This window comes from Pristiophorus japonicus, chromosome 4 (genome assembly GCF_044704955.1).
Source record: "Pristiophorus japonicus isolate sPriJap1 chromosome 4, sPriJap1.hap1, whole genome shotgun sequence".
In the NCBI taxonomy this organism is placed as follows: domain Eukaryota; kingdom Metazoa; phylum Chordata; class Chondrichthyes; family Pristiophoridae; genus Pristiophorus; species Pristiophorus japonicus.
In genome coordinates this window covers 130,523,790-130,666,640 of record NC_091980.1, presented here as the reverse complement: position 1 = coordinate 130,666,640, position 142,851 = coordinate 130,523,790, and the positions used below count along the sequence as shown (strand labels likewise).

The window sequence follows — 142,851 nt, the reverse complement described above, 5'->3', positions numbered from 1 at the left end:
TGCTCTGTCTGGACCAGTTAATGGCCACCTTGAAAGATTCATTGAATCTTCTGTTGTTTGCGAGTCAGTGTTTTTTTAATAGTTCTGGATTGTTCAGTGGGTTGATCATTTGCAGGTATCTGCGGGTTTGAAGCAACATCCAAACAACTCATTGGATATTTGTCTGATAGACTGAGACGATAGACAGAGAAGTCGAGAAAGGGAAGTGAAGTGACAGAAATGGACCATGTGAAGGTGAGTGAAGGGTGGAAATTGGGAACATAGTGAATTAAATGTTCCAGTTTATTGTGAGAGCAGGAAACAGCACCGATATTATCAATGTGCTGGGAAAAGAGGTGAGGGAAGGGCCATGGTGGGATTTTAATACAAGGATAAGAATCTTGAATTTGAGGCGCTGTCAGACCGGGAGCCAATGATGGTCCACAAGCACAGGGGTCATGGGTGAGTGGGACTAGGTGTGTGTTAGGATACGGGCAGCAGAGTTTTGGATAAGCTTAAGTTTATGGAGCATGTAAGGCAAGCAGGAGAGCATTGAAATAGTCAATTCTAGAGATAAAAAGGCACAGATGAGTGTTAACCATTGGCGCAGTTCTGAGCTGAGAGCGAGGAATACCTGCAGCTGAACCCATCATCATAGACAATCACTCGACATCGAGGAAGACTTGCTTTCACTCCTAAAGTGAGTTCGTTGGTGGCTGAACAGTCCAACATGAAAGCCACAGACCCTGTCACAGATGGGACAGATATTCGTCGGGGGAAGGGGATGGGTGTCACTGATATACCACACGTTCCTTCCGCTGCCTGACCTCTTCACGCTCGCAGCGTTGAGATTCGAAGAGCTCAACGCCCTCCCGGATACACTTTTTCCAACTAGGATGGTCTTCGGCCAGGGTCTCCCAGGCATCAGTGGTGCTGTCGCACTTCATCAGAGAGGTTTTGAGGGTGTCCTTGTAACGTTTCCGCTGCTTAACTTTGGCTCGTTTGCCATAAAGGAGTTCCGCATAGAGCAGTTGCTTCGGGAGTCTCATGTCTGGCATGTGGACTAAGTGGCCTGCCCAGAAAAGCTGATCACATGTGGTTAGTGCTTCAATGCTGGGGATGTTAGCCTGCGCGAGGACACTGATGTTGGTGCATCTGTCCTCCCAGGGAATTTACAGCATCTTACGGAGGCATCTTTGGTGATATATCTCCAGCGACTAGATGTGCCTTCTGTAAGTCGTCCATGCCTCTGATCCATACAGTAGGGTGGGTATTACTACAGTCCTGTAGAGCGTGAGCTTGGTGGTAGGTTTGAGGGCCTGGTCTTCGAACACTCCTTTCCTCAGGCAGCCGAAGGCTGCACTGGCGCACTGGAGGCGATATTGAATCTCCGCATCGATGTCTGCCTTTGTTGACAGGAGGCTCCCGCGGTATGGGAAGTGGTCCACATTGTCGAGAGCCACGCCGTGAATCTTGATGTCCGGGGGGCCATGCTGTGCGGCGAAGACAGGCTGATGGAGGCACTTTCCCTTATGGATGTTAAATGCAAGGCCCATGATTTCATATGCCTCAGTGACGACATCGACTAAATCTTGGAGTTCAGCCTCAGAATGTGCGCAGACGCAGGCGTCGTCCGCATACTGCAGTTCAACGACAGAGGTTTGGGTGGTCTTGGACCTGGTCTGGAGAGGGCATAGGTTAAACTGCTTCCCACTGATTCTGTAGTTTAGTTCCACTCCAGCAGGAAGTTTGTTGACAGTGAGGTGGAGTTGGCAGCGAGGAAGATTGAGCAAAGCGTTGGAGCGATGACGCAGCCCTGTTTGACCCCGCTTCAGACGTGGAATGGGTCTGTAACAAATCCGCTGATAAGGATCACGGCATGCATGTCGACGTGGAGCAGGCGAAGGATGTTGACAAACTTTTGGGGCTATCCAAAATGGAGGTAGGACGCTCCAGAAGCCCTCACAGTTGACGGTCTCAAAGGCCTTTATAAGATCGAAAAATGCCATGTATAAAGGCTGGCGCTGCTCCCTGCATTTTCCTGCAATTGGCGTGCTGCAAAGATCATGTCCGTTGTTACCCGTAGGGGACGAAATCCGCACTGTGACTCCGGACGGAGCTCCTCGGCCACAGGGAGAACACAGTTGAGGTGAACTGAACCACATCCCTGTGCAGCATGTTAAGTTTATATAGAACCTTGGCTAGACAACACTTGGAGTATTGCGCAAATTCTGATCTCCATAGAATTATATAGAAAGTTAGAATTAATAATCTAAGAGAGACTTCAAAGAAACTTCTTTACTCAGAGAGTGTTCAGAATGTTTAACTCGCTATCAAAAGGAATAGTTGAGACAAAAAGCAGATACGCGATTAAGGGGAAGCTGGATGGACACATGAGGGAGGAAGGATTGGAAGGATAAGCTGATCGGGTTAAATGAAGTTGGGAGGAGGCTCAGTGTGCGAAGTCAAGTCCTCTCAGTACTTCGCTCTCCATGCTCATGATTCAAAGACTATTAAATCGATCTTGTCCCATTCGGTTCCTCATCTCATCCTTGATACATTTTACGTTCAAGAAGGACCGCTCACCACTGCAATTTGCCAGGCTGAATGGCCTTTTTCTGTGCTGTAAATTCTATGTAATTCTTAAAACAAGGGCATCTGTAAAGTTTTTCACATCGAGTGAGCTGAAGAATTTGTTTTATCTGAAACATGAAGCCGTGAAACTCATCAGCACGCAAAACCCAACATTACTTGCAGAATTGTGACTCATCAACGTATGAATTGTGGTGACATCGATACTCCAAAAGTGCCATTGAGAGATGCAAAGAGTACGGTAAAACAGTGCTTATGTTACTGGACGAGTAATTCAGAGGCCTGGACTAATGATCCAAAGCCCCACCACGGTAGCTGGGGAATTGAAATTCAGTTAATTAAATTAAAATCTGGAATAAAAAGCTAGTATCAGTCATGATGCCCAGGGAGCTATCGGATTGTCATAAAAACCAATCTGCTTCCTTCATGTCCAGAGGGAAGGAAACCTGGCCAATATGACTCCAAATCCAAAGCAATGTGGTTAAGTCTGAACTTCCCTCTGAAATGGCCAAGCAAGCTGATCATTTGTAACAAACCGCTACAAGAAACAATAATTAGAATAAAACAGGATGGACAACCTGGCATTGACCTCGGCACCGGCTTCTGACATGACAATGGTACACCCAGCCCAGTCGACCCTGCAAAGTCCTCCTCACTAACATCTGGTATCTTGTGCCTAAATGAGGAGAGCTGTCCCACAGGTTAGTCAAGCAACATCCTGACACAGTCATAATCAAAGAATCATACCTTTCAGCCAATGTCCCAGATTCCTCCTTCACCATCCCTGCGTATGTCCTGTCCCACCAGAAGGGCAGACACACCAGAGGTGGCGGCTCAGTGGTATATAGTCGGGAGGTAGTAGCGGTAGTAGTCCTGAACATTTAATCTGGACCCTATCAAGTCTCATGGGTTCCGGTCAAGCTTGGGCATGGAAACCTCCTGCTGATTACCACCTACCGCCCTCCCTCAGCTGATGAATCAGTACTCCTCCATGTTGAAGGCCACTTGGAAGAAGCACTGATATTAGCAATAGGCTTCAATGTCCATCAGCAAGAGGGGCTCGGAATCACTGAGCAAGCGGGCTGAGTCCTGAAGGACATAGCATTCAGATTGGGCTTCCGACAGATGGTGAGAGAATCAACACAAGAGAAAAACCTACTGATCTTGTCCACAGCAATCTACCAGTCACAGATTCATCTCTCCATGACAGCATTGGCAGCAGTGACCACCATACAATCCTTGTGGAGACAAAGTCTTGTCTTCACACTGAGGACACCCTCCTTCGTGGTGAGTGGCTTGACCACAGTGTTAAATGGAAGAGATTCAAAACAGATCTCGCAGCTCAAAACTGGGCATCTATGAGGCACTGTGGGTCATCAGCAACTGCAGAATTGTATTGCACCACAATCTGTAAATTCATGGCCACACCTCTAGCCAAGCTGTTCCAGTACAGAGACACTGGCATCTACCCAACAATGTGAAAAACTGCTCTGGTACGTCCTGTCCAGAAAAAGCAGGACAAATCCATTCAGGCCAATTACCACCCCATCAGTCTACACTCAATCATCAGCAAAGTGAGGGAAGATTTTGTCGACAATAATCTGCTCACCGATGCCCAGTTTGGGTTGTGCCAGGACCACTCAGCTCCTGATCTCGTTGCAGCCTTGGTCCAAACATGTACAAAGGAGCTGAATTACAGTTGAGGTGAGAGTGACTACCTTTCACAGCAAGGCAGCATCTGATGGAGTGCGGCATCAAGTAACCCTTGCAAAATTGAAGTCGATGCGAATATCGAAAACTCTCGATGAGCTGGACTCATATCTAGCACTAAGGAAGTGGTTGTTGGAGGTCAATCATCTCAGCCCCAGGACATCTCTGCAGGAATACCTCAGGGCAGTGTCCTTGGCCCAACTATCTTAAGCTGCTTCATCAATGAACTTCCCTCCATCATAAAGGCCAGAAGTGGGAATGTTTGCTGATGATTACACAGAGTTCTGTTCCATTTGCAAGACATCAGAAAATGAAGCAGTCCATGCCCACATGCAGCAAGACCTGGATGACATTCAGTGTGGGGCTGATAATGGGCAAGTAACAATGGCACCACACAAGTGCCAGGCAATGACTATCTGCAAAAAGCGAGAGTCTAACCACCTGCCCTTAACATTCACTGCCGCTGAATTCCCCAGCATTAACCCCTGGGGGTCATCGCTGATCAGAAACTGAACTCGCCCAGCCGCATAAAAAGTCTGGTAATAAGAACAGGCCAGAGGCTGGGTATTTTGCGGTGAGTGTCTCACCTCCTGACACCTAACGTCTTTCCAGCATCGACAAGGCACAAGTCAGGTGTGTGGTGGAGTACTCTCCACTTGACTGGCTGAGTGCAGCTTCAGCAATCATCAAGAAGCTCGACACCATCCAGGACAAAGCAGGCAGCTTGATTGGCACCCCATCCACCACCTTCCACATTCACTGCTTCCACCATCGGTGCACCATGGCTGCAGTGTGTACCATCGACAAGATGCACTGCAGCAACTCGCCAAGGCTTTTTTCAGCAGCACAAGCCATCCCACGAGCTCTAGCAATTAGCAGGACAAGGGCAGCAGAAGTTTGGGAATACTAATGCCTGCAAGTTCACCTCCACGTTACACACCAACCTGACTTGGAAATATATCACCATTCCTTTTTCGTCACTGCGGCAAAATCCAGGAACTTCCCCCCGAAAAGCACTGTTGGTGTACCTTCACCACAAGACTGCAGCGGTTCCAGAAGATGGCTGACCAGCACCTTCTCAAAGGCAATTAGTGACAGACAATAAATGCTGTCCTTGAGCTCAAACATTGCGGGTCTTTATAGCTGTTACTCACTTCTTTACCCACACAGCTTAACAGAAAATCCACAGCAGCAGCGGTGCGTTTACTGAGCTACCCGCAGTAATAACTCTGAATGCAAAGAGCATAGATGCATTTAAGGGAAAGCTAGTTAAACACAAGGAGAAAGGAATAGAAGGATATGCTAATAGGTCTAGATAAAGTAGGGTGGGACAAGTTTCACATGGAGCATAAACCACAGCATGGCCCAGTTGGCCCAAATGGTCTTTTTCCTGTGCTGTAAATTGTAAGTAATTCTTAAAACACGAGCACCTGTAAAGTTTCACATCGAGTGAGCTGGAGATTTGTTGATACATGAAGCCATCAAACCCATCAGCACGCAAACCCAGGCCGACTCGTGGAACTGTGGCTCATCAATATATGAGATTATGTAACATCGATAGCCAAAAGGCGCTTGAGTGTTGCCAAGACATTAACCTGGAATGTCTGTACATGGCTATTTAATTGCACTCAACACAGTTCTCAGTTAAATTACTAAAAATAACTAGTAAATACTGGATTATTGGAGCTGCAACAATACCATTTGTATCCATTCATAGCCACGGAGGAGAGAAATGGAGATCGAATCCAGGGTGAAAGTAATGAAATTCACAGTGGTACTAACAAAAAAAAAAATTGATGGGCTTATAAATTGAGTGCTTTGTGGAATTAAATACATTTACACCTTTCCCAAGTATTAAATTTTGTTGGAGTACCGTTAGTCTTGCAATACCTTATTCATGTTTGAATGGAGGTTGTGTTGGCAAGTTATTCAACCATTAGGGGAGCAGATGGAAGAGAAGCTGTCCCAGAACCACTAGGGTATCCACACGAAGCACTGAAGCTATGACAGCAAGCTGATGACAGCTGTTGCTTTCCCTCCTCACCCAATTGTAGTGCCTAGAGTTCAGTGTGCTGAGATATTGCTATTCTGCCTACAAAGCTTAACAGCAAGCCGATAGCAGCAGAGATGAGTCCCATTACTGAACGACCTACATAACTGAAGAGGATCTATTGCAGCTATTGAATACAAACTGCTGTTCGTTCACGAGGCACATAGACTAAATAGGAAGCTAATCCAGGACTTTTTCTTCATTAGCCTGAAATGGTGCAACAATGAATTACTGGGAAATTGGCTCTAAGTGTAGCAGATGTTACATCTTGTTGGATTGAATTGTCATTTGTACAAAGACAGATCATTGGAACAGGTAATTGGATACAGCTTATCAGGCCCAAGCTCTAGACATGCCTTCCTAAACATCTCTGTACCTTCTCAATACATACCTCTGACCAGACTTTTGGGTACTGGGCCAATATGCCATGGGACTGTCAGTTGTCCAAACACACCATTGAACATTTTAGATCTTATAACAGGTGCCTGAATGGCCCAGTCAATACATAGACATTACACAAGGGGAAAACACATTTCATAGGACTGAATCCCATATAAATGTTCCACAGGTCAGTGTAATTCTTGTTTGATGGAAATAAAGTTATGTTAAATGAAAAATAAGTAACCACTCAAATTTACAAGGTGACAAAACACAGCCCAATGTTGAACAGTTTATTTACTGTTGTGGGTTTCAGCTCTTTTTGCACAAAGTCACAAGCCTTCATTCCCTACAATATATGGGCCTGATTATATAAATGCAAGTACTAAACACAATAAGCTTGATCCCAGACAGTTTAGTCACTCTCCCCCAGAGTGTGCTTGTCAAAAAGGTACACTCCCATGCCATTCTCAGGGGCTCCCAGTCTCTTCAGGTTGGTGATGTGATCTCCAAGCTTCTTGATCATCTTGACTTGTTCATCCAAGTAGTGGGTCTCCAGGAAGTCACACAACTGAAAGAGAAGAGGGAAATGAGTTATGGCCAGTAGCAGATATCAAGGATCAGAGCATCCCCCCACCAAAGTTCAGATTTTAATTCTCTCAGAGTGGAGAAGGATCAGGTAGGGCAATTGAAATTGATGTACATTTGCTCTAATGATCCAGTAGCTACTGTACAATGTGAGCTTAGATCCTGGAAACATTGGGACCCATTTATGTCTCAATGTCCACAGTAGGCCAACTTCATGGTCCTCTCCCCCACCCCCTGAAGAACCCAAGAGAGACCACCCCCCCCTTAAAAACAAAGCTATTGGGCATGGAGCACTTTTGAAACAGCTCAAGGATAGCAACGTTCCACCACCTCCAAGTTGCCCAGAAACCCACATGAGGAACTTACATGAGGGTCAGTGCTCCCAGTGGAGATTTTGTGCAGATCCAGCAGACTCTGGTTCACATTCTTCTCCATCTGCAGAGCTCTCTGCATTGCATCCAGACCATTGCTCCACTCATCCTGCTCTGGTTTCTGAAGAGGAAAATCACAGGCAGTTCACTTACAATGGAACAAACAAAATACAAAAGACAATACAAAGGAAAATAGGATTAAAAAAGCAATCAGAAGTCCATTTACCACAGACAATGTCACAGGAATATAGAATTACTGAATTCCACTACCACAACCATGAAATCAATTGCTTTAGGAGGTATTTGAATCAATCAGGTCGAAGGGTCTCCAGACAGAAGGCCACTAGATAATTGAACCAAACCTTGATGTCAGACAAGATGATCCATCCTCCACGGCGATTCTGGAATTGCATCAGTTTCTCAGCATGCTCACGTTCCTCATGTGACTGCTCCTTGAAGAACTCAGCAAAGTGACACAGGGCAACATCATCCCGGTCAAAGTAGAAGGACTGCAGAGAGAAATTAAGACAGCCTATTTAGACCTTGATCTTCATATACAATGCAAGAGTTATTTCCCCCCCAGAGTGAATGAATTCTGAAAAGATAGACACCATTTGTAAACTAGCAAAATGCCATTAACTTCATCAATTGGAGTTGAGCCTCACCTCCCCATTAGTATGAAGAAAGTTTTTCCTTTGCTGGTTGAACATATGAAACTAAAGTTCAGGATTATATTTAATGTCCAGTCAAACTAAATTCTACTCCTGGATAAGCAATACCTCCTCTACTTTGTCATTCACACAAGAGTGTGTCAGTCATCAGGTGGATGTGAAAGATCAAGGAGGAGAGACTGAGCAGACTGAGCCTCTATTCTCAAGGTTTGAAGGATGAGAGGTGATGTCATTAGGAATGTACAAAATTCTTACAGGACTTGAAGGATTGGATGCAGGGAGGATGGTTCCCTTGGCTGGAGAGTCGAGAACCAGGGGTCATTGAGGATTGAGATGAGGAGGAATTTCTAAACTCAATGTGATGACTCTTTGAGCCTCCACAACTCCTGGGGTCAAGAATTCCAGTCAGAGTATATTCAAGAGCAATAGACTTTTGGATAGCAAAGGATATGGGGACAGTGCAGGAGGTGGAGTTGAGGTACAAGATTAGCAATGATCTGAGTGAATGACTGGAGTCAGCCATTGGTTCCTCAAGCCTTCTCCATGTTCTAAATACTACTGCAGGGAGCTCTCTGCAGTGTCCTGGCTAATATTTATTCCTCAACCAACACCACAAAAACAGATGATCTGATCATTATCTCATTTCAGTTTGTGGGAGCATCCTGTGCACTAATTGGCTGCTGCATTTCCCACATAACAGGTAACTACACTTAACTCCTTCATTGGCTACAAAGCACTTTGGATATTCCAAGGTAGTGAAAGGCATTATAGAATTGATTCTTCTTCCATTCTAATCAAAGTTTGGACATGGAGTGAGAAAAATCCTCCACTCCAGTAGTTTACACAACAATAGTGCAAGAGATCTCAGCAGTGAGCAGGGCTCCAACAGCAGGATTCTCAGTACATCACCTCCAATTAATGAGAGCACAAGTGAGAACCTACCCACATTTCACTCACTGCAGTCCCCCACTGAAACTGAACATTGTTTCAGGTCAACAGGCCTCTGACCAGGTTTGTGCTCTTCTGTCACACACTCAGGCAGCAGCTGAGCTGGTTTCCAATATTAAACCTCAATAGAGGGCAGCTGCTGTCAGGAGCAGTCCATGAACTCAACAAGATCCCCTGTATTACACACCTGAAGTTCTCACTGCCCAAAGATTCTGCTCCCCCAGGGAAGGAGGTCCAGAGAAATACAACATAAAGCCAATTCATTGAACTGGAGAATTAACAACTTTTCAGAATGCAGCAACAAGGAATACACAACTCACCATGGAGAGATAAACATAGGAGGAACAGAGCTCCATGTTGATCTGCTTGTTGACAGCAGCCTCACAGTCCTTGTGGTAGTTCTGACACACTTGGGAGGCCATCTTCACTTTCTATATTTCACTATCTTCTGCACAGTTCTGAAACTCACACTGTCTTCTACAAGCTCCTGTATTTATAACATTGGAACAGCTGCATTCAAACAGGGTATGACATCACCAATGATGATTGACAATCCCTCAGAGCCAATCAGGAATCTTCTCTGAATTGAGGCACCAATTAACAAAGGAGAGGGGATTTGTAGGAGGAGTCTGGGGAAGATCAGTCTTGGTGATGTCACTACCTTTGGGTTCCTTGAACGTCTTCAAATCTAAAAGCGTGCCGTTGTTTAACGCTCTCACTTGAATGAAATTATAATTTTCTACTTTCGCCAAAGGGGTTTTTCATAATCTGGCGAAGTTTGTTACTTGCAAGTTTCTGTGGCACTGAGACAATATTCAAAGCAATCAAGTCGTCTTGGTGCATTTACAAACCAAGCATTGGCCAGTGGAATGGGAATTCCATCCTGTGGGTGGTGTGAACTGCCCCCAGTTCGAATACAGAGAATGGGCATGTGTCTGAGGATTGGCTACATGGGGGCATCAACAATCTTTCATTTTTATTCTCATGGAATGATGTCTGGTAAAATTCAATATATTGAGTGAGAATGAGAGGGAGTGAACATTACTGAACACATTGTCATCCAAATCTCCATTTGATAGAGGGATTCAAAATCATGAGGTGTTTGGACAGAGTCGATAGACAGGAACTGTTCCCATTGGCAGAAGGGTCGAGAACCAGAGGACACAGATTTAAAGTGACTGGCAAAAGAACCAAAGTCAACATGTTTACGCAGCGAGTGGTTGGGATCTGGAATGCAATGCCCGAGAGGGTGGTGGAGGTAGACTCAATCGTGGCTTTCAAAATGGAATTGGATAAGTACCTGAAGGAAAAATTAATAGCAGGGTTGCAGGGGAAGGGCGGGGGAGTGGGACTAGCTGAAGTGCTCTCGAAGAGAGCCGGCACGGGCTCGACAGGCCGAATGGCCTCTCTCTGTGCTGTACCCATTCTATGATTCTATGATTTGCTCCGGCATGTTTTGGGGCAGGCTTGATGGACCAGCTGGTCTTTTCCTGCCCCTCAATTTGATGTGTTAGACGAGTCCTTTTACAGTCGGTTTTCAGTGACTCGAAAGAATATTTAAATCTGATTGAAATGATGAATATTTAAATCTGATTGAAATGATGAGGCTCAGTTATGCTCTAACTGTCTGGCTCATCATAGATTCTATCAGCACAGAAAGAGGCCATTCGGCCCATCGTGCCTGTGCAGGCACTTTGGAAGAGCGATCCAATTCATCCCACTCCTCAGCTACTTCCCCATAGCCCTGCAACGTTTGTCAAGTGTATATGCAATTCCCTCTTCAAAGTTACTGTTGAATCTGATTCCACCACCCTTTCAGGCAGTGCGTCCCGGATCACAACAACACGCTGCGTTAAAATAATCGTCCTCATCTCTCCCCTCTGGTCATTGACCTTTCATGCTGGTGTATCCCAGAGATCCAAAGCCGTGACGTCTGATTTCAGTGCAGAAGTGGTTCAGTCCTCGATGAGCTGATGAGAGGTGTTCCCTTGGATTAAAACTCTGCTTTAGATGGGGCAGAGAGTGCGGCAGTGATTCAGATCCAGAGCCACCAATCACACCACAGGCACTACCCTTTCGGGGGAGATGCCACCAATGAGCACAGTTGACCAACCTGAATCAAACATGAGTCTGTACAACAATCCCTCAGTACTGCCCTTCAGACAGTGTGGCAATCCCTTAGTGCTGCTCCTCCGACAGTGAAGAATCCTGTGAGTATTGTCCCTCTGACAGTGCGGCGCTCACTCAGTCCTACCCATCTGACAGTGCGGCGCTCCCTCAGTACTGCCCCTCTGACAGTGCGGCACTCCCTCAGTACTGCCCCTCTGACAGTGCGGCATTCACTCAGTACTGTGTGTGTCTGTGCGCATGTGTGGAGGCAGGGTCATTGAATACATTTAAGGTGGAGATAGATAGATTTTTGAACAATAGCGGAGTCAAGGGTTATGGGGAACAGGCAGGAAAGTATTGAGACCAAGATCAGACCAGTCATGATTTTACTGAATGGCGGAACAGGCTCGAGGTGCCAAATGGCATAGCATGTTATTATGTAAACCTCTCTGCCTCCTTTAAGACACTAAAATGTACCTGTGGTCTCACTGCCTTATGTGGCTGAACAAACGTGAACATTTTCACTTGTTGTATTACAGCGTTGCAACGCTAGATTGAAATGCATGAATAGAATTTGCAAAATATACTCTTATGTCTTAATGCTTGGGAGTCACAAGATACCAGAGGGCGCCGCGGTTGGAGATCATCGGGCTGGACACACGTGGCATGTGTGCTTGATCACCTGTATATAAGCTGGGTGTCTTTGTCACACTGGCACTCTTGTGCTAGAATAAAGATGGATGATGTTGCACCTGAGTGAGTTTTCAGGAACCAGATTTTTGAGTCGTTACATATACGTACATTTGAAATTAGATCTTCAACATGTCTGAATACCTATCGTAGATTGGGTATTGTACAATGAGAAGGGGTTAATTAATAGTCTTTTTGTGCGGGGTCCTTTCGGGAAGAATGATCATAACATAATTGAATTCTTTATAAAGATTGAAAGTGAAGTTGTCCAATGCACAACTAGGTCCTAAATCTAAACAGAGGAAACTATGAAGGTATGAGGAATGGCTATGATAGATTGGGAAGAGTCATTAAAAGGCATGATGGTGGATAGTCAATGGCGAACATTTAAGTAACGAATACATGAATTGCAACAATTATACATTCCTTTCTGCTGCAAAAACACAAAAGGAAAAGTGGCCCAACCATGGTTTACACAAGAATATAAGGATAGTATTAGATCCAAAGAAGAGTCATACAAAGTTGCCAGAACAAGTAGCAATCCTGTGGATTGGGAGCAATTTAGAATTCAGCAAAAAAGGACCAAGAGATTGTTTAAGAGGAGGAAAATAGTGTGAGACTAAACTTGCAAGGATCATAAAAACCGACTGTAAAAGTTTCTCCCAGTCTGTAAAAAGAAAAAGATTAGTGAAGACAAATGTAGGTCCTTTTCAGTCACAAATGGGATAATTTATAATGGGGAACAAGGAAATGGCAGAACAATTAAATACTTTGGTTCTGTCTTTACAGAAGAGGACACAAATAACATCACAGAAATGCTAGGGAACTAAGGATCTCGTGAGCAAGAGAAATTAAAGGTAATGATTATTAGTCAGAAAATAGTGCTGGAGAAACTAATGGGACTGAAAGCTGATAAATCCCCAGGGCCTGATAATCTGCATCCCAGAGGAATAAAAGTGGTAGCCATGGAAATAGTGGTTGCATTGGTTATCATCGTCCAAATTTCTACAGATTATGGAACAGTTGCCGCAGAATGGAGGGTGGCAAATGTAACCCCACTATTTTAAAAAGGAAGGAGAAAGAAAACAGGTAACTGCAGCCCGGTTAGTCTAACATTAGTAGAATGTGATAAAGGGACACTTAGAAACTATCAACGGGATGAGACAAAGTCAATATGGATTTATGAAAAGAAAATTGTGTTTGACAAACCTACTGGAGTTTTTTTTCGAGGATGTAACTGAGATTAGATAAGGGAGAACCAGTGGATGTCATGTATTTGGATTTTCAGAAGGCCTTTGATAAAGTCCCACAAGAGGTTAGTGCGCAAAATTAAAGCACATGGGATTGGGGGTAATATACTGTGGATTGAAAATTGGTTAATTGATAGAAAACACAGTCGGAATAAACAGGTCTTTTCCTGGGTGGTGAGTCGTGACTAGTGGGATACCACAGGGATCGGTGCTTGGGCCCCAACTAATCACATTTCTAAATAGATTTGGAGGAGGAAACCAAATTTAATATTTACAATTTTTCCACAGTACAGGAGCAAGAATGTCTTACTACAATTATACATGGCCTTGGTGAAACTACACCTGGTGTATTGTGCACAGTTTTGGGTCTCCTTAAGAGCGCAGCGAAGTTCCACCAGACTGATTCCTTGGATGGAAAGATTGTCGTATGACGAGAGAATAGCTTGACCAGGCCTGTATTCACCAGAAGAGTGAAAGGGGATCGTATTAAATCATAAAATTCAGACTGGTTTGGAGAGATTGGATGTGGGGAGGAAGTAGCCCTTTGCTGGGAAGTTGAGAATAAAAAGTCACAGGCTCAGAATATGCTGTAGGAAATTTAGCACAAAGATAATAAATGTTTTCACTCAGGATGGGGAAACTGGGGAAGTATTGACTGCAGAAGGCAGTGGAGCCCAATTGCTGAATATATTTAAGGATGTGAGATATCTTGATACAAAAGGCATCAAGGGCTATGGGGTAAAAGCATGAACATGGTGGTGGTAAAGGATTAGTTATGATCATATTTAATGGTGGTGCAGTCTTTACAGAACCAAAATGGACAACGACTGCTCTTATGTTTTTATGAATATAACTGTCAATATATTGAAATTATCCCAGCAACGAGCAAAATTATAGGACTATTAACACTCGTAGAAGGGACGAGAACCAGCAGACACAAATTTAAGACAATTGGCAGAAGAACCACAGCTGACATGAGGATAAACTTTTATGCAATGAGTGGTTAATATCTGGATTGCACTGTCCGAGAGGGTGGCGAAGACATTTTCAATCATAGGATTGAACAAGTACATGAAGGAAAAACATTGCAGGGCAACAGGGAAAATGCAAGGGAGTAGGACGAGCTGAAGTGCTCTTGGAGAGCCAGCTGAGTGGTTACAGCACAGGAGGCCAATGTATGATTGTTGCATAGCCTAGTGCAATACTTGTGCTGCAAACAAGTTACAGTAAATGGAAAATAAGCAACCACTAATTGCAAGGAGACAAAACCCAGTCCAATATTGAACAGTTTATTTACAGTTGATTACATTTCACATCAAGAGCCCAGGTCTCAGCCTGTACAAATCCATCATTTTGTGTAGGACAGAGTCTCACACATATTGTATAAACAAGAGTACTGATCAGAAGCATCAGTCACTCTCCCCCAAGGTGTGCTTGTCAAACAGGTACTCTCCCAGGCCATTCTCAGGGGCTCCCAGTCTCTTCAGGTTGGTGATGTGATCTCCAAGCTTCTTGATCATCTTCACTTGTTCATCCAAGTAGTGGGTCTCCAGGAAGTCACACAACTGAAGGAGAAACAGAAAGGAGTTATGGCCAGTAGCAGATATCAAGGAACATTGGAGCTTACTGCTTGAGAGTTGGGATTTTAGTCCTCTTGGACTCGAGGATAGTTAAGTGGTGCAATTGAAATTGATGGAATTACTGCATCATTTAGATGAAAACTTGCTTTTACAAAAATGTTCTGGGATCAGACACTTACAAAATCTTCCCTGAAATAGACCCAACACAAAGCTATTGGGCACAGAGATCTTTTTAAATTAAGTTCAAGGACAGCAACTTAACCAAAAGCCCACATTGAAGCATTGGGAAACTTACATGAGGGTCAGTGCTCCCAGTGGAGTGTTTGTGCAGATCCAGCAGACTCTGGTTCACATTCTTCTCCATCTGCAGAGCTCTCTGCATGGCCTCCAGACCATTGCTCCACTCATCCTGCTCTGGTTTCTGAAGAGGAAAGTCAGATTAAACTAAGTTTTTTTTTGTCTTTAGATGCTCTGATAATGACTCCACGAGGCAATGTATTGTACTTTAACTGTAGTGACCTTAGTTCATTTAATGTGTCATATATCTTACATTATTATATATAACTGTATCCTAACATACTATACATGACTGATAAGATATGACCTGTAACCACCAGCATACCTTACCACCAGGTGTGCACTTGCAAGACACAGGTATACAAGGACAGGTCTCAGGCAAGTGCAGCATTCCAGAGCTGTGAAATAAAGGTACAGGTCCAGAGTGACCTTGACTTCACTACATGCTTTGTGAGAATCTGTACTGAGGGGACAGGACTTTACAGTGGCGACAAGTTACGGGATTACAGAATGGCAAACAACGGATTAGATGAAAAGTACAATGCTGGAGACAATTGGGAGGGATTGATAGAAAGGCTCCAGCAAAGCTTTGTAACAAAAGACTGGTTAGGAGACGACAAAGCAGACAAGAGAAGAGCTCATCTCTTGACCAGCTGTGGCTTGAAAACATACGCTTTAATAAAGGATCTGCTGGCACCCAAGTCATTTGAAGAATTGAGCACACTGGTAAGAGTCGACCTGAAGCTGGCGAGTAGCCGACACATGGCCAGACACAGGTTCTACAACTACAGACGCTGTGTGGGCCAGAGCAGACCCAACTTTGTGGCAGAACTTGAGGTTGGCTAGTCTGGGAGTTCTCCGATGAACTGAGGAGAGAAATGCTGAGAGACTTTTCATTGAAGGAATAGGCCAAGCAGGCATATTCCAAAAGCTCAGAGACCAAGAACTTGACCTTAGAGGCAGCAGCACTGGTTGCAGACATTCTTGGTGGGAGAAGAACAAACAAGGTTGATTTACAATACAGGTACGACAACTAACAAAATATCAGAACAAGTAGTTCACAGCATTAAACAAGCTGCTCCCCCACAGACCAAACTGGGAGAACAGGCTCTCGACAGCAGGCAGTGGTACAAGAAGCCATCAAGGGCCACAGAAAAGGACATTCACACATCAACCCACAATGCGAGCAATCAACTACAAACTGAGAGAAGCTCGAGAGATCAGCCAGACACAGCTCATTCTTTGGGAACAATGGAAGCGGTCTGTGCTGGAGGTGTGGGGGTGGGCACTCATCAAGGGGGTGTCAATTTCTGCAGGCTGTTTGCAGGAACTGTGAATATACAGGGCATTTCGCCCACCTATGCAAAAAACAGCTCGGCTGGTATACAAATCGGATGAGTCGGAAAGCGGACCAGAAGACGGTGGGGACAGTATCCGGGACACCGATGTACAGCGGGTCAACATGATCAATGGCCGCTGCTCCTACAACAGGACGCCACCTATAAATGATGAGGGTCTGACTCAATGGTATACCCATCAACATGGAGCTGGATACAGGAGCGAGTCAATCTCTCATGGGACCTCAACAATTTGAACAACTGTGGCCGCATAAAAGACAGATCAAAACTCAAGGGTCGACACCAAACTAAAGACCTATACCAAAGAAATCGTACTAGTCCTCAGCAGCGCCATGCTCTCTGTCACACAAAAAGGGACAGTGAACAGACTTCCCCTGTGGATTGTCCCCAGAGACCCCCCAGCACTGCTGGGGAGAAGCTGGCTGGCAAAACTAAGCTGAAAATGGGATGATGTCCATGCTATGTCATTAGAGGGATGGACCTCCTGCTCAACAGTTATAAAGCAATTTGAACATCTCTCAGCCAGGTGTGGGCACTTTCAAAGGGGCCAAAGTCAAAATCTACATCACAGGATGCTCAACCGGTCCATCACAAGGCCAGAGCTGTAACCTGTGTGATGAGGGAAAAGATTGAACACGAACTAGACAGGCTTCTGCAGGAAGGCATTATATCACCTGTGGAATTTAGCGTCTGGGCAAGTCCCATCGTCCCAGTCATGAAGCCTGATGGATCCGTACGAATCTGTGGGGACTACAAATCTACCATAAACAGAGTCTCCCTACAGGACCAGTACCCACTGCCCAGAGTGGAGGACTTATTTGCCACATTGGCTGCAGGTAAACTTCTCAAAACTAGAGCTCACATCTGTATATATGACGCAAGAATTGACCAAAGAATCCAAGCTACTCACCATCAACTAACAGAGGCCTTTTCATGTACAATCGACGCCCATTCAGTATCAGGTCGGCAGCTGCCATATTCCAGTGCAACATGGAGTCTACTCAAATCCATCCCGGGGACGGTTGTATTGCAAGACGACATACTCATCACGGGCATGGACACCGACTCCCATCTCCATAATTTGGAGGAAGTACGAAAGCGGTTGGATCAGGTCTGCCGATGAGTCAAGAAATCAAAGTGCCTGTTTCTCGCACCAGTGGTAGAATTTTTGGGCAGAAGGTTTGCCACTGATGGAATCTGCCCAACAGTGCCCAAAACAGAAGCAATTCGCCTAGCACCCAGGCCCCAGAACTGCACGCCTTTCTCAGGCTACTCAATTATTTTGGGAACTTTATGCAGAACTTGAGCACGCTGCTGGAGCTTCTCCATGTGCTACTCAGGAAGGGGTGTGATTGGTTTTGGGGGTGGCAGGGATGCGCTTTCAATAAAGGCACACAACCTTCTGTGTTCCAACAGTGTTTTGAGTCTTTGATCCATTTAAAAAGCTAGTTCTCACATGCGATGAGTCAGCGTATGGGGTCGGGTGCATTTTGCAACATGTCAATAGTGCGGGCAAATTACAACCCATAGCTTATGCCTCCAGGTCACTTTCGCGTGCGGAGCGCGGGTACAGAATGGTGGAGAAGGAGGCGCTCGCGTGCGTGTACAGTGTCAAACAGATGCACCTATACCTTTTCGGAGCCAAGTTCGTGTTAGAAACCGACCACAAGCCCCTCACATCCAAGAGCAAGGCAATAAACGCTAACGCCCCAGTGAGAATTCAACAGTGGGCACTCATGCTGGCGTCCTACGACTATACCATAAGGCACACAGACAACTGTGCCGACGCGATCAGCAGGCTACCCCTGGCGACCACGGAAGGGTCTGATGACTAGGACGAAGATAGTCATGGCAATCAATGCCTTGGAGTCCACAGGTTCGCCAATGATGGCTCGCCAAATCAGAGCCTGGACGGCCAGCGACCCCACGCTATCCTTCGTAAAAAGATGTGTCCTAACTGGTGACTGGCTCGCGATGACTGCCCCGAGGAATTAAACCCTTTCACAGGCGCATGCATGAGCTATCACTACAAGCAGACTGCCTGATGTGGGGCAGCCGAGTCGACATGCCTCTGCGAGGCAGAGAGGCATTTGTCTGGGAGCTCCACTGCGAGCACCCGGGGATCATTATGAAGGCCATAGCCAGATCCCACATCTGGTGGCCTGGTGTTGACGCGGACTTGGAGCTCTGCGTACGAAGGTGCACCATTTGTGCCCAGCTCAGCAATGCCCCCAGGGAGGGTCTCCTGAGCCCCTGGGCCCTGGCCTACCAAACTGTGGTCGCGGGTGCACATCGACTATGCAGGCCCATTCATGGCCAAAATGTTCCTCGTAGTTGGAGATGCATTTTCAAAGTGGATCGAGTGCACTATTTTTAACACGTGCACAACCTCCACCACTGGAGAACCTTGCAACTACGTTTGCAATGCACGGAATCCCTGACATATTGGTCAGTGACAATGGTCCGTGCTTCACCAGCACAGAATTCCAAGATTTTTTAATTGACCATGGCATAAATCACATCAAGCCGGCCTCCAACAGCCAGGTGGAGAGCAGTGCAAATCATTTAACAAGGCATGCTTAAAATACAAGGTCGCATGCTACAGGATCACCTGTCACGACTGCTGCTGGCATACAGATCTCGTCCGCACTCATTGACTGGGATCCCCCTGTGCAACTGTTGATGTTAAAGACTTTAAAAACAAGGCACTCATTAATCCTCCCAGACATGCATGAAATCGTTGAGGCAAAGCGCCATAAGCTGATTGAGTAGTATGACAGAAATGCGAGGGGGAGATGGAATGAGATAGGGGACAAAGTGTTTGTACTAAACTATGGCAGGGGTCCCAAATGGCTTGCAGGGACAGTAACGGGCAAGGAAGGAAACAGGCTACTGGTAGTACAAATGGACAATGGCAAAACCTGCCAGAGGCATGTAGGCCAAGTCAAAATTAGATTTACCAACAACACTGTGGAACCAGAGGGGCAGACTACAATGTGGAACTCGCATCACAACTGATGGACAGATGGAGAGAACAACCTGAGGAAAGGGCAATCGCAACAGACAGCCCAGGCAAGATACCAGCAACCACACCCAAAGAAAAACAAACAGACACCAAGGCAAACAACTGAACCACAACTCAGACGCTCCATGCTAGAGCGTAGACCACCTGAGACTGAACCTATAAAGACAACAAGACCTTGGGGGGAGGGTGAATATATATAACATACTATACATGACGAATAAGATTGAACTGTAACCACCAGCATACCTTACCACCAGTGATGCACTTGCAAGAGACAGGTATACAAGGACAGGTCTCAGGCAAGTGCAGCATTCCAGAGCTTGAAATAAAGGTGTAGGTCCAGAGTGACCTTGACTTCACCACATGCCTCATGTGAATCTGTACTGAGGGGACAGGACTTTACATAATGGAACTCTCGGTGGTGAGGATCATACCTGGTGACCTGCCTTCTGTACTGCGCCTGGCACACCTGTACAGGTAACCTGCAAGTCTGACTGCAGTGCCCTCTGATGGCACATATGTAATAGTACAAACAGTAAAAACACATTTGTAAATAGGACAGTATTGAAGGAAATTAGGGATGAAAAAATGAAATCAGAAGTTTAGGTTACCATGAACCAATATGTTAGAATATTGAATTACTGCATTAAGTCAACTAACGGTGTCAAATTTATGAGGTGAACAGCATAGATGTATTTGAGGGGAAGCTAAATAAGTACATGAGGGAAAAAGGAACAGAATGATATGTTGCTGGATAAAGCAAGGTGGGAGGACGACATCTGGAGCCTGATCACCAGCATGGACCAGTTTGTCCAAATTGCTGGTTCCTGTGGAATTGGAACCAACTCCTTTACAATGTATTGTGAACAATCAGTCTAAGGGGAACCAAACAGAAGGCCCCTCGTTTATGGAGCCAAACCTTGATGTCTGCCAAGATGATTCGGCCTCCACGCCGATTCTGGAATTCCATCAGTTTCTCAGCATGCTCACGTTCCTCGTGTGACTGCTCCTTGAAGAACTCAGCAAAGTGACGCAGGGCAACATCATCCCGGTCAAAGTAGAAGGACTGCGGAGGGATCAGAAGAGTAGTTGATTATTGCATGGCAGACCCATCAGCATGGGCACTGTACATGAAGCCAAACTCATTTTTCTTGCTTCAAGAGCTCAGTCTCACTGAACTTGTATGTATATTTATGGAAACTAGAACCTACTCAATTAACCTGGTAAATACATTGGATAATCTCAGCTCCAGCCATAGGGAAACCTAACATGAGAAATATGAACAGGAGTAGACCACACAGCTCAGAGCCTGTTCCACCATTTAAGATTATGGCTGATCTGATCATGGACTCATCCCCACATAACCCCTTAGCATTTAAGAAACTGTATTACAGTCTTAAATTTATTCAATGTCTCAGCTTTCCACAGCTCAGGCAGTGAATTCCACAGATTGACACCGCTCAAGATATTTCAGTTCTAAATGGGCAGCCCCTTATTTTAAGATCATGCCCTCTAGTTGTAGTTTCCCCATCAGTGGAAACATCCTCTGTATCCACCCAGTCAAGCCCCCTCAATCTTATACACTTCAATAAGTTCACCTCATTCTTCTGAATTCCAAATGAGTAGAGGCACCCACCACACCCCACCCACCTCCGCTCCGATCCTGCTGTACTGCGGCACTTTGCAATCTTGCTCCATTTCAATAAACATTTGCTCTTTGATTCTTGTTCTGCTAAAGTGCATGACCTCACTTTCCTACAGTCAAATTTTTGCCCACTCACTTAGCCTGCCTATGTCCTTCTGCAGAAGTGTGTTCTCCTCACACATTACTGATACAAAGTTGGGAGGAACAAACTAGGCGACGTAACCGACTTGGAAGGAGGGACAGAATGTAATATAGATTGTAAATAGTTGGGGTCCCAGCACTGATCCTTGCAGCATTCTACTAGATCCTGGTTGCCAACCAGAGAATGAACCATTTATCCTGACTCGGTTCTTTAGCCAATCCTCTATCAATGCTAATATATTATCCCCAAAGCCTGTGAACTTTCATCTTGTGCCATAATCTTTTGTGGCACCTTCTCAAATACCTTCTGGAGGTCCAAATACAAAACAGCCACTGGTTCACTTTCATCCACCCTGTTCATTACATCCTCAAAGAATTCCAGCAAATTTGTCAAACACGACTTCCCCTCACAAATCCATGCCGACTCTGCCTGATCAAATTTTGCTTATCCAAATGTCCCTGCGATGTTAATAATGGACTCCAACATTTTCCCTATCAGATATTAGGCTAACTGGTCAAAAGTTTCTTTTATTTAAAAAAAAAGGATGGGGCATTACATTTGCAGCTTTCCAATCTGCTGGGACCTCCCCAGAATCCAGGTAATTTTGGTAAATTATAACCAATACATCCACAATCCCTGCTTCTCAAGGCCCGAGGATGCAAGCCATCAGGACATAATTGAGCCCAATTATCTTACTGAGTACTACTTCCTCAGGTGATTGTTATTGCATTAAGTACCTCCCCCCGATAGCCCCTTGACTATCCACCATTGGAATGTTGTTACTGTCCTCTACTGTAAAGAGAGATACAAGATATTTGTTCAGATTTTCTGCCATCTCTATGTTGCCCATTACTAATTCCCCAGTCTCATCCTCTTACGTGATTTAGAAAAATTTGTAGGCTATGGAAACAGTTGTATCGCTCCACCCAACATTCAGCAAGGCACAATGGACTGAATAGCCTCCTGTGCTGCATCACTCGATCACCAATTCAGCTTTGATTGAACATGCTTAAAACTGGAACCTGAATCTTGGCACCCAATATTCATTGTAGCTCTGGAAATTAGGTGAAGGAATTGCCACAAGATTTATACCCTGGTCACCAGTAGCATGCTCCAATAATAATTGTTTATTAACCCAAATACATTTTGTACAGGCTAGTTGACGGGCAGTAAAAGCAACTGCCTAAACTAGATCTAGTCCCAATGCAGAATTCATATATAAAAAAAAGAAAAACTAACCGAGTTTTACTGGCTGCATTCATGCCAAGGAACTAAAACTACCACAAGCAGCATTAATTTGACAGTCTACACAAATCAAAGCATTGTAGAGGAGAACCAGAGACCACAGAATAAAAGTTATGAGAACCCCTCAGAATTTAAGGGTGCTTGGTGAAGGTCACAGGGGTTAAGGGAGAGTCCACTGAGCACAGACAATTGATGATTAACTATCTGCTTTATGATTGCAAAAAGTTAGAGGAAAGACAGAAGGATACAAACTGGTACTTAAAATTAGTGGAGAGAAATACTAGGAACAGGAGGGAAGCAGAAACATTTATAACACTTTCTTCCCATCCTCCCCGTGGAGGTGAGGGATGGCTGAGAAAGAAAGTGTTTCAGATTTCCACCACACTGGTGGGAAAGAATACTTCCTGACATCCCTCCGAAATGGCCTAGATTTATTTTTATGACATCACCCATTGAACCAGCAAGGTAAGGAAAATCCATGCAGTGATTTAGAATGAGGATACAAATTCTGAATTCCTTGCATTGTGTACAGAATGTATTCCAAATAAACTTCATCAAGCTCAAGATCCCAGGAAAAAAAAATCAAAATAATCAGATGATACAGCTGCTGCAAGAAACAAAGAGAATTTGTTAATAAATACAAATTAAGATAAATTGGATCATATTATAGCTTTATTCACTGATTTACCACACCTTCCTTCCACTGCCCGACCTCTTCACGCTCGCAGCGTTGAGATTCGAAGAGCTCAACGCCCTCCCGGATACACTTTTTCCAACTAGGATGGACTTCGGCCAGAGTCTCCCAGGCATCAGTGGTGCTGTCGCACTTCATCAGAGAGGTTTTGAGGGTGTCCTTGTAACGTTTCCGCTGCTTAACTTTGGCTCGTTTGCCATAAAAGAGTTCCGCACAGAGCAGTTGCTTAGAGAGTCTCATGTCTGGCATGTGGACTAAGTGGCCTGCCCAGAAAAGCTGATCTCATGTGGTTAGTGCTTCAATGCTGGGGATGTTAGCCTGCGCGAGGACACTGATGTCGGTGCATCTGTCCTCCCAGGGAATTTACAGCATCTTACGGAGGCATCTTTGGTGATATATCTCCAGCGACGAGATGTGCCTTCTGTAAGTCGTCCATGCCTCTGATCCATACAGTAGGGTGGGTATTACTACAGTCCTGTAGAGCGTGAGCTTGGTGGTAGGTTTGAGGGCCTGGTCTTCGAACATTCCTTTCCTCAGGCAGCTGAAGGCTGCACTGGCGCACTGGAGGCGATATTGAATCTCCGCATCGATGTCTGCCTTTGTTGACAGGAGGCTCCCGCGGTATGGGAAGTGGTCCACATTGTCGAGGGCCACGCCGTGAATTTTGATGTCCGGGGGGCCGTGCTGTGCGGCGAAGACAGGCTGATGGAGGCACTTTCCCTTATGGATGTTAAGTGCAAGGCCCATGATTTCATATGCCTCAGTGACGACATCGACTAAATCCTGGAGTTCAGCCTCAGAATGTGCGCAGACGCAGGCGTCGTCCGCATACTGCAGTTCAACGACAGAGGTTTGGGTGGTCTTGCACTGGTCTGGAGAGGGCATAGGTTAAACTGCTTCCCACTGATTCTGTAGTTTAGTTCCACTCCAGCAGGAAGCTTGTTGACAGTAAGGTGGAGTTGGCAGCGAGGAAGATTGAGAAAATCTTTGGAGCGATGAAGCAGCCCTGTTTGACCCAGCTTCGGACGTGGAATCGTCTGTAACAAATCCGCTGATAAGGATCACGGCATGCATGTCGACGTGGAGCAGGCGAAGAATGTTGATAAACTTTTGGGGGTATCCAAAATGGAGGGAGGACGCTCCATAAGCCCTCACGGTCGACAGTCTCAAAGGCCTTTATAAGATCAAAAAATGCCATGTATAAGGGCTGGCGTTGCTCCCTGCATTTTTCCTGCAATTGGCGTGCTACAAAGATCATGTCCGTTGTTACCCGTAGGGGACGAAATACACACTGTGACTCCGGACGGAGCTCCTCGGCCACAGGGAGAACACAGTTGAGGTGAACAGAACCACATCCCTGTGCAGCATGTTAAGTTTATACAGAACCTTGGCTAGACAACACTTGGAGTATTGCGCACAGTTCTGATCTCCATAGAATTATATAGAAAGTTAGAATTAATAATCTAAGAGAGACTTCAAAGAAACTTCTTTACTCAGAGAGTGTTCAGAATTTTTAACTCGCTGTCAAAAGGAATAGTTGAGACAAAAAGCATAGACAGTGTTTAAGGTGAAGCTGGATAAACACATGAGGGAGGAAGGATTGGCAGGATATGCTGATAGGGTTAAATGAAGTTGGGAGGAGGCTCAGTGTGTGAATCAAGTCCTCTCAGTACTTCGCTCTCCATGCTCATGATTGAAAGACAATTAAATCGATCTTGTCCCATTGGTTTCCTCACCTCATCCTAGATGCGTTTTAGGTTCAAGAAGGACCACTCACCACTGCAATTTGCCAGGATGAATGGCCTTTTTCTGTGCTGTAAATTCTATGTAATTCTTAAAACAAGGGCATCTGTAAAGTTTTTCACATCAAGTGAGCTGAAGAATTTGTTTTATCTGAAACATGAAGCCGTGAAACTCATCAGCACGCAAAACCCAACATGACTTGTAGAATTGTGACTCATCAATGTATGAATTGTGGTGACATCGATAGTCCAAAAGTGCCATTGAGAGATGCAAAGAGTGCGGTAACATCGTGGTTAAGTTACTGGACAAGTAATTCAGAGGCCTGGACTAATAATCCAAAGTCCCACCATGGCAGCTGGGGAATTGAAATTCAGTTAATTAAATTAAAATCTGGAATAAAAGGCTAGTATCAGTAATGTTGCCCAGGGAGCTGTCGGATTGTCATAAAAACCAATCTGCTTCACTAATGTCCTTCAGGAAGGAAATCTGGCCGATATGACTCCAAACCTAAAAAAATGTGGTTGAGTCTTAACTGCCCTCTGAAATGGCCAAGCAAGCCGATCAGTTATAACAAACCGTTACGAGAAACAATAATTCGAATAAAACAGGATGGACAACCCGGCATTGACCTCGGCACCGGCTTCTGACATGACAATGGTACACCCAGCCCAGTCGACTCTGCAAAGTCCTCCTCACTAATATCTGGTATCTTGTGCCTAAATGGGGAGAGCTGTCTCACAGGTTAGTCAAGCAACATCCTGACATAGTCATAATCACAGAATCATACCTTTCGGCCAATGTCCCAGATTCCTCCTTCACCATCCCTGCGTATGTCCTGTCCCACCAGAAGTGGCGGCTCAGTGGTATACAGTCGGGAGGGAGTAGCGGTAGGAGTCCTGAACATTTAATCTGGAACCTATCAAGTCTCATGGGTTTAGGTCAAGCTTGGACATGGAAACCTCCTGCTGATTACCACCTACCGCCCTCCCTCAGCTGATGAATCAGTACACCTCCATGTTGAAGGCCACTTGGAAGAAGCACTGATATAGCAATAGGCTTCAATGTCCATCACCAAGAGGGGCTCAGTAGCACTGAGCAAGCGGGCTGAGTCCTGAAAGACATAGCATCGAGATTGGGCTTCCGACAGATGGTGAGAGAATCAACACAAGGGAAAAACCTACTGATCTTATCCACAGCAATCTACCTGTCACAGATTCATCTGTCCATGACAGCATTGGTAGCAGTGACCACCACACAGTCCTTGTGGAGACAAAGTCTTGTCTTCACACTGAGGACACCCTCCTTTGTGGTGAGTGGTTTGACCAGTGTTAAATGGAATAGATTCAAAACAGATCTCGCAGCTCAAAACTGGGCATCCATGAGGCACTGTGTCATCAGCAACTGCAGAATTGTATTGCACCACAATCTGTAAATTCATGGCCACACCTCTAGCCAAGCTGTTCCAGTACAGAGACACTGGCATCTACCCAACAATGTGAAAAACTGCTCTGGTACGTCCTGTCCAGAAAAAGCCAGACAAATCCATTCAGGCCAATTACCGCCCCATCAGTCTACACTCAATCATCAGCAAAGTGAGGGAAGATTTTGTCGACAATAATCTGCTCACCGATGCCCAGTTTGGGTTGTGCCAGGACCACTCAGCTCCTGATCTCATTGCAGCCTTGGTCCAAACATGTACAAAGGAGCTGAATTACAGGTGAGGTGAGAGTGACTACCTTTCACAGCAAGGCAGCACCTGATGGAGTGCAGCATCAAGTAGCCCTTGCAAAATTGAAGTCGATGCGAATATCGAAAACTCTCGATGAGCTGGACTCATATCTAGCACAAAGGAAGTGGTTGTTGGTGGTCAATCATCTCAGTCCCAGGATATCTCTGCAGGAATACCTCAGGGCAGTGTCCTTGGCCCAACTATCTTAAGCTGCTTCATCAATGAACTTCCCTCCATCATAAAGGCCAGAAGTGGGAATGTTTGCTGATGATTACACAGTGTTCTGTTCCATTTGCAAGACATCAGAAAATGAAGCAGTCCATGCCCACATGCAGCAAGACCTGGATGACATTCAGTGTGGGGCTGATAATGGGCAAGTAACAATGGCACCACACAAGTGCCAGGCAATGACTATCTGCAAAAAGCGAGAGTCTAACCACCTGCCCTTAACATTCACTGCCGCTGAATTCCCCAGCATTAACCCCTGGGGATCATCGCTGATCAGGACCTGAACTCGCCCAGCCACATAAATACTCTGGTAATAAGAGCAGGCCAGAGGCTGGGTATTTTGCGGTGAGTGTCTCACCTCCTGACACCTAACGTCTTTCCAGCATCGACAAGGCACAAGTCAGGAGTGTGGTGGAATACTCTCCACTTGACTGGCTGAGTGCAGTTTCAGCAATCATCAAGAAGTTCGACACCATCCAGGACAAAGCAGGCCGCTTGATTGGCATCCCATCCACCACCTTCCACATTCACTGCTTCCACCACCGGTGCACCATGGCTGCAGTGTGTTCCATCGACAAGATGCACTGCAGCAACTCGCCAAGGCTTTTTCAGCAGCACAAGCCATCCCACAAGCTCTAGCAATTAGAAGGACAAGGGCAGCAGAAGTTTGGGAATACTATCGCCTGCAAGTTCACCTCCACGTTATATTTCCAAGTCAGGTTGGTTTATATCACCATTCCTTTTTCGTCACTGCGGCAAAATCCAGGAACTCCCTCCCGAAAAGCACTGTTGGAGTACCTTCACCACAAGACTGCAGCGGTTCCAGAAGATGGCTGACCAGCACCTTCTCAAAGGCAATTAGTGACAGACAATAAATGCTGTCCTTCAGCTCAAACATTGCGGATCTTTATAGCTGTTATTCACTTCTTTACCCACACAGCTTAACAGAAAATCCACAGCAGCAGCGGTGCGTTTACTGAGCTACACGCAGTAATAACTCTGAATGCAAAGAGCATAGATGCATTTAAGGGAAAGCTAGATAAACACAAGGAGAAAGGAATAGAAGGATATGCTAATAGGTCTAGATGAAGTAGGGTGGGACAAGTTTCACATGGAGCATAAACCACAGCATGGCCCAGTTGGCCCAAATGGTCTTTTACCTGTGCTGTAAATTGTAAGTAATTCTTAAAACACGAGCACCTGTAAAGTTTCACATCGAGTGAGCTAGAGATTTGTTGATACATGAAGCCATCAAACCCATCAGCACGCAAACCCAGGCCGACTCGTGGAACTGTGGCTCATCAATATATGACAGTTTGTAACATCGATAGCCGAAAGGCGCTTGAGTGTTGCCAAGACATTAACCTGGAATGTCTGTGCCTGGCTATTTAATTGCACTCAACACAGTTCTCAGTTAAATTCCTAAAAATAACTCGTAAACACTGGATTATTGGAGCAGTAGTACCATTTGTATCCATTCATAGCCATGAAGGAGAGAAATAGAAATCTAATCCAGGGTGATAGTAATGAAATTCACAGTGGTACTAACAAAAAAAAATTGATAGGCTTATAAATTGAGTGCTTAGGCATTGTGGCCAGAAATGGGTTTAACATCTTGTGCCTTTTGCTTTGTGGAATTAAATACATTTACACCTTCCCCAAGTATTAAATGTTGTTGGAGTATCGTTAGTCTTGCAATACCTTATTCATGTTTGAATGGAGGTTGTGTTGGCAAGTTATTCAACCATTAGGGGAGCAGACGGAAGAGAAGCTGTCCCAGAACCACTAGGGTATCCACACGAAGCACTGAAGCTATGACAACAAGCTGATGACAGCTGTTGCTTTCCCTCCTCACCCAATTGTAGTGCCCAGAGTTCAGTGTGCTGAGATATTTCTTTTCTGCCTACAAAGCTTAACAGCAATCCTAAAGCAGCAGTGATGAGTCCCATTACTGAACGACCTGCATAACTGAAGAGGATCTGTTGCAGCGATTGAATACAAACTGCTGTTCGTTCACGAGGCAGATAGACAAAATGGGAAGCTAATCCAGGACTTTTTCCTTCATTGGACTGAAATGGTGCAACAATGAATTACTGGGAAATTGGTCCTGCGTTTAGCAGATGTTACATCTTGTTGGATTGAATTCTCCTTTGTAAAAAACAGATCGTTGGAACAGGTAATTGTATACAGCTTATCAGTCCCAAGCTCTAGATATGCCTTCCTAAACATCTCTGTACCGCCTCAATACATACCTCTGACCAGACTTTTGGTCACTGGGCCAATATCCCATGGGGCTGTCAGTTGTCCTAACACATTCTTGAACATTTTCGATCTTATAACAGGTGCCTGAATGGCCCAGTCAATACATAGACATTACACAAGGGGGAAAAACATATTTCATAAGACTGAATCCCATATAAATGTTGCACAGGTCAGTGTAATTCTTGTTTGATAGAAGCCAAGTTATGTTAAATGAAAAATAAGTAACCACTCAAATTTACAAGGTGACAAAACACAGCCCAATGTTGAACAGTTTATTTACTGTTATGGGTTTCAGCTCTTTTTGTACAAAGTCACAAGCATTCATTCCCTACAGTATAGGGGCCTGATTATATAAATACAAGTACTAAACACAATAAGCTTGATCCCAGTCAGTTTAGTCACTCTCCCCCAGAGTGTGCTTGTCAAAAAGGTACACTCCCATGCCATTCTCAGGGGCTCCCAGTCTCTTCAGGTTGGTGATGTGATCACCAAGCTTCTTGATCACCTTGACTTGTTCATCCAAGTAGTGGGTCTCCAGGAAGTCACACAACTGAAAGAGAAGAGGGAAATGAGTTATGGCCAGTAACAGATATCAAGGATCAGTGCATCCCCCCCAAGTTAGGATTTTAATTCTCTAGGAGTGGAGAAGGATCAGGCAGGGCCATTGAAATTGATTTACATTTGCTCTAATGATCCAGTTGCTACTGTGCAATGTGTAAGGGGTTTTCACAGGGTTGTTGTTGTGCCTTGGGTGTCTCTCTCTGGGCTTCTGCCCTCACAGCTTATGCCTGACCTGTGAGGTACCCTGAGTGCTGCAAGAGCACCCCTGGAGAGACTGTATCCACAGCTTATGAAGGGGGTTTTGAGACTCGTGCGTCCCCACAGCTTTTGCCTAGCCTGTGAGGCACCTGTGAGTGTCAAACACTCCGAACACCTTTTTCCCCCTCGCCTGTGACACAGAGTTGAGCGTTCAAGGCGCTCCTAGCTTCCCTTACACAGTTCTGACATAAGACTCACGATCAGGAGATGTAATACAATAGAACTGAGACAAGGTGATTCCAAGAGGAACTTTAGGCTTCCAATTTATTTGACAAGGTGTAATTCAACAAACAGCAATACACCAACAAAACAATCCCCCTAAATCCCACTAAAACGGACCCAACGAAAATCTTGACACCAGTTTAGCAGTACAATGCCCAACCTCCCACCTTTCCTGGCCTAACTGAGTTGGGAGTTCTGGGGACCGGAGGTTATACTCACTACTGTGCCTTCCGCAGTCTGGTGGTTTGTTTCTTCTATCTTCGGACACTGGTTTTCCTTCAGTGTCGAGAGGCTTGTGGTTGTGGTTGTGGTTGTTGAATCATGAGGGCAGGGAAAATCATCATTTCTTTTTTCACTACGTCAGAAACCCCTTGTTTATAGCCAGATTATCCAGTCTGCCTCTCCTGCTGAAGTCGATTCTTCTCATTGGTGGACTTTTGATTTTGAAAAATGCAGCAGTTTGAGGTTTTTAGGTTTTTTTTCCCCACTGATCTTAACCTACTCAAGGTTTGAGTGGGTGTTGATTGCATTGGCCTCCTGTAGCCATTGTGCTAGTCTGGCCTGAGCCAGATATTTCTATGCCTGATGAAAAAGGTGTTGGAATATGTATGTGGCATTGTTTAAATGCTAATGTTTTCAAGGGGCAAGTTTCGAGGGTATACAGTTCCCAGACAATTTGATTAGTTCCAATGTCCAAACTGGCCCTTTTGATATTGACTCCACCCCTTTTCTTGCAGACCTTTTAAAAAATCCCAAATTCGATTAAAGTTCATAGTTTCTTCCATGTGCACTTGAGGATTTCAAACTTTTTGGTAGATAGTTCCAAATTAAATTCCCTTTCCTTTGAGTCCAAACACTGGGGGGGTCTCCATTTGTGTCCCAAAGTTTTCCTTCCATCGGTTTCAATTCACAGCACAGACTGATCCCACAGCCCTTTTCCTTCTGGGTAAAATGAGGGGGTTTTCATCCTCCCCTACAAATGAGAGCTCAGATCCTGGAAACATTGGGACCCATTTATGTCTCAATGTCCACAGTTGGACAATTTCATGGTCCTCTCCCCCACCCCCTGAAGAACCCAAGAGAGACCACCCCCCCTAAAAACAAAGCTATTGGACATGGAGCACTTTTGAAACAGCTCAAGGATAGCAATGTTCCACCACCTCCAAGTTGCCCAGAAACCCACATGAGGAACTTACATGAGGGTCAGTGCTCCCAGTGGAGATTGTGTGCAGATCCAGCAGACTCTGGTTCACATTCTTCTCCATCTGCATAGCTCTCTGCATTGCATCCAGACCATTGCTCCACTCATCCTGCTCTGGTTTCTGAAGAGGAAAATCACAGGTAGTTCACTTACAATGGAACAAACAAAATACAAAAGACAGTACAAAGAAAAATAGGATAAAAAAGCAACCAGAAGTCCATTTTACCATAAATAATGTCACAGGAATATAGAATTACTGAATTCCACTACCACGGAATCAATTGCTTTAGGAGGTATTTGAAACAATCAGGTCTAAGGGTATCCAGACAGAAGGCCACTAAATAATTGAACCAAACCTTGATGTCAGACAAGATGATCCGTCCTCCACGGCGATTCTGGAATTGCATCAGTTTCTCAGCATGCTCACGTTCCTCATGTGACTGCTCCTTGAAGAACTCAGCAAAGTGACACAGGGCAACATCATCCCGGTCAAAGTAGAAGGACTGCAGAGAGAAATTAAGACAGCCTATTTAGACCTTGATCTTCATATACAATGCAAGAGTTATTTTTCCCCAGAATGAATGAATTCTTAAAAAGATAGACACCATTTGTAAACTAGCAAAATGCCATTGACTTCATCAATTGGAGTTGAGCCTCACCTCCCCATAGCATGATGAAAGTTTTTCCTTTGCTGGTTGAACATATAAAACTAAAGTTCAGGATTATATTTCATGTCCAGTCAAACTAAATTCTACTCCTGGATAAGCAATAACTCCTCTACTTTCTGCCATTCACACAAGAGTGTGTCAGTCATGAGGTGGATGTGAAAGATCAAGGAGGAGAGATTGAGCAGACTGAGCCTCTATTCAAGGTTCAAAGGATGAGAGGTGATGTCATTAGGAATATACAAAATTCTTACAGGACTTGAAGGATTGGATGCAGGGAGGATGGTTCCCCTTGCTGGAGAGAGACTAGAACCAGGGGTCATTGAGGACTGAGATGAGGAGAAATTTCTTCACTCCATGATGACTCTTTGAGCCTCCACAGCTCCTGGGTTAGAGAATTCCAGTCATTGAGTATATTCAAGAGCAATAGATTTTTGGATAGCAAAGGATATGGGGACAGTGCAGGAGGTGGAGTTGAGGTACAAGATTAGCAATGATCTTAGTGAATGACAGGAGTCAGCCATTGGTCCCTCAAGCCTTCTCCATGTTCTAGATACTACTGCAAGGAGCTCTCTGCAGTGTCCTGGCTAATATTTATCCCTCAACCAACACCACTAAAACAGATGATCTGATCATTATCTCATTTCAGTTTGTGGGAGCATCCTGTGCACTAATTGGCTGCTGCATTTCCCACATAACAGGTAACTACACTTAACTCCTTCATTGGCTACAAAGCACTTGGGATATTCCAAGGTAGTGAAAGGCATTATAGAAATGATTCTTCTTCCATTCTAAATCAAAGTGTGGACATGGAGTGAGAAAAATCCTCCACTCCAGTAGTTTACACAACAATAGTGCAAGAGATCTCAGCAGTGAGCAGGGCTCCAACAGCAGGATTCTCAGTACATCACCTCCAATTAATGAGAGCACTAATGAGAACCTACCCACATTTCACTCACTGCAGTCCCCCACTGAAACTGAACATTGTCTCAGGTCAACAGGCCCCTGACCAGGTTTGTGCTCTTCTGTCACACACTCAGGCAGCAGCTGAGCTGGTTTCCAATATTAAACCTCAATAGAGGGCAGCTGCTGTCAGGAGCAGTCCATGAACTCAACAAGATCCCCTGTATTACACAGCTGAAGTTCTCACTGCCCAAAGACTCTGCTCCCCCAGGGAAGGAAGTCAAGAGAAATACAACTTAAAGCCAATTCATTGAACTGGAGAATTAACAACTTTTCAGAATGCAGCAACAAAGAATACACAACTCACCATGGAGAGGTAAACATAGGAGGAACAGAGCTCCATGTTGATCTGCTTGTTGACAGCAGCCTCACAGTCCTTGTGGAAGTTCTGACGCACTTGGGAGGCCATCTTCTCTATCTATATTTCACTATCACCTGCACAGTTCTAGAACTCACTCTATCTTGCACAAGCTACTGTATTTATACTATTGGAACAGCTGCATTCAAACAGGGTATGACATCACCAATGATGATTGACAATCCCTCAGAGCCAATCAGGAATCTTCCCTGAATTAAGGCACCAATTAACAAAGGAGAGGGGGTTCGGCGGAGGGGGCTGGGGAAGATCAGTCTTGGTGATGTCACTGCCTTTGGGTTCCTTGAACGTCTTCAAATCTGAAAGTGTGCCGTTGTTTCAAGCTCTCACTTGAATGAAATGATAATTTTCTACTTTCGCCAAAGGAGTTTTTCACAATCTGGCGAAGTTTGTTACTTGCAAGTTTCTGTGGCACTGAAACAATATTCAAAGCAATCAAGTCGTCTTGGTGCATTTACAAACCAAGCATTGGCCAGTGGAATGGGAATTCCATCTTGTGGGTGGTGTGAACTGCCCCCAGTTCGAATATAGAGAATGGGCATGTGTCTGAGGATTGGCTACATGGGGGCATCAACGATCTGTCATTTTTATTCTCATGGAATGATGCCTGGTAAAATTCAATATATTGAGTGAGAATGAGAGGGAATGAACATGACTGAACACATTGTCACCCACATCTCCATTTGATAGAGGGATTCCAAATCATGAGGTGTCTGGACAGAGTCGATAGACAGGAACAGTTCCCATTGGCAGAAGGGTCGAGAACCAGAGGACACAGATTTAATGTGACTGGCAAAAGAACCAAAGGCGACATGTTTACACAGCGAGTGGTTGGGATCTGGAATGCAATGCCCGAGAGGGTGGTGGAGGTAGACTCAATCGTGGCTTTCAAAAGGGAATTGGATAAGTACCTGAAGGAAAAATTAATAGCAGGGTTGCAGGGGAAGGGCAGGGGAGTGGGACGAGCTGAAGTGCTCTTGAAGAGAGCCGGCACGGGCTCGACGGGCCGAATGGCCTCCCTCTGTGCTGTAACCATTCTATGATTCTATGATTTGCTCCGGCATGTTTTGGGGCAGGCTTGATGGACCAGCTGATCTTTTCCTGCCCCTCAATTTGATGTGTTAGACGTGTCTTTTTACAGTCGGTTATCAGTGACTCGAAAAAATATTTAAATCTGATTGAAATGATGAATATTTAAATCTGATTGAAATGATGAGGCTCAGATATGCTCTAACTGTCTGGCTCATCATAGATTCTATCAGCACAGAAAGAGGCCATTCGGCACATCGTGCCTGTGCAGGCACTTTGTCAGAGCGATCCAATTCGTCCCACTCCTCAGCTCCTTCCCCATAGCCCTGCAACTTTTGTTAAGTATATATGCAATTCCCTCTTCAAAGTTACTGTTGAATCTGATTCAACCACCCTTTCAGGCAGCGCGTTCCGGATCACAACAACTCGTTGCGTTAAAATAATCGTCCTCATCTCTCCCCTCTGGTCATTGACCTTTCATGCTGGTGTATCCCGGAGATCCAAAGCCGTGACGTCTGGTTTCAGTGCAGAAGTGGTTCAGTCCTGGATGAGCTGATGAGAGGTGTTCCCTTGGATTAAAACTCTGCTTTAGATGGGGCAGAGAGTGCGGCAGTGATTCAGATCCGGAGCCACCAATCACACCACAGACACTACCCTTTCGGGGGAGATGCCACCAATGAGCACAGTTGACCCACTTGAATCAAACATGAGTCTGTACAACAATCCCTCAGTACTGCCCTTCAGACAGTGTGGCAATCCCTTAGTGCTGCTCCTCCGACAGTGAAGAATCCTGTGAGTACTGCCCATCTAACAGTGCTGCACTCCCTCAGTCCTGCCCCTCTGACAGTGCGGCACTCCCTCAGTACTGTGTGTCTGTGTGCGTGTGCGTGTGTGGAGGCAGGGTCATTGAATACATTTAAGGTGGAGATAGATAGATTTTTTAACAATAGCGGAGTCAAGGGTTATGGGGAACAGGCAGGAAAGTGTTGAGACCAAGATCAGACCAGTCACGATTTTACTGATTGGCGGAACAGGCTCGAGGTGCCAAATGGCATACGAATGTTATGTAAACCTCTCTGCCTCCTTTAAGACACCAAATTGTACCTGTGGCCCCACTGCCTTATGTGGCTGAACAAACGTGATCATTTTCAATTGTTGGATTACAGCATTGCAATGCTCGATTGAAATGCATGAATAGAATTTGCAAGATATACTCTTATGGATTAATGCTTGGTAGTCACAAGACACCAGAGGGCGCTGCGGTCGGAGATCATCGGGCTGTATACACGTGGCATGTGTGCTTGATCACCTGTATATAAGCTGGGTGTCTTTGTCACACTGGCACTGGAATAAAGATGGATGATGTTGCACCTGAGTGAGTTTACAGTAACCAGATTTTTGAGTCATTACATATACATGCAAGTGAAATTAGGTCTTCAACATGTCAGAATAGCTATCGTAGATTGGGTATTGTGCAATGAGAAGGGGTTAATTAATAGTCTTTTTGTGCGGGATCCTTTAGGGAAGAATGTTCATAACATGATTTTCAATCTTCATGAAGACTGAAAGTGAAGTTGTCCAATCCAAAACTAGGTCCTAAATCTACACAAAGGAAACTACAAAGGTATGAGGAATAGCTATGACAGATTGGGAAGATTCATTAAAAGGCATGATAGTGTTTTGTCAATGTCTAACATTTAAGGAACGCATGCATAAATTGCAACAATTATACATTCCTTTATGCTGCAAAGACAAAAGGAAAAGTAGCCCAACCATGGTTTACACAAGAAATTAAGGTTAGGATTAGATCCAAAGAGGAGTCATACAAAGTTGCCAGAACAAGTAGCAATCCTGAGGATTGGGAGCAGTTTAGTATTCAGCAAAAAATGACCAAGAGATTGTTTAAGAGGGGGAAAATAGTATAGGAGACTAAACTTGCAAGGATCATATAAACCGACTGTAAAAGTTTCTCCCAGTATGTAAAAAGAAAGAGACACAAATGTAGGTTCTTTTCAGTCACAAATGGGATAAATTATGGGGAACAAGGAAATGGCAGAACAATTAATACTTTGGTTCTGTCTTCACAGAAGAGGACACAAATAACATCCCAGAAATGCTAGGGAACTAAGGGTCGAGTGAGCAAGAGAAATTAAAGAGAATGATTATTAGTAAGAAAATAGTACTGGAGAAACTAATGGGACTGAAAGCTGATAAATCCCCAGGGCCTGATAATCTGCATCCCAGAGTACTAAAAGTGGTAGCCATGGAAATAGTGGATGCATTGGTTATCATCTTCCAAATTTCTACAGATTATGGTACTGTTGCCGCAGAATGGATTGTGGCAAATGTAACCCCACTATTTTTAAAAAGGGAGGAGAAACAAAACAGTAACTGCAGCCCGGTTAGCCTAACATTAGTAGAATGTGATAAAGGGACACTGAGACAATATCAACACGATTAGACAAAGTCAATATGGATTTATGAAATGAAAATGGTGTTTGACAAACCTACTGGAGTTTCTTTTTTGAGGATGTAACTGAGATTAGATAAGGGAGAACGAGTGGATGTAGTGTATTTGGATTGTCAGAAGGCCTTTGATAAAGTCCCACAAGAGGTTAGTGAGCAAAATTAAAGCACATGGGATTGGGGGTAATATACTGCCATGGATTGAAAATTAGTTAATTGATAGAAAACAGAGTCGGAATAAACAGGTCTTTTCCTGGGTGGTGGGCAGTGACGAGTGGGATACCACAGGGATCAGTGCTTGGGCCCCAGCTCGTCACGTATATAAATAGATTTGGAGGAGGAAGAAACCAAATGTAATATTTACAATTTTTTTCCACTGTACAGGAGCAAGGATGTCTTACAACAATTATACACAGCCTTGGTGAAATGACACCTGGTGTATTGTGCACAGTTTTGGGTCTCTTTAACCAAGAAAGAGCGCAGCGAAGTTCCACCAGACTGATTCCTTGGATGGAAAGATTGTCATGTGAAGAGAGAATGGGTTGACCAGGCCTGTATTCACCAGAAGAGTGAAAGGGGATCTTAATGAATCATAAAATTCAGACTGGTTTGGAGACTGGATGTGGGGAGGAAGTACCCCCTGGCTGGGAAGTTGAGAACAAAAGGTCACAGGCTCAGGATACGGGGTAGGAAATTTAGCGCTGAGATGAGAAATGTTTTCACTCAGGATAGAGAAGCTGGGGAACTGTTGACTACAGGAGGCAGTGGAGCCCAATTGCTGAATATATTTAAGGATGATGTGAGATATCTTGATACAAAAGGCATCAAGGGCTATGGGGTAAAAGCATGAACATGGTGGTGGTAAAGGATCAGTAATGATCATATTGAATGGCGGTGCAGGCTTCACATGACCAAATGGGTTACTACTGCTCCGATTTATGTTTTTGTGAATAGGAATGTCAATATATTGAAATTATTCCAGCAAAGCAAAAAATTATAGGACTGTTTGCACTGACAGCAGGGACGACAACCAGCAGACACAAATTTAAGACAATTGGCAGAAGAACTACAGCTGACATGAGGATAAACTTTTATGCAGTGAGTGGATAATATCTGGATTGCACTGCCCGAGGGGGTGGTGAAGCCAGTTTCAATCATAGGATTGAACAGGGACATGAAGGAAAAACATTGCAGGCTACAGGGAAAATGCAAGGGAGTAGGACGAGCTGAAGTGCTCTTGGAGAGCCAGCAGAGGCTCAACAGGCTGAGTGGTTACAGCACAGAGGGCCAATGTATGATTGTTGCATAACCGAGTGCAATACTTGTGCTGCAAGTTATGGTAAATCGAAAATAAGCAACCAGTAACTTGCAAAGAGAAAAAACCCAGCTCAATATTGAACAGTTTATTTACAGTTGATTACATTTCACATCAAGAGCCCAGGTCTCAGCCTGTACAAAGCCACCATTCTATGTAGGACAGAGTATATCACCCGTTGTATAAACACGAGTACTGATCAGAAGCTTAAATCACTCTCCCCGACGGTGTGCTTGTCAAACAAGTACTCTCCCATGCCATTCTCAGGGGCTCCCAGTCTCTTCAGGTTGGTGATGTGATCTCCAAGCTTCTTGATCATCTTCACTTGTTCATCCAAGTAGTGGGTCTCCAGAAAGTCACACAACTGAAGGAGAAACAGAAAGGAGTTATGGCCAGTAGCAGATATCAAGGAACATTGGAGCTTACTGCGAGAGTTTGAATTTTAATCCTCTTGGATTGAGGATAGTTCAGTGGTGCAATTGAAATTGATGGAATTACTGCATCATTTAGATGAAAACTTGCTAAACAAAAAGGTGCTGGGAACAGAGACATTTACAATATCTACCCCAAAATATAGACCAACACAAAGCTATTGGGCAGAGAGATCTTTTTAAATTAAGTTCAAGGACAGCAACTTACCCAAAAGCCCACATTGAAGAATTAGGAACTTACATGAGGGTCAGTGCTCCCAGTGGAGAGTTTGTGCAAATCCAACAGACTCTGGTTCACATTCATCTCCATCTGCAGAGCTCTCTGCATGGCCTCCAGGACATTGCTCCACTCATCCTGCTCTGCTTTCTGAAGAGGAAAGTCAGATTAAACAAACAAGTATTTTTTGTCTTTAGATGCTCTGATAATGACTCCACGAGGCAATGTATTTTACTTCAACTGTAGTGACCATAGTCCATTTTATGTGTCATGTATCTTACATTATATATAACTATCCTAACATGCTATACATGAATAATAAGATATGACCTGTAACCACCAGCATACCTTAGCACCAGGGGTGCACTTGCAAGAGACAGGTACACAAGGACAGGTCTCAGGCAAGTGCAGCATTCCAGAGCTGTGAAATAAAGGTCCAGGTCCAGAGTGACCTGGACTTCACAACATGCCTTGTGTGAGTCTGTACTGAGGGGACAGGACTTTAGTGGTGATAAGTTACAGGATTACAGAATCCACAGAATGGCAAACAGATCAGATGAAAAGTACAATGCTGGAGACAATTGGGAGGAATTTACAGAAAGGGTCCAGCAATGCCTTGTAACCAAAGACTGGTTAGGAGATGACAAAGCAGACAAGAGCCCATCTCGACCAGCTGTGGCTCGAAAACATACGCTTTTATGAAGGATCTGCTAGCACCCGTGAAAGCAGCAAGTCATTTGAAGAATTGAGCACACTGGTAAGAGACCACCTGAAGCCAGCGAGCAGCCTACACATGGCCGGACACAGGTTCTACAACTACAGATGCTATGTGGGCCAGAGCATACCCGACTTCATGGTGGAACTTCAGAGGTTGGCTCATTTATGTGAGTTCTCAGATGAACTGAGGAGAGAAATGCTGAGAGACTTTAATTGAAGGAATAGGCCATGCAGGCATACTCTGAAAGCTCAGAGACCAAGAACCTGACCTTAGAGGCAGCAGCACTGGTTGCAGACATTCTTGGTAGGGGCAAGAAACGAGGTTGATTTAAAATGCAGGTACGACAACTAACAAAATATCAGAAGGTGGTGGTCACAGCAGTAAACAAGCTGCTACCCCCACAGACAAAACCGGGAGAACAGGCTCTCGACAGCAGGCAGCGGCGCCAGAAACCATCAAGGGCCACAGGAACAGCCATTCACACCTCATCAACCCACAATGCAAGCAATCAACTACAAACTGAGGAGAAGTTCAAGAGATCAGCCAGACAGCTCATTCTTTGGGAACAATGGAAGCAGTCTGTGCTGGAGGTGAGCACTCGTCAAGGGGTTGTCGATTTCAGCATGCTGTTTGCAGGAACTGTGAATATATAGGGCATTTGGCCAGCATGTGCAAAAAAAACCCAGCTTGGCTGATATACGAATCGTATGGGTCGGAAAGCGGACCAGAAGGAGGGACAGTACCTGGGACACCGATGTGCAGCGGGTCAACACGATCAATGGCCGCTGCTCCTACAACAGGATGCCTCCTATAATGATGAGGGTCCTACTCAACAGAATACCTGTCAACATGGAGCTGGATACAGGAGCGAATCAATCTCACGTGTGCTCAACAATTTCAACAACTGTGGCCGCTTAAAAAAAAAAGAGACAGACCAAAACTCAAGGTTTGACACCAAACTAAGAACCTATACCAAAGAAATCATACTAGTCCTTGGCAGCAGCATGCTCTGTCACACACAAAGAGACAGTGAACAAACTTCCCCTGTGGATTGTCCCCGGAGACTCCCCTGCAATGCTGGGGAGAAGCTGGCTGGCAAAACTAAACTGGAAATGGGATGATGTCCATGCCATATTAGAGGGACGGACCTCCTGCTCAACAGTTATAAAATGATTTGAATATCTCTTTCAGCCAGGTGTGGGCACTTTCAAAGGGGCCAAAGTCAAAATCTACATTACACAGGATGCTAGACCTGTCCATCACAAGGCCAGAACTGTACCCTATGTGATGAGGGAAAAGATGGAACATGAACTCGACAGGCTTCTGCAGGAAGGCATTATATCACCTGTGGAATTTAGCGACTGGGCAAGTCCCATTGTCCCAGTCATGAAGCCTGATGGATCCATACGAATCTGTGGGGACTACAAGTCGACCATGAACAGAGTCTCCCAACAGGACCAGTACCTGCTGCCCAGAGCAGAGGACTTATTTGCCACATTGGCTGGAGGTAAACTTCTCAAAACTAGACCTCATCTGCGTATGACAAGAATTGACCGAGGAATCCAAGCTACTCACCACCATCAACACAGAGGCCTTTTCATGTACAATCGATGCCCATTTGGCATCAGGTCAGCAGCTGCCATATTCCAACGCAACAGGGAGAGTCTGCTCAAGTCCATCCCAAGGACAGTTGTATTTCAAGACATACTTATCACTGGCAGGGACACCGACTCCCATCTCCGTAATTTGGAGGAAGTACTAAAGCGGTTGGATCGGGTCAGCAGACGAGTCAAGAAATCAAAGTGCCTGTTTCTCACACCAGAGTTTGAATTTTTGGGCAGAAGGATTAGGCCGCTGCTGGAATCCACCCAACACAGAGTCCAATACAGAAGCAATTCGCCTGGCACCCAGGCCCTGGAATGTCTCAGAACTGCACGCCTTTCTCGGGCTACTCAATTATTTTGGGAACTTTATGCAGAACTTGAGCATGCTGCTGGAGCCTCTCCACATGCTATTCAGGAAGGGGTGCGATAAGTTTTGGGGGGATGCCCAGGAACTTGCCTTCAATAAGGCACACAACCTTCTGTGTTCCAACAGTGTTTTGACTTTCTCTGACGCAAGTAAAAAGTTAGTTCTCACATGCGATGCATCAGCTATTGGGGGTTGGGTGCAAATTACAACCCATACCTTATGTCTCCAGGTCACTTTTGCGGGTGGAGCACGGGTACGGAATGGTAGAGAAGGAGGTGCTCGCGTGCATGTACGGTGTCAAAAAGATAGACCAATACCTTTTCGGGGCCAAGTTCGCGTTAGGAACCGACCACAAGCCCCTCATGTCCCTCCTATCCAAGAGCAAGGCAATAAACGCCAACGCCTCAGCACGAATTCAACAGTGGCCACTCATACTGGCGTCCTACGACTATACCATAAGGCACAGACAACTGTGCCGACGTGCTCAGCAGGCTACCCCTGGTGACCACAGAAGGCTCTCACGAACAGGACTGAGAGATTGTCAAGGCAATCAATGCCTTTGAGTCCACAGGTTCGCCCATGACAGCTTTCCAAATCAGAGCCTCGACGGACAGCGACCCCACATTATCCTTAGTAAAAAGATATGTCCTAACCGGTGACTGGGCAGAGGCTCGCAATGCCTGCCCCGAGGAATTAAAACCCTTTCACAGGCGCATGCATGAGCTATCACTACAAGCAGACTGCCTGATGTGAGGCAGCTGAGTAGTCATGCCTCTGCGAGGCAGAGAGGCATTTGTCTGGGAGCTCCACCGCGAGCACCCAGGGATCGTTATGAAGGCCACAGCCAGATCCCACGTCTGGTGGGCTGGTATTGATGCAGACTTGGAGCTCTGCATCCGAAGGTGCACCATTTGTTCCCAACTCAGCAATGCCCCCAGGGAGGCTCCCCTGAGCCCCTGGCCTACCAAACCATGGTCACGGGTGTACGTAGACTATGCGGGCCCATTCATGGGCAAAATGTTCCTCGTAGTTGTAGATGCATTTTCAAAGTGGATTGAATGCACCATTTTAAACTCGAGCACAACCTCCACCACTGGAGAGCCTCGCAACCATGTTTGCAATGCACGGAATCCCTGACATATTGGTCAGTGACAATGGTCCGTGCTTCACCAGCGCAGAATTCCAAGGTTTTATAATTGACCACGGCATAAATCACGTCAAGACAGCACCGTTCAAGCCAGCCTCCAAAGGCCAGGCGGAGAGAGCAATGCAAATCATTAAACAAGGCATGCTTAATATCCAAGGTCCCACGCTGCAGGGTAGCCTGTTGCGACGACTGCTGCTGGCATACAGATCTCGTCCGCACTCACTGACTGGGATCCCCCCGTGCAACTGTTGATGAAATGGACTTTAAAAACAAGGCTCTCATTAATCCTCCCAGACATCCACGAAATCCTTGAGGCAAAGTGCTGTAAGCTGACCGAGTACCATGACAGAAATTCGAGGGGGAGATGGAATGAGATAGGGGACAAAGTGATTGTACTAAACTATGGCAGGGGTCCCAAATGGCTTGCAGGGACAGTAATGGGCAAGGAAGGAAACAGGCTACTGGTAGTACAAGTGGACAATGGCAAAACCTGCCAGATGCATGTAGACCAAGTAAAAAGCAGATTTACCAACAACACTGCAGAACCAGAGGCAAACTACAAAGTGGAACTCGCATCACACCTGGTGGACAGAGAGGGAACAACCTGAGGAAAGCACAATTGCAACAGACAGCCCTGGTGAGATACCAGCAACCACACCCAAAGATACAGACACCAAGGCAAACAACTGAACCACAACTCAAACGCTCCACATGAGAGACTGAACCTATAAAGAAAATAAGACCTTGGGGGAGGGTGATGTCATGTATCTTACATTATATATAACTGTATCCTAACATACTATACATGACTAAGATATGACCTGCAAGCACCAGCATACCTGACCACCAGGGGTGCACTTGAGAGAGACAGGTTATACAAGGACAGGTCTCAGACAAGTGCAGCATTCCAGAGCTGTGAAATAAAGGTGCAGGTCCAGAGTGACCTTGACTTCACTACTTGCCTTGTGAGAAGCTGTACTGAGGGGACAGGACTTTACATAATGGAACTCCATGGTGAGGATCACACCTGTTGGCCTGCCTTTTATACTGGGCCTGGCACACCTGTACAGGTCAGCTGCAAGTCTGACTGCAGTGCCCTCTGGTGGCACATATGTAATAGTACAAGCAATAACAGGTTTGGAAATAGGACAGTATTGAAGGAAATTAGGGATGGAAAAATTGCAATCAGAAGTCTAGGTTACCATGAACCAATGTGTTAGAATATTGAATTACTGCATTAAGTCAACTACCGGTGTCAAATTTATGAGGTGAATAGCATAAATGTATTTGAGGGGAAACTAAATAAGTACATGAGGGAAAAAGGAATAGAACGATATGTTGCTGGATAAAGCAAGGTGGGAGGACAACGTCTGAAGCTGATCACCAGCATGGACCAGTTTGTCCAAATGGCTGGTTCCTGTGCTGTAAATTGGAACCAACTCCTTTACAATGTATTGTGAACAATCAGTCTAAGGGGAACCAAACAGAAGGGCCCTCGTTTATGGAGCCAAACCTTGATGTCTGCCAAGATGATTCGGCCTCCACGCCGATTCTGGAATTCCATCAGTTTCTCAGCATGCTCACGTTCCTCATGTGACTGCTCCTTGAAGAACTCAGCAAAGTGACGCAGGGCAACATCATCCCGGTCAAAGTAGAAGGACTGCGAAGGGGTCAGAAGAGAAGTTGATTATTCCATGGCACACCCATCATCATGGGCATTGTACATGAAGTCAAACTCATTTTTCTTGCTTTAAGGGCTCAGTCTCACTGAACTTGAATGTATAGTTATGGAAACTAGCACCTACTCAACTAACCTGGTAAAGACATTGGATAATTTCAGCTCCAGCCATAGGGAAACTTATGAGAAATATGAACAGGAGTAGATCACACAGCTCCGAGCCTTTTCCACCATTTATTATGGCTGATCTGATCATTGACTTATCCCCACATAATCCCTTAGCATTTAAGAAACTGTATTACAGTCTTAAATTTATTCAATGTCTCAGCTTTCCACAGCTCAGCAAATTCCACAGATTGACAACCCTTAAGAACTTTCTCAGTTCTATATGGGCAGCCCCTTATTCTAAGATCATGCCTCTAGTTGTAGTCTCCCCCATCAGCAGGAACATCCTCTCTGTATCCACGCAGTCAAGCCCCCTCAATCTTATACATTTCAATAACTCCACTCCACTCCACTCCGCTGTACTGTGGCACTTTGCAATCTTGCTTCATTTAAAATAAAAATTTGCTCTGATTTTTTTTTTCTGCTAAAGTGCATGACCTCACTTTCCAACAGTCAAATTTTTGCCCACTCACTTAGCCTGCCTATGTCCTTTTGCAGATGTGTGTTCTCACACATTACTGACAAAGTTGGGAGGAACAACAAACTAGGCTACGTTACAGACTTGGATGGAAGGACATATATATATATATATAATATAGAGTAAATAGTTGTGGTCCCAGCACTGATCCCTGCAGCACTACTAGATACTTCTGGAAGTCCAAATACACCACAGCCACTGGTTCACCATCAACCCTGTTCGTTACATCCTCAAAGAATGCCAGCAAATATATCAAACACGACTTCCCCTTCATAAATCCATGCAGACTCTACCTGATCAAATTTTGCTTTTCCAAATGTTCCTGCTGCTATGTTAATAATGGACGCCAACATTTTTCCAATCAGATATTAGGCAAACTGGTCTATAGTTTCCGACTTTTCAAAAATAAAAAAAAATTAGGGGCATTACATTTGCATCTTTCCAATCTGCTGGGACCTCCCCAGAATCCAGGGAATTGTGGTAAATTACAACCAATGCATCCACAATCCCTGCCACTACTTCTCAAGACCCTAGGATGCAAGCCTTCAGGACCATTTATCTGCCTTTAGCCCAATTATCTTAGTGAGTCCTACCTCATCAGGTGATTGTTACTGCATTAAGTACCTCCCCTCTATAGCCCCTTGACTATCCATCATTGGAATGTTGTTCCTGTCCTCTACTGTCAAAACAGATACAAGATATTTGTTCAGATTTTCTGCCATCTCTATGTTGCCCATTACTAATTCCCCAGTCTCATCCTCTTGCGTGATTTAGAAAAATTTGCAGGCTATGGAAACAGTTGTTTCGCTCCACCCAACATTCAGCAAGGCACAATGGACTGAATGGCCTCCTGTGCTGCATCACTCCATAATCACCAATTCAGCTTTGATTGAACATGCTTAAAACTGGAACCTTAATCTTGGCTCCCTATATTCATTTTGGCTCTGGAAATTAGTGAAGGAGTTGCCACAAAATTTATACCCTGGTCACCAGTAGCATGCTCTAATAATACGACTTTATTAACCCAAATACATTTTGTATAGGCTAATTGAGAGGCAGTATTGGCAGTCAAAGCAACTTCCTAAACTAGAGATCGAGTCACAGTGCAGAATTCATATTGTATATAAAAAAAAAAAAGAGAAAAACTAGCTGAGTTTTACTGTGTTGTAGGCATTAGGGACCTGCTGAATATATCCAAACTCATATGCTTAAAGTGGCCACACATCAAATGGCTGCCCAGGCATGATGGGTACTCAATTAGTCAAGTAATGAACTGGGGCTGACTGAGCAATGACCTAGTGAGGCCCACTACCAGGAATGCCTTGGAAACAAGATAATTATAACAAACCATTATAGTACACTGGTATAATCAGTGACTTCACACAGCCGAGCCACAAGGAACAGAGATAAGGGGAGATCCTGCCTCACATAACGAGGTCATTAATCAGCCCGAGCTGACAAAACCAAACATACAGCCCCTGAGGTATATGGGGAATTCTATTGGGTTAAAGAAACCTATATGTAATCTATAATCGTTATGATTGGATTGTGACCAGCCAAAGTGGGCTAACTGTAAAGCACTATTGTAAAACATATAAATATCGATGAGTTTCTTTATTCGTCGGAGAGAAATGCCTGGATCCAGTCCTGAGGCTTCCTCCCAACATGCAAAATAAAGGCCACATTGGCGTTGGAACCGACTCAGTGTTGTGATTCTTGGGAGAAAACATTCACGCTAACAGTGGCGCTCTTGGAGAAACCGGGTGTGTATACCTTAAACAAAATTTTATAACTGGTGCGGAAGGTGGATGCTTGAAGATAAACATGAGGAGACAGTCCAATATCTCAAACACCTAGCCTGAGCCTGAATTAAGAGGACTTTAGTCCCACGTGGCAGCCAGGAACTAAGTAGGTGCCGGGAACACACTTGGACCGTGGGATCATGATACTGAAAGACATCTTCCGGACCCATTAGTGTAATTTGAAATATACCCTGGAGTAGAACCAAGCGGTGTACAGCAGCTAACGGAATCCAAACCTGTGAACAGGGTCTGACCAACGGGCAGAGCAGTGGTAGGTAGTCGTTAAGGATACATAGAGCACTGCGGGAATTGCTTAAACGCGTTTTAAGAATTGAATAAGTTTGTGCAACAGCAGAACTTGTGACCTGACAGTAGCCAGGAGACGGTCTACTACAAGTTACGCTAGGTAGAAAGTGGACCTCCGAGAGTAGATTCCTAATGGTTCTAGTCCTACCCAGGTATGGCCAATAAAACAAATAACCGAGTGGGGACCAGAAGGGTCCCTTACCCGCCACCTGGCGGAAAAACAAAAAAAATGAAATCAAGAAAATGATTAGAGCAGGGTGGGATCCTCAGGACCTGCCAGCAGACCAGCGGAATGGTGGGAGAAGGAAAAGAAAGATAAAAATGAAAAGGCTGTAGTTTTGATACTGCGAGCCCACGTAAAACAAACAGAGGAAGTAAATCAACATGTAAGAAATAATCACTATCAGGTTTTTTTTTATTTTTTTTTAATCTTAAGTGAAGTATGGATCCAAGAATAGAGCTGGCCAAAAAAAAAATTAAGCTTGTTGAATGGAGAGACTTGTGAATGTATGTTGTTGAGTCCTTGTGATTTCTTGACTGCCGAATGAATTTTTTTATGTTTTCATGTTTCCGAAAGCCTGGTTGGAAGAGGAATGCAAGTGTCTGTTTATTTTAGCTCCACCCACTTTTCTAAACAAACAGAGTGAAAGTTTTTTTTAAACCCTTTGTCGTGTTATCCTGTATGTGGGAATTTTTAAGACATTTTAAGTTAGAAACACAGGTGTGAATTTATTTGGATGATAAGTTACGGAGCTAGGAAATGTACAAAGGACAGGTTTGTTGAGCAAAAGATAAAAAATACATGGTCCCGGTGGTTTAAAAAAAAAGAAGTTATTTGACACGCTCACTTACTTGTCAAAAGAAAACATGCAATGATTGATTACATTGGGTTGAAAGACAAATTTAGTCTAGGAATGAGATAAAGAATGCCTTTTTAAAAAAAAAAATTTCGAGCTCAAAAAAAGGTTTTAAATAAAGATTTAAATTAGGATTTTGAGATATTCAGAGAAGGCACAGCAAAATACTGAGGTGGATTAAAAAAAAATTATATTAAATCTGATCTCAAAGGAAAAAATGAGATATAAAATTTAAAAGGTTTGGAAACAATCTAGAAATACCTTCAGGGAATCAGGTCAAACTCCTGGGCGAGTGGCAAACTATCTGCGAAGGTGTAAAAGGGACTTTTGAAAAATGTTGAAAACAGCAAGCTTTAGCAGTTTAGAAGAGACATTTTAACGACTTTGAAATTGGAGCATTTTGAGATCACAAAAAGCAGCCCTCGAAACCTAATTGCTGGACTCCATTCTAGTCATGGAGAAAAGAAAAAGATAAAGACAACACTTTGAAAGTAAACAAATGATTTTAAATTAACAAATTTGTGGAGTCACGAGCCCTCCGTGTAGAATACAAAACCTAAATTTGAAGAAAGGAGATCTGAAAAAAAAAGATGTAACGTGCTAAATAAGTGCTGAAAAAAAAAGTTTGTGATGGAAAAAGGACTACACTTACTAAATACTGGTTGATGTTTGCTGTGAAAAAGATATTGGTTTAATTAGAAAAAGAAAAAACTGGAAGAGGTAAAAGACACTCTACATCGATAAAGATTTTAAATTATGAGAAAGTTTCAATGCACTTTGAAAAGATTTCCAAAATGGACAGTGTTTATCAAGAAAAGTCCCGAACAGTCTAAACAAGCAGGAGGGTTTAGAAGAGAACGAGGAGAAAAGACGTAAGCTATGCGAACTCAGCACAGAAAGAAAAAAAACTGGGAATTAGAGAATCTTACTGAAATTTTACATTCTTATAGAAAATGGAACTGGCACGGATGTTTAGATTTTGTGCTGAGAAATAAAAAAAATAAAAAAATGAATTTCAGTAAACAAAATAGCTATTAAAAATGTGTGGTCTCGTCTTAAATCAATTTAAAAAAAATTATTTGGCAAGTACTTGAATTAGAAGTTAAGAAAAAATTGGAGTTTAATCTAAAATGCTGTCTTTCCCAATGAGAAGATTTTTTATGATGACCACGTTACTAATGATTTATGCTGTTTAACAGATTCCTAATTTCTAAGCAAGTTTAAGGCACAAAGACTGAAAAAAAATTTTTTTCGGATGATTACATGAAGTCACGTAATGACATCAGGCTTTCTTACAAACCTGTAAAGCAGTTAACCCTTTCCATTGACAGCTGTTTTATACTGGACATTATTAATTTGGATTTCTTAATAAAATAAAGAAGACTCACCTGACAGAGGAAATGGTGGAATATTCAGAATTAAAATAAAACAGAAGTAGCTGGTCAAGAGTTAAAAGCTAAGATAAACAGGCTGGAAGAGATGTTTTAAAAACAGGACTAGATGGATAGTGCAGTGCACAGCCATAGCACCATCACCTATGGCAATAGAGCCAATGTACCCCACGGTGGGTAGGTGTAGTCCACAAACCCAACCTAACGGTAAAGCAGACAGCGATGTTTGGAGGAATAATGGTGGCATTGGTGTTGATTGGAGTTTGGATAATATTTAGATGGGTCATCGCGCAGGCTCGAGCACAGCAGGCTCATACGCAAAACCGACAGCAGCCCAGACAGGGACATGAAGTGATAGAGATGGTACGACTATAAAGAATATGGTTAACCTAATCCTTACCTCCGATTCCACAGAGTGACAATGACACAAGTAGACCAGAACCTAACACCTGGTGACAACCAGGCTATCGGTTTAAAATTTTCAGATAAAACACTCACCAAGATGGGACCACAGTGGTGACTTCGACTCTGGGGACTCATGATACTGGGAACCTCAAGACCCACGCAAACACTGGATGATACCAACGGATTGCAGCGCACTCAGGAAATAAACTACATGAACTATGGAGTCGTTTAATTTAACGGATGGAATGTGCATCCCAGCAGCCAAGGACTGGAGCAAGGACAGGACTTATTTTAATGCATGGTTACAAGTGAATCCTAATAAGAACCGGGTATGTGTACAGTGCTCCACGGGTATAAGGAGCAGCTGCATTAAACGGAGGGATGTCAAAGGGCCCAATGAATGTACTTTCGGCATAATTTGCGCACCTCCGGGACAGTCCCAGCAATCAGGCATCTGCAAAAAGAGAGTGGGGCTGTGTGGGTACTACGAGGAGGTGGGGTCAGCTGCAATATCATTGTATGTATGCTTCTCAGCCACTCCGACACTGCGCCCCATAAGAACCACTACATTGCCCGAGGAACTGCCTTGTCCCATAACTACTAAGGGATCAGAAAATGGGATTGTAATGTACAAAGAAGGGGAATTATTGTATGATAATGTTAAACATGAAACTGTGCCTGTCCTGATCAATATTTCAGGCATACAGATGCCGGAATACTATACAGAAGAGTCAAGGAAAATGTACAATGTACAACCTAGGAAGGGAGGGTGCCAAAATCCAGTTGGATGGCATCTGAGTCCTGGAAGCTCACGCCAAAACCATCAATCACCTCATTGATAGAGAAAAAGAAGATACAGGAAAGCAAAGACTGGGGCAACTCTCTGTCACACTTATGGTCTGTGGATGGTGGGACAGATCCGCCACAATCTCAACCAGATCCAATGCGGGGAAGTACCCGATTGGATAGACAGTTCACATTTAGCTCAGTTGGCTAAGCAGAGGGGGACAAAGGATAATTGTACTCTGAAGGGACTGACCAGCAATTCCAGATGGGTAGTAATACTGGGATAGGGATAGTCCTGATGATCCCTATCGCCACGCCGGACTCAGGGCCGTTCCCCCTGTACCAACTAGAGAATATCGGAGTAATATGGAAAAATGTCTCCATACGTTACTATCTGACCAGCACATCCGCCGTTCGTCGAAACGACATACGACATATATAATTCAGCTTAGATACTGGGAGGCTGTTGCCCCTCTGGGCTGGGGAGTCTAGAACCAGGAGTCACAGTCTCAGGGTAAGGGGTCGGCCATTTGGGACTGAGATGAGGAGAAACCGGGATCTCCCTAACAGAATGCAAGCAAAGGGGGAGATCGCAGTATGCCCTCACCCGGTCGGCCGAGGTGAGCTAGACGAGTGCGGGTTTAACCGAACCGATGGGTGTGTACTAGAAATAGTGCCCGCACACAGGCACTTCGCGAGGGTAGGCTACAGAGGGGAGGGAAGATACTGCGTCTCTACCACAGAGCGTTCATACCGGTATAATGACCTGAAGTGCCCGATACCACAGCCGAACATTTGCTTTGCGCCGCTACGACCTGTCACAATCGGGCAAGCGCATATCACCCAGGTTAGGCACCGGAAGCCTGAAGTTATTGATGTAACCGATCAGCTCCACGATCGTTTGCAGGATTATGACGAGCCAGAGCAGGTCCCGATCCCACATCTAACCGAAGTATTACGAGAATTGAGGCTCAGGGTGAGTCAATCCGTAAAGCTCTACCACTAACTGCAAACTAAAATCAAAGTACTGAAAGATGATATCGAAGTCGACTTACAAAGTCAGAGTTGGTGGAGAAAGGTCTGGGAGTGGGGAATAAATGTGAACATCCATCCTTGGATTCGAATAATTTCATATACTGGTCGGGATACAATTGATCTTAGAATTAACATGGGGCAGAATGGCCTGCCAGGCATGCAGGCACCAAGCACGACGAAGAGGGACCCATGACCGGTCCCCAAATACTAAACAAGCCTGTCTAATAAAGGGGCAGGAGGATTTGGCCTTTGTTAATTTGATTTAAGCAACTGGGACTCCTGAAACCACATGACTCGCCAGCACATTGAGGCAGGGAGTACCAGGCCGTGCACAAAATCTAAAAGTAGGACGGTCAGTTAAGGGTGGGGGGGTGGGGGGGGAATTGTTGTCGGCATTAGGCACCTGCTGAATATATCTAAACTCAAGTTTAAAGTGGCCACACATAAAATGGCTGCCCAGGCATGATGGGTACTCAATTAGTCAAGTAATGAACTGGGGCTGACCGAGCAATGACCTAGTGAGGCCCACTACCAGGAATGCCTTGGATACAAGATAATTATAATGAACCATTATAGTACACTGGTATAATCAGTGAATTCACACAGCCGAGCCACGAGGAAACAGAGATAATGGGAGAACCTGCCTCACAACGAGATCATTAATCAGCCCGAGCTGACAAACCGAACATACAGCCCCTAAGGTATATGGGGAATTCTATTGGGTTAAAGAAACCTATATGTAATCTATAATCGTTATGATTGGATTGTGACCAGCCGAAGTGGGCTGAGTAACTGTAAAGAACTATTGTAAAACATAAATATCAATGAGTTTCTTTGTTCGTCGGAGAGAAGTGCCTGGATCCAGTTCTGAGGCTTCCTCCCCGCATGCCAAAATAAAGGCCGCATTGGCATTGGAACCGACTGAGTGTTGAGTGATTCTTCTGAGAAAACATTCATGCTAACATACTGGCTACAATCATGCCAAAGAACTAAAACTACCACAAGCAGCATTAATTTGGCACAGTAGCGGAGAAGCAGAGACCACAGAAAAAAAAAGTGTTATGAAAACCCCTCAGAATTTGAGGTGCTTGGTGAAGATCACAGGGGTTAAGGAAGAGTCCATTGTAGACAAGTGATGAACTTTTTGCTTTATTGGTGCTAAAAGTTAGAGGAAAGAAAGGATACAATCTGGTACTTAAAATTAAGAGGTTAGAAACACTAGGAACAGGAGGAAAGCAGAAACATTTGTAACACTTTCCTCCCATCCTCCCTCTGTCGAGGTGAGGGATGGCTGGGAAAGAAAGTTTCAGATTTTCACCACACTGGCAGGAAAGAATACTTCCTGACTTCCCTCCTAAATGGCCTAGATTTATTTTTATGACACCACCCATTGAACCAGCAAGGTAAGGACAATCCATGCAGTGATTTAGAATGAGGATACTAATTCTGAACTCCTTGCATTGTGTGCAGAATGCATTCCAAATAAACTTAATCAAGCTCAAGATTCCAGGAAAAAGAAAGAAAGAATCAAGATAATCAGATGATACAAGGAACAGAGAGAATTTGTTAACAAATAAAGATAAATTGTATCATATTATAGCTTTAAAAGTGAATTCACAGCATAGATTCAGGGCGGGGTGGACAGAAACAGAACAAGAGGTGAGCTGTGTCCAGCACAGGATTTCATAAATTCACATTACATAGTCTCCATTGTAAAGTAGCAAAAAACACAAAACTCACCATAGAGAGATAAACATAGGAGAAAGAAAGCTCCATGTTGATCTGCTTGTTGACAGCATCCTCACAGTCCTGGTGGTAATTCTGACGCACTTGAGAAGCCATCTTAATATTTTATTTTTCCAAAATAAAAACTTTGTAGAAGTGCAAAGGTAACATTTTGTCAATCTCAAACACCTATATTTATACTGAGGGATAATCCAGGGTGTGGCATTCTTGATGATGAGTGACAGTCATCAGTACCCAATCAGAAGTTGCATCTTCTCAAAGCACCAATCAAGTAAAGGAAGGAGGGAGATGGACTCCCAGAGCCAGTCAGATCTTTGAAGAATGAGCATCATTGGCTGACAACTCAATGAGGGTCTCAATTGTCCTAACTTTCCTCAAACACAGTTCAAATATCCAGAGTCACAGGTTTAATTGGATTCTCTATTCTTTGGGCTAATTAATTGGAATGTTGAATTCAGCTATCGGAAACACTTAACCCATAACTGCTCCCTTTATAAGGGGGAATAAACTTTCAGACCCACATTATGACAAAACTAACATAAAAACTTTAAAAATTTTAAATTATTTCCCTGTATCCACGCTGCGCTCCCCTCCCTCTGGTGCCCTCCGATGACGGAAAGCCTCAAGCATACCGGCAGACACCGCGTGCTCCCAATCCAGGGATACCCGGGCACGGATATAGCTGCAGAAGAGAGGCAGGCAGACGGAGAGAACACCCCATCGACCGTGCTCTGCCTGGACCAGTTAATGGCCACCTTGAATGATTCATTGAATGCTCTGTTGTTTGCGAGTCAGTGTCTTTTAAATAGTTCTGGATTGTTCAGTGGGTTGATCATTTGCAGGTATCTGCGGGTTTGAAGCAACATCCAAACAACTCATTGGATATTTGTCTGATAGACTGAGACGATAGACAGAGAAGTCGAGAAAGGGAAGTGAAGTGACAGAAATGGACCATGTGAAGGTGAGTGAAGGGTGGAAATTGGGAACATAGTGAATTAAATGTTCCAGTTTATTGTGAGAGCAGGAAACAGCACCGATATTATCAATGTGCTGGGAAAAGAGGTGAGGGAAGGGCCATGGTGGGATTTTAATACAAGGATAAGAATCTTGAATTTGAGGCGCTGTCAGACCGGGAGCCAATGATGGTCCACAAGCACAGGGGTCATGGGTGAGTGGGACTAGGTGTGTGTTAGGATACGGGCAGCAGAGTTTTGGATAAGCTTAAGTTTATGGAGCATGTAAGGCCAGCAGGAGAGCATTGAAATAGTCAATTCTAGAGATAAAAAGGCACAGATGAGTGTTAACCATTGGCGCAGTTCTGAGCTCAGTGCGAGGAATACCTGCAGCTGAACCCATCATCATAGGCAGTCGCTCAGCATCCAGGAAGACTTGCTTTCACTCCTAAAGTGAGTTCGTTGGCGGCTGAACAGTCCAACATGAAAGCCACAGACCCTGTCACAGATGGGACAGATATTCGTCGGGGGAAGGGGGTGGGTGGCACTGATATACCACACCTTCCTTCCACTGCCTGACCTCTTCACGCTCGCAGCGTTGAGATTCGAAGAGCTCAACGCCCTCCCGGATACACTTTTTCCAACTAGGATGGACTTCGGCCAGGGTCTCCCAGGCATCAGTGGTGCTGTCGCACTTCATCAGAGAGGTTTTGAGGGTGTCCTTGTAACGTTTCCGCTGCTTAACTTTGGCTCGTTTGCCATAAAGGAGTTCCGCATAGAGCAGTTGCTTAGAGAGTCTCATGTCTGGCATGTGGACTAAGTGGCCTGCCCAGCAAAGCTGATCGCATGTGGTTAGTGCTTCAATGCTGGGGATGTTAGCCTGCGCGAGGACACTGATGTTGGTGCATCTGTCCTCCCAGGGAATTTACAGGATCTTCGGGAGGCATCTTTGGTGATATATCTCCAGCGACTAGATGTGCCTTCTGCAAGTCGTCCATGCCTCTGATCCATACAGCAAGGTGGGTATTACGACAGTCCTGTAGAGCGTGAGCTTGGTGGTAGGTTTGAGGGCCTGGTCTTCGAACACTCCTTTCCTCAGGCAGCCGAAGGCTGCACTGGCGCACTGGAGGCGATATTGAATCTCCGCATCGATGTCTGCCTTTGTTGACAGGAGGCTCCCACGGTATGGGAAGTGGTCCACGTTGTCGAGAGCCACGCCGTGAATCTTGATGTCTGGGGGGCCGTGCTGTGCGGCGAAGACAGGCTGATGGAGGCACTTTCCCTTATGGATGTTAAGTGCAAGGCCCATGATTTCATATGCCTCAGTGACTACATCGACTAAATCCAGGAGTTCAGCCTCAGAATGTGCGCAGACGCAGGCGTCGTCCGCATACTGCAGTTCAACGACAGAGGTTTGGGTGGTCTTGCACTGGTCTGGAGAGGGCATAGGTTAAACTGCTTCCCACTGATTCTGTAGTTTAGTTCCACTCCAGCAGGAAGCTTGTTGACAGTAAGGTGGAGTTGGCAGCGAGGAAGATTGAGAAAAGCGTTGGAGCGATGAAGCAGCCCTGTTTGACCCCGCATGTCGACGTGGAGCAGGCGAAGGATGTTGATAAACTTTTGGGGGTATCCAAAATGGAGGGAGGACGCTCCATAAGCCCTCACGGTCGACAGTCTCAAAGGCCTGTATAAGATCGAAAAATGCCATGTATAAATGCGCTGCTCCCTGCATTTTCCCTGCAATTGGCGTGCTGCAAAGATCATGTCCGTTGTTACCCGTAGGGGACGAAATACGCACTGTGACTCCGGACGGAGCTCCTCGGCCACAGGGAGAACACGGTTGAGGTGAACAGAACCACATCCCTGTGCAGCATGTTAAGTTTATACAGAACCTTGGCTAGACAACACTTGGAGTATGGTGCAAAGTTCTGATCTCCGTAGAATTATATAGAAAGTTAGAATTAATAATCTAAGAGAGACTTCAAAGAAACTTCTTTACTCAGAGAGTGTTCAGAATGTTTAACTCGCTATCAAAAGGAATAGTTGAGACAAAAAGCATAGACGCGTTTAAGGTGAAGCTGGATAAACACATGAGGGAGGAAGGATTGGCAGGATATGCTGATAGGGTTAAATGAAGTTGGGAGGAGGCTCAGTGTGTGAAGTCAAGTCCTCTCAGTACTTCGCTCTCCATGCTCATGATTGAAAGACTATTAAATCGATCTTGTCTCATTCGTTTCCTCACCTCATCCTAGATGTGTTTTACGTTCAAGAAGGACCGCTCACCACTGCAATTTGCCAGGCTGAATGGCCTTTTTCTGTGCTGTAAATTCTATGTAATTCTTAAAACAAGGACATCTGTAAAGTTTTTCACATCGAGTGAGCTGAAGAATTTGTTTTATCTGAAACATGAAGCCATGAAACTCATCAGCACGCAAAACCCAACATGACTTGTAGAATTGTGACTCATCAATGTATGAATTGTGGTGACATCTATACTCCAAAAGTGCCATTGAGAGATGCAAAGAGTGCGGTAACATCGTGGTTATGTTACTGGACGAGTAATCCAGAGGCCTGGACTAATGATCCAAAGTCCCACCACGCCAGCTGGGGAATTGAAATTCAGTTAATTAAATTAAAATCTGGAATAAAAAGCCAGTATCAGTAATGTTGCCCAGGGAGCTATCGGATTGTCATAAAAACCAATCTGCTTCAGTAATGTCCTTCGGGAAGGAAATCTGGCCGATATGACTCCAAACCCAAAGCAATGTGGTTGAGTCTTAACTGCCTTCTGAAATGGCCTAGCAAGCCGATCAGTTATAACAAACCATTACGAGAAACATTAATTAGAATAAACCAGGATGGACAACCCGGCATTGACCTCGGCACCGGCTTCTGACATGACAATGGTACACCCAGCCCAGTCGACCCTGCAAAGTCCTCCTCACTAACATCTGGTATCTTGTGCCTAAATGAGGAGAGCTGTCCCACAGGTTAGTCAAGCAACAGCTGACATAGTCATAATCACAGAATCATACCTTTCAGCCAATGTCCCAGATTCCTCCTTCACCATCCCTGCGTATGTCCTGTCCCACCAGAAGGGCAGACACACCAGAAGTGGCGGCTCAGTGGTATACAGTCGGGAGGGAGTAGCGGTAGGAGTCCTGAACATTTAATCTGGAACCTATCAAGTCTCATGGGTTTAGGTCAAGCTTGGACATGGAAACTCCTGCTGATTACCACCTACCACCCGCGCTCAGCTGATGAATCAGTACACCTCCATGTTGAAGGCCACTTGGAAGAAGCACTGATATAGCAATCGGCTTCAATGTCCATCACCAAGAGGGGCTCGGTAGCACTGAGCAAGCGGGCTGAGTCCGGAAGGACATAGCATCCAGATTGGGCTTCCGACAGATGGTGAGAGAATCAACACAAGGGAAAAACCTACTGATCTTGTCCACAGCAATCTACCTGTCACAGATTCATCTGTCCATGACAGCATTGGTAGCAGTGACCACCATACAGTCCTTGTGGAGACAAAGTCTTGTCTTCACACTGAGGACACCCTCCTTCGTGGTGAGTGGCTTGACCACAGTGTTAAATGGAATAGATTCAAAACAGATCTCGCAGCTCAAAACTGGGCATCTATGAGGCACTGTGGGTCATCAGCAACTGCAGAATTGTATTGCACCACAATCTGTAAATTCATGGCCACACCTCTAGCCAAGCTGTTCCAGTACAGAGACACTGGCATCTACCCAAGAATGTGAAAAACTGCTCTGGTACATCCTGTCCAGAAAAAGCAGGACAAATCCATTTAGGCCAATTACCACCCCATCAGTCTACACTCAATCATCAGCAAAGTGAGGGAAGATTTTGTCGACAATAATCTGCTCACCGATGCCCAGTTTGGGTTGTGCCAGGACCACTCAGCTCCTGATCTCGTTGCAGCCTTGGTCCAAACATGTACAAAGGAGCTGAATTCCAGGTGAGGTGAGAGTGACTACCTTTCACAGCAAGGCAGCATCTGATGGAGTGCGGCATCAAGTAGCCCTTGCAAAATTGAAGTCGATGCGAATATCGAAAACTCTCGATGAGCTGGACTCATATCTAGCACAAAGGAAGTGGTTGTTGGAGGTCAATCATCTCAGCCCCAGGACATCTCTGCAGGAATACCTCAGGACAGTGTCCTTGGCCCAACTATCTCAAGCTGCTTCATCAATGAACTTCCCTCCATCATAAAGGCCAGAAGTGGGAATGTTTGCTGATGATTACACAGTGTTCTGTTCCATTTGCAAGACATCAGAAAATGAAGCAGTCCATGCCCACATGCAGCAAGACCTGGATGACATTCAGTGTGGGGCTGATAATGGGCAAGTAACAATGGCACCACACAAGTGCCAGGCAATGACTATCTGCAAAAAACGAGAGTCTAACCACCTGCCCTTAACATTCACTGCCGCTGAATTCCCCAGCATTAACCCCTGGGGGTCATCGCTGATCAGAAACTGAACTCGCCCAGCCGCATAAAAAGTCTGGTAATAAGAGCAGGCCAGAGGCTGGGTATTTTGCGGTGAATGTCTCACCTCCTGACACCTAACGTCTTTCCAGCATCGACAAGGCACAAGTCAGGAGTGTGGTGGAGTACTCTCCACTTGACTGGCTGAGTGCAGCTTCAGCAATCATCAAGAAGCTCGACACCATCCAGGACAAAGCAGGCAGCTTGATTGGCACCCCATCCACCACCTTCCACATTCACTGCTTCCACCACCGGTGCACCATGGCTGCAGTGTGTACCATCAACAAGATGCACTGCAGCAACTCGCCAAGGCTTTTTCAGCAGCACAAGCCATCCCACGAGCTCTAGCAATTAGAAGGACAAGGGCAGCAGAAGTTTGGGAATACTATCACCTGCAAGTTCACCTCCACGTTACACACCAACCTGACTTGGAAATATATCACCATTCCTTTTTCGTCACTGCGGCAAAATCCAGGAATTTCCTCCCGAAAAGCACTGTTGGAGTACCTTCACCACAAGACTGCAGCGGTTCAAGAAGATGGCTGACCAGCACCTTCTCAAAGGCAATTAGTGACAGACAATAAATGCTGTCCTTGAGCTCAAACATTGCGGATCTTTATAGCTGTTACTCACTTCTTTACCCACACAGCTTAACAGAAAATCCACAGCAGCAGCAGTGCGTTTACTGAGCTACCCGCAGTAATAACTCTGAATGCAAAGAGCATAGATGCATTTAAGGGAAAGCTTGATAAACACAAGGAGAAAGGAGTAGAAGGATATGCTAATAGGTCTAGATGAAGTGGGGTGGGACAAGTTTCACATGGAGCATAAACCACAGCATGGCCCAGTTGGCCCAAATGGTCTTTTTCCTGTGCTGTAAATTGTAAGTAATTCTTAAAACACGAGCACCTGTAAAGTTTCACATCGAGTGAGCTGGAGATTTGTTGATACATGAAGCTATCAAACCCATCAGCACGCAAACCCAGGCCGACTCGTGGAACTGTGGCTCATCAATATATGACATTTTGTAACATCGATAGCCAAAAGGCGCTTGAGTGTTGCCAAGACATTAACCTGGAATGTCTATACATGGCTATTTAATTGCACTCAACACAGTTAAATTACTAAAAATAACTAGTAAATACTGGATTATTGGAGCTGCAGCAATACCATTTGTATCCATTCATAGCCACGGAGGAGAGAAATGGAGATCGAATCCAGGGTGATAGCACCACTGTGAATTTCATTACTAACAAAAAAAAAAATTGATGGGCTTATAAATTGAGTGCTTCGGCATTGTGGCCAGAAATGGGTTTAACATCTTGTTCCTTTTGCTTTGTGGAATTAAATACATTTACACCTTCCCCAAGTAGTAAATGTTGTTGGAGTATCGCTAGTCTTGCAATACCTTATTCATGTTTGAATGGAGGTTGTGTTGGCAAGTTATTCAACCATTAGGGGAGCAGACAGAAGAGAAGCTGTCTCAGAACGACTAGGATATCCGCACGAAGCACTGAAGCTATGACAGCAAGCTGATGCCAGCTGTTGCTTTCCCTCCTCACCCAATTGTGGTGGCCAGAGTTCAGTGTGCTGAGATATTGCTTTTCTGCCTACAAAGCTTAACAGCAAGCCTAAAGCAGCAGTGATGAGTCCCATTACTGAACGACCTGCATAACTGAAGAGGATCTGTTGCAGCTATTGAATACAAACTGCTGTTCGTTCACGAGGCAGATAGACTAAATAGGAAGCTAATCCAGGACTTTTTCGTCATTGGACTGAAATGGTACAACAATGAATTACTGGCAAATTGGCCCTGAGTTTAGCAGATGTTACATCTTGTTGGATTGAATTGTCATTTGTACAAAGACAGATCATTGGATACAGCTTATCAGTCCCAAGCTCTAGACATGCCTTCCTAAACATCTCTGTACCTTCTCAATACATACCTCTGACCAGACTTTTGGTCACTGGGCCAATATCCCATGGGACTGTCAGTTGTCCAAACACACCATTGAACATTTTAGATCTTATAACAGGTGCCTGAATGGCCCAGTCAATACATAGACATTACACAAGGGGAAAACACATTTCATAGGACTGAATCCCCTATAAATGTTGCACAGGTCAGTGTAATTCTTGTTTGATGGAAATCAAGTTAAGTTAAATGAAAAATAAGTAACCACTCAAATTTACAAGGTGACAAAACACAGCCCAATGTTGAACTGTTTATTTACTGTTGTGACTTTGTGCAAAAAGAGCTGAAACCCACAAGCCTTCATTCCCTACAGTATATTGGCCTGATTATATAAATGCAAGTACTAAACACAAAAAGCTTGATCCCAGTCAGTTTAGTCACTCTCCCCCAGAGTGTGCTTGTCAAAAAGGTACACTCCCATGCCATTCTCAGGGGCTCCCAGTCTCTTCAGGTTGGTGATGTGATCTCCAAGCTTCTTGATCACCTTGACTTGTTCATCCAAGTAGTGGGTCTCCAGGAAGTCACACAACTGAAAGAGAAGAGGGAAATGAGTTATGGCCAGTAGCAGATATCAAGGATCAGAGAATCCCCCCCCCCCCCCCAAAGTTAGGATTTTAATTCTCAGAGTGGAGAAGGATCAGGTAGGGCAATTGAAATTGATGTACATTTGCTCTAATGATCCAGTAGCTACTGTACAATGTGAGCTTAGATCCTGGAAACATTTATGTCTCAATGTCCACAGTAGGCCAACTTCATGGTCCTCTCCCCCACCCCCTGAAGAACCCAAGAGAGACCACCCCCCCCCCCTTAAAAACAAAGCTATTGGGCATGGAGCACATTTGAAACAGCTCAAGGATAGCAATGTTCCACCACCTCCAAGTTGCCCAGAAACCCACATGAGGAACTTACATGAGGGTCAGTGCTCCCAGTGGAGATTTTGTGCAGATCCAGCAGACTCTGGTTCACATTCTTCTCCATCTGCAGAGCTCTCTGCATTGCATCCAGACCATTGCTCCACTCATCCTGCTCTGGTTTCTGAAGAGGAAAATCATAGGCAGTTCACTTACAATGGAACAAACAAAATACAAAAGACAATACAAAGGAAAATAGGATTAAAAAAAGCAACCAGAAGTCCATTTTACCATAAACAATGTCACAGGAATATAGAATTACTGAATTCCACTACCACAACGATGAAATCAATTGCTTTAGGAGGTATTTGAATCAATCAGGTCAAAGGGTATCCAGACAGAAGGCCACTAGATAATTGAACCAAACCTTGATGTCAGACATGATGATCCGTCCTCCACGGCGATTCTGGAATTGCATCAGTTTCTCAGCATGCTCACGTTCCTCATGTGACTGCTCCTTGAAGAACTCAGCAAAGTGACACAGGGCAACATCATCCCGGTCAAAGTAGAACGACTGCAGAGAGAAATTAAGACAGCCTATTTAGACCTTGATCTTCATATACAATGCAAGAGTTATTTTTCCCCCAAGTGAATGAATTCTTAAAAGATAGACACCATTTGCAATCTAGCAAAATGCCATTGACTTCATCAATTGGAGTTGAGCCTCAGCTCCCCATTAGTATGATGAAAATTTTTCCATTGCTGGTTGAACATCTAAAACTAAAGTTCAGGATTATATTTAATGTCCAGTCAAACTAAATTCTACTCCTGGATAAGCAATACCTCCTCTACTTTGTCATTCACACAAGAGTGTGTCAGTCATCAGGTGCATGTGAAAGATCAAGGAGGAGAGATTGAGCAGACTGAGCCTCTATTCTCAAGGTTCAAAGGATGAGAGGGGAGGTCATTAGGAATGTACAAAATTCTTACAGGACTTGAAGGATTGGATGCAGGGAGGATGGTTCCCCTTGCTGGACAGTCGAGAACCAGGGGTCATTGAGGACTGAGATGAGGAGGAATTTCTAAACTCAATGTGATGACTCTTTGAGCCTCCACAACTCCTGGGGTAGAGAATTCCAGTCAGAGTATATTCAAGAGCAATAGACTTTTGGATAGCAAAGGATATGGGGACAGTGCAGGAGGTGGAGTTGAGGTACAAGATTAATAATGATCTGAGTGAATGACAGGAGTCAGCCATTGGTTCCTCAAGCCTTCTCCATGTTCTAAATACTACTGCAGGGAGCTCTCTGCAGTGTCCTGGCTAATATTTATCCCTCAACCAACACCACAAAAACAGATGATCTGATCATTATCTCATTTCAGTTTGTGGGAGCATCCTGTGCACTAATTGGCTGCTGCATTTCCCACATAACAGGTAACTACACTTAACTCCTTCATTGGCTACAAAGCACTTGGATATTCCAAGGTAGTGAAAGGCATTATAGAAATGATTCTTCTTCCATTCGAATCAAAGTTTGGACATGGAGTGAGAAAAATCCTCCACTCCAGTAGTTTACACAATAGTGCAAGGGATCTCAGCAGTGAGCAGGGCTCCAACAGCAGGATTCTCAGTACATCACCTCCAATTAATGAGCACTAGTGAGAACCTACCCACATTTCACTCACTGCAGTCCCCCACCTGAAACTGAACATTGTTTCAGGGCAACAGGCCCCTGACCAGATTTGTGCTCTTCTGTCACACACTCAGGCAGCAGCTGAGCTGGTTTCCAATATTAAACCTCAATAGAGGGCAGCTGCTGTCGGGAGCAGTCCATGAACTCAACAAGAACCCCTGTATTACACACCTGAAGTTCTCACTGCCCAAAGATTCTGCTCCCCCAGGGAAGGAAGTCCAGAGAAATACAACATAAAGCCAATTCATTGAACTGGAGAATTAACAACTTTGCAGAATGCAGCAACAAGGAATACACAACTCACCATGGAGAGATAAACATAGGAGGAACAGAGCTCCATGTTGATCTGCTTGTTGACAGCAGCCTCACAGTCCTTGTGGTAGTTCTGACACACTTGGGAGGCCATCTTCACTATCTATATTTCACTATCCTCTGCACAGTTCTGAAACTCACACTGTCTTGTACAAGCTCCTGTATTTATACTATTGGAACAGCTGCATTCAAACAGGGTATGACATCACCAATGATGATTGACAATCCCTCAGAGCCAATCAGGAATCTTCCCTGAATTGAGGCACCAATTAACAAAGGAGAGGGGATTTGTAGGAGGGGTCTGGGGGAGATCAGTCTTGGTGATGTCACTGCCTTTGGGTTCCTTGAACGTCTTCAAATCTAAAAGTGTGCCGTTGTTTAACGCTCTCACTTGAATGAAATTATAATTTTCTACTTTCGCCAAAGGGGTTTTTCATAACCTGGCGAAGTTTGTTACTTGCAAGTTTCTGTGGCACTGAGACAATATTCAAAGCAATCAAGTCGTCTTGGTGCATTTACAAACCAAGCATTGGCCAGTGGAATGGGAATTCCATCTTGTGGGTGGTGTGAACTGTCCCCAGTTCGAATACAGAGAATGGGCATGTGTCTGAGGATTGGCTACATGGGGGCATCAACAATCTTTCATTTTTATTCTCATGGAATGATGTCTGGTAAAATTCAATATATTGAGTGAGAATGAGAGGGAGTGAACATTACTGAACACATTGTCACCCACATCTCCATTTGATAGAGGGATTCAAAATCATGAGCTGTCTGGACAGGAACTGTTTCCATTGGCAGAAGGGTCGAGAACCAGAGGACACAGATTTAAAGTGACTGGCAAAAGAACCAAAGTCAACACGTTTACACAGCGAGTGGTTGGGATCTGGAATGCAATGCCCGAGAGGGTGGTGGAGGTAGACTCAATCGTGGCTTTCAAAAGGGAATTGGATAAGTACCTGAATGAAAAATTAATAGCAGGGTTGCAGGGGAAGGGCGGGGGAGTGGGACTAGCTGAAGTGCTCTCGAAGAGAGCCGGCACGGGCTCGACAGGCCGAATGGCCTCCCTCTGTGCTGTACCCATTCTATGATTCTATGATTTGCTCCGGCATGTTTTGGGGCAGGCTTGATGGACCAGCTGATCTTTTCCTGCCCCTCAATTTGATGTGTTAGACGTGTCTTTTTACAGTCGGTTATCAGTGACTCGAAAAAATATTTAAATCTGATTGAAATGATGAATATTTAAATCTGATTGAAATGATGAGGCTCAGATATGCTCTAACTGTCTGGCTCATCATAGATTCTATCAGCACAGAAAGAGGCCATTCGGCCCATCGTGTCTGTGCAGGCACTTTGGAAGAGCGATCCAATTAGTCCCACTCCTCAGCTCCTTCCCCATAGCCCTGCAACTTTTGTCAAGTGTATATGCAATTCCCTCTTCAAAGTTACTGTTGAATCTGATTCCACCACCCTTTCAGGCAACGCGTTCCGGATCACAACAACTCCCTGCGTTAAAATAATCGTCCTCATCTCTCCCCTCTGGTCATTGACCTTTCATGCTGGTGTATCCCAGAGATCCAAAGCCGTGACGTCTGATTTCAGTGCAGAAGTGGTTCAGTCCTGGATGAGCTGATGAGAGGTGTTCCCTTGGATTAAAACTCTGCTTTAGATGGGGCAGAGAGTGCGGCAGTGATTCAGATCCAGAGCCACCAATCACACCACAGGCACTACCCTTTCGGGGGAGATGCCGCCAATGAGCACAGTTGACCAACCTGAATCAAACATGAGTCTGTACAACAATCCCTCAGTACTGCCCTTCAGACAGTGTGGCAATCCCTTAGTGCTGCTCCTCCGACAGTGAAGAATCCTGTGAGTATTGTCCCTCTGACAGTGCGGCGCTCCCTCAGTCCTGCCCCTCTGACAGTGCGGCACTCCCTCAGTACTGCCCCTCTGACAGTGCGGCGCTCCCTCAGTACTGCCCCTCTGACAGTGCGGCATTCACTCAGTACTGTGTGTGTCTTTGTGTGTGTGCGCGTGTGTGGAGGCAGGGTCATTGAATACATTTAAGGTGAAGATAGATAGATTTTTGAACAATAGCAGAGTCAAGGGTTATGGGGAACAGGCAGGAAAGTATTGAGACCAAGATCAGACCAGTCATGATTTTACTGAATGGCGGAACAGGCTCGAGGTGCCAAATGGCATAGCATGTTATTATGTAAACCTCTCTGCCTCCTTTAAGACACTAAAATGTACCTGTGGTCTCACTGCCTTATGTGGCTGAACAAACGTGAACATTTTCACTTGTTGTATTACAGCGTTGCAACGCTAGATTGAAATGCATGAATAGAATTTGCAAGATATACTCTTATGTCTTAATGCTTGGGAGTCACAAGACACCAGAGGGCGCCGCGGTCGGAGATCATCGGGCTGGACACACGTGGCATGTGTGCTTCATCACCTGTATATAAGCTGGGTGTCTTTGTCACACTGGCACTCTTGGGCTGGAATAAAGATGGATGATGTTGCACCTGAGTGAGTTTACAGGAACCAGATTTTTGAGTCGTTACATATACGTACAATTGAAATTAGATCTTCAACATGTCTGAATACCTATCGTAGATTGGGTATTGTACAATGAGAAGGGGTTAATTAATAGTCTTTTTGTGCGGGGTCCTTTAGGGAAGAATGATCATAACATAATTGAATTCTTTATGAAGATTGAAAGTGAAATTGTCAAATCCAAAACTAGGTCCTAAATCTAAACAGAGGAAATTATGAAGGTATGAGGAATGGCTATGATAGATTGGGAAGAGTCATTAAAAGGCATGATGGTGGATAGTCAATGGCTAACATTTAAGTAACGAATGCATGAATTGCAACAATTATACATTCCTTTCTGCTGCAAAAACACAAAAGGAAAAGTGGCCCAACCATGGTTTACACAAGAATATAAGGATAGTATTAGATCCAAAGTGGAGTCATACAAAGTTGCCAGAACAAGTAGCAATCCTGAGGATTGGGAGCAATTTAGTATTCAGCAAAAAAGGACCAAGAGATTGTTTAAGAGGAGGAAAATAGTGTGAGACTAAACTTGCAAGGATCATAAAAACCGACTGTAAAAGTTTCTCCCAGTCTGTAAAAAGAAAAAGATAAGTGAAGACAAATGTAGGTCCTTTTCAGTCACAAATGGGATAATTTATAATGGGGAACAAGGAAATGGCAGAACAATTAAATACTTTGGTTCTGTCTTCACAGAAGAGGACACAAATAACATCCCAGAAATGCTAGGGAACTAAGGGTCTAGTGAGCAAGAGAAATTAAAGGTAATGATTATTAGTCAGAAAATAGTGCTGGAGAAACTAATGGGACTGAAAGCTGATAAATCCCCAGGGCCTGATAATCTGCATCCCAGAGGAATAAAAGTGGCAGCCATGGAAATAGTGGTTGCATTGGTTGTCATCGTCCAAATTTCCACAGATTATGGAACAGTTGCCGCAGAATGGAGGGTGGCAAATGTAACCCCACTATTTTAAAAAGGAAGGAGAAAGAAAACAGGTAACTGCAGCCCGGTTAGCCTAACATTAGTAGAATGTGATAAAGGGACACTTAGAAACTATCAACGGGATTAGACAAAGTTAATATGGATTTATGAAGAGAAAATTGTGTTTGACAAACCTACTGGAGTTTTTTTCGAGGATGTAACTGTGATTAGATAAGGGAGAACCGGTGGATGTCGTGTATTTGGATTTTCAGAAGGCCTTTGATAAAGTCCCACAAGAGGTTAGTGTGCAAAATTAAAGCACATGGGATTGGGGGTAATATACTATGGATTGAAAATTGGCTAATTGATAGAAAACACAGTCGGATTAAACAGGTCTTTTCCTGGGTGGTGAGTCGTGACTAGTGGGATACCACAGGGATCGGTGCTTGGGCCCCAACTAATCACATTTCTAAATAGATTTGGAGGAAGAAACAAATTTAATATTTACAATTTTTCCACAGTACAGGAGCAAGAATGTCTTACTACAATTATACATGGCCTTGGTGAAACTACACCTGGTGTATTGTGCACAGGTTTGGGTCTCCTTAAGAGCGCAGCGAAGTTCCACCAGACTGATTCCTTGGATGGAAAGATTGTCGTATGACGAGAGAATAGCTTGACCAGGCCTGTATTCACCAGAAGAGTGAAAGGGGATCTTATTAAATCATAAAATTCAGACTGGTTTGGAGAGATTGGATGTGGGGAGGAAGTAGCCCTTTGCTGGGAAGTTGAGAATAAAAAGTCACAGGCTCAGAATATGCTGTAGGAAATTTAGCACAAAGATAAATGTTTTCACTCAGGATGGGGAAACTGGGGAAGTATTGACTGCAGAAGGCAGTGGAGCCCAATTGCTGAATATATTTAAGGATGTGAGATATCTTGATACAAAAGGCATCAAGGGCTATGGGGTAAAAGCATGAACATGGTGGTGGTAAAGGATTAGTTATATTTAATGGTGGTGCAGTCTATACAGAACCAAAATGGACAACGACTGCTCTTATGTTTTTATGAATATAACTGTCAATATATTGAAATTACCCCAGCAACGAGCAAAATTATAGGACTATTAACACTCGTAGAAGGGACGAGAACCAGCAGACACAAATTTAAGACAATTGGCAGAAGAACCACAGCTGACATGAGGATAAACTTTTATGCAATGAGTGGTTAATATCTGGATTGCACTGCCTGAGAGGGTGGTGAAAGCAGTTTCAATCATAGGATTGAACAAGTACATGAAGGAAAAACATTGCAGGGCAACAGGGAAAATGCAAGGGAGTAGGACGAGCTGAAGTGTTCTTGGAGAGCCAGCTGAGTGGTTACAGCACAGGAGGCCAATGTATGATTGTTGCATAGCCTAGTGCAATACTTGTGCTGCAAACAAGTTACAGTAAATGGAAAATAAGCAACCACTAATTGCAAGGAGACAAAACCCAGTCCAATATTGAACAGTTTATTTACAGTTGATTACATTTCACAGCAAGAGCCCAGGTCTCAGCCTGTACAAAGCCATCATTCTATGTAGCACAGAGTCTCACACATATTGTATAAACAAGAGTACTGATCAGAAGCGTCAGTCACTCTCCCCCAAGGTGTGCTTGTCAAACAGGTACTCTCCCAGGCCATTCTCAGGGGCTCCCAGTCTCTTCAGGTTGGTGATGTGATCTCCAAGCTTCTTGATCATCTTCACTTGTTCATCCAAGTAGTGGGTCTCCAGGAAGTCACACAACTGAAGGAGAAACAGAAAGGAGTTATGGCCAGTAGCAGATATCAAGGAACATTGGAGCTTACTGCTTGAGTTGGGATTTTAGTCCTCTTGGACTCGTGGATAGTTAAGTGGTGCAATTGAAATTGATGGAATTACTGCATCATTTAGATGAAAACTTGCTTTACAAAAATGTTCTGGGATCAGACACTTACAAAATCTTCCCTGAAATAGACCCAACACAAAGCTATTGGGCAGATATCTTTTTAAATTAAGTTCAAGGACAGCAACTTAACCAAAAGCCCACATTGAAGCATTGGGAAACTTACATGAGGGTCAGTGCTCCCAGTGGAGAGTTTGTGCAAATCCAACAGACTCTGGTTCACATTCTTCTCCATCTGCAGAGCTCTCTGCATGGCCTCCAGACCATTGCTCCACTCATCCTGCTCTGGTTTCTGAAGAGGAAAGTCAGATTAAACCAAGTTTTTTTTTTGTCTTTAGATGCTCTGATAATGACTCCACGAGGCAATGTATTGTACTTTAACTGTAGTGACCTTAGTTCATTTAATGTGTCATATATCTTACATTATTATATATAACTGTATCCTAACATACTATACATGACTGATAAGATATGACCTGTAACCACCAGCATACCTTACCACCAGGTGTGCACTTGCAAGAGACAGGTATACAAGGACAGGTCTCAGGCAAGTGCAGCATTCCAGAGCTGTGAAATAAAAAAGGTACAGGTCCAGAGTGACCTTGACTTCACTACATGCTTTGTGAGAATCTGTACTGAGGGGACAGGACTTTACAGTGGCGACAAGTTACGGGATTACAGAATGGCAAACAACGGATTAGATGAAAAGTACAATGCTGGAGACAATTGGGAGGGATTTATAGAAAGGCTCCAGCAAAGCTTTGTAACAAAAGACTGGTTAGGAGACGACAAAGCAGACAAGAGAAGAGCTCATCTCTTGACCAGCTGTGGCTTGAAAACATACGCTTTAATGAAGGATCTGCTGGCACCCAAGTCATTTGAAGAATTGAGCACACTGGTAAGAGACGACCTGAAGCTGGCGAGTAGCCGACACATGGCCAGACACAGGTTCTACAACTACAGACGCTGTGTGGGCCAGAGCATACCCAACTTTGTGGCAGAACTTGAGGTTGGCTAGTCTGGGAGTTCTCCGATGAACTGAGGAGAGAAATGCTGAGAGACTTTTCATTGAAGGAATAGGCCAAGCAGGCATATTCCAAAAGCTCAGAGACCAAGAACTTGACCTTAGAGGCAGCAGCACTGGTTGCAGACATTCTTGGTGGGAGAAGAAGCAAGGTTGATTTACAATGCAGGTACGACAACTAACAAAATATCAGAACAAGTAGTTCACAGCATTGAACAAGCTGCTCCCCCACAGACCAAACTGGGAGAACAGGCTCTCGACAGCAGGCAGTGGTACCAGAAGCCATCAAGGGCCACAGAAAAGGACATTCACACATCAACCCACAATGCGAGCAATCAACTACAAACTGAGAGAAGCTCGAGAGATCAGCCAGACACAGCTCATTCTTTGGGAACAATGGAAGCGGTCTGTGCTGGAGGTGTGGGGGTGGGCACTCATCAAGGGGGTGTCAATTTCTGCAGGCTGTTTGCAGGAACTGTGAATATACAGGGCATTTCACCCACCTATGCAAAAAACAGCTCGGCTAGTATACAAATCGGATGGGTCGGAAAGCGGACCAGAAGACGGTGGGGACAGTATCCGGGACACCGATGTACAGCGGGTCAACATGATCAATGGCCGCTGCTCCTACAACAGGACGCCACCTATAAAATGATGAGGGTCTGACTCAATGGGATACCCATCAACATGGAGCTGGATACAGGAGCGAGTCAATCTCTCATGGGACCTCAACAATTTGAACAACTGTGGCCGCATAAAAGACAGATCAAAACTCAAGGGTCGACACCAAACTAAAGACCTATACCAAAGAAATCGTACTAGTCCTCAGCAGCGCCATGCTCTGTCACACACAGGGACAGTGAACAGACTTCCCCTGTGGATTGTCCCCAGAGACCCCCCAGCACTGCTGGGGAGAAGCTGGCTGGCAAAACTAAGCTGAAAATGGGATGATGTCTATGCTATGTCATTAGAGGGACAGACCTCCTGCTCAACAGTTATAAAGCAATTTGAACATCTTTCAGCCAGGTGTGGGCACTTTCAAAGGGGCCAAAGTCAAAATCTACATCACAGGATGCTCAACCAGTCCATCACATGGCCAGAGCTGTATCCTGTGTGATGAGGGAAAAGATTGAACACGAACTAGACAGGCTTCTGCAGGAAGGCATTATATCACCTGTGGAATTTAGCGTCTGGGCAAGTCCCATCGTCCCAGTCATGAAGCCTGATGGATCCGTACGAATCTGTGGGGTCTACAAATCTACCATAAACAGAGTCTCCCTACAGGACCAGTACCCACTGCCCAGAGTGGAGGACTTATTTGCCACATTGGCTGCAGGTAAACTTCTCAAAACTAGAGCTCACATCTGTATATATGACGCAAGAATTGACCAAAGAATCCAAGCTACTCACCATCAACTAACAGAGGCCTTTTCATGTACAATCGACGCCCATTCAGCATCAGGTCGGCAGCTGCCATATTCCAGTGCAACATGGAGTCTACTCAAATCCATCCCGGGGACGGTTGTATTGCAAGACGACATACTTATCACGGGCAGGGCCACCGACTCCCATCTCCATAATTTGGAGGAAGTACGAAAGCGGTTGGATCAGGTCTGCCTATGAGTCAAGAAATCAAAGTGCCCGTTTCTCACACCAGTGGTTGAATTTTTGGGCAGAAGGTTTGCCACTGATGGAATCTGCCCAACAGTGTCCAAAACAGAAGCAATTCACTTGGCACCCAGGCCCCAGAACTGCACGCCTTTCTCAAGCTACTCAATTATTTTGGGAACTTTATGCAGAACTTGAGCACGCTGCTGGAGCTTCTCCATGTGCTACTCAGGAAGGGGTGATTGGTTTTGGGGGTGGCAGGGACGTGCCTTCAAAAAAGGCACACAACCTTCTGTGTTCCAACAGTGTTTTGAATCTTTGATCCATTTAAAAAGCTAGTTCTCACATGCGATGAGTCAGCGTATGGGGTCGGGTGCATTTTGCAACATGTCAATAGTGCGGGCAAATTACAACCCATAGCTTATGCCTCCAGGTCACTTTCGCGTGCGGAGCGCGGGTACAGAATGGTAGAGAAGGAGGCGCTCGCGTGCGTGTACAGTGTCAAAAAGATGCACCTATACCTTTTCGGAGCCAAGTTCGTGTTAGAAACCGACCACAAGCCCCTCACATCCAAGAGCAAGGCAATAAACGCTAACGCCCCAGTGAGAATTCAACAGTGGGCACTCATGCTGGCGTCCTACGACTATACCATAAGGCACACAGACAACTGTGCCGACGAGATCAGCAGGCTACCCCTGGCGACCACGGAATGGTCTGATGACTAGGACTAAGATAGTCATGGCAATCAATGCCTTGGAGTCAACAGGTTCGCCAATGACGGCTCGCCAAATCAGAGCCTGGACGGCCAGCGACCCCACGCTATCCTTCGTAAAAAGATGTGTCCTAACTGGTGACTGGCTCGCGATGACTGCCCCGAGGAATTAAACCCTTTCACAGGCGCATGCATGAGCTATCACTACAAGCAGACTGCCTGATGTGGGGCAGCCGAGTCGACATGCCTCTGCGAGGCAGAGAGGCATTTGTCTGGGAGCTCCACTGAGAACACCCGGGGATCATTATGAAGGCCATAGCCAGATCCCACATCTGGTGGCCTGGTGTTGACGCGGACTTGGAGCTCTGCGTACGAAGGTGCACCATTTGTGCCCAGCTCAGCAATGCCCCCAGGGAGGGTCTCCTGAGCCCCTGGCCTACCAAACTGTGGTTGCGGGTGCACATCGACTATGCAGGCCAATTAATGGCCAAAATGTTCTTCGTAGTTGTAGATGCATTTTCAAAAAGTGGATAGAGTGCACTATTTTTAACACGTGCACAACCTCCACCACTGGAGAACCTTGCAACTACGTTTGCAATACACGGAATCCCTGACATATTGGTCAGTGACAATGGTCCGTGCTTCACCAGCACAGAATTCCAAGATTTTTTAATTGACCATGGCATAAATCACATCAAGCCGGCCTCCAACAGCCAGGTGGAAAGAGCAGTGCAAATCATTAAACAAGGCATGCTTAAAATACAAGGTCGCATGCTCCAGGATCACCTGTCGCGACTGCTGCTGGCATACAGATCTCGTCCGCACTCATTGACTGGGATCCCCCTGTGCAACTGTTGATGTTAAAGACTTTAAAAACAAGGCACTCATTAATCCTCCCAGACATGCATGAAATCGTTGAGGCAAAGCGCCACAAGCTGATTGAGTAGCATGACAGAAATTCGAGGGGGAGATGGAATGAGATAGGGGACAAAGTGTTTGTACTAAACTATGGCAGGGGTCCCAAATGGCTTGCAGGGACAGTAACGGGCAAGGAAGGAAACAGGCTACTGGTAGTACAAATGGACAATGGCAAAACCTGCCAGAGGCATGTAGGCCAAGTCAAAATTAGATTTACCAACAACACTGCAGAACCAGAGGGGCAGACTACAATGTGGAACTCGCATCACAACTGATGGACAGATGGAGAGAACAACCTGAGGAAAGGGCAATCGCAACAGACAGCCCATGCAAGATACCAGCAACCACACCCAAAGAAAAACAGACACCAAGGCAAACAACTGAACCACAACTCAGACGCTCCATGCTAGAGCGTAGACCACCTGAGACTGAACCTATAAAGACAACAAGACCTTGGGGGGAGGGGAGGGTGAATATATATAACATACTATACATGACGAATAAGATTGACCTGTAACCACCAGCATACCTTACCACCAGTGATGCACTTGCAAGAGACAGGTGTACAAGGACAGGTCTCAGGCAAGTGCAGCATTCCAGAGCTTGAAATAAAGGTGTAGGTCCAGAGTGACCTTGACTTCACTACATGCCTCATGTGAATCTGTACTGAGGGGACAGGACTTTATTTAATGGAACTCGAGGTGGTGAGAATCACACCTGGTGACCTGCCTTCTGTACTGCGCCTGGCGCACCTGTACAGGTAACCTGCAAGTCTGACTGCAGTGCCCTCTGTACTATTACATATGTGCCACCAAACAGTAAAAACACATTTGTAAATAGGACAGTATTGAAGGAAATTAGGGATGAAAAAATGAAATCAGAAGTTTAGGTTACCATGAACCAATATGTTAGAATATTGAATTACTGCATTAAGTCAACTAACGGTGTCAAATTTATGAGGTGAACAGCATAGATGTATTTGAGGGGAAGCTAAATAAGTACATGAGGGAAAAAGGATTAGAACGACATGTTGCTGGATAAAGCAAGGTGGGAGGACGACATCTGGAGCCTGATCACCAGCATGGACCAGTTTGTCCAAATTGCTGGTTCCTGTGGAATTGGAACCAACTCCTTTACAATGTATTGTGAACAATCAGTCTAAGGGGAGCCAAACAGAAGGCCCCTCGTTTATGGAGCCAAACCTTGATGTCTGCCAAGATGATTCGGCCTCCACGCCGATTCTGGAATTCCATCAGTTTCTCAGCATGCTCACGTTCCTCATGTGACTGCTCCTTGAAGAACTCAGCAAAGTGACGCAGGGCAACATCATCCCGGTCAAAGTAGAAGGACTGCAGAGGGATCAGAAGAATAGTTGATTATTGCATAGCAGACCCATCAGCATGGGCACTGTACATGAAGCCAAACTCATTTTTCTTGCTTCAAGAGCTCAGTCTCACTGAACTTGTATGTATATTTATGGAAACTAGAACCTACTCAATTAACCTGGTAAATACATTGGATAATCTCAGCTCCAGCCATAGGGAAACCTAACATGAGAAATATGAACAGGAGTAGACCACACAGCTCAGAGCCTGTTCCACCATTTAAGATTATGGCTGATCTGATCATGGACTCATCCCCACATAACCCCTTAGCATTTAAGAAACTGTATTACAGTCTTAAATTTATTCAATGTCTCAGCTTTCCACAGCTCAGGCAGTGAATTCCACAGATTGACAACGCTCAAGATATTTCAGTTCTAAATGGGCAGCCCCTTATTTTAAGATCATGCCCTCTAGTTGTAGTTTCCCCATCAGTGGAAACATCCTCTCTATCCACCCAGTCAAGCCCCCTCAATCTTATACACTTCAATAAGTTCACCTTTTTCTTCTGAATTCCAAATGAGTAGAGGCACCCACCACACCCCACCCACCTCTGCTCCTGCTGTACTGCGGCACTTTGCAATCTTGCTCTATTTCAATAAACATTTGCTCTTTGATTCTTGTTCTGCTAAAGTGAATGACCTCACTTTCCTACAGTCAAATTTTTGCCCACTCACTTAGCCTGCCTATGTCCTTCTGCAGAAGTGTGTTCTCCTCACACATTACTGATACAAAGTTGGGAGGAACAAACTAGGCGACGTAACCGACTTGGAAGGAGGGACAGAATGTAATATAGATTGTAAATAGTTGGGGTCCCAGCACTGATCCTTGCGGCACTCTACTAGATCCTGGTTGCCAACCAGAGAATGAACCATTTATCCTGACTCGGTTCTTTAGCCAATCCTCTATCAATGCTAATATATTACCCCCAAAGCCTGTGAACTTTCATCTTGTGCAGTAATCTTTTGTGGCACCTTCTCAAATACCTTCTGGAGGTCCAAATACAAAACAGCCACTGGTTCACTTTCATCCACCCTGTTCATGACATCCTCAAAGAATTCCAGCAAATTTGTCAAACACGACTTCCCCTCACAAATCCATGCCGACTCTGCCTGATCAAATTTTGCTTTTCCAAATGTCCCTGCGATGTTAATAATGGACTCCAACATTTTCCCTATCAGATATTAGGCTAACTGGTCAAAAGTTTATTTTATTTAAAAAAAAAAAGGGGCATTACATTTGCAGCTTTCCAATCTGCTGGGACCTCCCCAGAATCCAGGTAATTTTGGTAAATTATAACCAATACATCCACAATCCCTGCTTCTCAAGGCCCGAGGATGCAAGCCATCAGGACATAATTGAGCCCAATTATCTTACTGAGTACTACTTCCTCAGGTGATTGTTATTGCATTAAGTACCTCCCCCCAATAGCCCCTTGACTATCCACCATTGGAATGTTATTGTCTTCCACTGTCAAAACAGATACAAGATATTTGTTCAGATTTTCTGCCATCTCTATGTTGCCCATTACTAATTCCCCATTCTCATCCTCTTACGTGATTTAGAAAAATTTGTAGGCTATGGAAACAGTTGTATCGCTCCACCCAACATTCAGCAAGGCACAATGAACTGAATGGTCTCCTGTGCTGCATCACTCATGATCACCAATTCAGCTTTGATTGAACATGCTTAAGACTGGAACCTGAATCTTGGCACCCAATATTCATTGTAGCTCTGGAAATTAGGTGAAGGAATTGCCACAAGATTTATACCCTGGTCACCAGTAGCATGCTCCAATAATAATTGTTTATTAACCCAAATACATTTTGTACAGGCTAGTTGAGAGGCAGTAAAAGCAACTGCCTAAACTAGATCTAGTCCCAATGCAGAATTCATATCATATAAGAAAGAAGAAAAATTAACCGAGTTTTACTGGCTGCATTCATGCCAAGGAACTAAAACTACCACAAGCAGCATTAATTTGACAGTCTACACAAATCAAAGCATTGTAGAGGAGAACCAGGGACCACAGAATAAAAAAGTTATGAGAACCCCTCAGAATTTGAGGGTGCTTGGTGAAGGTCACAGGGGTTAAGGGAGAGTCCACTGAGCACAGACAATTGATGATTAACTATCTGCTTTATGATTGCAAAAAGTTACAGGAAAGACAGAAGGATACAAACTGGTACTTAAAATTAGTGGCGAGAAATAGGAACAGGAGGGAAGCAGAAACATTTGTAACACTTTCTTCCCATCCTCCCCGTGGAGGTGAGGGATGGCTGGGAAAGAAAGTGTTTCAGATTTCCACCACACTGGTGGGAAAGAATACTTCCTGACATCCCTCCGAAATGGCCTAGATTTATTTTTATGACATCACCCATTGAACCAGCAAGGTAAGGAAAATCCATGCAGTGATTTAGAATGAGGATACAAATTCTGAATTCCTTGCATTGTGTACAGAATGTATTCCAAATAAACTTCATCAAGCTCAAGATCCCAGGAAAAAAAAGAATCAAAATAATCAGATGATACAGCTGCTGCAAGAAACAAAGAGAAATTGTTAATAAATACAAATTAAGATAAATTGGATCATATTATAGCTTTAAAGTGAACTCACTGCATAGATTCAGGGCTGGGGGCAGGTGGGCAGAAAGAGAGAAATAGGTGGGCTGGGTACAGCACAGGATTTCATAAATTCACATTACATAGTCTCCATTGTAAAGTGGCAAAAAATACAAAACTCACCATAGAGAGATAAACATAGGAGGAATAGAGCTCCATGTTGATCTGCTTGTTGACAGCATCCTCACAGTCCTTGTGGTAATTCTGACACACTTGAGAAGCCATCTTAATATTTTATTTTTCCAAAGTAAAAACTTTTTAGAAGTACAAAGATAACATTTCACTAATATCAAACTCCAATATTTATACTGAGGGATAATCCAGGGTGTGGCACTCTTGATGATGAGTGACAGTCATCAATACCCAATCAGAAGTTGCATCTTCTCAGAGCACCAATCAAGTAAAGGGAGGAGGGAGATGGACTCCCAGAGCCAATCAGATCTTCGAAGAATGAGCATCATTGGCTGACATCTCAATGAGGATCTCAATTGTCCGAACTTTCCTCAAACACAGTTCAAATATCCAGAGTCACAGGTTAAATTGGATTCTCTATTCTTTGGGCATTTTAATTCAGCTATCGGAAACACTTAAACCATAAGTGCTCCCTTTATAAGGGGGAATAAACTGTCAGATCCACATTATGACAAAACTAACATAAAAACTTAAAAAATTTACACTATTTCCCTGTATCCATGCTGCGCTCCCCTCCCTCTGGTGCCCTCCGATGACGGAAAGCCTCAAGCATACCGGCAGACACCGCGTGCTCCCAATCCAGGGATACCCGGGCACGGATATAGCCGCGGAACAAAGGCAGGCAGACAGAGAGAACACCCTATCGACCGTGCTCTGCCTGGACCAGTTAATGGCCACCATGAAAGGTTCATTGAATCCTCTGTTGTTTGCGATTCAGTGTCTTTTTAAGAGTTCTGGATTGTTCAGTAGGTTGGTCATTTGCAGGTATCTGCGGGTTTGAAGCAACATCCAAACAGCTCATTGGATATTTGTCTGATAGACTGAGGCGATAGCCAGAGAAGTCGAGAAAGGGAAGTGAAGTGACAGAAATGGACCATGTGAAGGTGAGTGAAGGGTGGAAATTGGGAACATAGTGAATTAATTGTTCCAGTTTATTGTGAGAACACGAAACAGCACCGATATTATCAATGTGCTGGGAAAAGAGGTGAGGGAAGGGCTCTGGTGGGATTTAATACAAGGATAAGAATCTTGAATTTGAGGCGTTGTCAGACCGGGAGCCAATGATGGTCCACAAGCACAGGGGTCATGGGTGAGTGGGACTCGGTGTGTGTTAGGATACGGGCAGCAGAGTTTTGGATAAGCTTAAGTTTATGGAGAATGTAAGGCCAGCAGGAGAGCATTGAAATAGTCAATTCTAGAGATAAAAAGGCACAGATGAGTGTTAACCATTCGCGCAGTTCTGAGCTCAGAGCGAGGAATACCTGCAGCTGAACCCATCATCATAGGCAGTCCCTCATCATCGAGAAAGACTTGCTTTCACTCTTATAGTGAGTTCGTTGGTGGCTGAACAGTCCAACATGAAAGCCACAGACCCTGTCACAGATGGGACAGATATTCGTCGGGGGAAGGGGGTGGGTGGCACTGATTTACCACACCTTCCTTCCGCTGCCTGACCTCTTCACGCTCGCAGCGTTGAGATTCGAAGAGCTCAACGCCCTCCCGGATAGACTTTTTCCAACTAGGATGGACTTCGGCCAGAGTCTCCCAGGCATCAGTGGTGCTGTCGCACTTCATCAGAGAGGTTTTGAGGGTGTCCTTGTAACGTTTCCGCTGTTTAACTTTGGCTCGTTTGCCATAAAGGAGTTCCGCATAGAGCAGTTGCTTAGAGAGTCTCATGTCTGGCATGTGGACTAAGTGGCCTGCCCAGCAAAGCTGATCACATGTGGTTAGTGCTTCAATGCTGGGGATGTTAGCCTGCGCGAGGACACTGATGTCGGTGCATCTGTCCTCCCAGGGAATTTACAGCATCTTACGGAGGCATCTTTGGTGATATATCTCCAGCGACGAGATGTGCCTTCTGTAAGTCATCCATGCCTCTGATCCATACAGTAGGGTGGGTATTACTACAGTCCTGTAGAGCGTGAGCTTGGTGGTAGGTTTGAGGGCCTGGTCTTCGAACACTCCTTTCCTCAGGCAGCTGAAGGCTGCACTGGCGCACTGGAGGCGATATTGAATCTCCGCATCGATGTCTGCCTTTGTTGACAGGAGGCTCCCGCGGTATGGGAAGTGGTCCACATTGTCGAGGGCCACGCCGTGAATCTTGATGTCTGGGGGGCCGTGCTGTGCGGCGAAGACAGGCTGATGGAGGCACTTTCCCTTATGGATGTTAAGTGCAAGGCCCATGATTTCATATGCCTCAGTGACGGCATCGACTATATCCTGGAGCTCAGCCTCAGAATGTGCGCAGACGCAGGCGTCGTCCGCATACTGCAGTTCAACGACAGAGGTTTGGGTGGTCTTGCACTGGTCTGGAGAGGGCATAGGTTAAACTGCTTCCCACTGATTTTGTAGTTTAGTTCCACTCCAGCAGGAAGCTTGTTGCCAGTGAGGTGGAGTTGGCAGCGAGGAAGATTGAGAAAATCTTTGGAGCGATGAAGCAGCCCTGTTTGACCCAGCTTCGGACGTGGAATGGGTCTGTAACAAATCCGCTGATTAGGATCACGGCATGCATGTCAACGTGGAGCAGGCGAAGAATGTTGATAAACTTTTGGGGGTATCCAAAATGGAGGGAGGACGCTCCATAAGCCCTCACGGTCGACAGTCTCAAAGGCCTTTATAAGATCAAAAAATGCCATGTACAAGGGCTGGCGCTGCTCCCTGCATTTTTCCTACAATTGGCGTGCTGCAAAGATCATGTCCGTTGTTACCCGTAGGGGACGAAATACACACTGTGACTCCGGACGGAGCTCCTCGGCCACAGGGAGAACACAGTTGAGGTGAACAGAACCACATCCCTGTGCAGCATGTTAAATTTATACAGAACCTTGGCAAGACAACACTTGGAGTATTGCGCACAGTTCTGATCTCCATAGAATTATATAGAAAGTTAGAATGAATAATCTAAGAGAGACTTCAAAGAAACTTCTTTACTCAGAGAGTGTTCAGAATTTTTAACTCGCTATCAAAAGGAATAGTTGAGACAAAAAGCATAGACAGTGTTTAAGGTGAAGCTGGATAAACACATGAGGGAGGAAGGATTGGCAGGATATGCTGATAGGGTTAAATGAAGTTGGGAGGAGGCTCAGTGTGTGAAGTCAAGTCCTCTCAGTACTTCGCTCTCCATGCTCATGATTGAAAGACAATTAAATCGATCTTGTCTCATTCGGTTCCTCACCTCATCCTAGATGCGTTTTACGTTCAAGAAGGACCGCTCACCACTGCAATTTGCCAGGCTGAATGGCCTTTTTCTGTGCTGTAAATTCTATATAATTCTTAAAACAAGGGCATCTGTAAAGTTTTTCACATCGAGTGAGCTGAAGAATTTGTTTTATCTGAAACATGAAGCCGTGAAACTCATCAGCACGCAAAACCCAACATGACTTGTAGAATTGTGACTCATCAATGTATGAATTGTGGTGACATCGATAGTCCAAAAGTGCCATTGAGAGATGCAAAGAGTGCGGTAACATCGTGGTTAAGTTACTGGACAAGTAATTCAGAGGCCTGGACTAATAATCCAAAGTCCCACCATGGCAGCTGGGGAATTCAAATTCAGTTAATTAAATTAAAATCAGGAATAAAAGGCTAGTATCAGTAATGTTGCCCAGGGAGCTATCGGATTGTCATAAAAACCAATCTGCTTCACTAATGTCCTTCAGGAAGGAAATCTGGCCGATATGACTCCAAACCCAAAGCAATGTGGTTGAGTCTTAACTGCCCTCTGAAATGGCCAAGCAAGCCGATCAGTTATAACAAACCGTTACAAGAAACAATAATTCGAATAAAACAGGATGGACAACCCGGCATTGACCTCGGCACCGGCTTCTGACATGACAATGGTACACCCAGCCCAGTCGACCCTGCAAAGTCCTCCTCACTAATATCTGGTATCTTGTGCCTAAATGGGGAGAGCTGTCTCACAGGTTAGTCAAGCAACATCCTGACATAGTCATAATCACAGAATCATACCTTTCGGCCAATGTCCCAGATTCCTCCTTCACCATCCCTGCGTATGTCCTGTCCCACCAGAAGGGCAGACACACCAGAAGTGGCGGCTCAGTGGTATACAGTCGGGAGGGAGTAGCGATAGGAGTCCTGAACATTTAATCAGGAACCTATCAAGTCTCATGGGTTTAGGTCAAGCTTGGACATGGAAACCTCCTGCTGATTACCACCTACCGCCCTCCCTCAGCTGATGAATCAGTACACCTCCATGTTGAAGGCCACTTGGAAGAAGCACTGATATAGCAATAGGCTTCAATGTCCATCACCAAGAGGGGCTCGGTAGCACTGAGCAAGCGGGCTGAGTCCTGAAAGACATAGCATCGAGATTGGGCTTCCGACAGATGGTGAGAGAATCAACACAAGGGAAAAACCTACTGATCTTATCCACAGCAATCTACCTGTCACAGATTCATCTGTCCATGACAGCATTGGTAGCAGTGACCACCACACAGTCCTTGTGGAGACAAAGTCTTCTCTTCACACTGAGGACACCCTCCTTTGTGGTGAGTGGTTTGACCAGTGTTAAATGGAATAGATTCAAAACAGATCTCGCAGCTCAAAACTGGGCATCCATGAGGCACTGTGTCATCAGCAACTGCAGAATTGTATTGCACCACAATCTGTAAATTCATGGCCACACCTCTAGCCAAGCTGTTCCAGTACAGAGACACTGGCATCTACCCAACAATGTGAAAAACTGCTCTGGTACGTCCTGTCCAGAAAAAGCCAGACAAATCCATTCAGGCCAATTACCGCCCCATCAGTCTACACTCAATCATCAGCAAAGTGAGGGAAGATTTTGTCGACAATAATCTGCTCACCGATGCCCAGTTTGGGTTGTGCCAGGACCACTCAGCTCCTGATCTCGTTGCAGCCTTGGTCCAAACATGTACAAAGGAGCTGAATTACAGGTGAGGTGAGAGTGACTACCTTTCACAGCAAGGCAGCATCTGATGGAGTGCGGCATCAAGTAGCCCTTGCAAAATTGAAGTCGATGCGAATATCGAAAACTCTCGATGAGCTGGACTCATATCTAGCACAAAGGAAGTGGTTGTTGGAGGTCAATCATCTCAGTCCCAGGACATCTCTGAAGGAATACCTCAGGGCAGTGTCCTTGGCCCAACTATCTTAAGCTGCTTCATCACTGAACTTCCCTCCATCATAAAGGCCAGAAGTGGGAATGTTTGCTGATGATTACACAGTGTTCTGTTCCATTTGCAAGACATCAGAAAATGAAGCAGTCCATGCCCACATGCAGCAAGACCTGCTTGACATTCAGTGTGGGGCTGATAATGGGCAAGTAACAATGGCACCACACAAGTGCCAGGCAATGACTATCTGCAAAAAGCGAGAGTCTAACCACCTGCCCTTAACATTCACTGCCGCTGAATTCCCCAGCATTAACCCCTGGGGATCATCGCTGATCAGGACCTGAACTCGCCCAGCCACATAAATACTCTGGTAATAAGAGCAGGCCAAAGGCTGGGTATTTTGCGGTGAGTGTCTCACCTCCTGATACCTAACGTCTTTCCAGCATCGACAAGGCACAAGTCAGGAGTGTGGTGGAATACTCTCCACTTGACTGGCTGAGTGCAGCTTCAGCAATCATCAAGAAGCTCGACACCATCCAGGACAAAGCAGGCCGCTTGATTGGCACCCCATCCACCACCTTCCACATTCACTGCTTCCACCACCGGTGCACCATGGCTGCAGTGTGTACCATCGACAAGATGCACTGCAGCAACTCGCCAAGGCTTTTTCAGCAGCACAAGCCATCCCACGAGCTCTAGCAATTAGAAGGACAAGGGCAGCAGAAGTTTGGGAATACTATCGCCTGCAAGTTCACCTCCACGTTATATTTCCAAGTCAGGTTGGTTTATATCACCCTTCCTTTTTCGTCACTGCGGCAAAATCCAGGAACTCCCTCCCGAAAAGCACTGTTGGAGTACCTTCACCACAAGTCTGCAGCGGTTCAAGAAGATGGCTGACCAGCACCTTCTCAAAGGCAATTAGTGACGGACAATAAATGCTGTCCTTGAGCTCAAACATTGCGGGTCTTGAAAGCTGTTACTCACTTCTTTACCCACACAGCTGAACAGAAAATCCACAGCAGCAGCAGTGCGTTTACTGAGCTACCCGCAGTAATAACTCTGAATGCAAAGAGCATAGATGCATTTAAGGGAAAGCTTGATCAACACAAAGGGGAAAGGAATAGAAGGATATGCTAATAGGTCTAGATGAAGTGGGGTGGGACAAGTTTCACATGGAGCATAAACCACAGCATGGCCCAGTTGGCCCAAATGGTCTTTTTCCTGAGCTGCAAATTGTAAGTAATTCTTAAAACACGAGCACCTGTAAAGTTTCACATCGAGTGAGCTAGAGATTTGTTGATACATGAAGCCATCAAACCCATCAGCACGCAAACCCAGGCCGACTCGTGGAACTGTGGCTCATCAATATATGACAGTTTGTAACATCGATAGCCGAAAGGCACTTGAGTGTTGCCAAGACATTAACCTGGAATGTCTGTGCATGGCTATTTAATTGCACTCAACACAGTTCTCAGTTAAATTCCTAAAAATAACTCGTAAACACTGGATTATTGGAGCAGCAGTACCATTTGTATCCATTCATAGCCATGAAGGAGAGAAATGAAGATCTAATCCAGAGTGTTAGTACCACTGTGAATTTCATTACTAACAAAAAAAAATTGATAGGCTTATAAATTGAGTGCTTAGGCATTGTGGCCAGAAATGGGTTTAACATCTTGTGCCTTTTGCTTTGTGGAATTAAATACATTTACACCTTCCCCAAGTATTAAATGTTGTTGGAGTATCGTTAGTCTTGCAATACCTTATTCATGTTTGAATGGAGGTTGTGTTGGCAAGTTATTCAACCATTAGGGGAGCAGACGGAAGAGAAGCTGTCCCAGAACGACTAGGGTATCCACACGAAGCACTGAAGCTATGACAGCAAGCTAATGCCAGCTGTTGCTTTCCCTCCTCACCCAATTGTAGTGCCCAGAGTTCAGTGTGCTGAGATATTGCTTTTCTGCCTACAAAGCTTAACAGCAAGCCGATAGCAGCAGTGGTGAATCCCATTTCTGAACGACCTGCATAACTGAAGAGGATCTGTTGCAGCGATTGAATACAAACTGCTGTTCGTTCACGAGGCAGATAGACTAAATAGGAAGCTAATCCAGGACTACTTCTTCATTCGACTGAAATGGTGCAACAATGAATTACTGGCAAATTGGTCCTGAATTTAGCAGATGTTACATCTTGTTGGATTGAATTCTCCTTTGTAAAAAACAGATCGTTGGAACAGGTAATTGTATACAGCTTATCAGTCCCAAGCTCTAGACATGCCTTCCTAAACATCTCTGTACCTTCTCAATACATACCTCTGACCAGACTTTTGATAACTGGGCCAATATCCCATGGGGCTGTCAGTTGTCCAAACACACCATTGAACATTTTAGATCTTATAACAGGTGCCTGAATGGCCCAGTCAATACATAGACATTACACAAGGGGGAAAACATATTTCATAAGACTGAATCCCATATAAATGTTGCACAGGTCAGTGTAATTCTTGTTTGATAGAAGCCAAGTTATGTTAAATGAAAAATAAGTAACCACTCAAATTTACAAGGTGACAAAACACAGCCCAATGTTGAACAGTTTATTTACTGTTATGGGTTTCAGCTCTTTTTGTACAAAGTCACAAGCATTCATTCCCTACAGTATAGGGGCCTGATTATATAAATACAAGTACTAAACACAATAAGCTTGATCCCAGTCAGTTTAGTCACTCTCCTCCAGAGTGTGCTTGTCAAAAAAGTACACTCCCATGCCATTCTCAGGGGCTCCCAGTCTCTTCAGGTTGGTGATGTGATCACCAAGCTTCTTGATCATCTTGACTTGTTCATCCAAGTAGTGGGTCTCCAGGAAGTCACACAACTGAAAGAGAAGAGGGAAATGAGTTATGGCCAGTAACAGATATCAAGGATCAGTGCATCCCCCCCCAAGTTAGGATTTTAATTCTCTAGGAGTGGAGAAGGATCAGGTTGGGCAATTGAAATTGATGTACATTTGCTCTAATGATCCAGTTGCTACTGTGCAATGTGCAAGGGGTTTTCACAGGGTTGTTGTTGTGCCTTGGGTGTCTCTCTCTGGGCTTCTGCCCTCACAGCTTATGCCTGACCTGTGAAGTACCCAGAGTGCTGCAAGAGCACCCCTGGAGAGACTGTATCCACAGCTTATGAAGGGGGTTTTGAGACTCGTGCGTCCCCACAGCTTTTGCCTAGCCTGTGAGACACCTGTGAGTGTCAAACACTCCTAACACCTTCTTCCCTAGCCTGTGACACACAGTTGAGCGTTTTCAAGGCACTCCTAGCTTCCCTTACACGGTTCTGGCATAAGACTCATGATCAGGAGATGTAATACAATAGAACTGAGACAAGGTGATTCCAAGAGGAACTTTAGGCTTCCAATTTATTTGACAAGGTGTAATTCAACAAACAGCAATACACCAACAAAACAATCCCCCTAAATCCCACAAAAACAGACCCAACAAAAATCTTTACACCAGTTTAGCAGTACAATGCCCAACCTCCCACCTTTCCTGGCCTAACTGAGTTGGGAGTTCTGGGGACCGGAGGTTATACTCACTACTGTGCCTTCCGCAGTCTGGTGGTTTGTTTCTTCTATCTTCGGACACTGGTTTTCCTTCAGTGTCGAGAGGCTTGTGGTTGTGGTTGTGGTTGTTGAATCATGAGGGCAGGGAAAATCATCATTTCTTTTTTCACTACGTCAGAAACCCCTTGTTGATAGCCAGATTATCCAGTCCGCCTCTCCTGCTGAAGTCGATTCTTCTCATTGGTGGACTTTTGATTTTGAAAAATGCAGCAGTTTGATGTTTGTAGGTTTTTTTTCCCCCACTGATCTTAACCTACTCAAGGTTTGAGTGGGTGTTGATTGCATTGGCCTCCTGTAGCCATTGTGCTAGTCTGGCCTGAGCCAGATATTTCTATGCCTGATGAAAAAGGTGTTGGAATATGTATGTGGCATTGTTTAAATGCTAATGTTTTCAAGGGGCAAGTTTCGAGGGTATACAGTTCCCAGACAATTTGATTAGTTCCAATGTCCAAACTGGCCCTTTTGATATTGACTCCACCCCTTTTCTTGCAGACCTTTTAAAAAATCCCAAATTCGATGAAAGTTCATAGTTTCTTCCATGTGTACTTGAGGATTTCAAACTTTTTGGTAGATAGTTCCAAATTAAATTCCCTTTCCTTTGAGTCCAAACACTGGGGGGGGGGGGGTCTCCATTTGTGTCCCAAAGTTTTCCTTCCATCGGTTTCAATTCACAGCACAGACTGATCCCACAGCCCTTTTCCTTCTGGGTAAAATGAGGGGGTTTTCATCCTCCCCTACAAATGAGAGCTCAGATCCTGGAAACATTGGGACCCATTTATGTCTCAATGTCCACAGTTGGCCAACTTCATGGTCCTCTCCCCCACCCCCTGAAGAACCCAAGAGAGACCACCCCCCCTAAAAACAAAGCTATTGGACATGGAGCACTTTTGAAACAGCTCAAGGATAGCAATGTTCCACCACCTCCAAGTTGCCCAGAAACCCACATGAGGAACTTACATGAGGGTCAGTGCTCCCAGTGGAGATTGTGTGCAGATCCAGCAGACTCTGGTTCACATTCTTCTCCATCTGCAGAGCTCTCTGCATTGCATCCAGACCATTGCTCCACTCATCCTGCTCTGGTTTCTGAAGAGGAAAATCACAGGTAGTTCACTTACAATGGAACAAACAAAATACAAAAGACTGTACAAAGAAAAATAGGATAAAAAAGCAACCAGAAGTCCATTTTACCATAAACAATGTCACAGGAATATAGAATTACTGAATTCCACTACCACGGAATCAATTGCTTTAGGAGGTATTTGAAACAATCAGGTCTAAGGGTATCCAGACAGAAGGCCACTAAAGATTTGAACCAAACCTTGATGTCAGACAAGATGATCCGTCCTCCACGGCGATTCTGGAATTGCATCAGTTTCTCAGCATGCTCACGTTCCTCATGTGACTGCTCCTTGAAGAACTCAGCAAAGTGACGCAGGGCAACATCATCCCGGTCAAAGTAGAAGGACTGCAGAGAGAAATTAAGACAGCCTATTTAGACCTTGATCTTCATATACAATGCAAGAGTTATTTTTCCCCAGAATGAATGAATTCTTAATAAGATAGACACCATTTGTAAACTAGCAAAATGCCATTGACTTCATCAATTGGAGTTGAGCCTCACCTCCCCATAGCATGATGAAAGTTTTTCCTTTGCTGGTTGAACATATAAAACTAAAGTTCAGGATTATATTTCATGTCCAGTCAAACTAAATTCTACTCCTGGATAAGCAACACCTCCTCTACTTTCTGCCATTCACACAAGAGTGTGTCAGTCATGAGGTGGATGTGAAAGATCAAGGAGGAGAGATTGAGCAGACTGAGCCTCTATTCAAGGTTCAAAGGATGAGAGGTGATGTCATTAGGAATGTACAAAATTCTTACAGGACTTGAAGGATTGGATGCAGGGAGGATGGTTCCCCTTGCTGGAGAGAGACTAGAACCAGGGGTCATTGAGGACTGAGATGAGGAGAAATTTCTTCACTCCATGATGACTCTTTGAGCCTCCACAGCTCCTGGGTTAGAGAATTCCAGTCATTGAGTCTATTCAAGAGCAATAGATTTTTGGATAGCAAAGGATATGGGGACAGTGCAGGAGGTGGAGTTGAGGTACAAGATTAGCAATGATCTTAGTGAATGACAGGAGTCAGCCATTGGTCCCTCAAGCCTTCTCCATGTTCTAGATACTACTGCAAGGAGCTCTCTGCAGTGTCCTACATAGAAACATAGAAACATAGAAAATAGGTGCAGGAGTAGGCCATTCAATGAGTTCATGGCTGAACATTCAACTTCAGTACCCCATTCCTGCTTTCTCGCCATACCCCTTGATCCCCCTAGCAGTAAGGACCTCATCTAACTCCTTTTTGAATATATTTACTGAATTGGCCTCAACAACTTTCTGTGGTAGAGAATTCCACAGGTTCACCACTCTCTGGGTGAAGAAGTTCCTCCGCATCTCGGTCCTAAATGGCTTACCCCTTATCCTTAGACTGTGACCCCTGGTTCTGGACTTCCCCAACATTGGGAACATTCTTCCTGCATCTAACCTGTCTAACCCCGTCAGAATTTTATATGTTTCTATGAGGTCCCCTCTCATTCTTCTGAACTCCAGTGAATACAAGCCCAGTTGATCCAGTCTTTCTTGATAGGTCAGTCCCGCCATCCCGGGAATCAGTCTGGTGAACCTTCGCTGCACTCCCTCAATAGCAAGAATGTCCTTCCTCAGGTTAGGAGACCAAAACTGTACACAATACTCCAGGTGTGGCCTCAGCAATGCCCTGTACAACTGTAGCAACACCTCCCTGCCCCTGTACTCAAATCCCCTTGCTATGAAGGCCAACATGCCATTTGCTTTCTTAACCGCCTGCTGCACCTGCATGCCAACCTTCAATGACTGATGTACCATGACACCCAGGTCTCTTTGCACCTCCCCTTTTCCTAATCTGTCACCATTCAGATAATAGTCTGTCTCTCTGTTTTTACCACCAAAGTGGATAACCTCACATTTATCCACATTATACTTCATCTGCCATGCATTTGCCCACTCACCTAACCTATCCAAGTCGCTCTGCAGCCTCACAGCATCCTCCTCGCAGCTCACACTGCCACCCAACTTAGTGTCATCCGCAAATTTGGAGATACTACATTTAATCCCCTCATCTAAATCATTAATGTACAGTGTAAACAGCTGGGGCCCCAGCACAGAACCTTGCGGTACCCCACTAGTCACTGCCTGCCATTCTGAAAAGTACCCATTTACTCCTACTCTTTGCTTCCTGTCTGACAACCAGTTCTCAATCCATGTCAGTACACTACCCCCAATCCCATGTGCTCTAACTTTGCACATCAATCTCTTGTGTGGGACCTTGTCGAACGCCTTCTGAAAGTCCAAATATACCACATCAACTGGTTCTCCCTTATCCACTCTACTGGAAACATCCTCAAAAAATTCCAGAAGATTTGTCAAGCATGATTTCCCTTTCACAAATCCATGCTGACTTGGACCTATCATGTCACCTCTTTCCAAATGCACTGCTATGACATCCTTAATAATTGATTCCATCATTTTACCCACTACCGATGTCAGGCTGACCGGTCTATAATTCCCTGTTTTCTCTCTCCCTCCTTTTTTAAAAAGTGGGGTTACATTGGCTACCCTCCACTCCATAGGAACTGATCCAGAGTCAATGGAATGTTGGAAAATGACTGTCAACGCATCCACTATTTCCAAGGCCACCTCCTTAAGTACTCTGGGATGCAGTCCATCAGGCCCTGGGGATTTATCGGCCTTCAATCCCATCAATTTCCCCAACACAATTTCCCGGCTAATAAGGATTTCCCTCAGTTCCTCCTCCTTACTAGACCCCCCGACCCCTTTTATAACCGGAAGGTTGTTCGTGTCCTCCTTCGTGAATACCGAACCAAAGTACTTGTTCAATTGGTCCGCCATTTCTTTGTTCCCCGTTATGACTTCCCTTGATTCTGACTGCAGGGGACCTACATTTGTCTTTACTAACCTTTTTCTCTTTACATATCTATAGAAACTTTTGCAATCCGTCTTAATGTTCCCTGCAAGCTTCTTCTCATACTCCATTTTCCCTGCCCTAATCAAACCCTTTGTCCTCCTCTGCTGAGTTCTAAATTTCTCCCAGTCCCCAGGTTCGCTGCTATTTCTGGCCAATTTGTATGCCACTTCCTTGGCTTTAATACTATCCCTGAGTTCCCTTGATAGCCACGGTTGAGCCACCTTCCCTTTTTTATTTCTATGCCAGACAGGAATGTACAATTGTTGTAGTTCATCCATGCGGTCTCTAAATGTCTGCCATTGCCCATCCACAGTCAACCCCTTAAGTATCATTCGCCAATCCATCTCAGCCAATTCACGCCTCATACCTTCAAAGTTAGCCTTCTTTAAGTTCTGGACCATGGTCTCTGAATTAACTGTTTCATTCTCCATCCTAATGCAGAATTCCACCATATTCCTGGCTAATATTTATCCCTCAACCAACACCACTAAAACAGATGATCTGATCATTATCTAATTTCAGTTTGTGGGAGCATCCTGTGCACTAATTGGCTGCTGCATTTCCCACATAACAGGTAACTACACTTAACTCCTTCATTGGCTACAAAGCACTTGGGATATTCCAAGGTAGTGAAAGGCATTATAGAAATGATTCTTCTTCCATTCTAAATCAAAGTGTGGACATGGAGTGAGAAAAATCCTCCACTCCAGTAGTTTACACAACAATAGTGCAAGAGATCTCAGCAGTGAGCAGGGCTCCAACAGCAGGATTCTCAGTACATCACCTCCAATTAATGAGAGCACTAATGAGAACCTACCCACATTTCACTCACTGCAGTCCCCCACTGAAACTGAACATTGTCTCAGGTCAACAGGCCCCTGACCAGGTTTGTGCTCTTCTGTCACACTCAGGCAGCAGCTGAGCTGATTTCCGATATTAAACTTCAATAGAGAGCAGCTGCTGTAGGGAGCAGTCCATGAACTCAACAAGATCCCCTGTATTACACAGTTGAAGTTCTCACTGCCCAAAGACTCTGCTCCCCCAGGGAAGGAAGTCAAGAGAAATACAACTTAAAGCCAATTCATTGAACTGGAGAATTAACAACTTTTCAGAATGCAGCAACAAGGAATACACAACTCACCATGGAGAGGTAAACATAGGAGGAACAGAGCTCCATGTTGATCTGCTTGTTGACAGCAGCCTCACAGTCCTTGTGGTAGTTCTGACACACTTGGGAGGCCATCTTCTCTATCTATATTTCACTATCACCTGCACAGTTCTAGAAATCACTCTATCTTGCACAAGCTCCTGTATTTATACTATTGGAACAGCTGCATTCAAACAGGGTATGACATCACCAATGATGATTGACAATCCCTCAGAGCCAATCAGGAATCTTCCCTGAATTGAGGCACCAATTAACAAAGGAGAGGGGGTTCGGCGGAGGGGGCTGGGGAAGATCAGTCTTGGTGATGTCACTGCCTTTGGGTTCCTTGAACGTCTTCAAATCTGAAAGTGTGCCGTTGTTTCAAGCTCTCACTTGAATGAAATGATAATTTTCTACTTTCGCCAAAGGAGTTTTTCACAATCTGGCGAAGTTTGTTACTTGCAAGTTTCTGTGGCACTGAGACAATATTCAAAGCAATCAAGTCGTCTTGGTGCATTTACAAACCAAGCATTGGCCAGTGGAATGGGAATTCCATCTTGTGGGTGGTGTGAACTGCCCCCAGTTCGAATATAGAGAATGGGCATGTGTCTGAGGATTGGCTACATGGGGGCATCAACGATCTGTCATTTTCATTCTCATGGAATGATGCCTGGTAAAATTCAATATAGTGAGTGAGAATGAGAGGGAATGAACATGACTGAACACATTGTCACCCACATCTCCATTTGATAGAGGGATTCCAAATCATGAGGTGTCTGGACAGAGTCGATAGACAGGAACAGTTCCCATTGGCAGAAGGGTCGAGAACCAGAAGACACAGATTTAATGTGACTGGCAAAAGAACCAAAGGCGACATGTTTACACAGCGAGTGGTTGGGATCTGGAATGCAATGCCCGAGAGGGTGGTGGAGGTAGACTCAATCGTGGCTTTCAAAAGGGAATTGGATAAGTACCTGAAGGAAAAATTAATAGCAGGGTTGCAGGGGAAGGGCGGGGGAGTGGGACTAGCTGAAGTGCTCTTGAAGAGAGCCGGCACGGGCTCGACGGGCCGAATGGCCTCCCTCTGTGCTGTAACCATTCTATGATTCTATGATTTGCTCCGGCATGTTTTGGGGCAGGCTTGATGGACCAGCTGGTCTTTTCCTGCCCCTCAATTTGATGTGTTAGACGTGTCCTTTTACAGTCGGTTTTCAGTGACTCGAAAGAATATTTAAATCTGATTGAAATGATGAATATTTAAATCTGATTGAAATGATGAGGCTCAGATATGCTCTAACTATCTGGCTCATCATAGATTCTATCAGCACAGAAAGAGGCCATTCGGCCCATCGTGCCTGTGCAGGCACTTTGAAAGAGCGATCCAATTCGTCCCACTCCTCAGCTCCTTCCCCATAGCCCTGCAACTTTTGTCAAGTATATTTGCAATTCCCTCTTCAAAGTTACTGTTGAATCTGATTCCACCGCCCTTTCAGGCAGTGCGTTCCGGATCACAACGACTCCCTGCGTTAAAATAATCGTCCTCATCTCTCCCCTCTGGTCATTGACCTTTCATGCTGGTGTATCTCGGAGATCCAAAGCCGTGACGTCTGATTTCAGTGCAGAAGTGGTTCAGTCCTGGATGAGCTGATGAGAGGTGTTCCCTTGGATTAAAACTCTGCTTTAGATGGGGCAGAGAGTGCGGCAGTGATTCAGATCCGGAGCCACCAATCACACCACAGGCACTACCCTTTCAGGGGAGATGCCACCAATGAGCACAGTTGACCCACCTGAATCAAACATGAGTCTGTGCAACAATGCCTCAGTACTGCTCTTCAGACAATGTGGCAATCCCTTAGTGCTGCCGCTCCGACAGTGCAAAATCCTGTGAGTACTGCCCCTCTAACAGTGCTGCACTCCCTCAGTACTGCCCCTCTGACAGTGCGGCACTCCCTCAGTACTGTGTGTCTGTGTGCGTGTGTGGAGGCAGGGTCATTGAATACATTTAAGGTGGAGATGGATAGATTTTTTAACAATAGCGGAGTCAAGGGTTATGGGGAACAGGCAGGAAAGTGTTGAGACCAAGATCAGACCAGTCACGATTTTACTGATTGGCGTAACAGGCTCGAGGTGCCAAATGGCATACGAATGTTATGTAAACCTCTCTGCCTCTTTTAAGACACTAAAATGTACCTGTGGTCCCACTGCCTTATGTGGCTGAACAAACGTGATCATTTTCAATTGTTGGATTACAGCATTGCAATGCTCGATTGAAATGCATGAATAGAATTTGCAAGATATACTCTTATGGATTAATGCTTGGTAGTCACAAGACACCAGAGGGCGCTGCGGTCAGAGATCATCGGGCTGTTTTCACGTGGCATGTGTGCTTGATCACCTGTATATAAGCTGGGTGTCTTTGTCACACTGGCACTGGAAACTCTTTTTGGAGTTCACCTGCAAAACATAAAACATTAAACGGTGCCACCCGACCTGGGTGACACAGCAGACATTTTCAAGGCCCCTTTTTTTTTTTTGGTTTTTGTTTTTTTTTGGGGCGCTAAAATCAAATTTTCTGGCACTGGAATAAAGATGGATGATGTTGCACCTGAGTGAGTTTACAGTAACCAGATTTTTGAGTCATTACATATACATGCAAGTGAAATTAGGTCTTCAACATGTCAGAATAGCTATCGTAGATTGGGTATTGTACAATGAGAAGGGGTTAATTAATAGTCTTTTTGTGCGGGGTCCTTTAGGGAAGAATGTTCATAACATGATTTTCAATCTTCGTGAAGACTGAAAGTGAAGATGTCCAATCCAAAACTAGGTCCTAAATCTAAACAGAGGAAACTATGAAGGTATGAGGAATGGCTATGATAGATTGGGAAGAGTCATTAAAAGGCATGATGGTGGATAGTCAATGGCTAACATTTAAGTAACGAATGCATGAATTGCAACAATTATACATTCCTTTCTGCTGCAAAAACACAAAAGGAAAAGTGGCCCAACCATGGTTTACACAAGAATATAAGGATAGTATTAGATCCAAAGAGGAGTCATACAAAGTTGCCAGAACAAGTAGCAATCCTGAGGATTGGGAGCAATTTAGTATTCAGCAAAAAAGGACCAAGAGATTGTTTAAGAGGAGGAAAATAGTGTGAGACTAAACTTGCAAGGATCATAAAAACTGACTGTAAAAGTTTCTCCCAGTCTGTAAAAAGAAAAAGATAAGTGAAGACAAATGTAGGTCCTTTTCAGTCACAAATGGGATCATTTATAATGGGGAACAAGGAAATGGCAGAACAATTGAATACTTTGGTTCTGTCTTTACAGAAGAGGACACAAATAACATCACAGAAATGCTAGGGAACTAAGGATCTCGTGAGCAAGAGAAATTAAAGGTAATGATTATTAGTCAGAAAATAGTGCTGGAGAAACTAATGGGACTGAAAGCTGATAAATCCCCAGGGCCTGATAATTTGCATCCCAGAGGAATAAAAGTGGTAGCCATGGAAATAGTGGTTGCATTGGTTATCATCTTCCAAATTTCTACAGATTATGGAACAGTTGCCGTAGAATGGAGAGTGGCAAATGTAACGCCACTATTTTAAAAAGGAAGGAGAAAGAAAACAGGTAACTGCAGCCCGGTTAGCCTAACATTAGTAGAATGTGATAAAGGGACACTTAGAAAATATCAACGGGATTAGACAAAGTCAATATGGATTTATGAAAAGAAAATTGTGTTTGACAAACCTACTGGAGTTTTTTTCGAGGATGTAACTGAGATTAGATAAGGGAGAACCAGTGGATGTCGTGTATTTGGATTTTCAGAAGGCCTTTGATAAAGTCCCACAAGCGGTTAGTGTGCAAAATTAAAGCACATGGGATTGGGGGTAATATACTATGGATTGAAAATTGGTTAATTGATAGAAAACACAGTCGGAATAAACAGGTCTTTTCCTGGGTGGTGTGTCGTGACTAGTGGGATACCACAGGGATCGGTGCTTGGGCCCCAACTAATCACATATATAAATAGATTTGGAGGAAGAAACCAAATGTAATATTTCCAATTTTTCCCACAGTACAGGAGCAAGGATGTCTTACTACAATTATACATGGCCTTGGTGAAACTACACCTGGTGTATTGTGCACAGTTTTGGGTCTCCTTAAGAGCGCAGCGAAGTTCCACCAGACCGATTCCTTGGATGGAAAGATTGTCGTATGAAGAGAGAATAGCTTGACCAGGCCTGTATTCACCAGAAGAGTGAAAGGGGATCTTATTAAATCATAAAATTCAGACTGGTTTGGAGAGATTGGATGTGGGGAGGAAGTAGCCCTTTGCTGGGAAGTTGAGAATAAAAAGTCACAGGCTCAGAATATACTGTAGGAAATTTAGCACAAAGATGATAAATGTTTTCACTCAGGATGGGGAAATTGGGGAAGTATTGACGACAGAAGGCAGTGGAGGCCAATTTCTGAATATATTTAAGAAGGATGTGAGATATCTTGATACAAAAGGCATCCAGGGCTATGGGGTAAAAGCATGAACATGGTGGTGGTAAAGAATTAGTTATGATCATATTTAATGGTGGTGCAGTCTTTAAAGAACCAAATAGACAACGACTGCTCTTATGTTTTTATGAATATAACTGTCAATATATTGAAATTACCCCAGCAAAGAGCAAAACTATATGACTATTAACACTGGTAGAAGGGACGAGAACCAGCAGACACAAATTTAAGACAATTGGCAGAAGTACCACAGCTGACATGAGGATAAACTTTTATGCAATGAGTGGTTAATATCTGGATTGCACTGCCTGAGAGGGTGGTGAAAGCAGTTTCAATCATAGGATTGAACAAGTACATGAAGGAAAAACATTGCAGGGCAACAGGGAAAATGCAAGGGAGTAGGACGAGCTGAAGTGCTCTTGGAGAGCCAGTTGAGTGGTTACAGCATAGGAGGCCAATGTATGATTGTTGCATAGCCGAATGCAATACTTGTGCTGCAAACAAGTTATGGTACATGGAAAATAAGTAACCACTAACTTGCTAGGAGACAAAACCCAGTCCAATATTGAACAGCTTATTTACAGTTGATTACATTTCACATCAAGAGGCTAGGTCTCAGCCTGTACAAAGCCACCATTCTATGTAGGACAGAGTTTCACACACATTTGTATAAACATGAGTACTGATCAGAAGCTTCAGTCACTCTCCCCCAGGGTGTGCTTGTCAAACAGGTACGCTCCCAGGCCATTCTCAGGGGCTCCCAGTCTCTTCAGGTTGGTGATGTGATCGCCAAGCTTCTTGATCATCTTCACTTGTTCATCCAAGTAGTGGGTCTCCAGGAAGTCACACAACTGAAGGAGAAACAGAAAAGGAGTTATGGCCAGTAGCAGATATCAAGGAACATTGGAGCTTACTGCTTGAGAGTTTGAATTTTAGTCCTCTTGGACTGAGGATAGTTAAGTGGTGCAATTGAAATTGATGGAATTACTGCATCATTTAGATGAAAACTTGCTATACAAAAAGGTGCTAGGATCAGACACTTACAATATCTACCCTAAAATAGACCCAACACAAAGCTTATTGGCACAGAGATCTTTTTAAATTAAGTTCAAGGACAGCAACTTACCCAAAAGCCCACATTGAAGCATTAGGAACTTACATGAGGGTCAGTTCTCCCAGTGGAGAGTTTGTGCAGATCCAACAGACTCTGGTTCACATTCTTCTCCATTTGCAGAGCTCTCTGCATGGCCTCCAGACCATTGCTCCACTCATCCTGCTCTGGTTTCTGAAGAGGAAAGTCAGATTAAAACAAACCAAGTATTTTTTGTCTTTAGATACTCTGATAATGACTCCACGAGGTAATGTATTGTACATTAACTGTATTGACCTTAGTGCGTTTAATGGAACTCCAGTGGTGAGGATCACACCTGGTGGCCTGCCACACCTGTACAGGTAACCTGCAAGTCTGACTGCAGTGCCCTCTAGTGGCATATATGTAATACTACAAGCAGTAAAAACAAGTTTGGAAATAGGGCAGTATTGAAGGAAATTAAGGATGAAAAAAAATGCAATCAGAAGTCTAGTTTACCATGAACCAATGTGTTAAAATATTGAATTACTGAATGAAGTCAACTACTGGTGTCAAATTTATGAAGTGAATAGCATGGATGTATTTAAGGGGAAGCTAAATAAGTACATGAGGGAAAAAGGAATAGAATGATATGTTGCTGGATAAAGCAAGGTGGGAGGACGACGTCTGGAGCCTGATCACCAGCATGGACCAGTTTGTCCAAATTGGTGGTTCCTGTGCAATTGGAACGAACTCCTTTACAATGTATTGTGAACAATCAGTTTAAGGGGAACCAAACAGAAGGCCCCTCGTTTATGGAGCCAAACCTTGATGTCTGCCAAGATGATTCGGCCTCCACGCCGATTCTGGAATTCCATCAGTTTCTCAGCATGCTCACATTCCTCATGTGACTGCTCCTTGAAGAACTCAGCAAAGTGACGCAGGGCAACATCATCCCGGTCAAAGTAGAAGGACTGTGGAGGGATCAGAAGAGTCGTTGATTATTGCATGGCACACCCATCATCATGGGCACTGTACATGAAGCCAAACTCATGTTTCTTGTTTTAAGGGCTCAGTCTCACTGAACTTATGTATAGTTATGGAAACTAGCACCTACTCAACTAACCTGGTAAAGACATTGGATAATCTCAGCTCCAGCCATGAGAAATATGACTAGGAGTAGACCCCACAGCTGAGCCTCTTCCACCATTTAAGATTATGGCTGATCTGATCATGGACTCATCCCCACCCATTGCCACATAACCCCTTAGCATTTAAGAAACTGTATTACAGTCTTAAATTTATTCAATGTCTCAGCTTTCCACATCTCAGGCAGCAAATTCCACAGATTGACAACCCTCAAGAAATTTATCAGTTCTAAATGGTCAGCCCCTTATTCTAAGATCATGCCTCTAGTTGTTGTCTCCCCCATCTGTGGAAAAATCCTCACCTGTATCTACCCAGTCACACCTCCTCAATCTTATACATTTCAATATGACCTCATTCTTCTGAATTCCAATGAGTAGATGCACTCCCCCACCCCCCTCCACTCCTGCTGTACTGTGGCACTTTACAATCTTGCTCCATTTAAATAAACATTTGCTCTTTGTTTTTTTTTTCTGCTAAAGTGCATGACCTCACTTTCCAATAGTCAAATTTTTCCCCACTCACTTCGCCTGCCTATGTCCTTTTGCAGAAGTGTGTTCTCCTCACACATTACTGATACAAAGTTGGGAGGAATAACAAACTAGGCTACGTTACCAAATTGGAAGGAGGGACAGAGTGTAATATATAGATTGTAAACAGTTGGGGTCCCAGCACTGATCCCTGTGGCACCCTACTAGATACTGGTTGCCAACCAGAGAATGAACCATTTATCCTGACTCAGTTCTTTAGCCAATCCTTTATCCATGCTAATATATTACCCCAAAGCCTATGAACTTTCATCTTGTACAGTAATCTTGTGGCAACTTGTCAAATGCCTTCTGGAAGTCCAAATACACCACAGCCACTGGTTCACCTTTAACCACCCTGTTTGTTACATCCTCAAAGAATTCCAGCAAATTTGTCAAACACTACTTCTTCATAAAATACATGCACATGCTGCCTGATCAAATTTTGTTTTTCCAAATGCCCTGCTATGTTAATAATGGAAACCAAAATTTTCCCCGTCACAGATTAGACTAACTGGGCTATAGTTTCCTCCTTCTTATTAAAAAATAGGGGCATTACATTTGCAGCTTTCCAAACTGCTGGGAGCTCCCCAGAATCCAGGGAATTTTAGTAAATTACAAACAATGCATCCACAATCCCTGCCGCTACTTCTCAAGACCCAAGGATGCAAGCCATCAGGACCATTTATCTGCCTTTACCCCAATTATCTTACTGAGTCCTACCTCATCAGGTGATTGTTACTACATTAAGTCCTTCCCCCCGATAGCCCCTTGATTATCCATCATTGGAATGTTGTTACTGTCCTCTACTGTAAAGACAGATACAAGATATTTGTACAGATTTTCTGCCATCTCTACGTTGCCCATTACTAATTCCCCAGTCTCATCCTCTTACGTGATTTAGAAAAATTTACAGGCTATGGTAACATGGAGTTGGATCACTCCACCCAATATTCAGCAAGGCACAATGGACTGAATGGCCTTCTGTAGTGCATCACTCCATGATCACTAATTCAGCTTTGGTTGAACAGGCTTAACTGGAACCTGAATCTTGGCAACCTATATTCATTGTAGCTCTGGAAATTAGTGAAGGAATTGCCACAAAATTTATACCCTGGTCACCAGTAGCATGCTCCAATAATAATAGTTTATTAACCCAAATACATTTTGTACAGGCTAGTTGAGGGGGTAGTATTAGAAGTCAAAGCAACTTCCAAAACTAGAGATCTAGTCACAGTGCAGAATTCATGTATTAAAAAAAAAGTGAAAAACTAGCTGAATTTTACTGGCTACAATCATGCCAAGAAACTAACTACCACAAGCAGCATTAACTTGGCACACAGTCTACACAAATCAAAGCATTGTAGAGGAGAACCAGAGACCACAGAATAAAAGTTATGAGAATCCCTCAGAATTTGAGGGTGCTTGGTGAAGGTCACAGGGGTTAAGGGAGAGTCCACTGAGCACAGACAATTGATGATTAACTATCTGCTTTATGATTGCAAAAAGTTAGAGGAAAGACAGAAGGATACAAACTGGTACTTAAAATTAGTGGCGAGAAATAGGAACAGGAGGGAAGCAGAAACATTTGTAACACTTTCTTCCCATCCTCCCCGTGGAGGTGAGGGATAGCTGAGAAAGAAAGTGTTTCAGATTTCCACCACACTGGTGGGAAAGAATACTTCCTGACATCCCTCCGAAATGGCCTAGATTTATTTTTATGACATCACCCATTGAACCAGCAAGGTAAGGAAAATCCATGCAGTGATTTAGAATGAGGATACAAATTCTGAATTCCTTGCATTGTGTACAGAATGTATTCCAAATAAACTTCATCAAGCTCAAGATCGCAGGAAAAAAAAGAATCAAAATAATCAGATGATACAGCTGCTGCAAGAAACAAAGAGAATTTGTTAATAAATACAAATTAAGATAAATTGGATCATATTATAGCTTTAAAGTGAACTCACTGCATAGATTCAGGGCTGGGGGCAGGTGGGCAGAAAGAGAGAAATAGGTGGGCTGGGTACAACACAGGATTTCATAAATTCACATTACATAGTCTCCATTGTAAAGTGGCAAAAAATACAAAACTCACCACAGAGAGATAAACATAGGAGGAATGGAGCTCCATGTTGATCTGCTTGTTGACAGCATCCTCACAGTCCTTGTGGTAATTCTGACGCACTTGAGAAGCCATCTTAATATTTTATTTTTCCAAAGTAAAAACTTTTTAGAAGTACAAAGATAACATTTCACTAATATCAAACTCCAATATTTATACTGAGGGATAATCCAGGGTGTGGCACTCTTGATGATGAGTGACAGTCATCAATACCCAATCAGAAGTTGTATCTTCTCAGAGCACCAATCAAGTAAAGGGAGGAGGGAGATGGACTCCCAGAGCCAATCAGATCTTTGAAGAATGAGCATCATTGGCTGACATCTCAATGAGGATCTCAATTGTCCGAACTTTCCTCAAACACAGTTCAAATATCCAGAGTCACAGGTTTAATTGGATTCTCTATTCTTTGGGCATTTTAATTCAGCTATCGGAAACACTTAAACCATAAGGGGGAATAAACTGTCAGATCCACATTATGACAAAACTAACATAAAAACTTAAAAAATTTATATTATTTCCCTGTATCCACGCTGCGCTCCCCTCCCTCTGGTGCCCTCCGATGACGGAAAGCCTCAATCATACCGGCAGACACCGCGTGCTCCCAATCCAGGCATACCCGGGCATGGATATAGCCGCGGAACAAAGGCAGGCAGACAGAAAGAACACCCTATCGACCGTGCTCTGCCTGGACCAGTTAATGGCCACCTTGAAAGGTTCATTGAATCCTCTGTTGTTTGCGATTCAGTGTCTTTTTAAGAGTTCTGGATTGTTCAGTAGGTTGGTCATTTGCAGGTATCTGCGGGTTTGAAGCAACATCCAAACAGGTCATTGGATATTTGTCTGATAGACTGAGGCGATAGACAGAGAAGTCGAGAAAGGGAAGTGAAGTGACAGAAATTGACCATGTGAAGGTGAGTGAAGGGTGGAAATTGGGAACATAGTGAATTAAATGTTCCAGTTTATTGTGAGAGCAGGAAAAAGCACTGATATTATCAATATGCTGGGAAAAGAGGTGAGTGAGGGGCCATGGTGGGATTTTAATACAAGGATAAGAATCTTGAATTTGAGGCGCTGTCAGACCGGGAGCCAATGATGGTCCACAAGCACAGGGGTCATGGGTGAGTGGGACTCGGTGTGTGTTAGGATACGGGCAGCCGAGTTTTGGATTAACTTAAGTTTATGGAGCATGTAAGACTAGCAGGAGAGCATTGAAATAGTCAATTCTAGAGATAAAAAGGCACAGATGAGTGTTAACCATCAGCGCAGATCTGAGCTCAGAACGAGGAATACCTGCAGCTGAACCCATCATCATAGGCAGTCGCTCGGCATCGAGGAAGACTTGCTTTCACTCCTAAAGTGAGTTCTTTGGTGGCTGAACAGTCCAACATGAAAGCCACAGACCCTGTCACAAATGGGACAGATATTCGTCGGGGGAAGGGGGTGGGTGGCACTGATTTACCACACGTTCCTTCCGCTGCCTGACCTCTACACGCTCACAGCATTGAGATTCGAAGAGATCAACGCCCTCCCGGATATACTTTTTCCAATGAGGATGGTCTTCGGCCAGGGTCTCCCAGGCATCAGTGGTGCTGTCGCACTTCATCAGAGAGGTTTTGAGGGTGTCCTTGTAACGTTTCCACTGCTCAACTTTGGCTCGTTTGCCATAAAGGAGTTCCGCATAGAGCAGTTGCTTAGGGAGTCTCATGTCTGGCATGTGGACGAAGTGGCCTGCCCAGCAAAGCTGATCACATGTGGTTAGTGCTTCAATGATGGGGATGTTAGCCAGTGTTAGGACACTGATGTCGGTGTGTCTGTCCTCACAGGGAATTTGCAGGATCTTATGGAGGCATCTTTGGTGATATATCTCCAGCGACTGGATGTGCCTTCTGTAAGTTGTCCATGCCTCTGATCCATACAATAGGGTGGTATTACTACAGCCCTATAGAGCGTGAGCTTGGTGGAAGGTTTGAGGGCCTGGTCTTCGAACACTCCTTTCCTCAGGCAGCCAAAGGCTGCACTGGCGCACTGGAGGCGATATTGAATCTCCGCATCAATGTCTGCCTTTGTTGACAGGAGGCTCCCGCGGTATGGGAAGTGGTCCACATTGTCGAGGGCCACGCCGTGAATCTTGATGTCTGGGGGCCGTGCTGTGCGGCGAAGACAGGCTGGTGGAGGACCTTTCCCTTTTGGATGTTAAGTATAAGGCCGATGATTTCATATGCCACAGTGACTGCAGCGACGATATCCTGGAGTTCAGCCTCAGAATGTGCGCAGACGCAGGTGTCGTCCGCATAGTGCAGTTCAACGACATAGGTTTGGGTGGTCTTGGACCAGGTCTGGAGAGGGCATAGGTTAAACTGCTTCCCACTGATTCTGTAGTTTAGTTCCACTCCAGCAGGAAGCTTGTTGACAGTAAGGTGGAGTTGGCAGCGAGGAAGATTGAGAAAAGCGTTGGAGCGATGAAGCAGCCCTGTTTGACCCCGCATGTCGACGTGGAGCAGGCGAAGAATGTTGATAAACTTTTGGGGGTATCCAAAATGGAGGGAGGACGCTCCATAAGCCCTCACGGTCGACAGTCTCAAAGGCCTTTATAAGATCGAAAAATGCCATGTATAAATGCGCTGCTCCCTGCATTTTTGCTGCAATTGGCGTGCTGCAAAGATCATGTCCGTTGTTACCCGTAGGGGACGAAATACGCACTGTGACTCCGGTCGGAGCTCCTCGGCCACAGGGAGAACACGGTTGAGGTGAACTGAACCACATCCCTGTGCAGCATGTTAAGTTTATACAGAACCTTGGCTAGACAACACTTGGAGTATGGTGCAAAGTTCTGATCTCCGTAGAATTATACAGAAAGTTATAATTAATAATCTAAGAGAGACTTCAAAGAAACTTCTTTACTCAGAGAGTGTTCAGAATGTTTAACTCGCTATCAAAAGGAATAGTTGAGACAAAAAGCATAGACGCGTTTAAGGTGAAGCTGGATAAACACATGAGGGAGGAAGGATTGGCAGGATATGCTGATCGGGTTAAATGAAGTTGGGAGGAGGCTCAGTGTGTGAATCAAGTCCTCTCAGTACTTCGCTCTCAATGCTCATGATTGAAAGACTATTAAATCGATCTTGTCTCATTCGTTTCCTCACCTCATCCTCGATGTGTTTTACGTTCAAGAAGGACCGCTCACCACTGCAATTTGCCAGGCTGAATGGCCTTTTTCTGTGCTGTAAATTCTATGTAATTATTAAAACAAGGACATCTGTAAAATTTTTCACATCGAGTGAGCTGAAGAATTTGTTTTATCTGAAACATGAAGCCATGAAACTCATCAGCACGCAAAACCCAACATGACTTGTAGAATTGTGACTCATCAATGTATGAATTGTGGTGACATCTATACTCCAAAAGTGCCATTGAGAGATGCAAAGAGTGCGGTAACATCGTGGTTATGTTACTGGACGAGTAATCCAGAGGCCTGGACTAATGATCCAAAGTCCCACCACGGCAGCTGGGGAATTGAAATTCAGTTAATTAAATTAAAATCTGGAATAAAAAGCTAGTATCAGTAATGTTGCCCAGGGAGCTATCGGCTTGTCATAAAAACCAATCTGCTTCAGTAATGTCCTTCGGGAAGGAAATCTGGCCGATATGACTCCAAACCCAAAGCAATGTGGTTGAGTCTTAACTGCCCTCTGAAATGGCCTAGCAAGCCGATCAGTTATAACAAACCATTACGAGAAACATTAATTAGAATAAAAGAGGATGGACAACCCGGCATTGACCTCAGTACCGGCTTCTGACATGACAATGGTACACCCAGCCCAGTTGACCCTGCAAAGTCCTCCTCACTAACATCTGGTATCTTGTGCCTAAATGGGGAGAGCTGTCCCACAGGTTAGTCAAGCAACAGCTGACATAGTCATAATCACAGAATCATACCTTTCAGCCAATGTCCCAGATTCCTCCTTCACCATCCCTGCGTATGTCCTGTCCCACCAGAAGGGCAGACACACCAGAAGTGGCGGCTCAGTGGTATACAGTCGGGAGGGAGTAGCGGTAGGAGTCCTGAACATTTAATCTGGACCCTATCAAGTCTCATGGGTTTAGGTCAAGCTTGGACATGGAAACTCCTGCTGATTACCACCTACCACCCGCGCTCAGCTGATGAATCAGTACACCTCCATGTTGAAGGCCACTTGGAAGAAGCACTGATATAGCAATCGGCTTCAATGTCCATCACCAAGAGGGGCTCGGTAGCACTGAGCAAGCGGGCTGAGTCCGGAAGGACATAGCATCCAGATTGGGCTTCCGACAGATGGTGAGAGAATCAACACAAGGGAAAAACCTACTGATCTTGTCCACAGCAATCTACCTGTCACAGATTCATCTGTCCATGACAGCATTGGTAGCAGTGACCACCATACAGTCCTTGTGGAGACAAAGTCTTGTCTTCACACTGAGGACACCCTCCTTCGTGGTGAGTGGCTTGACCACAGTGTTAAATGGAATAGATTCAAAACAGATCTCGCAGCTCAAAACTGGGCATCTATGAGGCACTGTGGGTCATCAGCAACTGCAGAATTGTATTGCACCACAATCTGTAAATTCATGGCCACACCTCTAGCCAAGCTGTTCCAGTACAGAGACACTGGCATCTACCCAACAATGTGAAAAACTGCTCTGGTACGTCCTGTCCAGAAAAAGCAGGACAAATCCATTCAGGCCAATTACCACCCCATCAGTCTACACTCAATCATCAGCAAAGTGAGGGAAGATTTTGTCGACAATAATCTGCTCACCGATGCCCAGTTTGGGTTGTGCCAGGACCACTCAGCTCCTGATCTCGTTGCAGCCTTGGTCCAAACATGTACAAAGGAGCTGAATTACAGGTGAGGAGAGAGTGACTACCTTTCACAGCAAGGCAGCAGCTGATGGAGTGCGGCATCAAGTAACCCTTGCAATATTGAAGTCGATGTGAATATCGAAAACTCTCGATGAGCTGGACTCATATCTAGCACTAAGGAAGTGGTTGTTGGAGGTCAATCATCTCAGCCCCAGGACATCTCTGCAGGAATACCTCAGGACAGTGTCCTTGGCCCAACTATCTTAAGCTGCTTCATCAATGAACTTCCCTCCATCATAAAGGCCAGAAGTGGGAATGTTTGCTGATGATTACACAGTGTTCTGTTCCATTTGCAAGACATCAGAAAATGAAGCAGTCCATGCCCACATGCAGCAAGACCTGGATGACATTCAGTGTGGGGCTGATAATGGGCAAGTAACAATGGCACCACACAAGTGCCAGGCAATGGCTATCTGCAAAAAGCGAGAGTCTAACCACCTGCCCTTAACATTCACTGCCGCTGAATTCCCCAGCATTAACCCTTGGGGGTCATCGCTGATCAGAAACTGAACTCGCCCAGCCGCATAAAAAGTCTGGTAATAAGAACAGGCCAGAGGCTGGGTATTTTGCGGTGAGTGTCTCACCTCCTGACACCTAACGTCTTTCCAGCATCGACAAGGCACAAGTCAGGAGTGTGGTGGAATACTCTCCACTTGACTGGCTGAGTGCAGCTTCAGCAATCATCAAGAAGCTCGACACCATCCAGGACAAAGCAGGCAGCTTGATTGGCACCCCATCCACCACCTTCTACATTCACTGCTTCCTCCACCGGTGCACCATGGCTGCAGTGTATACCATCGACAAGATGCACTGCAGCAACTCGCCAAGGCTTTTTCAGCAGCACAAGCCATCCCACGAGCTCTAGCAATTAGCAGGACAAGGGCAGCAGAAGTTTGGGAATACTATCACCTGCAAGTTCACCTCCATGTTACACACCAACCTGACTTGGAAATATATCACCATTCCTTTTTCGTCACTGCGGCAAAATCCAGGAACTCCCTCCCGAAAAGCACTGTTGGAGTACCTTCACCACAAGACTGCAGCGGTTCCAGAAGATGGCTGACCAGCACCTTCTCAAAGGCAATCAGTGACGGACAATAAATGCTGTCCTCGAGCTCAAACATTGCGGATCTTTATAGCTGTTACTCACTTCTTTACCCACACAGCTGAACAGAAAATCCACAGCAGCAGCGGTGCGTTTACTGAGCTACCCGCAGTAATAACTCTGAATGCAAAGAGCATAGATGCATTTAAGGGAAAGCTACATAAACACAAGGAGAAAGGAATAGAAGGATATGCTAATAGGTCTAGATGAAGTGGGGTGGGACAAGTTTCACATGGAACATAAACCACAGCATGGTCCAGTTGGCCCAAATGGTCTTTTTCCTGTGCTGTAAATTGTAAGTAATTCTTAAAACACAAGCACCTGTAAAGTTTCACATCGAGTGAGCTGGAGATTTGTTGATACATGAAGCTATCAAACCCATCAGCACGCAAACCCAGGCCGACTCGTGGAACTGTGGCTCATCAATATATGACATTTTGTAACATCGATAGCCAAAAGGCGCTTGAGTGTTGCCAAGACATTAACCTGGAATGTCTGTACATGGCTATTTAATTGCACTCAACACAGTTAAATTACTAAAAATAACTAGTAAATACTGGATTATTGGAGCTGCAGCAATACCATTTGTATCCATTCATAGCCACGGAGGAGAGAAATGGAGATCGAATCCAGGGTGATAGTAATGAAATTCACAGTGGTACGAACAAAAAAAAAAAAAAATTGATGGGCTTATAAATTGAGTACTTCGGCATTGTGGCCAGAAATCGGTTTAACATCTTGTTCCTTTTGCTTTGTGGAATTAAATACATTTACACCTTCCCCAAGTATTAAATGTCGTTGGAGTATCGTTAGTCTTGCAATACCTTATTCATGTTTGAATGGAGGTTGTGTTGGCAAGTTATTCAACCATTAGGGGAGCAGACGGAAGAGAAGCTGTCCAAGAACGACTAGGGTATCCACACGAAGCACTGAAGCTATGACAGCAAGCTAATGCCAGCTGTTGCTTTCCCTCCTCACCCAATTGTAGTGCCCAGAGTTCAGTGTGCTGAGATATTGCTTTTCTGCCTACAAAGTTTAACAGCAAGCCTAAAGCATCAGTGATGAGTCCCATTACTGAACGACCTGCATAACTGAAGAGGATCTGTTGCAGCTATTGAATACAAACTGCTGTTCATTCACGAGGCAGATAGACTAACTAGGAAGCTAATCCAGGACTTTTTCTTCATTGGACTGAAATGGTGCAACAATGAATTACTGGCAAATTGGTCCTGAGTTTAGCAGATGTTACATCTTGTTGGATTGAATTGTCATTTGTACAAAGGCAGATCATTGGATACAGCTTATCAGTCCCAAGCTCTAGACATGCCTTCCTAAACATCTCTGTACCTTCTCAATACATACCTCTGACCAGACTTTTGGTCACTGGGCCAATATCCCATGGGACTGTCAGTTGTCCAAACACACCATTGAACATTTTAGATCTTATAACAGGTGTCTGAATGGCCCAGTCAATACAGAGACATTACACAAGGGGAAAACACATTTCATAGGACTGAATCCCATATAAATGTTGCACAGGTCAGTGTAATTCTTGTTTGATGGAAATCAAGTTAAGTTAAATGAAAAATAAGTAACCACTCAAATTTACAAGGTGACAAAACACAGCCCAATGTTGAACAGTTTATTTACTGTTGTGGGTTTCAGCTCTTTTTGCACAAAGTCACAAGCCTTCATTCCCGACAGTATATGGGCCTGATTATATAAATGCAAGTACTAAACACAAAGCTTGATCTCAGTCAGTTTAGTCACTCTCCCCTAAAGTGTGCTTGTCAAAAAGGTACACTCCCATGCCATTCTCAGGGGCTCCCAGTCTCTTCAGGTTGGTGATGTGATCTCCAAGCTTCTTGATCATCTTGACCTGTTCATCCAAGTAGTGGGTCTCCAGGAAGTCACACAACTGAAAGAGAAGAGGGAAATGAGTTATGGCCAGTAGCAGATATCAAGGCTCAGAGCATTCCCCCCCCCCCCAAAGTTAGGATTTTAATTCAGAGTGGAGAAGGATCAGGTAGGGCAATTGAAATTGATGTACATTTGCTCCAATTATCCAGTAGCTACTGTACAATGTGAGCTTAGATCCTGGAAACATTGGGACCCATTTATGTCTCAATGTCCACAGTAGGCCAACTTAATGGTCCTCTCCCCCACCCCCTGAAGAACCCAAGAGAGACCACCCCCCCCCCTCTTAAAAACAAAGCTATTGGGCATGGAGCACTTTTGAAACAGCTCAAGGATAGCAATGTTCCACCACCTCCAAGTTGCCCAGAAACCCACATGAGGAACTTACATGAGGGTCAGTGCTCCCAGTGGAGATTTTGTGCAGATCCAGCAGACTCTGGTTCACATTCTTCTCCATCTGCAGAGCTCTCTGCATTGCATCCAGACCATTGCTCCACTCATCCTGCTCTGGTTTCTGAAGAGCAAATTCATAGGCAGTTCACTTACAATGGAACAAACAAAATACAAAAGACAATACAAAGGAAAATAGGATTTAAAAAAAGCAACCAGAAGTCCATTTTACCATAAACAATGTCACAGGAATATAGAATGACTGAATTCCACTACCACAACCATGAAATCAATTGCTTTAGGAGGTATTTGAATCAATCAGGTCGAAGGGTATCCAGACAGAAGGCCACTAGATAATTGAACCAAACCTTGATGTCAGACAAGATGATCCATCCTCCACGGCGATTCTGGAATTGCATCAGTTTCTCAGCATGCTCACGTTCCTCATGTGACTGCTCCTTGAAGAACTCAGCAAAGTGACACAGGGCAACATCATCCCGGTCAAAGTAGAACGACTGCAGAGAGAAATTAAGACAGCCTATTTAGACCTTGATTTTCATATACAATGCAAGAGTTATTTTTCCCCCCCGAGTGAATGAATTCTTAAAAGATAGACAGCATTTGCAAACTAGCAAAATGCCATTGACTTCATCAATTGGAGTTGAGCCTCAGCTCCCCATTAGTACGATGAAAGTTTTTCCGTTGCTGGTTGAACATATAAAACTAAAGTTCAGGATTATATTTCATGTCCAGTCAAACTAAATTCTACTCCTGGATAAGCAATACCTCCTCTACTTTCTGGTCATTCACACAAGAGTGTGTCAGTCATCAGGTGCATGTGAAAGATCAAGGAGGAGAGATTGAGCAGACTGAGCCTCTATTCTCAAGGTTCGATGGATGAGAGGTGAGGTCATTAGGAATGTCCAAAATTCTTACAGGACTTGAAGGATTGGATGCAGGGAGGATGGTTCCCCTTGCTGGACAGTCAAGAACCTGGGGTCATTGAGGACTGAGATGAGGAGGAATTTCTAAACTCAATGTGATGACTCTTTGAGCCTCCACAATTCCTGGAGTAGAGAATTCCAGTCAGAGTATATTCAAGAGCAATAGACTTTTGGATAGCAAAGGATATGGGGACAGTGCAGGAGGTGGAGTTGAGGTACAAGATTAGCAATGATCTGAGTGAATGACAGGAGTCAGCCATTGGTTCCTCAAGCCTTCGCCATGTTCTAAATACAACTGCAGGGAGCTCTCTGCAGTGTCCTGGCTAATATTTATCCCTCAACCAACACCACGAAAACAGATGATCTGATCATTATCTCATTTCAGTTTGTGGGAGCATCCTGTGCACTAATTGGCTGCTGCATTTCCCACATAACAGGTAACTACACTTAACTCCTTCATTGGCTACAAAGCACTTTGGATATTCCAAGGTAGTGAAAGGCATTATAGAAATGATTCTTCTTCCATTCTAATCAAAGTTTGGACATGGAGTGAGAAAAATCCTCCACTCCAGTAGTTTACACAACAATAGTGCAAGAGATCTCAGCAGTGAGCAGGGCTCCAACAGCAGGATTCTCAGTACATCACCTCCAATTAATGAGAGCACTAGTGAGAACCTACCCACATTTCACTCACTGCAGTCCCCCACCTGAAACTGAACATTGTTTCAGGGCAACAGGCCCCTAACCAGGTTTGTGCTCTTCTGTCACACACTCAGGCAGCAGCTGAGCTGGTTTCCAATATTAAACCTCAATAGAGGGCAGCTGCTGTCGGGAGCAGTCCATGAACTCAACAAGAACCCCTGTATTACACACCTGAAGTTCTCACTGCCCAAAGATTCTGCTCCCCCAGGGAAGGAAGTCCAGAGGAATACAACATAAAGCCAATTCATTGAACTGGAGAATTAACAACTTTTCAGAATGCAGCAACAAGGAATACACAACTCACCATGGAGAGATAAACATAGGAGGAACAGAGCTCCATGTTGATCTGCTTGTTGACAGCAGCCTCACAGTCCTTGTGGTAGTTCTGACACACTTGGGAGGCCATCTTCACTATCTATATTTCACTATCCTCTGCACAGTTCTGAAACTCATACTGTCTTGTACAAGCTCCTGTATTTATACTATTGGAACAGCTGCATTCAAACAGGGTATGACATCACCAATGATGATTGACAATCCCTCAGAGCCAATCAGGAATCTTCCCTGAATTGAGGCACCAATTAACAAAGGAGAGGGGATTTGTAGGAGGGGTCTGGGGGAGATCAGTCTTGGTGATGTCACTGCCTTTGGGTTCCTTGAACGTCTTCAAATCTAAAAGTGTGCCGTTGTTTAACGCTCTCACTTGAATGAAATTATAATTTTCTACTTTCGCCAAAGGGGTTTTTCATAATCTGGCGAAGTTTGTTACTTGCAAGTTTCTGTGGCACTGAGACAATATTCAAAGCAATCAAATCGTCTTGGTGCATTTACAAACCAAGCATTGGCCAGTGGAATGGGAATTCCATCCTGTGGGTGGTGTGAACTGCCCCCAGTTCGAATACAGAGAATGGGCATGTGTCTGAGGATTGGCTACATGGGGGCATCAACAATCTTTCATTTTTATTCTCATGGAATGATGCCTGGTAAAATTCAATATATTGAGTGAGAATGAGAGGGAGTGAACATTACTGAACACATTGTCACCCACATCTCCATTTGATAGAGGGATTCAAAATCATGAGGTGTCTGGACAGAATTGATAGACAGGAACTGTTCCCATTGGCAGAAGGGTCGAGAACCAGAGGACACAGATTTAAAGTGACTGGCAAAAGAACCAAAGTCAACATGTTTCCACAGCGAATGGTTGGGATCTGGAATGCAATGCCCGAGAGGGTGGTGGAGGTAGACTCAATCGTGGCTTTCAAAAGGGAATTGGATAAGTACCTGAAGGAAAAATTAATAGCAGGGTTGCAGGGGAAGGGCGGGGGAGTGGGACTAGCTGAAGTGCTCTCGAAGAGAGCCGGCACGGGCTCGACAGGCCGAATGGCCTCCCTCTGTGCTGTACCCATTTTATGATTCTATGATTTGCTCCGGTATGTTTTGGGGCAGGCTTGATGGACCAGCTGGTCTTTTCCTGCCCCTCAATTTGATGTGTTAGACGTGTCCTTTTACAGTCGGTTTTCAGTGACTCGAAAGAATATTTAAATCTGATTGAAATGATGAATATTTAAATCAGATTGAAATGATGAGGCTCAGATATGCTCTAACTGTCTGGCTCATCATAGATTCTATCAGCACAGAAAGAGGCCATTCGGCCCATCGTGCCTGTGCAGGCACTTTGGAAGGGCGATCCAATTCGTCCCACTCCTCAGCTCCTTCCCCATAGCCCTGCAACTTTTGTCAAGTGTATATGCAATTCCCTCTTCAAAGTTACTGTTGAATCTGATTCCACCGCCCTTTCAGGCAACGCGTTCCGGATCACAACAACTCGCTGCGTTAAAATAATCGTCCTCATCTCTCCCCTCTGGTCATTGACCTTCGTGCTGGTGTATCCCAGAGATCCAAAGCCGTGACGTCTGATTTCAGTGCAGAAGTGGTTCAGTCCTGGATGAGCTGATGAGAGGTGTTCCCTTGGATTAAAACTCTGCTTTAGATGGGGCAGAGAGTGCGGCAGTGATTCAGATCCAGAGCCACCAATCACACCACAGGCACTACCCTTTCGGGGGAGATGCCACCAATGAGCACAGTTGACCAACCTGAATCAAACATGAGTCTGTACAACAATCCCTCAGTACTGCCCTTCAGACAGTGTGGCAATCCCTTAGTGCTGCTCCTCCGACAGTGAAGAATCCTGTGAGTATTGTCCCTCTGACAGTGCGGCGCTCCCTCAGTCCTGCCCCTCTGACAGTGCGGCGCTCCCTCAGTCCTGCCCTTCTGACAGTGCGGCACTCCCTCAGTGCTGCCACTCTGACAGTGCGGCACTCCCTCAGTACTGCCCCTCTGACAGTGCGGCATTCACTCAGTACTGTGTGTGTCTGTGTGTGTGTGCGCGTGTGTGGAGGCAGGGTCATTGAATACATTTAAGGTGGAGATAGATAGATTTTTGAACAATAGCGGAGTCAAGGGTAATGGGGAACAGGCAGGAAAGTATTGAGACCAAGATCAGACCAGTCATGATTTTACTGAATGGCGGAACAGGCTCGAGGTGCCAAATTGCATAGCATGTTATTATGTAAACCTCTCTGCCTCCTTTAAGACACTAAAATGTACCTGTGGTCTCACTGCCTTATGTGGCTGAACAAACGTGAACATTTTCACTTGTTGTATTACAGCGTTGCAACGCTAGATTGAAATGCATGAATAGAATTTGCAAGATATACTCTTATGTCTTAATGCTTGGGAGTCACAAGACACCAGAGGGCGCCGCGGTCGGAGATCATCGGGCTGGACACACGTGGCATGTGTGCTTGATCATCTGTATTTAAGCTGGGTGTCTTTGTCACACTGGCACTCTTGGGCTGGAATAAAGATGGATGATGTTGCACCTGAGTGAGTTTACAGGAACCAGATTTTTGAGTCGTTACATATACGTACAATTGAAATTAGATCTTCAACATGTCTGAATACCTATCGTAGATTGGGTATTGTACAATGAGAAGGGGTTAATTAATAGTCTTTTTGTGCGGGGTCCTTTAGGGAAGAATGATCATAACATAATTGAATTCTTTATGAAGATTGAAAGTGAATTTGTCCAATCCAAAACTAGGTCCTAAATCTAAACAGAGGAAACTATGAATGTATGAGGAATGGCTATGATAGATTGGGAAGAGTCATTAAAAGGCATGATGGTGGATAGTCAATGGCTAACATTTAAGTAACGAATGCATGAATTGCAACAATTATACATTCCTTTCTGCTGCAAAAACACAAAAGGAAAAGTGGCCCAACCATGGTTTACACAAGAATATAAGGATAGTATTAGATCCAAAGAGGAGTCATACAAAGTTGCCAGAACAAGTAGCAATCCTGAGGATTGGGAGCAATTTAGTATTCAGCAAAAAAGGACCAAGAGATTGTTTAAGAGGAGGAAAATAGTGTGAGACTAAACTTGCAAGGATCATAAAAACCGACTGTAAAAGTTTCTCCCAGTCTGTAAAAAGAAAAAGATTAGTGAAGACAAATGTAGGTCCTTTTCAGTCACAAATGGGATAATTTATAATGGGGAACAAGGAAATGGCAGAACAATTAAATACTTTGGTTCTGTCTTTACAGAAGAGGACACAAATAACATCACAGAAATGCTAGGGAACTAAGGATCTCGTGAGCAAGAGAAATTAAAGGTAATGATTATTAGTCAGAAAATAGTGCTGGAGAAACTAATGGGACTGAAAGCTGATAAATCCCCAGGGCCTGATAATCTGCATCCCAGAGGAATAAAAGTGGTAGCCATGGAAATAGTGGTTGCATTGGTTATCATCGTCCAAATTTCTACAGATTATGGAACAGTTGCCGCAGAATGGAGGGTGGCAAATGTAACCCCACAATTTTAAAAAGGAAGGAGAAAGAAAACAGGTAACTGCAGCCCGGTTAGCCTAACATTAGTAGAATGTGATAAAGGGACACTTAGAAACTATCAACGAGATTAGACAAAGTCAATATGGATTTATGAAAAGAAAATTGTGTTTGACAAACCTACTGGAGTTTTTTTTCGAGACTGTAACTGAGATTAGATAAGGGAGAACCGGTGGATGTCGTGTATTTGGATTTTCAGAAGGCCTTTGATAAAGTCCCACAAGCGGTTAGTGTGCAAAATTAAAGCACATGGGATTGGGGGTAATATACTATGGATTGAAAATTGGTTAATTGATAGAAAACACAGTCGGAATAAACAGGTCTTTTCCTGGGTGGTGAGTCGTGACTAGTGGGATACCACAGGGATCGGTGCTTGGGCCTCAACTAATCACATTTCTAAATAGATTTGGAGGAGGAAACCAAATTTAATATTCACAATTTTTCCACAGTACAGGAGCAAGAATGTCTTACTACAATTATACATGGCTTTGGTGAAACTACACCTGGTGTATTGTGTACAGTTTTGGATCTCCTTAAGAGCGCAGCGAAGTTCCACCAGACTGATTCCTTGGATGGAAAGATTGTTGTTTGACAAGAGAATAGCGTGACCAGGCCTGTATTCACCAGAAGAGTGAAAGGGGATCTTATTAAATCATAAAATTCAGACTGGTTTGGAGAGATTGGATGTGGGGAGGAAGTAGCCCTTTGCTGGGAAGTTGAGAATAAAAAGGCACAGGCTCAGAATATGCTGTAGGAAATTTAGCGCAAAGATAATAAATATGTTTTCACTCAGGATGGGGAAACTGGGGAACTATTGACTACAGAAGGCAGTGGAGCCCAATTGCTGAATATATTTAAGGATATGAGATATCTTGATACAAAAGGCATCAAGGGCTATGGGGTAAAAGCATGAACATGGTGGTGGTAAAGGATTAGTTATGATCATATTTAATGGTGGTGCAGTCTTTACAGAACCAAAATGGACAACGACTGCTCTTATGTTTTTATGAATATAACTGTCAATATATTGAAATTACCCCAGCAACGAGCAAAATGATAGGACTATTAACACTGGTAGAAGGGACGAGAACCAGCAGACACAAATTTAAGACAATTGGCAGAAGAACCACAGCTGACATGAGGATAAACTTTTATGCAATGAGTGGTTAATATCTGGATTGCACTGTCCGAGAGGGTGGTGAAGACATTTTCAATCATAGGATTTAACAAGTACATGAAGGAAAAACATTGCAGGGCAACAGGGAAAATGCAAGGGAGTAGGACGAGCTGAAGTGCTCTTGGAGAGCCAGCTGAGTGGTTACAGCACAGGAGGCCAATGTATGATTATTGCATAGCCTAGTGCAATACTTGTGCTGCAAATAAGTTACAGTAAATGGAAAATAAGCAACCACTAATTGCAAGGAGACAAAACCCAGTCCAATATTGAACAGTTTATTTATAGTTGATTACATTTCACATCAAGAGCCCAGGTCTCAGCCTGTACAAAGCCATCATTCTATGTAGGACAGAGTCTCACACATATTGTATAAACAAGAGTACTGATCAGAAGCATCAGTCACTCTCCCCCAAGGTGTGCTTGTCAAACAGGTACTCTCCCAGGCCATTCTCAGGGGCTCCCAGTCTCTTCAGGTTGGTGATGTGATCTCCAAGCTTCTTGATCATCTTCACTTGTTCATCCAAGTAGTGGGTCTCCAGGAAGTCACACAACTGAAGGAGAAACAGAAAGGAGTTATGGCCAGTAGCAGATATCAAGGAACATTGGAGCTTACTGCTTGAGAGTTGGGATTTTAGTCCTCTTGGACTCGAGGATAGTCAAGTGGTGCAATTGAAATTGATGGAATTACTGCATCATTTAGATGAAAACATTCTTTACAAAAATGTTCTGGGAATCAGACACTTACAAAATCTTCCCTGAAATAGACCCAACACAAAGCTATTGGGTAGATATCTTTTTAAATTAAGTTCAAGGAAAGCAACTTAACCAAAAGCCCACATTGAAGCATTGGGAAACTTACATGAGGGTCAGTGCTCCCAGTGGAGTGTTTGTGCAGATCCAGCAGACTCTGGTTCACATTCTTCTCCATCTGCAGAGCTCTCTGCATGGCCTCCAGACCATTGCTCCACTCATCCTGCTCTGGTTTCTGAAGAGGAAAGTCAGATTAAACTAAGTTATTTTTTGTCTTTAGATGCTCTGATAATGACTCCATGAGGCAATGTATTGTACTTTAACTGTAGTGACCTTAGTTCATTTAATGTGTCATATCTTACATTATTATATATAACTGTATCCTAACATACTATACATGACTGATAAGATATGACCTGTAACCACCAGCATACCTTACCACCAGGTGTGCACTTGCAAAAGACAGGTATACAAGGACAGGTCTCAGGCAAGTGCAGCATTCCAGAGCTGTGAAATAAAGGTACAGGTCCAGAGTGACCTTGACTTCACTACATGCTTTGTGAGAATCTGTACTGAGGGGACAGGACTTTAGTGGCGACAAGTTACGGGATTACAGAATGGCAAACAACGGATCAGATGAAAAGTACAATGCTGGAGACAATTGGGAGGGATTTATAGAAAGGCTCCAGCAAAGCTTTGTAACAAAAGACTGGTTAGGAGACAACAAAGCAGACAAGAGAAGAGCTCATCTCTTGACCAGCTGTGGCTTGAAAACATACGCTTTAATGAAGGATCTGCTGGCACCCAAGTCATTTGAAGAATTGAGCACACTGGTAAGAGACGACCTGAAGCTGGCGAGCAGCCGACACATGGCCAGACACAGGTTCTACAACTACAGACGCTGTGTGGGCCAGAGCAGACCCAACTTTGTGGCAGAACTTGAGGTTGGCTAGTCTGGGAGTTCTCCGATGAACTGAGGAGAGAAATGCTGAGAGACTTTTCATTGAAGGAATAGGCCAAGCAGGCATATTCCAAAAGCTCAGAGACCAAGAACTTGACCTTAGAGGCAGCAGCACTGGTTGCAGACATTCTTGGTGGGAGAAGAAGAAACAAGGTTGATTTACAATGCAGGTATGACAACTAACAAAATATCAGAACAAGTAGTTCACAGCATCAAACAAGCTGCTCCCCCACAGACCAAACTGGGAGAACAGGCTCTCGACAGCAGGCAGTGGTACCAGAAGCCATCAAGGGCCACAGAAAAGGACATTCACACATCAACCCACAATGCGAGCAATCAACTACAAACTGAGAGAAGCTCGAGAGATCAGCCAGACACAGCTCATTCTTTGGGAACAATGGAAGCGGTCTGTGCTGGAGGTGTGGGGGTGGGGACTCATCAAGGGGGTGTCAATTTCTGCAGGCTGTTTGCAGGAACTGTGAATATACAGGGCATTTCGCCCACCTATGCAAAAAACAGCTCGGCTGGTATACAAATCGGATGGGTCGGAAAGCGGACCAGAAGACGGTGGGGACAGTGTCCGGGACACCGATGTACAGCGGGTCAACATGATCAATGGCCGCTGCTCCTACAACAGGACACCACCTATAAATGATGAGGGTACGACTCAATGGGATACCCATCAACATGGAGCGAGTCAATCTCTCATGGGCCCTCAACAATTTGAACAACTGTGGCCGCATAAAAGGCATATCAAAACTCAAGGGTCGACACCAAACTAAAGACCTATACCAAAGAAATCGTACTAGTCCTCAGCAGCGCCATGCTCTCTGTCACACACAAAGGGACAGTGAACAGACATCCCCTGTGGATTGTCCCCAGAGACCCCCCAGCACTGCTGGGGAGAAGCTGGCTGGCAAAACTAAGCTGAAAATGGGATGATGTCCATGCTATGTCATTAGAGGGACAGACCTCCTGTTCAACAGTTATAAAGCAATTTGAACATCTTTCAGCCAGGTGTGGGCACTTTCAAAGGGGCCAAAGTCAAAATCTACATCACAGGATGCTCAACCGGTCCATCACAAGGCCAGAGCTGTACCCTGTGTGATGAGGGAAAAGATTGAACACGAACTAGACAGGCTTCTGCAGGAAGGCATTATATCACCTGTGGAATTTAGCGTCTGGGCAAGTCCCATCGTCCCAGTCATGAAGTCTGATGGATCTGTACGAATCTGGGGACTACAAATCTACCATAAACAGAGTCTCCCTACAGGACTAGTACCCACTGCCCAGAGTGGAGGACTTATTTGCCACATTGGCTGCAGGTAAACTTCTCAAAACTAGAGCTCACATCTGTATATATGATGCAAGAATTGACCAAAGAATCCAAGCTACTCGCCATCAACTAACAGAGGCCTTTTCATGTACAATCGACGCCCATTCAGTATCAGGTCGGCAGCTGCCATATTCCAGTGCAACATGGAGTCTACTCAAATCCATCCCGGGGACGGTTGTATTGCAAGACGACATACTCATCACGGGCAGGGACACCGACTCCCATCTCCATAATTTGGAGGAAGTACGAAAGCGGTTGGATCAGGTCTGCCTATGAGTCAAGAAATCAAAGTGCCTGTTTCTCGCACCAGTGGTTGAATTTTTGGGCAGAAGGTTTGCCACTGATGGAATCTGCCCAACAGTGTCCAAAACAGAAGCAATTCGCCTGGCACCCAGGCCCCAGAACTGCACGCCTTTCTCAGGCTACTCAATTATTTTGGGAACTTTATGCAGAACTTGAGCACGCTGCTGGAGCTTCTCCATGTGCTACTCAGGAAGGGGTGTGATTGGTTTTGGGGGTGGCAGGGATGCACCTTCAATAAAGGCACACAACCTTCTGTGTTCCAACAGTGTTTTGAGTCTTTGATCCATTTAAAAAGCTAGTTCTCACATGCGATGAGTCAGCGTATGGGGTCGGGTGCATTTTGCAACATGTCAATAGTGCGGGCAAATTACAACCCATAGCTTATGCCTCCAGGTCACTTTCGCGTGCGGAGCGCGGGTACAGAATGGTAGAGAAGGAGGCGCTCGCGTGTGTGTACAGTGTCAAAAAGATGCACTATACCTTTTCGGAGCCAAGTTAGTGTTAGAAACCGACCACAAGCCCCTCACATCCAAGAGCAAGGCAATAAACGCTAACGCCCCAGTGAGAATTCAACAGTGGGCACTCATGCTGGCGTCCTACGACTATACCATAAGGCACACAGACAACTGTGCCGACGTGATCAGCAGGCTACCCCTGGTGACCACGGAAGGGTCTGATGACTAGGACGAAGATAGTCATGGCAATCAATGCCTTGGAATCCACAGGTTGGCCAATGACGGCTCGCCAAATCAGAGCCTGGACGGCCAGCGACCCCACGCTATCCTTCGTAAAAAGATGTGTCCTAACTGGTGACTGGCTCGCGATGACTGCCCCGAGGAATTAAACCCTTTCACAGGCGCATGCATGAGCTATCACTACAAGCAGACTGCCTGATGTGGGGCAGCCGAGTAGACATGCCTCTGCGAGGCAGAGAGGCATTTGTCTGGGAGCTCCACTGCGAGCACCCGGGGATCATTATGAAGGCCATAGCCAGATCCCACATCTGGTGGCCTGGTGTTGACGCGGACTTGGAGCTCTGCGTACGAAGGTGCACCATTTGTGCCCAGCTCAGCAATGCCCCCAGGGAGGGTCTCCTGAGCCCCTGGGCCCTGGCCTACCAAACTGTGGTCGCGGGTGCACATCGACTATGCAGGCCCATTCATGGCCAAAATGTTCCTCGTAGTTGTAGATGCATTTTCAAAAAGTGGATAGAGTGCACTATTTTTAACACGTGCACAACCTCCACCACTGGAGAACCTTGCAACTACGTTTGCAATGCACGGAATCCCTGACATATTGGTCAGTGACAATGGTCCGTGCTTCACCAGCACAGAATTCCAAGATTTTTTAATTGACCATGGCATAAATCACATCAAGCCGGCCTCCAACAGACAGGTGGAGAGAGCAGTGCAAATCATTAAACAAGGCATGCTTAAAATACAAGGTCGCATGCTACAGGATCACCTGTCGCGACTGCTGCTGGCATACAGATCTCGTCCGCACTCATTGACTGGGATCCCCCTGTGCAACTGTTGATGTTAAAGACTTTAAAAACAAGGAACTCATTAATCCTCCCAGACATGCATGAAATCGTTGAGGCAAAGCGCCATAAGCTGATTGAGTAGCATGACAGAAATTCGAGGGGGAGATGGAATGAGATAGGGGACAAAGTGTTTGTACTAAACTATGGCAGGGGTCCCAAATGGCTTGCAGGGACAGTAACGGGCAAGGAAGGAAACAGGCTACTGGTAGTACAAATGGACAATGGCAAAACCTGCCAGAGGCATGTAGGCCAAGTCAAAATTAGATTTACCAACAACACTGTGGAACCAGAGGGGCAGACTACAATGTGGAACTCGCATCACAACTGATGGACAGATGGAGAGAACAACCTGAGGAAAGGGCAATCGCAACAGACAGCCCAGGCAAGATACCAGCAACCACACCCAAAGAAAAACAGACACCAAGGCAAACAACTGAACCACAACTCAGACGCTCCATGCTAGAGCACAGACCACCTGAGACTGAACCTATAAAGACAACAAGACCTTGGGGGGAGGGTGAATATATATAACATACTATACATGACGAATAAGATTGACCTGTAACCACCAGCATACCTTACCACCAGTGATGCACTTGCAAGAGACAGGTATACAAGGACAGGTCTCAGGCAAGTGCAGCATTCCAGAGCTTGAAATAAAGGTGTAGGTCCCGAGTGACCTTGACTTCACTACATGCCTCATGTGAATCTGTACTGAGGGGACAGGACTTTATTTAATGGAACTCGAGGTGGTGAGGATCACACCTGGTGACCTGCCTTCTGTACTGCGCCTGGCACACCTGTACAGGTAACCTGCAAGTCTGACTGCAGTGCCCTCTGGTGGCACATATGTAATAGTACAAACAGTAAAAACACATTTGTAAATAGGACAGTATTGAAGGAAATTAGGGATGAAAAAATGAAATCAGAAGTTTAGGTTACCATGAACCAATATGTTAGAATATTGAATTACTGCATTAAGTCAACTAACTGTGTCAAATTTATGAGGTGAACAGCATAGATGTATTTGAGGGGAAGCTAAATAAGTACATGAGGGAAAAAGGATTAGAACGACATGTTGCTGGATAAAGCAAGGTGGGAGGACGACATCTGGAGCCTGATCACCAGCATGGACCAGTTTGTCCAAATTGCTGGTTCCTGTGGAATTGGAACCAACTCCTTTACAATGTATTGTGAACAATCAGTCTAAGGGGAACCAAACAGAAGGGCCCTCGTTTATGGAGCCAAACCTTGATGTCTGCCAAGATGATCCGTCCTCCACGCCGATTCTGGAATTCCATCAGTTTCTCAGCATGCTCACGTTCCTCCTGTGACTGCTCCTTGAAGAACTCAGCAAAGTGACGCAGGGCAACATCATCCCGGTCAAAGTAGAAGGACTGCAGAGGGATCAGAAGAGTAGTTGATTATTGCAAAGCAGACCCATCAGCATGGGCACTGTACATGAAGCCAAACTCATTTTTCTTGCTTCAAGAGCTCAGTCTCACTGAACTTGTATGTATATTTATGGAAACTAGAACCTACTCAATTAACCTGGTAAATACATTGGATAATCTCAGCTCCAGCCATAGGGAAACCTAACCTGAGAAATATGAACAGGAGTAGACCACACAGCTCAGAGCCTGTTCGACCATTTAAGATTATGGCTGATCTGATCATGGACTCATCCCCACATAACCCCTTAGCATTTAAGAAACTGTATTACAGTCTTAAATTTATTCAATGTCTCAGCTTTCCACAGCTCAGGCAGTGAATTCCACAGATTGACAACGCTCAAGATATTTCAGTTCTAAATGGGCAGCCCCTTATTTTAAGATCATGCCCTCTAGTTGTAGTTTCCCCATCAGTGGAAACATCCTCTCTATCCACCCAGTCAAGCCCCCTCAATCTTATACACTTCAATAAGTTCACCTCATTCTTCTGAATTCCAAATGAGTAGAGGCACCCACCACACCCCACCCACCTCCGCTCCTGCTGTACTGCGGCACTTTGCAATCTTGCTCTATTTCAATAAACATTTGCTCTTTGATTCTTGTTCTGCTAAAGTGCATGACCTCACTTTCCTACAGTCAAATTTTTGCCCACTCACTTAGCCTGCCTATGTCCTTCTGCAGAAGTGTGTTCTCCTCACACATTACTGATACAAAGTTGGGAGGAACAAACTAGGCGACGTAACCGACTTGGAAGGAGGGACAGAATGTAATATAGATTGTAAATAGTTGGGGTCCCAGCACTGATCCTTGCGGCACTCTACTAGATCCTGGTTGCCAACCAGAGAATGAACCATTTATCCTGACTCGGTTCTTTAGCCAATCCTCTATCAATGCTAATATATTACCCCCAAAGCCTGTGAACTTTCATCTTGTGCCGTAATCTTTTGTGGCACCTTCTCAAATACCTTCTGGAGGTCCAAATACAAAACAGCCACTGGTTCACTTTCATCCACCCTGTTCATTACATCCTCAAAGAATTCCAGCAAATTTGTCAAACACGACTTCCCCTCACAAATCCATGCCGACTCTGCCTGATCAAATTTTGCTTTTCCAAATGTCCCTGCGATGTTAATAATGGACTCCAACATTTTCCCTATCAGATATTAGGCTAACTGGTCAAAAGTTTCTTTTATTTCAAAAAAAAAGGAAGGGGCATTACATTTGCAGCTTTCCAATCTGCTGGGACCTCCCCAGAATCCAGGTAATTTTGGTAAATTATAACCAATACATCCACAATCCCCGCTTCTCAAGGCCCGAGGATGCAAGCCATCAGGACATAATTGAGCCCAATTATCTTACTGAGTACTACTTCCTCAGGTGATTGTTATTGCATTAAGTACCTCCCTCAATAGCCCCTTGACTATCCACCATTGGAATGTTATTGTCTTCTACTGTCAAAACAGATACAAGATATTTGTTCAGATTTTCTGCCATCTCTATGTTGCCCATTACTAATTCCCCATTCTCATCCACTTACGTGATTTAGAAAAATTTGCAGGCTATGGAAACAGTTGTATCGCTCCACCCAACATTCAGCAAGGCACAATGGACTGAATGGCCTCCTGTGCTGCATCACTCATGATCACCAATTCAGCTTTGATTGAACATGCTTAAAACTGGAACCTGAATCTTGGCACCCAATATTCATTGTAGCTCTGGAAATTAGGTGAAGGAATTGCCACAAGATTTATACCCTGGTCACCAGTAGCATGCTCCAATAATAATTGTTTATTAACCCAAATACATTTTGTACAGGCTAGTTGAGAGGCAGTAAAAGCAACTGCCTAAACTAGATCTAGTCCCAATGCAGAATTCATATCATATATGAAAGAAGAAAAACTAACCGAGTTTTACTGGCTGCATTCATGCCAAGGAACTAAAACTACCACAAGCAGCATTAATTTGACAGTCTACACAAATCAAAGCATTGTAGAGGAGAACCAGAGACCACAGAATAAAAGTTATGAGAACCCCTCAGAATTTGAGGGTGCTTGGTGAAGGTCACAGGGGTTAAGGGAGAGTCCACTGAGCACAGACAATTGATTAACTATCTGCTTTATGATTGCAAAAAGTTAGAGGAAAGATAGAAGGATACAAACTGGTACTTAAACTTAGTGGCGAGAAATACTAGGAACAGGAGGAAAGCAGAAACATTTGTAACACTTTCTTCCCATCCTCCCCGTGGAGGTGAGGGATGGCTGAGAAAGAAAGTAAGTGTTTCAGATTTCCACCACACTGGTGGGAAAGAATACTTCCTGACATCCCTCCGAAATGGCCTAGATTTATTTTTATGACATCACCCATTGAACCAGCAAGGTAAGGAAAATCCATGCAGTGATTTACAATGAGGATACAAATTCTGAATTCCTTGCATTGTGTACAGAATGTATTCCAAATAAACTTCATCAAGCTCAAGATCCCAGGAAAAAAAATCAAAATAATCAGATGATACAGCTGCTGCAAGAAACAAAGAGAATTTGTTAATAAATACAAATTAAGATAAATTGGATCATATTATAGCTTTAAAGTGAACTCACTGCATAGATTCAGGGCTGGGGGCAGGTGGGCAGAAAGAGAGAAATAGGTGGGCTGGGTACAACACAGGATTTCATAAATTCACATTACATAGTCTCCATTGTAAAGTGGCAAAAAATACAAAACTCACCATAGAGAGATAAACATAGGAGGAACAGAGCTCCATGTTGATCTGCTTGTTGACAGCATCCTCACAGTCCTTGTGGTAATTCTGACGCACTTGAGAAGCCATCTTAATATTTTATTTTTCCAAAGTAAAAACTTTTTAGAAGTACAAAGATAACATTTCACTAATATCAAACTCCAATATTTATACTGAGGGATAATCCAGGGTGTGGCACTCTTGATGATGAGTGACAGTCATCAATACCCAATCAGAAGTTGCATCTTCTCAGAGCACCAATCAAGTAAAGGGAGGAGGGAGATGGACTCCCAGAGCCAATCAGATCTTCGAAGAATGAGCATCATTGGCTGACATCTCAATGAGGATCTCAATTGTCCGAACTTTCCTCAAACACAGTTTAAATATCCAGAGTCACAGGTTTAATTGGATTCTCTATTCTTTGGGCATTTTAATTCAGCTATCGGAAACACTTAAACCATAAGTGCTCCCTTTATAAGGGGGAATAAACTGTCAGATCCACATTATGACAAAACTAACATAAAAACTTTAAAAATTTACACTATTTCCCTGTATCCACGCTGCGCTCCCCTCCCTCTGGTGCCCTCCGGTGACGGAAAGCCTCAAGCATACCGGCAGACACCGCGTGCTCCCAATCCAGGGATACCCGGGCACGGATATAGCTGCGGAACAAAGGCAGGCAGACAGAGAGAACACCCTATCGACCGTGCTCTGCCTGGACCAGTTAATGGCCACCTTGAAAGATTCATTGAATCCTCTGTTGTTTGCGATTCAGTGTCTTTTTAAGAGTTCTGGATTGTTCAGTAGGTTGGTCATTTGCAGGTATCTGCGGGTTTGAAGCAACATCCAAACAGCTCATTGGATATTTGTCTGATAGACTGAGGCGATAGACAGAGAAGTCGAGAAAGGGAAGTGAAGTGACAGAAATGGACCATGTGAAGGTGAGTGAAGGGTGGAAATTGGGAACATAGTGAATTAATTGTTCCAGTTTATTGTGAAAACAGGAAACAGCACCGATATTATCAATGTGCTGGGAAAAGAGGTGAGGGAAGGGCTCTGGTGGGATTTAATACAAGGATAAGAATCTTGAATTTGAGGCGCTGTCAGACCGGGAGCCAATGATGGTCCACAAGCACAGGGGTTATGGGTGAGTGGGACTCGGTGTGTGTTAGGATACGGGCAGCAGAGTTTTGGATAAGCTTAAGTTTATGGAGCATGTAAGGCCAGCAGGAGAGCATTGAAATAGTCAATTCTAGAGATAAAAAGGCACAGATGAGTGTTAACCATTGGCGCAGTTCTGAGCTCAGAGCGAGGAATACCTGCAGCTGAACCCATCATCATAGGCAGTCACTCAGCATCGAGGAAGACTTGCTTTCTCTCCTAAAGTGAGTTCGTTGGTGGCTGAACAGTCCAACATGAAAGCCACAGACCCTGTCACAGATGGGACAGATATTCGTCGGGGGAAGGGGGTGGGTGGCACTGATTTACCACACCTTCCTTCCGCTGCCTGACCTCTTCACGCTTGCAGCGTTGAGATTCGAAGAGCTCAACGCTCTCCCGGATACACTTTTTCCAACTAGGATGGACTTCGGCCAGAGTCTCCCAGGCATCAGTGGTGCTGTCGCACTTCATCAGAGAGGTTTTGAGGGTGTCCTTGTAACGTTTCCGCTGCTTAACTTTGGCTCGTTTGCCATAAAGGAGTTCCGCATAGAGCAGTTGCTTCGAGAGTCTCATGTCTGGCATGTGGACATAGAAACATAGAAACATAGAAAATAGGTGCAGGAGTAGGCCATTCGGCCCTTCTAGCCTGCACCGCCATTCAATGAGTTCATGGCTGAACATTCAACTTCAGTACCCCATTCCTGCTTTCTCGCCATACCCCTTGATCCCCCTAGCAGTAAGGACCAAGTGGCCTGCCCAGCAAAGCTGATCACATGTGGTTAGTGCTTCAATGCTGGGGATGTTAGCCTGCGCGAGGACACTGATGTCGGTGCATCTGTCCTCCCAGGGAATTTACAGCATCTTAAGGAGGCATCTTTGGTGATATATCTCCAGCGACGAGATGTGCCTTCTGTAAGTCATCCATGCCTCTGATCCATACAGTCGGGTGGGTATTACTGCAGTCCTGTATAGCGTGAGCTTGGTGGTAGGTTTGAGGGCCTGGTCTTCGAACACTCCTTTCCTCAGGCAGCTGAAGGCTGCACTGGCGCACTGGAGGCGATATTGAATCTCCGCATCGATGTCTGCCTTTGTTGACAAGAGGCTCCCACGGTATAGGAAGTGGTCCACATTGTCGAGAGCCACGCCGTGAATCTTGATGTCTGGGGGGCCGTGCTGTGCGGCGAAGACAGGCTGATGGAGGCACTTTCCCTTATGGATGTTAAGTGCAAGGCCCATGATTTCATATGCCTCAGTGACGGCATCGACTAAATCCTGGAGTTCAGCCTCAGAATGTGCGCAGACGCAGGCGTCGTCCGCATAGTGCAGTTCAACGACAGAGGTTTGGGTGGTCTTGCACTGGTCTGGAGAGGGCATAGGTTAGAAACATAGAAACATAGAAAATAGGTGCAGGAGCAGGCCATTCAGCCCTTCTAGCCTGCACCGCCATTCAATGAGTTCATGGCTGAACATGAAACTTCAGTACCCCCTTCCTGCTTTCTCGCCATAACCCTTGATCCCCCGAGTAGTAAGGACTTCATCTAACTCCCTTTTGAATATATTTAGTGAATTGGCCTCAACTACTTTCTGTGGTAGAGAATTCCACAGGTTCACCACTCTCTGGGTGAAGAAGTTTCTCCTCATCTCGGTCCTAAATGGCTTACCCCTTATCCTCAGACTGTGACCCCTGGTTCTGGACTTCCCCAACATTGGGAACATTCTTTCTGCATCTAACCTGTCTAAACCCGTCAGAATTGCTTCCCACTGCTTCTGTATATTATTTCCACTCCAGCAGGAAGCTTGTTGCCAGTGAGGTGGAGTTGGCAGCGAGGAAGATTGAGAAAATCTTTGGAGCGATGAAGCAGCCCTGTTTGACCCAGCTTCGGACGTGGAATGGGTCTGTAACAAATCCGCTGATTAGGATCACGGCATGCATGTCGACGTGGAGCAGGCGAAGAATGTTGATAAACTTTTGGGGGTATCCAAAATGGAGGGAGGACGCTCCATAAGCCCTCACGGTCGACAGTCTCAAAGGCCTTTATAAGATCAAAAAATGCCATGTACAAGGGCTGGCGCTGCTCCCTGCATTTTTCCTGCAATTGGCGTGCTGCGAAGATCATGTCCGTTGTTACCCGTAGGGGACGAAATACACACTGTGACTCCGGACGGAGCTCCTCGGCCACAGGGAGAACACAGTTGAGGTGAACTGAACCACATCCCTGTGCAGCATGTTAAATTTAAAGAGAACCTTGGCAAGACAACACTTGGAGTATTGCGCACAGTTCTGATCTCCATAGATTATATAGAAAGTTAGAATGAATAATCTAAGAGAGACTTCAAAGAAACTTCTTTACTCAGAGAGTGTTCAGAATTTTTAACTCGCTATCAAAAGGAATAGTTGAGACAAAAAGCATAGACAGTGTTTAAGGTGAAGCTGGATAAACACATGAGGGAGGAAGGATTGGCAGGATATGCTGATAGGGTTAAATGAAGTTGGGAGGAGGCTCAGTGTGTGAAGTCAAGTCCTCTCAGTACTTCGCTCTCCATGCTCATGATTGAAAGACAATTAAATCGATCTTGTCTCATTCGGTTCCTCACCTCATCCTAGATGCGTTTTACGTTCAAGAAGGACCGCTCACCACTGCAATTTGCCAGGCTGAATGGCCTTTTTCTGTGCTGTAAATTCTATGTAATTCTTAAAACAAGGGCATCTGTAAAGTTTTTCACATCGAGTGAGCTGAAGAATTTATTTTATCTGAAACATGAAGCCGTGAAACTCATCAGCACGCAAAACCCAACATGACTTGTAGAATTGTGACTCATCAATGTATGAATTGTGGTGACATCGATAGTCCAAAAGTGCCATTAAGAGGTGCAAAGAGTGCGGTAACATCGTGGTTAAGTTACTGGACAAGTAATTCAGAGGCCTGGACTAATAATCCAAAGTCCCACCATGGCAGCTGGGGAATTGAAATTCAGTTAATTAAATTAAAATCAGGAATAAAAGGCTAGTATCAGTAATGTTGCCCAGGGAGCTATCGGATTGTCATAAAAACCAATCTGCTTCACTAATGTCCTTCAGGAAGGAAATCTGGCCGATATGATTCCAAACCCAAAGCAATGTGGTTGAGTCTTAACTGCCCTCTGAAATGGCCAAGCAAGCCGATCAGTTATAACAAACCGTTACAAGAAACAATAATTCGAATAAAACAGGATGGACAACCCGGCATTGACCTCGGCACCGGCTTCTGACATGACAATGGTACACCCAGCCCAGTCGACCCTGCAAAGTCCTCCTCACTAACATCTGGTATCTTGTGCCTAAATGGGGAGAGCTGTCTCACAGGTTAGTCAAGCAACATCCTGACATAGTCATAATCACAGAATCATACCTTTCGTCCAATGTCCCAGATTCCTCCTTCACCATCCCTGCGTATGTCCTGTCCCACCAGAAGGGCAGACACAACAGAAGTGGCGGCTCAGTGGTATACAGTCGGGAGGGAGTAGCGATAGGAGTCCTGAACATTTAATCTGGAACCTATCAAGTCTCATGGGTTTAGGTCAAGCTTGGACATGGAAACCTCCTGCTGATTACCACCTACCACCCGCGCTCAGCTGATGAATCCGTACACCTCCATGTTGAAGGCCACTTGGAAGAAGCACTGATATAGCAATAGGCTTCAATGTCCATCACCAAGAGGGGCTCGGTAGCACTGAGCAAGCGGGCTGAGTCCTGAAAGACATAGCATCGAGATTGGGCTTCCGACAGATGGTGAGAGAATCAACACAAGGGAAAAACCTACTGATCTTATCCACAGCAATCTACCTGTCACAGATTCATCTGTCCATGACAGCATTGGTAGCAGTGACCACCACACAGTCCTTGTGGAGACAAAGTCTTGTCTTCACACTGAGGACACCCTCCTTTGTGGTGAGTGGTTTGACCAGTGTTAAATGGAATAGATTCAAAACAGATCTCGCAGCTCAAAACTGGGCATCCATGAGGCACTGTGTCATTAGCAACTGCAGAATTGTATTGCACCACAATCTGTAAATTCATGGCCACACCTCTAGCCAAGCTGTTCCAGTACAGAGACACTGGCATCTACCCAACAATGTGAAAAACTGCTCTGGTACGTCCTGTCCAGAAAAAGCCAGACAAATCCATTCAGGCCAATTACCGCCCCATCAGTCTACACTCAATCATCAGCAAAGTGAGGGAAGATTTTGTCATAGAAACATAGAAACATAGAAACATAGAAATTAGATGCAGGAGCAGGCCATTCAGCCCTTCGAGCCTGCACCACCATTCAATAAGATCATGGCTGATCATTCAACCTCAGTACCCCTTTGCTGCTTTATCTCCATACCCCTTGATCCTTTTGGCCGTAAGGGCCATACCTTACTCCCTTTTGAATATAGCCAATGAACTGGTCTCAACAACTTTCTGCGGTAGAGAATTCCACAGGTTAACCACTCTCTGAATGAAGAAGTTTCTCCTTATCTTGGTCTTAAATGACTTGCCCCTTATTCTTAGACTGTGACCTCTGGTTCTGGAACTCCCCAGCAATGGGAACATTCTTCTTGCCTCTAATCTGTCCAATCCCGTCAGAATTTTATATGTTTCTATGAGATCCCCTCTCAGTCTTCTAAACTCCAGTGGATACAAGCCCAGTTGATCCAGTCTCTCCTCATATGACAGTCCTGCCATAGAAACATAGAAACATAGAAACATAGAAAATAGGTGCAGGAGCAGGCCATTCAGCCCTTCTAGCCTGCACCGACATTCAATGAGTTCATGGCTGAACATGAAACTTCAGTACCCCCTTCCTGCTTTCTCGCCATAACCCTTGATCCCCCGAGTAGTAAGGACTTCATCTAACTCCCTTTTGAATATATTTAGTGAATTGGCCTCAACTACTTTCTGTGGTAGAGAATTCCACAGGTTCACCACTCTCTGGGTGAAGAAGTTTCTCCTCATCTCGGTCCTAAATGGCTTACCCCTTATCCTCAGACTGTGACCCCTGGTTCTGGACTTCCCCAACATTGGGAACATACTTTCTGCATCTAACCTGTCTAAACCCGTCAGAATTTTAAACGTTTCTATGAGGTCCCCTCTCATTCTTCTGAACTCCAGTGAATACAATCCCAATTGATCCAATCTTTCTTGATAGGTCAGTCGACAATAATCTGCTCACCGATTCCCAGTTTGGGTTGTGCCACGACCACTCAGCTCCTGATCTCGTTGCAGCCTTGGTCCAAACATGTACAAAGGAGCTGAATTACAGGTGAGGTGAGAGTGACTACCTTTCACAGCAAGGCAGCACCTGATGGAGTGCGGCATCAAGTAGCCCTTGCAAAATTGAAGTCGATGTGAATATCGAAAACTCTCGATGAGCTGGACTCATATCTAGCACAAAGGAAGTGGTTGTTGGAGGTCAATCATCTCAGTCCCAGGACATCTCTGAAGGAATACCTCAGGGCAGTGTCCTTGGCCCAACTATCTTAAGCTGCTTCATCAATGAACTTCCCTCCATCATAAAGGCCAGAAGTGGGAATGTTTGCTGATGATTACACAGTGTTCTGTTCCATTTGCAAGACATCAGAAAATGAAGCAGTCCATGCCCACATGCAGCAAGACCTGCTTGACATTCAGTGTGGGGCTGATAATGGGCAAGTAACAATGGCACCACACAAGTGCCAGGCAATGACTATCTGCAAAAAGCGAGAGTCTAACCACCTGCCCTTAACATTCACTGCCGCTGAATTCCCCAGCATTAACCCCTGGGGATCATCGCTGATCAGGACCTGAACTCGCCCAGCCACATAAATACTCTGGTAATAAGAGCAGGCCAGAGGCTGGGTATTTTGCGGTGAGTGTCTCACCTCCTGACACCTAACGTCTTTCCAGCATCGACAAGGCACAAGTCAGGAGTGTGGTGGAATACTCTCCACTTGACTGGCTGAGTGCAGTTTCAGCAATCATCAAGAAGCTCGACACCATCCAGGACAAAGCAGGCAGCTTGATTGGCATCCCATCCACCACCTTCCACATTCACTGCTTCCACCACCGGTGCACCATGGCTGCAGTGTGTACCATCGACAAGATGCACTGCAGCAACTCGCCAAGGCTTTTTCAGCAGCACAAGCCATCCCACGAGCTCTAGCAATTAGAAGGACAAGGGCAGCAGAAGTTTGGGAATACTATCGCCTGCAAGTTCACCTCCACGTTATATTTCCAAGTCAGGTTGGTTTATATCACCATTCCTTTTTCGTCACTGCGGCAAAATCCAGGAACTCCCTCCCAAAAAGCACTGTTGGAGTACCTTCACCACAAGACTGCAGCGGTTCAAGAAGATGGCTGACCAGCACCTTCTCAAAGGCAATTAGTGACGGACAATAAATGCTGTCCTTGAGCTCAAACATTGCGGGTCTTGAAAGCTGTTACTCACTTCTTTACCCACACAGCTGAACAGAAAATCCACAGCAGCAGCGGTGCGTTTACTGAGCTACCCGCAGTAATAACTCTGAATGCAAAGAGCATAGATGCATTTAAGGGAAAGCTTGATCAACACAAAGGGGAAAGGAATAGAAGGATATGCTAATAGGTCTAGATGAAGTGGGGTGGGACAAGTTTCACATAGAGCATAAACCACAGCATGGCCCAGTTGGCCCAAATGGTCTTTTTCCTGAGCTGCAAATTGTAAGTAATTCTTAAAACACGAGCACCTGTAAAGTTTCACATCGAGTGAGCAAGAGATTTGTTGATACATGAAGCCATCAAACCCATCAGCACGCAAACCCAGGCCGACTCGTGGAACTGTGGCTCATCAATATATGACAGTTTGTAACATCAATAGCCGAAAGGCACTTGAGTGTTGCCAAGACATTAACCTGGAATGTCTGTGCATGGCTATTTAATTGCACTCAACACAGTTCTCAGTTAAATTCCTAAAAATAACTCGGAAACACTGGATTATTGGAGCAGCAGTACCATTTGTATCCATTCATAGCCATGAAGGAGAGAAATGGAGATCTAATCCAGGGTGTTAGTACCACTGTGAATTTCATTATTAACAAAAAAAAAATTGATAGGCTTATAAATTGAGTGCTTAGGCATTGTGGCCAGAAATGGGTTTAACATTTTGTGCCTTTTGCTTTGTGGAATTAAATACATTTACACCTTCCCCAAGTATTAAATGTTGTTGGAGTATCGTTAGTCTTGCAATACCTTATTCATGTTTGAATGGAGGTTGTGTTGGCAAGTTATTCAACCATTAGGGGAGCAGACGGAAGAGAAGCTGTCCCAGAACGACTAGGGTATCCACACGAAGCACTGAAGCTATGACAGCAAGTTGATGCCAGCTGTTGCTTTCCCTCCTCACCCAATTGTAGTGCCCAGGGTTCAGTGTGCTGAGATATTGCTTTTCTGCCTACAAAGCTTAACAGCAAGCCGATAGCAGCAGTGGTGAATCCCATTACTGAACGACCTGCATAACTGAAGAGGATCTGTTGCAGCGATTGAATACAAACTGCTGTTCGTTCACGAGGCAGATAGACTAAATAGGAAGCTAATGCAGGACTTCTTCATTCGACTGAAATGGTGCAGCAATGAATTACTGGCAAATTGGTCCTGAATTTAGCAGATGTTACATCTTGTTGGATTGAATTCTCCTTTGTAAAAACCAGATCGTTGGAACAGGTAATTGTATACAGCTTATCAGTCCCAAGCTCTAGACATGCCTTCCTAAACATCTCTGTACCTTCTCAATACATACCTCTGACCAGACTTTTGGTAACTGGGCCAATATCCCCTGGGACTGTCAGTTGTCCAAACACACCATTGAACATTTTAGATCTTATAACAGGTGCCTGAATGGCCCAGTCAATACATAGACATTACACAAGGGGGAAAACATATTTCATAAGACTGAATCCCATATAAATGTTGCACAGGTCAGTGTAATTCTTGTTTGATAGAAACCAAGTTATGTTAAATGAAAAATAAGTAACCACTCAAATTTACAAGGTGACAAAACACAGCCCAATGTTGAACAGTTTATTTACTGTTATGGGTTTCAGCTCTTTTTGTACAAAGTCACAAGCATTCATTCCCTACAGTATAGGGGCCTGATTATATAAATACAAGTACTAAACACAATAAGCTTGATCCCAGTCAGTTTAGTCACTCTCCCCCAGAGTGTGCTTGTCAAAAAGGTACACTCCCATGCCATTCTCAGGGGCTCCCAGTCTCTTCAGGTTGGTGATGTGATCACCAAGCTTCTTGATCATCTTGACTTGTTCATCCAAGTAGTGGGTCTCCAGGAAGTCACACAACTGAAAGAGAAGAGGGAAATGAGTTATGGCCAGTAATAGATATCAAGGATCAGTGCATCCCCCCCAAGTTAGGATTTTAATTCTCTAGGAGTGGAGAAGGATCAGGTAGGGCATTTGAAATTGATGTACATTTGCTCTAATGATCCAGTTGCTACTGTGCAATGTGCAAGGGGTTTTCACAGGGTTGTTGTTGTGCCTTGGGTGTCTCTCTCTGGGCTTCTGCCCTCACAGCTTATGCCTGACCTGTGAGGTACCCTGAGTGCTGCAAGAGCACCCCTGGAGAGACTGTATCCACAGCTTATGAAGGGGGTTTTGAGACTCGTGCGTCCCCACAGCTTTTGCCTAGCCTGTGAGGCACCTGTGAGTGTCAAACACTCCTAACACCTTCTTCCCTAGCCTGTGACACACAGTTGAGCGTTTTCAAGGCACTCCTAGCTTCCCTTACACAGTTCTGACATAAGACTCACGATCAGGAGATGTAATACAATAGAACTGAGACAAGGTGATTCCAAGAGGAACTTTAGGCTTCCAATTTATTTGACAAGGTGTAATTCAACAAACAGCAAACCAACAAAACAATCCCCCTAAATCCCACAAAAACAGACCCAACAAAAATCTTTACACCAGTTTAGCAGTACAATGCCCAACCTCCCACCTTTCCTGGCCTAACTGAGTTGGGAGTTCTGGGGACCGGAGGTTATACTCACTACTGTGCCTTCCGCAGTCTGGTGGTTTGTTTCTTCTATCTTCGGACACTGGTTTTCCTTCAGTGTCGAGAGGCTTGTGGTTGTGGTTGTTGAATCATGAGGGCAGGGAAAATCATCATTTCTTTTTTCACTACGTCAGAAACCCCTTGTTGATAGCCAGATTATCCAGTCCGCCTCTCCTGCTGAAGTCGATTCTTCTCATTGGTGGACTTTTGATTTTGAAAAATGCAGCAGTTTGAGGTTTTTAGGTTTTTTTTCCCCCACTGATCTTAACCTACTCAAGGTTTGAGTGGGTGTTGATTGCATTCGCCTCCTGCAGCCATTGTGCTAATCTGGCCTGAGCCAGATATTTCTATGCCTGATGAAAAAGGTGTTGGAATATGTATGTGGCATTGTTTAAATGCTAATGTTTTCAAGGGGCAAGTTTCGAGGGTATACAGTTCCCAGACAATTTGATTAGTTCCAATGTCCAAACTGGCCCTTTTGATATTGACTACATCCCTTTTCTTGCAGACCTTTTAAAAAATCCCAAATTCGATTAAAGTTCATAGTTTCTTCCATGTGCACTTGAGGATTTCAAACTTTTTGGTAGATCGTTCCAAATTAAATTCACTTTCCTTTGAGTCCAAACACTGGGGGGGTCTCCATTTGTGTCCCAAAGTTTTCCTTCCATCGGTTTCAATTCACAGCACAGACTGATCCCACAGCCCTTTTCCTTCTGGGTAAAATGAGGGGGTTTTCATCCTCCCCTACAAATGAGAGCTCAGATCCTGGAAACATTGGGACCCATTTATGTCTCAATGTCCATAGTTGGCCAACTTCATGGTCCTCTCCCCCACCCCCTGAAGAACCCAAGAGAGACCACCCCCCCCTAAAAACAAAGCTATTGGACATGGAGCACTTTTGAAACAGCTCAAGGATAGCAATGTTCCACCACCTCCAAGTTGCCCAGAAACCCACATGAGGAACTTACATGAGGGTCAGTGCTCCCAGTGGAGATTGTGTGCAGATCCAGCAGACTCTGGTTCACATTCTTCTCCATCTGCATAGCTCTCTGCATTGCATCCAGACCATTGCTCCACTCATCCTGCTCTGGTTTCTGAAGAGGAAAATCACAGGTAGTTCACTTACAATGGAACAAACAAAATACAAAAGACAGTACAAAGAAAAATAGGATAAAAAAGCAACCAGAAGTCCATTTTACCATAAACAATGTGTCACAGGAATATAGAATTACTGAATTCCACTACCACAGAATCAATTGCTTTAGGAGGTATTTGAAACAATCAGGTCTAAGGGTATCCAGACAGAAGGCCACTAAATAATTGAACCAAACCTTGATGTCAGACAAGATGATCCGTCCTCCACGGCGATTCTGGAATTGCATCAGTTTCTCAGCATGCTCACGTTCCTCATGTGACTGCTCCTTGAAGAACTCAGCAAAGTGACACAGGGCAACATCATCCCGGTCAAAGTAGAAGGACTGCAGAGAGAAATTAAGACAGCCTATTTAGACCTTGATCTTCATATACAATGCAAGAGTTATTTTTCCCCAGAATGAATGAATTCTTAAAAAGATAGACACCATTTGTAAACTAGCAAAATGCCATTGACTTCATCAATTGGAGTTGAGCCTCACCTCCCCATAGCATGATGAAAGTTTTTCCTTTGCTGGTTGAACATATAAAACTAAAGTTCAGGATTACATTTCATGTCCAGTCAAACTAAATTCTACTCCTGGATAAGCAATAACTCCTCTACTTTCTGCCATTCACACAAGAGTGTGTCAGTCATGAGGTGGATGTGAAAGATCAAGGAGGAGAGATTGAGCAGACTGAGCCTCTATTCAAGGTTCAAAGGATGAGAGGTGATGTCATTAGGAATGTACAAAATTCTTACAGGACTTGAAGGATTGGATGCAGGGAGGATGGTTCCCCTTGCTGGAGAGAGACTAGAACCAGGGGTCATTGAGGACTGAGATGAGGAGAAATGTCTTCACTCAGTGATGACTCTTTGAGCCTCCACAGCTCCTGGGTTAGAGAATTCCAGTCATTGAGTATATTCAAGAGCAATAGATTTTTGGATAGCAAAGGATATGGGGACAGTGCAGGAGGTGGAGTTGAGGTACAAGATTAGCAATGATCTTAGTGAATGACAGGAGTCAGCCATTGGTCCCTCAAGCCTTCTCCATGTTCTAGATACTACTGCAAGGAGCTCTCTGCAGTGCCCTGGCTAATATTTATCCCTCAACCAACACCACTAAAACAGATGATCTGATCATTATCTCATTTCAGTTTGTGGGAGCATCCTGTGCACTAATTGGCTGCTGCATTTCCCACATAACAGGTAACTACACTTAACTCCTTCATTGGCTACAAAGCATTTGGGATATTCCAAGGTAGTGAAAGGCATTATAGAAATGATTCTTCTTCCATTCTAAATCAAAGTTTGGACATGGAGTGAGAAAAATCCTCCACTCTAGTAGTTTACACAACAATAGTGCAAGAGATCTCAGCAGTGAGCAGGGCTCCAACAGCAGGATTCTCAGTACATCACCTCCAATTAATGAGAGCACTAATGAGAACCTACCCACATTTCACTCACTGCAGTCCCCCACTGAAACTGAACATTGTCTCAGGTCAACAGGCCCCTGACCAGGTTTGTGCTCTTCTGTCACACTCAGGCAGCAGCTGCGCTGATTTCCGATATTAAACCTCAATAGAGGGCAGCTGCTGTAGGGAGCAGTCCATGAACTCAACAAGATCCCCTGTATTACACAGTTGAAGTTCTCACTGCCCAAAGACTCTGCTCCCCCAGGGAAGGAAGTCAAGAGAAATACAACTTAAAGCCAATTCATTGAACTGGAGAATTAACAACTTTTCAGAATGCAGCAACAAAGAATACACAACTCAAACATAGGAGGAACAGAACTCCATGTTGATCTGCTTGTTGACAGCAGCCTCACAGTCCTTGTGGTAGTTCTGACGCACTTGGGAGGCCATCTTCTCTATCTATATTTCACTATCACCTACACAGTTCAAGAACTCACTCTATCTTGCACAAGCTACTGTATTTATACTATTGGAACAGCTGCATTCAAACAGGGTATGACATCACCAATGATGATTGACAATCCCTCAGAGCCAATCAGGAATCTTCACTGAATTGAGGCACCAATTAACAAAGGAGAGGGGGCTCGGCGGAGGGGGCTGGGGAAGATCAGTCTTGCAGATGTCACTGCCTTTGGGTTCCTTGAACGTCTTCAAATCTGAAAGTGTGCTGTTGTTTCAAGCTCTCACTTGAATGAAATGATAATGTTCTACTTTCGCCAAAGGAGTTTTTCACAATCTGGCGAAGTTTGTTACTTGCAAGTTTCTGTGGCACTGAGACAATATTCAAAGCAATCAAGTCGTCTTGGTGCATTTACAAACCAAGCATTGGCCAGTGGAATGGGAATTCCATCTTGTGGGTGGTGTGAACTTCCCCCAGTTCGAATATAGAGAATGGGCATGTGTCTGAGGATTGGCTACATGGGGGCATCAACGATCTGTCATTTTTATTCTCATGGAATGATGCCTGGTAAAATTCAATATATTGAGTGAGAATGAGAGGGAATGAACATGACTGAACACATTGTCACCCACATCTCCATTTGATAGAGGGATTCAAAATCATGAGGTGTCTGGACAGAGTCGATAGACAGGAACTGTTCCCATTGGCAGAAGGGTCGAGAACCAGAGGACACAGATTTAATGTGACTGGCAAAAGAACCAAAGGCGACATGTTTACACAGCGAGTGGTTGGGATCTGGAATGCAATGCCCGAGAGGGTGGTGGAGGTAGACTCAATCGTGGCTTTCAAAAGGGAATTGGATAAGTACCTGAAGGAAAAATTAATAGCAGGGTTGCAGGGGAAGGGCGGGGGAGTGGGTCTAGCTGAAGTGCTCTTGAAGAGAGCCGGCACGGGCTCGACAGGCCGAATGGCCTCCCTCTGTGCTGTAACCATTCTATGATTCTATGATTTGCTCCGGCATGTTTTGGGGCAGGCTTGATGGACCAGCTGGTCTTTTCCTGCCCCTCAATTTGATGTGTTAGACGAGTCCTTTTACAGTCGGTTTTCAGTGACTCGAAAGAATATTTAAATCTGATTGAAATGATGAATATTTAAATCTGATTGAAATGATGAGGCTCAGATATGCTCTAACTGTCTGGCTCATCATAGATTCTATCAGCACAGAAAGAGGCCATTCGACCCATCGTGCCTGTGCAGGCACTTTGTAAGAGCGATCCAATTAGTCCCACTCCTCAGCTCCTTCCCCATAGCCCTGCAACTTTTGTCAAGTGTATATGCAATTCCCTCTTCAAAGTTACTGTTGAATCTGATTCCACCGCCCTTTCAGGCAGCGCGTTCCGGATCACAACAACTCCCTGCGTTAAAATAATCGTCCTTATCTCTCCCCTCTGGTCATTGACCTTTCATGCTGGTGTATCCCGGAGATCCAAAGCCGTGACGTCTGATTTCAGTGCAGAAGTGTTTCAGTCCTGGATGAGCTGATGAGAGGTGTTCCCTTGGATTAAAACTCTGCTTTCGATGAGGCAGAGAGTGCGGCAGTGATTCAGATCCGGAGCCACCAATCACACCACAGACACTACCCTTTCGGGGGAGATGCCACCAATGAGCACAGTTGACCCACTTGAATCAAACATGAGTCTGTACAACAATCCCTCAGTACTGCCCTTCAGACAGTGTGGCAATCCCTGAGTGCTGCTCCTCCGACAGTGAAGAATCCTGTGAGTACTGCCCCTCTAACAGTGCTGCACTCCCTCAGTCCTGCCCCTCTGACAGTGCGGCACTCCCTCAGTACTGTGTGTCTGTGTGCGTGTGTGGAGGCAGGGTCATTGAATACATTTAAGGTGGAGATAGATAGATTTTTTAACAATAGCGGAGTCAAGGGTTATGGGGAACAGGCAGGAAAGTGTTGAGACCAAGATCAGACCAGTCACGATTTTACTGATTGGCGGAACAGGCTCGAGGTGCCAAATGGCATACGAATGTTATGTAAACCTCTCTGCCTCCTTTAAGACACTAAAATGTACCTGTGGTCCCACTGCCTTATGTGGCTGAACAAACGTGATCATTTTCAATTGTTGGATTACAGCATTGCAATGCTCGATTGAAATGCATGAATAGAATTTGCAAGATATACTCTTATGGATTAATGCTTGGTAGTCACAAGACACCAGAGGGCGCTGCGGTCGGAGATCATCGGGCTGTATACACGTGGCATGTGTGCTTGATCACCTGTATATAAGCTGGGTGTCTTTGTCACACTGGCACTGGAATAAAGATGGATGATATTGCACCTGAGTGAGTTTACAGTAACCAGATTTTTGAGTCATTACATATACATGCAAGTGAAATTAGGTCTTCAACATGTCAGAATAGCTATCGTAGATTGGGTATTGTACAATGAGAAGGGGTTAATTAATAGTCTTTTTGTGCGGGATCCTTTAGGGACGAATGTTCATAACATGATTTTCAATCTTCATGAAGACTGAAAGTGAAGTTGTCCAATCCAAAACTAGGTCCTAAATCTAAACAAAGGAAACTACAAAGGTATGAGGAATCGCTATGACAGATTGGGAAGATTCATTAAAAGACATGATAGTGGTTTGTCAATGGCTAACATTTAAGGAACGCATGCATAAATTGCAACAATTATACATTCCTTTATTCTGCAAAGACACAAAAGGAAAAGTAGCCCAACCATGGTTTACACAAGAAATTAAGGTTAGTATTAGATCCAAAGAGGAGTCATACAAAGTTGCCAGAACAAGTAGCAATCCTGAGGATTGGGAGCAGTTAGTATCCAGCAAAAAATGACCAAGAGATTGTTTAAGAGGGGGAAAATAGTGTATGAGACTAAACTTGCAAGGATCATATAAACCGACTGTAAAAGTTTCTCCCAGTATGTAAAAAGAAAGAGACACAAATGTAGGTTCTTTTCAGTCACAAATGGGATAAATTATAATGGGGAACAAGGAAATGGCAGAACAATTAATACTTTGGTTCTGTCTTCACAGAAGAGAACACTAACATCCCAGAAATGCTAGGGAACTAAAGGTCGAGTGAGCAAGAGAAATTAAAGGGAATGATTATTAGTAAGAAAATAGTGCTGGAGAAACTAATGGGACTGAAATCTGATAAATTCCCAGGGCCTGATAATCTGCATCCCAGAGTACTAAAAGTGGTAGCTATGGAAATAGTGGATGCATTCTACAGATTATGGTACTGTTGCCGCAGAATGGAGTGTGGCAAATATAACCCCACTCTTTAAAAAGGGAGGAGAAAGAAACAGGTAACTGCAGCCCGGTTAGCCTAACATTAGTAGAATGTGATAAAGGGACACTGAGACAATATCAACACGATTAGACAAAGTCAATATGGATTTATGAAATGAAAATGGTGTTTGTCAAACCTACTGGAGTTTTTTTTGAGGATGTAACAGATTAGATAAGGGAGAACGAGTGGATGTAGTGTATTTGGATTGTCAGAAGGCCTTTGATAAAGTCCCACAAGAGGTTAGTGAGCAAAATTAAAGCACATGGGATTGGGGGTAATATACTGCCATGGATTGAAAATTGGTTAATTGATAGAAAACAGAGTCGGAATAAACAGGTCTTTTCCTGGGTGGTGGGCAGTGACGAGTGGGATACCACAGGGATCAGTGCTTGGGCCCCAGCTTGTCACGTATATAAATAGATTTGGAGGAGGAAGAAACCAAATGTAATATTTACAATTTTTTTTCCACTGTACAGGAGCAAGGATGTCTTACAACAATTATACACAGCCTTGGTGAAATGACACCTGGTGTATTTTGCACAGTTTTGGGTCTCTTTAACCAAGAAAGAGCGCAGCGAAGTTCCACCAGACTGATTCCTTGGATGGAAAGATTGTCGTGTGAAGAGAGAATGGGTTGACCAGGCCTGTATTCACCAGAAGAGTGAAAGGGGATCTTAATGAATCATAAAATTTGGACTGGTTTGGAGACTGGATGTGGGGAGGAAGTACCTCCTGGCTGGGAAGTTGAGAACAAAAGGTCACAGGCTCAGGATACGGGGTAGGAAATTTAGCGCTGAGATGAGAAATGTTTTCACTCAGGATGGGGAAGCTGAGGAACTGTTGGCGACAGAAGGCAGTGGAGCCCAATTGCTGAATATATTTAAGAAGGATGTGAGATATCTTGATACAATAGGCATCAAGGGCTATGGGGTAAAAGCATGAACATGGTGGTGGTAAAGGATCAGTAATGATCATATTGAATGGCGGTGCAGGCTTCACATGACCAAATGGGTTACTACTGCTCCGATTTATGTTTTTGTGAATATAAATGTCAATATATTGAAATTATTCCAGCAAAGTGAAAAATTATAGGACTGTTTGCACTGGCAGCAGGGACGAGAACCAGCAGACACAAATTTAAGTCAATTGGCAGAAGAACTACAGCTGACATGAGGATAAAAATTTATGCAGTGAGTGGATAATATCTGGATTGCACTGCCCGAGGGGGTGGTGAAGTCAGTTTCAATCATAGGATTGAACAAGTCCATGAAGGAAAAACATTGCA

The 142,851-nt window shown here is 44.6% G+C and overlaps 9 protein-coding genes and 1 pseudogene across 9 annotated transcripts; all 10 read right to left on the bottom strand.

Annotated features, from left to right (window-relative positions):
- Positions 1-7,124: 7,124 nt before the first annotated feature.
- Positions 7,125-9,709, bottom strand: LOC139262602 (ferritin, higher subunit-like). Its single transcript, XM_070877760.1, has 4 exons — positions 9,608-9,709; positions 8,031-8,177; positions 7,664-7,789; positions 7,125-7,280 (listed from the first exon to the last, which is right to left on the bottom strand). Exons 1-4 carry the CDS (start codon positions 9,707-9,709, stop codon positions 7,125-7,127), a joined length of 531 nt encoding a protein of 176 aa, XP_070733861.1.
- Positions 9,710-14,745: 5,036 nt separating this feature from the next.
- Positions 14,746-33,563, bottom strand: LOC139262601 (ferritin, higher subunit-like). Its single transcript, XM_070877759.1, has 4 exons — positions 33,462-33,563; positions 20,516-20,662; positions 15,212-15,337; positions 14,746-14,901 (listed from the first exon to the last, which is right to left on the bottom strand). The coding sequence occupies exons 1-4, from the start codon at positions 33,561-33,563 to the stop codon at positions 14,746-14,748; spliced, it is 531 nt and encodes a 176-aa protein (XP_070733860.1).
- A 232-nt stretch (positions 33,564-33,795) lies between these two features.
- On the bottom strand, positions 33,796-53,569 carry LOC139262600 (ferritin, higher subunit-like). The gene is made up of 5 exons (XM_070877758.1): positions 53,468-53,569; positions 44,338-44,484; positions 39,013-39,138; positions 38,557-38,704; positions 33,796-33,944 (listed from the first exon to the last, which is right to left on the bottom strand). Exons 1-5 carry the CDS (start codon positions 53,567-53,569, stop codon positions 33,796-33,798), a joined length of 672 nt encoding a protein of 223 aa, XP_070733859.1.
- A 7,721-nt stretch (positions 53,570-61,290) lies between these two features.
- On the bottom strand, positions 61,291-63,868 carry LOC139262599 (ferritin, higher subunit-like). The gene is made up of 4 exons (XM_070877757.1): positions 63,767-63,868; positions 62,196-62,342; positions 61,827-61,952; positions 61,291-61,446 (listed from the first exon to the last, which is right to left on the bottom strand). The coding sequence occupies exons 1-4, from the start codon at positions 63,866-63,868 to the stop codon at positions 61,291-61,293; spliced, it is 531 nt and encodes a 176-aa protein (XP_070733858.1).
- A 5,020-nt stretch (positions 63,869-68,888) lies between these two features.
- LOC139262217 (ferritin heavy chain, oocyte isoform-like) lies at positions 68,889-77,674 on the bottom strand. The gene is made up of 4 exons (XM_070877362.1): positions 77,573-77,674; positions 74,648-74,794; positions 69,350-69,475; positions 68,889-69,044 (listed from the first exon to the last, which is right to left on the bottom strand). The coding sequence occupies exons 1-4, from the start codon at positions 77,672-77,674 to the stop codon at positions 68,889-68,891; spliced, it is 531 nt and encodes a 176-aa protein (XP_070733463.1).
- Positions 77,675-85,452: 7,778 nt separating this feature from the next.
- LOC139262598 (ferritin, higher subunit-like) lies at positions 85,453-91,611 on the bottom strand. Its single transcript, XM_070877756.1, has 4 exons — positions 91,510-91,611; positions 87,665-87,811; positions 87,304-87,429; positions 85,453-85,608 (listed from the first exon to the last, which is right to left on the bottom strand). The coding sequence occupies exons 1-4, from the start codon at positions 91,609-91,611 to the stop codon at positions 85,453-85,455; spliced, it is 531 nt and encodes a 176-aa protein (XP_070733857.1).
- A 5,111-nt stretch (positions 91,612-96,722) lies between these two features.
- LOC139262597 (ferritin heavy chain-like) lies at positions 96,723-100,969 on the bottom strand. Its single transcript, XM_070877755.1, has 4 exons — positions 100,868-100,969; positions 97,924-98,070; positions 97,187-97,312; positions 96,723-96,878 (listed from the first exon to the last, which is right to left on the bottom strand). Exons 1-4 carry the CDS (start codon positions 100,967-100,969, stop codon positions 96,723-96,725), a joined length of 531 nt encoding a protein of 176 aa, XP_070733856.1.
- A 7,692-nt stretch (positions 100,970-108,661) lies between these two features.
- On the bottom strand, positions 108,662-111,258 carry LOC139262596 (ferritin, higher subunit-like). Its single transcript, XM_070877754.1, has 4 exons — positions 111,157-111,258; positions 109,575-109,721; positions 109,205-109,330; positions 108,662-108,817 (listed from the first exon to the last, which is right to left on the bottom strand). Exons 1-4 carry the CDS (start codon positions 111,256-111,258, stop codon positions 108,662-108,664), a joined length of 531 nt encoding a protein of 176 aa, XP_070733855.1.
- Positions 111,259-116,336: 5,078 nt separating this feature from the next.
- LOC139262595 (ferritin, higher subunit-like) lies at positions 116,337-125,112 on the bottom strand. Its single transcript, XM_070877752.1, has 4 exons — positions 125,011-125,112; positions 122,085-122,231; positions 116,801-116,926; positions 116,337-116,492 (listed from the first exon to the last, which is right to left on the bottom strand). Exons 1-4 carry the CDS (start codon positions 125,110-125,112, stop codon positions 116,337-116,339), a joined length of 531 nt encoding a protein of 176 aa, XP_070733853.1.
- A 9,249-nt stretch (positions 125,113-134,361) lies between these two features.
- LOC139262594 (ferritin, higher subunit-like) lies at positions 134,362-138,226 on the bottom strand (annotated as a pseudogene).
- Between the last annotated feature and the right edge of the window lie 4,625 nt (positions 138,227-142,851).

What these genes read in the sequence shown, in the direction of transcription:
- LOC139262602 (XM_070877760.1), bottom strand. Translation starts at nt 9,709, where the DNA reads ATGGCCTCCCAAGTGTGTCAGAACTACCACAAGGACTGTGAGGCTGCT. An exon ending in TCATCTTGTCTGACATCAAG is followed by an intron (nt 7,790 to 8,030) that starts GTTTGGTTCAAT and finishes TTTCCTCTTCAG; the next exon opens with AAACCAGAGCAGGATGAGTG. An exon ending in CTGGGAGCACTGACCCTCAT is followed by an intron (nt 7,281 to 7,663) that starts GTAAGTTCCTCA and finishes CTTCTCTTTCAG; the next exon opens with TTGTGTGACTTCCTGGAGAC.
- LOC139262601 (XM_070877759.1), bottom strand. Translation starts at nt 33,563, where the DNA reads ATGGCCTCCCAAGTGCGTCAGAACTTCCACAAGGACTGTGAGGCTGCT. An exon ending in CCTATGTTTACCTCTCCATG is followed by an intron (nt 20,663 to 33,461) that starts GTGAGTTGTGTA and finishes ATCCCTCCGCAG; the next exon opens with TCCTTCTACTTTGACCGGGA. An exon ending in CTGGGAGCACTGACCCTCAT is followed by an intron (nt 14,902 to 15,211) that starts GTAAGTTTCCCA and finishes TTTCTCCTTCAG; the next exon opens with TTGTGTGACTTCCTGGAGAC.
- LOC139262600 (XM_070877758.1), bottom strand. Translation starts at nt 53,569, where the DNA reads ATGGCTTCTCAAGTGCGTCAGAATTACCACCAGGACTGTGAGGATGCT. An exon ending in CCTATGTTTATCTCTCTATG is followed by an intron (nt 44,485 to 53,467) that starts GTGAGTTTTGTG and finishes ACCCCTTCGCAG; the next exon opens with TCCTTCTACTTTGACCGGGA. An exon ending in CTGGGAGCACTGACCCTCAT is followed by an intron (nt 38,705 to 39,012) that starts GTAAGTTCCTAA and finishes TTTCTCCTTCAG; the next exon opens with TTGTGTGACTTTCTGGAGAC.
- LOC139262599 (XM_070877757.1), bottom strand. Translation starts at nt 63,868, where the DNA reads ATGGCCTCCCAAGTGTGTCAGAACTACCACAAGGACTGTGAGGCTGCT. An exon ending in TCATCATGTCTGACATCAAG is followed by an intron (nt 61,953 to 62,195) that starts GTTTGGTTCAAT and finishes TTTCCTCTTCAG; the next exon opens with AAACCAGAGCAGGATGAGTG. An exon ending in CTGGGAGCACTGACCCTCAT is followed by an intron (nt 61,447 to 61,826) that starts GTAAGTTCCTCA and finishes CTTCTCTTTCAG; the next exon opens with TTGTGTGACTTCCTGGAGAC.
- LOC139262217 (XM_070877362.1), bottom strand. Translation starts at nt 77,674, where the DNA reads ATGGCTTCTCAAGTGTGTCAGAATTACCACAAGGACTGTGAGGATGCT. An exon ending in TCATCTTGGCAGACATCAAG is followed by an intron (nt 69,476 to 74,647) that starts GTTTGGCTCCAT and finishes TTTCCTCTTCAG; the next exon opens with AAACCAGAGCAGGATGAGTG. An exon ending in CTGGGAGCACTGACCCTCAT is followed by an intron (nt 69,045 to 69,349) that starts GTAAGTTTCCCA and finishes TTTCTCCTTCAG; the next exon opens with TTGTGTGACTTCCTGGAGAC.
- LOC139262598 (XM_070877756.1), bottom strand. Translation starts at nt 91,611, where the DNA reads ATGGCCTCCCAAGTGTGTCAGAACTACCACAAGGACTGTGAGGCTGCT. An exon ending in TCATCTTGTCTGACATCAAG is followed by an intron (nt 87,430 to 87,664) that starts GTTTGGTTCAAA and finishes TTTCCTCTTCAG; the next exon opens with AAACCAGAGCAGGATGAGTG. An exon ending in CTGGGAGCACTGACCCTCAT is followed by an intron (nt 85,609 to 87,303) that starts GTAAGTTCCTCA and finishes CTTCTCTTTCAG; the next exon opens with TTGTGTGACTTCCTGGAGAC.
- LOC139262597 (XM_070877755.1), bottom strand. Translation starts at nt 100,969, where the DNA reads ATGGCTTCTCAAGTGCGTCAGAATTACCACAAGGACTGTGAGGATGCT. An exon ending in CCTATGTTTATCTCTCTGTG is followed by an intron (nt 98,071 to 100,867) that starts GTGAGTTTTGTA and finishes ATCCCTCCACAG; the next exon opens with TCCTTCTACTTTGACCGGGA. An exon ending in TCATCTTGGCAGACATCAAG is followed by an intron (nt 97,313 to 97,923) that starts GTTTGGCTCCAT and finishes TTTCCTCTTCAG; the next exon opens with AAACCAGAGCAGGATGAGTG.
- LOC139262596 (XM_070877754.1), bottom strand. Translation starts at nt 111,258, where the DNA reads ATGGCCTCCCAAGTGTGTCAGAACTACCACAAGGACTGTGAGGCTGCT. An exon ending in CCTATGTTTATCTCTCCATG is followed by an intron (nt 109,722 to 111,156) that starts GTGAGTTGTGTA and finishes TTCTCTCTGCAG; the next exon opens with TCGTTCTACTTTGACCGGGA. An exon ending in TCATCTTGTCTGACATCAAG is followed by an intron (nt 109,331 to 109,574) that starts GTTTGGTTCAAT and finishes TTTGCTCTTCAG; the next exon opens with AAACCAGAGCAGGATGAGTG.
- LOC139262595 (XM_070877752.1), bottom strand. Translation starts at nt 125,112, where the DNA reads ATGGCTTCTCAAGTGCGTCAGAATTACCACAAGGACTGTGAGGATGCT. An exon ending in CCTATGTTTATCTCTCTATG is followed by an intron (nt 122,232 to 125,010) that starts GTGAGTTTTGTA and finishes ATCCCTCTGCAG; the next exon opens with TCCTTCTACTTTGACCGGGA. An exon ending in CTGGGAGCACTGACCCTCAT is followed by an intron (nt 116,493 to 116,800) that starts GTAAGTTTCCCA and finishes TTTCTCCTTCAG; the next exon opens with TTGTGTGACTTCCTGGAGAC.